Source organism: Pipistrellus kuhlii, unplaced genomic scaffold, assembly GCF_014108245.1.
Source record: "Pipistrellus kuhlii isolate mPipKuh1 unplaced genomic scaffold, mPipKuh1.p scaffold_m20_p_1, whole genome shotgun sequence".
Taxonomy (NCBI): domain Eukaryota; kingdom Metazoa; phylum Chordata; class Mammalia; order Chiroptera; family Vespertilionidae; genus Pipistrellus; species Pipistrellus kuhlii.
In genome coordinates this window covers 185,635,578-185,772,947 of record NW_023425404.1, presented here as the reverse complement: position 1 = coordinate 185,772,947, position 137,370 = coordinate 185,635,578, and the positions used below count along the sequence as shown (strand labels likewise).

Genomic DNA, 137,370 nt, shown 5'->3' with positions numbered 1-137,370 from the left:
TTGGCTATATCTCCCTGTAACCTCTACAATCCTTATTGACCCTGGAACAAGGCGGTGGTTAGGGCGATGGAAAATTTGTCTATAACTTAAATTGGCCCTTGGCATACAATTTCCAACCACCCATTCAAAATGGATGGGTGGAACCATGAACAGCACAGGGTTGAACTGCCCAGGTCCACTTGTAAGGGGATGTCAGCACCCCTAACCCCTGTGATGTTCAGAGTCAACTGTGGTTCATTAGCATTGCTACCCACTTTTGCTTCATCTTAAGCTGCAATGCCTGTGAAATTGTGGGTTTGATGTGTGAGTCCTGATATTTTTTTCCCCTTAATGAACATTAAAGCAAAGGCATAGCTATTAAAAATTTAAAAGTTCATTCAGATCTACTGAGGAACATTTCATGTGTGTCCAGGGATGTAATTACCACACCGAGGGAGATGCTGAGATTCATAATTAAAGCACCTAGCACCTTGCTTGGTTGTGGCAAGGCTTAAATACAAATTTTGTTGATTCTGAGAAGCACAGAGAAGGGGGAGGACCCAGTGCCTTGGAAAAGGGAGGGTGGAGGGAAGAGAGGCTCCCTGAACACAGCATTGCTGCCTGTGCTCTCATTAGACAGGCTTGCGGAAGGGAGGAGGGGAAGAGGGAGACAGGAAGAGGGCCTGGACCTAAGGACATTTGAAGAATTGCCTTCAGGGCAGCCGGGCTGGGCCTTTGGAGCATGAACCCGGAGCCCATAGATCAGCCGGTTCAGATAACGATAAAAAGGGCGCCATGCTCTCTGGGGAGTTTGAACTGGATCCTGATGGGCATGGTGAAATACTGAGAAGTCACATGTTCCTGTTGATAACCTAGGAAGGTCTCAGAATTATCTAGAAGTGGCTCTGTTCCACGGTTGCCTGATGACTCTGTAAAGACAGTTCTCACACTCTCCATCCCTTCCTTTCAGAGCCGGGGCTGCCACACACAGCAATCCCAATGGAACTGTTAGTTCATCTCCGCAGAAAGGAACACTTGGTTTCCCGTAACAGCTTCTGTTGTCCCAAAGAACAGAGGCTGCTGCAGCCATCATGAATTCCTTCCATCTGCCCCACCCTCTTCAATCAAGCTCAGCAGTCCATCAATTTCCTCTTCTGTTCTAATCAAGTCCTGCCCCCTTTGCTTTCCACTGCCCCTGTGGTTCGAACCCTTTCCATCTCTTGCCTCAGGGTTTTGTCTCTAAACTAGTCTGGCTGCTGCTGGTTACATCTGGACTCCTACACAAAGCAACAGGATCATGAGTGAATCCCTTAATCTCACTAAATCTCAGTTCCCTCATCTATCAAATGGGGATTACATGTTCACAGCACCGTGTCCGAGGGCTGTTAAGGGATTGCGTGAGATACTGTGGGTAAAGCACTTACTCTGCTGCATGGCACATAAAAGTTCAATAAGGATTTGCTGGTATTATTATAGCCCTCTCTTCATTCTGCAATTTACCGCTGCCTAAAATGTCCTGACTGTTTAAGTGAATGAGTTGGCCTTCTGGTGTTAGTCACAGAGCCTGTCCAGAGAGTCAAAGGTGCCCTCTGCATGCAGAGCACTGAGCAGTGTGGCTGAGGGTCAGCAGGGGCGAGGCCAGGGTGAGGCAAGGAGCCACCTGAGACACAACTTTTCAGGAGGCTCTTGCCCTCCGGATCATGCAAGTGCTTCCTGAAAGGCCTGTCCCCTTTCCAAAGGTGGGCTTGCAGTCGTCTTTGTTTTCCCTGGTTGAGTGGCCCTTTACCCTGGGAACCGGATTCTCTAGCTTTTGGTAAAAAGCAAGCAAGCTCCAACGCAGCCTGCCCATTCCCTAAGACCCGAGGAGGTAGGAGGAAGAGATCTGAGACCAGGGGAGGTTTAAGGTTACAGCGACATCACGGGAAGGGAGAATGGGGAAGAGATGAATATCAGTGTCCCGGGCACCCAGACTATCCAGGGGCAGAGATCTGCTATCATCCTTGAGTAGACACAGGTTGGCTAGTAGGCTGTACCTTTCACTGTTAATATACAAGTCCTTTTTAAAAAATATATATATATTTTTTACAGAGAGGAAGGGAGAGACAGATAGAGAGCTAGAAATGTCGATGAGAGAGAAACATTGACCAGCTGCCTCTTGCACACCCCCTACCGGGGATGTGCCCGCAACTAACGTACATGACCCTGACCGAAATTAAACCTGGGACCTTTCAGTCCACAGACCGATGCTCTACCACTGAGGCAAACTGGTTTCGGCAATATACAAGTCCTTGTTTAAGTGCCCAGCTTAGCCTTCTAGCAAGGGAGAGCCCCCCACCCCTTCCCTCACCTCCTGGTTAGCCCTGGCCCTGAGCTACTACAGCATATGCTGATTAGTTGGGCCATTTTCCTATGCTCTGACCACCTTCATCTGCTGATAACACAGGCAACTCTGGATCCAGTGCAAAGGGTATTGGAATTGAGGTGGTAGAGGGCAGAGGGAAGGCACCATCCTATCAGGGGTGATCTGGGCAGACATCTCTGTCTTGAACCCTTCCCACCAGCATGAGTAGACATCTCTGGAACAGTGGACAGAGATAGGTCTCAGAACTTTCAAATCAGCAGGTTGACTTAGCGAGGTGAGGCCACAGCAGGCAAGCCCCAGTCTGGTGCTCAGGATTAACGTATCAAGAAAGAGGCTGAAGCTAATCAGAAAGTCAAGGGTGTTGGGAATCCTTACAGAGCTTTCCCTTTCTCCTGTGGTTTCTCCACATTCTTGGCTACTCAGAGAGTAGCTTTTTATTTATATAATTTTTAATTTTATTTCAGAGAGGAAGGGAGAGATAGAAACACCAATGATGAGAGAGAATCATTGATTGGCTACCTTCTACATGCCCCCTACTGAGGATCGAGCCCACAACCCGGGCATGTGCCCTTGACTGGAATCGAATCCAGTACTCTTCAATTCCCAGGCTGATGCTCAGCCACTGAACCAAACCCCCTGGGGCCGAGAGTAACTTTCAGAGGAGAAGAAATGCAGTGAATTAGGAAGCTTATGAGATTTGGTAAATGCCAGGCTGGGTTTGAAATCTGGATCTAATTTCTATGAAGTATTGGTCAATGTGTTTGACCTCTTTGAGCTTCAGTTTCTCCAGCTACAAAATGAGGACCATACACCGACCCAGAAGATGGAAGCATGAAGATGGTTGTATATGCAAAGGAATGGAAAGTAGATTCTGGTTGTTTCTGTCCCACCTCTGTTTTTCAAATGATAGGCTGCTGACTTTAACAATATCCTATATAATAAAAGGCTAATATGCAAATAGATGAAACAGAAGGACTACGGATCAACCGAACAACCGGTTGTTATAATATGCGTTGACCACTAGGGGATGTATACAGAACAAGGTGGGTGTCGGCCATGGCGGGATGGTGGAGCAGGCGAGTGGAGGTGCCAGACCAAGGCAGGGTGCTGGTTGCTGTCATCGAGGCAAGCCTCTGGTGGTTACTGACAATTCTTTGCTCCTGTGCACTGCGGTCCCGCCCGGAACTCACATCTGCTGCCAGCGCCTGGTGCCTGTGCTGATCACTCAGCATTGTCAGTGGGTGCAAGTGGCGGTTGCCGGCCCTGATCGTCCCTGAGGGTTTCTCCACCTCCTCCTGCTCTTGAGGAGTAATTGGGGCAGCAGCCAATGCTTGCACCCACTGACAGCACCACCTGACCCCAATTGCTCCATGCTGTCAGCATGTGTGAGTGGGGGCAGTGCAGTCAGACCTGGGAGCAGTGGTGGTGCGAGTGGGGCTGCCAGCAGACAAGGGACCAGGGGCTGTGGTGGGAGGGACAGAGGGGGGGTGAGGAGGATGAGCTACGATCAGCCCCTGTACCCACTGCAGCCTCACAGCCCATAGTTCCTTTCAAGGTGCATGAATTCATGCACTGGGCCCTTAGTTAATAGAAATAAAAGAGAAACTGATTGGCATTAGAAATTTTTGAGGACGCTTTCTAGAGTGTTCCTTGGGCAAGAATTAATAATGTGGATAGATAACACGTAGAGAGCACTTACCATGTGCACATCCCTCTTCTAAGTACATTACATGGGCTGATGCATCTGTCCCCCCATGAGCTCTGTGAGGCGGAAACTACAATCATTCTTCATTTTCAGGTGAGGAGAGATACCCAGGTCTCCAGGAGTGTGCTCACCTCTTTATTTTTGCTAGACTGTTTGTTTGCTTATTAAAGGCTGGCTTTGGTGCTCTCACGATTTAAAAAATAATTTATTGAGGCAAAATTCCGGCAGCATAACAAAAATTATTTGACAGTGAACAATTCAGTGTCATTTAGTGCATTCACAATGTGCTCCCATCAGCTCTATCCAGTTTCAGAATATTTCCATTACTCCGAAGTCAAACCCTTTACCCATTCAGCAGTTTCTCCCTATTGTACAACCCTCTATTTGTAACCTCTCTTTATGGACTTATTTATTCTGGATATTTCCTTCAAATGAAACAATATGTGTCTTTTTGTTCCTGAACTTTTTCCACTTAGCATAATGTTTTCAAGGTTCAACTAGTACCTTTTTTTATGGCCGAACAGCACTCTATTGTATGTTTATTCCACAATTTGCTTATCCATTCATCTATTGAACATTTAGGCTCCTTCCACTGCTTGGTTGTTGTAAGTCCTGATGATGTGAACATACATGTACGTTTCCTTATCTGAATCCTTGTGTTCAAATATTTTGGGTATATAATATGGGATCATTTTGTAACTCTTTAACTTTTGGAGGAACTACCGTATTTTTCGGACCATAAGACGCACTTTTTTCCCCCCAGAAGTGGGGGGGAAAAAGTCCCTGCGTCTTATGGTCCAAATATAGCCTACACATATACTTAAAAAAAAAAGTTTTTTTACTTGCCCGGCTCTGTGGTCTCTGTGTGCTTGCCCGGCTCTAAAATGGTTCTAAATGCTGCTGTTTACTTTACAGGGTTGATTACATGTGTTTATGACTGTGATGTTGGGTTTTAATGCACATAAAATATTTTAGGACACTATTTGTTTCAGAATCTTTTTTTCTTCATTTCCCTTCTCTAAAAACTGGTGTGACTTATGGTCCGGTGCGTCTTATGGTCCGAAAAATACGGTACCAAACTGTTTCGACAGTGGCTGAACCAGTCTACATTCAATAAACTATGTAGGAGGATTCCAAGTTCCCCACAGTCTCATCAACATTTATTTTCCCTTTTTAAAAAAGTTGTAATCATTCTACTGGCTGTCTGTGAAGTGGTAACTCTCTTCTCTAACTGTAGAGAGCATTTGGGAAGGCACATGAGCACTTCTTTGATTATTGTCAGTGAGTCCAGTGGCATTGGCAGAGCCATGTCCTGAGAACATACAATGCCAGAGGCAGGTATGTTGTCAACCTCACTCTTAGCTCAGGTGACAAGGGGTGGTTTTTTTTGTTTTGTTGTTGTTGTTGTTCAGCCGGGCTCAAAGAAGGGACGCAATTATCTGGGCTCAGCCAGGAGTGACATTTACAAAGAAGCTACAAGAATGAAGAATTGTAGCTTAATCTTTAACCATGATTTCACATAATTTCCTTTGTCTTAAATTCTGATAAAACTTCCTGGAATGGTATATATAATAGGAGAGGAATATGCTAATTATACATTACACCCTGAGGCGTAAAGAGCAGATGTATAATGACCAGATCACAGATCTACAGGAAAGTGGGGCATCGAACTATAAGCAGGTGGTGGAGAGCTATAGGAAGGGGCAGGGCAGCAAGCTTGGGGGTGGGGGGGGAGCCACAGGAGGGTGGGCCAGCAGGTGGAGAGCTCAAGGAGGGTGGGCAGTGAGCTACTAGCAGCAGAGAGCTGGGCTGGGGTGGAGGGGGAGGTGCGGAGGTTGGTTCAAGGGCCAGCTGTTCCACCTGGTCACAGCTTTCCCTACTGTCTCTGTGTCTGTCTCTTTCATTTTCTCAATCCCCCGTCGTCACTACTCATGACTCATGTCCACTCTCTAGCTGTGCTGGTCATGGTAAAGAGAGAATACTTATATCTAATGACTAATGATTAAGGATGTTGACATCTTTTCATGTGCTTGTTGGCTATTTGCATATCTTCTTTAGAAAAAATGTTTACTTAAGTTCTTTGCCCATTTTTTAGTTAGGTCGTTTGTCTTTTATTGAGTTGTAAGAGTTCTTTATATATTTGGAATACTAGACTCTTATCAGATATATAATTCGCAAATATTTCATCCTACTCATAGGTAGTCTTTTCACTTTCCTGATAATGTCCTTGGACACACAAAAGGTTTTAATTTTGATGAAGTCCTATTCTATTATTCTCTTTTTTAAAAAAACAAATTTTTAAAATATATTTTATTGATTTTTCACAGAGAGGAAGAGAGAGAGAGTTAGAAACATCGATGAGAGAAACATTGATCAGCTGCCTCTTGCACACCCCCCACTGGGGATGTGCCTGCAACCAAGGTACATGCCCTTGATCGGAATTGAACCTGAGATCCTTCAGTCCACAGGCCGACACTCTATCCACTGAGCCAAACGGATTTCAGCTTAAAAAATATTTTTATTGATTTCAGAGAGAAAGGGAGAGGAAGAGAGAGATAGAAACATCAATGATGAGAAAGAGTCATTGTTTGGCTGCCTCCTGCATGCCCCTCACTGGGGATCGAATCAGCAACCTAGGCATATGCCCTTCATCAGTATCAAACCTGTGACCCTTCAGTCCACAGGCTTATGCTCTCTATCCATTGAACTAAGATAGCCAGGGCTTTTCTTCTCTTGTTGCTTGTGCTTTGGTGTCACATCTAAGAATGCCTTGGCAGATCCAAAGTCATGAAGATTTATCCCCAGTTCTCTGCTCAGAGCTTTATGGTTCTAACTATTATATTTAGCCTGTTGACCTCTTTTGAGTTAATTTTTGTATATGATATGAGGTAAGACATCTAACAATTCTTTTGCATGTGGAAATTCAGTTGTCCCACCTCCAGTGAAACTGTTCTTCCTAATTGACTGGTCTTTCCTTTGTGAATTTGATCTATGTGGAACAGGCATGAAGACAGTGAAAGAACAGCCAGTCATTCCTAGCCCTTCATGGGAACAAGGGGACCAATCAGGACAGATTATTCAGCATGTCAGAGAATGGGGAAGAAAATTTCTAGAGTTATAAACTTACATGTATGTAGTGTGTGTGTGTGTGTGTGTGTGTGTGTGTGCGCATGGGGGTGCTGCTCCCTCTCTATGATTTATTAAACATAAGCTCAGGAGTCCTTTCAAATTTATTTGATTTACAGAATGCAATGAGGAGAATGAATAATGTAAACCACTGTGGTAACATGCAATCCCAAATCAGAGCCCAGTGCACTAGTCACACAGACAAGTAAGATGAGCCTTTGCACAGGGAGGGGTTGTAATTTCCATCATTTGAGTTACTTACTTTCTTTGTTTGCTTTTCTAATATTCCTGACTGTGAAGAACTTTGTCCAAGCTGGTGATTATAGTATACTATCTTACAGTTTTAAAAACATACTCACATTCAATTGCAGCAAGTGCTTAACTGAAATAAGACCACATTCAATGAACTTGAGGTTGTAAATAAAATATATATATCACACCAGAATCGCTGTTGAACTAGGAGAAGAGAAAAAGAGGGTTAATGTTTTCTAAGTATTTCCTATATGTGGGGCACTCAGGTGCACAGCCTTTGTTTTCTCATTAATCCTTGAAGCATCCTGTGAAGTAGGTACTCTGATTCCCATTTTACAGAAGTCAAAACTGAGACACAAAAAGTTAACTCTCTTGCTCATGGCAGAGTAAAATCTAAAAAGTGTAAAATCTACACACTCTCTTTTAAATACACACACACACACACAAACATACACACACATATGTATGTTGATTTCAGAGAGGAAGGGAGAGGGAGAGATAGAAACATCAATGATGAGAGAGAATCATTGTTGGCTGCTTACTGCACACCCTCCACTGGGAATTGAGCCTGCAACTCAGACATGTGCCCTGACCAGAAATGGAACCATGACCTCCTCGTTCATAGGTCTACACTCAACCACTGAGCCACACCAGCCAGGCCACACACTCTTTTTTAAAGAGTGGAAACAAAATTTAGTTATGTTGTAATAAAAAATGGAAATAAGCCCCAAATTACCCAATTAATTCAAACTAAAGCTTCTCATGCATATATATATATATATATATATATATATATATATATATATATATACATACATATATGAATTTTGTGCACTTGGAATGACTGGCTGTTCTTTCACTGTCTTCATGCCTGTTCCACATATATATATATTTAGACCAAGTCAGTGGAATATCCCATGGGCTTTCCATAAACTAGATAGGACTGCTACTGTATAGAACAGCAGTGCCTGTTTTAGAATCAGCAGTACCTGACTCCCTTATTTGAAGTTGATTTCAAGACTCAATTTTATCTTTCTCCTTCCCCTAAACAGATTTCCAAGAGATTTTCAGAGGTGATTCTAACCTGGAGCTGTTGGGTTTCACTCCAGATTCTAAAAGTTCTAGAATGTATCAAGTTCTAGGTTCAGAACTTTTAGAGAACTCCAGAAAGATCTACCCCTTCCCTCGGGACTGCTTCTGCTTTTAATCCTCCAGGGTGAGAGCGACAGGTGGAGGAGTGTCTGGTCATCAGGCCAGGCATTGGGTTGTCAGCTTCACTCCTGAGGCCAGAGCTGCTGGGAGGCCTGCTGGAAGCTTCACATCTGAAGCCGAGTGGTCACCCAGCCCCAGCCTGAGGGAATGAACAGAGCCAGCCATTAGCAGCAAGTCTTAAATGGCACTTTCTCTGTGCCAGTAGCCCTACTTCTGTGAATTTATTCCAAGGGAATGAATGGAGAAACTACAGATCTCACTAGAATTTTTTCCCCTCAGAATCTATAATAATAAAAGCGTAATATGCAAATCGACTGGATGGCTGAACAGTGGAACGACCATCCGGACAACCATGTTATGACACACACTGGCACCAGGCCAGCCAAGGGGAGTGTGATGTGATTGATTGGGGACCTGGCCATTGTCCCATGATTGTCTCGCAGAGGGAGGCCCAGTCTACCGGCAGGTGAGCTGAGGTGGGTGGGAGGGGCCTTTCTCTGCGGGGGTGATTCATGGTGGAACCCCAGCTGGGTGGGTGGGGTCTACCTCTTTGGGGTAATCGACTGTGGGGCTCCTGGACTATGAGAGGGTACAGGCTGGGCTGAGGAATTTTCTGCACCAGGCCTCTAGTTTATTAAATAATCAAATATCAGAGATAATATAGAGCAGATAGGGAGATTGGATAAAACAAATACAATACATATATTAAAATACAATTTAGCCCTTAAATGTATGACAAAAAAATAGTATATTCTTTTCCAATACTTACTTGAAGATGTATTTGGAGAGCAGAAGGGAGGGAGGGAAAGAGGGAGGGAGGGGGGGAGAGAGAGAAAGAGAGAGAGAGAGAGAGAGAGAGAGAGAGAGAGAGAGAGAGAGAGAGAGGAAGAGAAGAGAGTGTGAGAGAGAGAGGGAGAGAGGAGAGAGGTGTAAAAGAGAAACATCAATCAGTTGCCTCCTGTACATGCCCTGACTGGGAATTGAACACACAACGTTTTGGTATATAGGATGAGGTTCCAACCACCTGAACCATCCAGTGAGGGCAAAGAAAAACAATTTTTTGATATAGAAAGTTGTTCTGTTAGGTAAATATGAGAGTTAAGTAAAAAAGATTACAAAGCAGTATTTTCTACCTGTCCATCAAATCTATCTCCAAAACCCAAAAGTATAAACCCAATTAGCAATGGGAATCCTCAGCTATGATAATTATGGAGATTTTTTAAATTCTTTTTTTAAAATAATTTTTTATTGTTCATATTATTACAAATGTTCCTTCCCCGCCCCCCCTCCATTGCTCTCCTCCACCAGGTTCCTACCCCACCCTCTGCCCTTTCCCCAACCCCCATTGTCCTCATCTATAGGTGCACAGTTTATGTTCAGTCTCTTCCCACACCCCCCTCTCCCCTTTTCCCCAAGAATCGTCAGTTCACTCCCCTTCCATACCTCTGATTCTATTATATTCAACAGTTAATATTGTTCATCAGATTTTTTAAAAATCTCCTTGGTTTTTAGATTCACTTGTTGATAGTTACGTATCTGTTATTCATAATTTTTATCTTTATTTACTTTCTCTTCCGAAAGAACCTCCTTCAGCAATTCATATAATTCTGATTTGGTGGTGATGAACTCCTTTAGCTTTTTTTTTTATTATTAGTGAAGCTCTTTATTTGGCCTTCGATTCTGAGTGATAGCTTTGCTGGGTAGATTATCTTTGGCTGTAGGTTCTTACTATTCATCACCTTGAATATTTCTTGCCATTCCCATCTGGCCTGCATGGTTTCTGTTGAGAAATCAGCTGACAATCGTATAGGTGCTCCTTTATAGGTAACTACCTGCTTTGCTCTTGCTGCTTTTAATATTCTCTCTTTGTCTTTTGCTCTTGGAATTTTAATTATGATTTGTCTTGGTGTGGGTCCTCTTTGGATTTCTTTTGTTTGGAGTTCTGTGCGCTTACTGGACTTGTAAGTCTAATTCTTTCACCAGATGGGGGAAGTTTTCTGTCGCTATTTCTTTCAGTATGTTTTCGATATCTTGCTCTCTCTCATCTTCTGGGACCCCCATAATTCTGATGTTGGATCGTTTGAAGTTGTCCCAGAGGTTTCTTACATTATCTTCAGTTTTCTGGATTCTCTTGCCTTCTTGCTTCTGCGGAGGAGTGTCTTCTGGCTCTTTATATTCTAAATCTTTGACTTGATTCTTGCGATCTTCCATTCTGTTTTTAGGACTGTATAATATTTTTTATTTTAGACAATATATTCTTTATTTCTTGTTGATCCCTTATCATTTCTTGTTGATTTCTTATTAATTCTAGTTGATCCCTTTTTATATCCTCATAGGTCTTATCAACCTTTTCTAGGAAATTCTTGAAAAACCTTATAAGAGTAGATTTGAACTCTATATCCAGTCGCTTTTTGTCCTCCATTTCTTTCCTTTGTAATCTATTTTGTTGTCTCGGCATTTTCTCAGCTTCCCTGATGGGGTGGGGTTTCGCTCCTGAGTCTCAGTATTCCCCAGGGTCCTTCAGGACTCGTTGCAAGCACCTCTGAGAGTGAGGTGCCCTCGAGTTTTGCCTGCTGCCAAACAGTCTAGGCTCTCCCCCAATGAGCCCGGAACTGGGGTTCAGTTCAGTTGGAAGTGAAGTTGGAGGTGGCGTTCAGAGCAGTCTGGAGCTTTAGTCTCCTTCCTGCCAGGGCAATCCTGCGGCACAGTCTGGGTCTCTGGGGTCTGGCCTAGAACTGGAGTTCAGAGCAGTCAGAACTGGGGCCCAGCACAGTCGGAGCTTTTATCTCCTTCCTGCTAGGGAACGCCAGCCAGGCACTCAGCCGCCCCTCCTCTCCGGCTCTGTCCTCCGCGCGCGCTGCGTGTAGTACCTTAGGCTCTTCCTCCTGGTTTTCTCCTTGCTTCTCGTTGTAGAATTTCCAGTCAGTCGACTTTCCTGTAGTTCTGGGTAATGTCCATTTTATATTTTAGTTGTATTTTATTGAAATTGTTTTGTGCGGCTGCAGCTAGATGTTTACCTGTGTAGCCATCTTGGATTCTCTTCAATTATGGAGATTTTTATAGTTTTTCATATTCTCTAGATTTTCTGTAATTTCCATATTACCTTTGGAATTAGTAAAAAGTATTATTTAAACAAAAATTAAAATAGAGCCAGAACCTCACAGCTTGGTTTGGAGAGGAACATAAAAGCTTAGCGCTTCAATAGTATTTGCCTTCCAGAGGATGAGACCTGATTCTATCAACCTGGATAGCCGAGAGCAGATTACATAGTGGCAGTGGTATCTCAGGGGCTGCTTTCTCTTTCACCTAGTGCCACTATCTCCTGCGGGATCAGGCCCAGGGGTCGGTATGTGTCCTGAGTAGTTACAGAGCAGGTACCCAGCTCAACAAGCATGGAGGGATGCCGTGCTTGCTCAGAATTCCTATTCATTGCATGTTGTTAATTGATTGACAAAGCCCCTCGACTCCCTTCAGAGGTTCCTGCAAAAGCTAGGAGGGAGATCTATCCACTCTCCATTAAGTTCTTCAGATAGTGTAGGCCAGACAATACTTTACAAACATTCATAAGAGGTGGCTTTTTTTTTAATGTTTCATTTGTGTTTATACTTGGCATTAGAGCTCTGGCACTGGTGAGGGGTTACCAGCCCTCCTAGTGCTGACATGCAGGAGAGTGACTGTTGGTTCTCCCACATGTGAGAACAGCAGCCACCAACACAGCTTGGCGGTGGGCAGGCGCACGGTCACCTCACCCTCTGCGTCCAGCCTGCAACATAACTGGGAGAATCACACACCCATCAAGTTCTCAGCCTCTGCATTTTACAATCGGGAATAATAATTGTCATGGCACAGGACTGCTGTGAGATGGAAAACGCGGTCGAATTTGCCTCTCAGAGTGTGTGTTCTTTAACTCTTTACTTCCCTCCTGACCTTGCTTAGTAGGATTTAAAAAAAAAAAAATCATTCTCCAAAGCATCTATTGTACATGGATGCAAAAGTCAGGGTTTCCTTCTTTCTTTTGGCTGAATTGTATTCCATTCTATTCCATCACTTCATTACCCATTCATCCATTGATGGACACTTCCTTTGGCTATATACCCAGAAATGAGATTGCTGGATCTCACGGTAGTTCTATTTTTAAATTTCTAACACTCCTGGATTGTATACTTGAAAGTTACTGAGAGACGAAGTCTTAAATGTTCTCACCACAAAAACAAAATGGTGATTGTGTGATGTGATGGAAGTGTTAGCTAACGCCAAGGAAGTGATCATACACTAGGAGTGTATCAAGTCACACCCTAAAACTGCACAATGTCACATGTCAATTATAGCTCAGTAAAAAGAAGAAAGTGAGATTTTGGTCTCACTTCTGTCTGGATCTTAGGGGGATCAGGCCAGGAGGGGAGAGCAGATATGCAGTTAGGGGGATCAGGCCGGCAGCAGATGGGGGTCAGATGGACAGGGAGGAGCAGTTAGGCAGTTAGGGTGATCAAGCCAAGAGGGGAGAGCAGTGAGGGCCATCAGGCTGGCAGGGGGCCAGTTAGGGGCATCAGATAGGCAGGCAGGTGAGCAGTTAGGAGCCTGTGATTCTGGACTGTGAGAAGGATCCCAGATTGGAGAGGGTGAAGGCCAAGCTGAGGAACCCCCTTGCCCCGTGCATAAATTTTATGTACCAGGTCTCCAGTAAGGATATAAGCTTGGAATGGTGATTTGTTTTTCAGCCTGGTTTTAACAGGAAGCGGAGTTTTGACAAGAGCTGCTAATTATGTCTGTGAGGAGGATGCCGGGCTGATTAATCCAACTGTACCTGCTGGTGGAAGATCCACCGAATTAATGAAGAACTATCATGTTCTTCCAGCACCGTGGGCTGCAGTTACCGGCTCAGCAATTTTGGGCTGGTTTCAGGGACTCTGCCGGAATATCCACAGTGGCACTTCTCGCGGGCCTCTTGGTAGGAAAAACATTCGTGACCAGTCCTTGTCAGATTACTTGTTGTGCTTCTCTGTGCCAGCATTGTGCAGGGGCCCTGGGTGACTAGAAGTGCCCCCCTCCCCCACTCGAAGAACTAAAAGATCCCACTGGGGACACAAAGTAAATACCAAAGAATAAAGTCCTGAACAGGACGAAAGTGATTAATTAGTGACTTCATTGAGTGGTAAAGACAGCCACCAGGGAATTCACAGGAGGCCGATCAACTAAGGCTGCAGGCAGCAGGGAGAGCTTTGATGTCTGACAAATGGGAGTTGAAAGCGGCCCCCTCCCTCCTCTGCAGGAGGCATAGCTTTCCTGCCCACGTGGCTTACCCATGTGACCTTTAACTCTTTGGCCGATGGGACGTTAACAGAGGGGATGTGAATGAAGGTTTCAAAAATGCTTGTGCAGTTGGGTGTTTGAGCCTTTTGCTAAGAGATTGCTGGGAAAGATAAATATCCTCTCCCCTCTTGTGTTCAGTAAATGAGGCCTGTGAATTAAACTAACAGGAGACAGAGGAACAGGAGAAGGGCATACCATTTTATTTATTTATTTATTTATTTATTTATTTATTTATTTATTATTTTTAAAAAATATATTTTATTGACTTTTTACAGAGAGGAAAGGAGAGGGATAGAAAGCTAGAAACGTCGATGAGAGAGAAACATTGACCAGCTGCCTCCTGCACACCCCCTGCTGGGATGTGCCTGAAAGCAATGTACAGTACATGCCTTTGACCGGAATCAAACCTGGGACCTTTCAGTCCACAGACCGACGCTCTACCCTCTGGGCCAAATCAGTTTCGGCAGGGCGTACCATTTTAGTTAATATTTTACATGTACAGGCATTTACAGGAAGAGAGAAAGTCAGAGTAGTAATTTAGACTCAGGGGCTTTCCTACCATTTTTTACAGAGGTCAGGTAGTTTGGGATTTGAGGAGTGATGAATTGTGGGACAGCAACCAGGAACTACATGGGGAAACTAATGGAAGACTGGGGTTAATTTGTGTAAAGTTGGTCTATTCACACCATCTCGGTGCCCACTCTCCATCTCTAGAGAGAAGAGTAGCTCTCCTCTTCCTGCACAGGAGAGGAGGGGACACCTTCACAAAGGGAAATTCATGCTCTGCTTTTAGGCAGAAAAGGCAGAGGGCAGAGAACTCTTCCTACATCTGCTGATTCTCAATAACCCTTACGCCCAAATGGCATATTTTGGGGTTGCAGATTCTGATCCAATTCAATATAAACATGCCCCAGTTGTCTGCTGACCTCAGAAGAATAAAAGACATGTTCATGTTCAGCTTGCCTGGACTCCCCACTCTCCCGGGTTCTCCCCCCACCCCCCACCCCCCTCCGCCCACACACACAGCCTGGACCTGAACCCCACTGGGCCCAGCCTAGATCAGCTGAAGCACAGCCAACCCATAGATGCCTGAGCAAGAAATAAATGCTTATGACTGTGTGCCAGTGAGACTTAATGATTGCTTGTTACTCTGTATTCTTGGAAGAACAGTTAGTTTATCTGAAAAATGAAAAAAAAGTGTATCTGATTTGCAGTGGTATTGTGAAAACTAAATGAAATATAAATGTATTGTCTCAGATTTCAACATCCTGAGAATGCAACAGAGGTCACATTCCTATTGGTCCCTGATTGAAATGGTTCATCTGCTCAGGAGGAAACTCCCTCTGGAAGACATTCTAGAAGTAGTCTTGATGTTTCTCAGTGTTGGGGTGTGCCCGTACTTCTGCCAGCCCCAGGTCCGCACACCTCTGCCCGGGTACCCGCTAAGCGAGGGTTCCCCACCAACCGATGGGCTCAGGCTGGTCATGGGTGGGACTGCAGGGGAAACTCAGCACAAACAGCTGGACTGGGGGAGGAGCTGCGGTGGGTTGGCCAGTTGGCTGGCCCTGCCCCCTGGTGGAAGGAACAATTTGCGTATCAGCCTCTTATTATATAGGATGATCTGAAACTCAGAGCTAGGAAGTTACCGAAACAGGGTCTGAATCCAGGGCTCCGAAGTCAGGTTCATTGGAAAGCAGGAAGGATGAGCTTTGCTATCAGACAAGAGCACACAGAGGAGAAAGAGGGTTAGACTGAAAACTTAACCCAGAATTGATATGAACCCAGCCTCAGAGCAACCAGAAACTTTGAAACAATGTCTGACCCCGTGTAAACATCATGGGGTCAGATCCTGAGCTCAGATTCCTGGAGAGCAGCCACCTGCCACCTCCCGCTAGCATTCAAGGGTTACCAGAAGGATCCCTTTTTAAGGAGGACTTTTTTGTGTGTGTGTGTCTCTTGAGGGGAATGTATAAACCTGAGGACTTTGTACAATGACAACAGTAACTATGAAAAAGGAGAGAAAAAACACTTCCTGGAAGTTAATGTATAAAAATAATTTTTATTTACTACTGTAAATAAAGTAGTGCAAAGAGTAGTTTGGACCCACAATATTGCATTACTGATTTATTGACCACCTTAGCAGCAAACAGTGCACAGTCTACCTTTCCTCTTCCTCTGTCTCTCTGACTCTCTGTCTCTCACACATACACACCCCTCCATGGACTCAGGCAGGCATAAGGGGTGGGGGTGACTGTGATCTAAAGGCATTTTTTTCCTGCACATCCCACTGCTGCCAGTCTATTCTAATGGGTAATTCATGGAGAAGGCTACACTTAAATACTAAGCATTTTCTAAATGTTATTTTATGGATTGCAATTGAAAGGTAACCGATGCCCAACAATGTCATTGAATGATCTGGAAGCACTACAACCCTAGAAAAATTCAAGGAGCAAAATGTAAACCAATTTACAAGCCATCACCTTCCCTGCACTTCCAGCCACAACCGATTTGTGTCAAGGCTGCCGGGTGTTAGAAGCCAAATTGCAATCTGTTGATTGGACTCTGAGGGGCAGGGCTGTGGCAAAAGCATATACCGGAATATCACCTAACATATGGAAAAGTCACAATCTTCTGTTATTAAAGGGGATGACCAAGGGGCTAAGATTCATAAACGATGTCCCAGGATAGGATTCCGCTATGTTGCCAGGCAAACGGTGACTCCCAATACACAGAGTCACTGGGAACAAATGTCTGTGATGACCCAGCTAACCTCCCAACACACATGTTTGAATACTCTGGGCACTCTTTCTCATTTGATTAAAAAAAAAAAAAAAAAAAAAAAAAAAAAAAAAAAAGACACCAAGTGCAAAATTCACAGCCAGGTGACAAGACTTTTAAGGTATTTATCAGTAGAATGCCCTGGCCCCAGCTTTCCAATACCACCTGTCCAAAGGATTCTCTCTCATCAAGAGAGACCTGGAACGCACAGTTCACCCACGTGGCTCTGGGTTATTAGGGACTGTGGGCTGGTCCTGAGCAGAGACATCTGCAGCTGGAGTCACAGCTGGACTTGCTGTGGGAGTGGTGGCATCTGGGGAGGCCTCGGCTAGTGTCAGGTTGAAACCATTGGCTGCAGAGACATACAAACAGAGGGTGAGTATTCACAACAGTACATGCAGGGCACACAACCACACCCAGCACCCAGCAAGCCAGGAGAGATGCTTCTAATTCGGTGGCCCTGAAACTGACTAGGTAAGTAATTTTGGACCCATTTTCTAAGTTCTTTAGACTTTGGTGTCACCTTCTCTAAAATGGCAGGTGGAAATAGATATATAAAGATTTCTAATGGTCCTGACATCCTGGGACACTGCACTTATGCTGTGACTTCCAGGTTAATATTTTAATCAAACAACAAAACAAAACAAAACAAAACAAAACAAAACAACTCTCTGGTTGATGTTTCTTGTGGTCACCTCTTCTCTTCCCCCCATGGCACTGATGCAATGCATGCTATAAATTATATCAATCAGTTAGAAAGAACTGTTGGTTTTATTTACTAGAGGCCCAGTGCACAAAATTCATGCAATTGGGGGGAGGGCCCCCTAGGCCGGCCTGTGCCCTCTCGCAGTCCAGGAGCCCTTGGGGGATGCTGCTCCTTCAGGGAGCGAGCCTAAGCCATCAGTCAGATATCCTTTGTGCTGCCGCAAAGGTGAAAGAGGCTCCCACCACTGCCACTGCACTTGCCAGCCATGAACCTGGCTTCTGGTTGAACAGTGCTCCCCCTCTGGGAGTGCACTGACCACTAGGAGGCAACTCTTACATTGAGTGTCTGCCCCCTGGTGGTCAGTGTTTATCATAGCGACTGGATGTTCCTCTGTTTGGTCAATTTGAATATTAGCCTTTTATTATATAAGATACCATTTGGATGATGAGTCCGAGAGGGCACTCTGTGAAGTTGCTGTGGTACAGGGTATGGAACAAGTGTGCAGTAAACCAGATTCGGGGCTGACAGTGCCCAGCAACAACATACAACCCACAGCCGAAGGTGGAATCGCATGGCTCTACAAGGAATCGGGCTCCCTCCTCTCTGGTTCCGGGGTGCGTCACCCGAGAACCTCCACTGCCAAGTCACTGCGGCTCAGTAGCTCCTGTGTTGAGCTTCTGGCCCCTGGTGGTCAGTGTGCATCACAGTTACCGGTCGGATGAACACTTAGCATATTATCCTTTTATATATATAGATGTCAATGGTTTTCAAATGGGAGGAACTTTGCCTTCTAAGGGACAGCTAGCCATGTTGGAGATATTTTCGGTTGTCAAACTGGAGGGCGGGGTACTATTGGCATGTAGTAGGTAGAGGCCAGTGGTGCTCCTTAGCATTCTACAATGCGTGGGACAGGCCCCTTACAACAAAGAGTGACCCGGCTCCAAACCCCATAGTGCTGAGGCTGGCATCCTTGCTTCCTATACCTCGGCCAAGAGGTGTCCTGGTTATGGACTGTGGGTTCTGGAACTGGGTTGCTCTGCCCTTTATCAGTTAGGTGACCTCGGACAAGTTTCTCACTCTCCTTCTAAAATATGGGGAATATAAAGTATCTAGACCCTATTGAACTGTTAGGATTCAATGAACTAATGTACATAAAGTACTTAGAACAGTGCCTGGCAGGCAGGCAAAGGGACTCAACACATGTCAGTTATTGCTACTAGAGACCTGGTTTACTGTAGACGTGTGTTAGGATGTATTAATTTCAGGCACATAGCTTGCAGGACTGATGGCAGAGCTGGTGCATTTGTTTCTGAGATGCCTACAGTTTCCCTTCAGGCCTCAGTAGCCTGGAAAAACTGCAGAAAACCGTGGAGCCAGAAAGACCAGAAGTCAAATGGCTCTGATGTTTATCAGCAGAGTGATCGTGAGCGTTACTTAACCACGCTGAGCTGGTTTCTTGTCTGTAAAATGAGGGTGGCAGTATGCAGGGACGCGTGACATAGGACTAATACAACGGCCACAGTTTGTGCAACAATTGTAACTGGCAGCTTGCTTTTAAGTAGTGATCTTAATTAAACTCGGGAATCCTAACGTCTCTTACGGTTTCCAGTCAGTGGGACAACTTTTAAAGGTTCCTTCCTGAAACGGATTGACTTTAAGAAGATGCACATATTGGCAATCTGACTTCTAGGAAAACCCTTCAAGAGTTGCACCTCCGAGTACCTAGAGGCATCTCCAGGAGGCCGGTCTAATTCAGCCATGGGCTCCAAAGCCTCCAGGAATCTCTTTCAGCACCTACAGGAGCTCTTGTGAACCCAGAGGCTGTTCTGCGAGAACAGGAGAGTGGTGGGGTGGGGGGAGCGAGGGGGTTGCATGATGATGGGACATTTCTCCGTTAAAGCCGTCACTCTGGCAGGTGATCTCACCGTGGCAGACAGCAGGAGGCACAGGGATGTGGCACAAAGACCACTGGCTGGTCTGCAGAGACCTGGTCTAGTCAAGTCTCATTTAACCACCGCTCATAGATGGCTTTGGGGTAGGTACGATGAATTTCCAAATGAATCTCCTAGGCCTTGGTTTCCTCATCTGTGAACTGAGAGGCTTGGATCAGATGGCCCAAGACCCCCTCAGGCCCTCACGTGGATCTTTTTGATGATCTCTGCAGAAGTTAATGAAGGCATGCATTTTTCCCCTTTCAAGCAGAGGGGAATGTTTAAATCACCATGGTAACAAGATAAGCCAGCAATCAGTTTTCTGATTAAAACCAAAAAGTGCCACTGCGGGAACGTGGAAGGAATGCATGATCAGCGTGGCCACCATTTAGACCTTCTCGTCAGAGCGTAATGAAAAAGCTTGATGCTTCTACAGGAAGATTGTTATTGCCCACGGGAGAAGGCCTCCTCCCTCCCACTGCGGGTCTGCAATCAGCGGACCAGCCCCCCACAGCCCGCCATCCTTTCCAAGCGGCCTCTTTCGCTGTGCTCACCTGGAATGTGTGCTAATTTGATTACTGGACTACAATCAAGGTAACCAGGAAAATACGTGTGTTGTTTAAAAAATTACACATCGTATTCCAGAGCCAAACAGAAGTGATTTTTGGATTACCTGCCACTTAGGAGACCATTTTCCGTACATTAGTGTGAAAAATCAAGAGTCCCGTGGGCAGACTTGCTGCCTATGCTTGTATGGTTCATCCCCTAAGAATGGCTCCTACATTTTTAAATGATTGGACAAAAATTAAAAAAGTAATATTTCATGACACATGAAAACCACATGAGACTCAAATTAAAATTTTTTTTTTTTTTTTTTTTTTTTTTTTTATTGATTTCAGAGAGGAAGGGAGAGAGAGAAATAAAAACATCAATGATCCCACTGATCGGCTACCTCCTGCATGCCCCCTACTAAGGATCCAGACTGCAGCTTGGGCATGTGACCTGGATCAAACCCAGGACTCTCTAGTCTGCAGGCCAATGCAGACTAGAGAGGCAAGATTAAAATTAACCAGCCAGGGCAAGATTAAAATTTTCATGCCCATAGTAAAGTATGCTAGGCAACCAGACACACTGTTCATTTTCATGATTGTCAATGGCTGCTTTCACACAATAAGGAAAGTTGAGTCATGCCCTGGCTAGTGTTGCCAGGTGGTTAGAGCGGCCTGTACACCAAAGAATTGTGGGCTCAATTCCAGGTTAAGGGCACATAACTGGGTTGCAGGTACAGGGGAGCAACCAATCAAGAGGCACATTGATGTTTTTATCTCTGTCCTCTCTCCCCCCCCCCATCCCTCCCTTCCTTTCTCCCTCCCTCTCTCTCTAAAAATCAATGAAGAAAATATCCTCGGCCCGGCTCATGGTTGAGCATTGACTTACGAACCAGGAGGTCATGATTCGATTCCTGATCAGAGCACATGCCCGGAGGCTGTGGGTTTGGTCCCCAGTAGGGGATGTGCAGGAGGCAGCCAATCAATGATTTTCTCTCACCACTGATGTCTCTCTCCCTCTCTCTTCCTCTCTGAAATCAATAAAAACATATATTAAAAAAATAAAAAATACCCTTGGGTGAGTTTTAACAAAATATAAAATAAGGAAAGTTGAGTCATGACAGAGATGGCCCTCAAAGCCTCAAATGCTTATTACCTGGCCCTTTACAGTAAAAGCTTGCCAAGCCCTGTTGTGGACCATTGTAGGGAAAACATCTGTTTGCCAGCTGACCAGATGGGAGCATATGGGAAAGGAGAACACGAGGGAATATACTGGGTGCATCCTGAGACCACAGAATGCTTGCAAAGACGGGGTTAGTGGGGGTGCCTGAGGAGGAAGCCCCGGAAATCTCAGCTATGAATAAGCCCACCAGCAGATGATTGGATCAAAAAACTATGGTACATCTACACAATGGAATACTATGCTGCCATAAAAAAGAAGTCATTCTTATCATTTGCAGCAACCTGGATGGAATTGGAGAACATTATGCTGAGTGAAATAAGCCAGTCAATGAAAGAGAAACACCACATGACCTCACTCATTTATGGATAATAAGGAACATTGTAAACTGATGAACAAAAAGAATATACAGAGACAGTAAAGCAACAAACAGACTGTCAAATTACAGTGGGAAGGGTAGGGAGATGTGGAGGAGATAAGAGATCAACCGAAGGACTTGTATGCATGCATATAAGCATAACTAGTGGATGCAAAACTCTGGGGAGGGAGGGCATGTATGGGAGTGGAGTGGGGATTGGTAAGATATGTACACATATAATACCTTAATAAAAAAAGAAAAGAAAAAAAAAAGATCTAGCCTACTTCCTTCGGGCCTCTAAATTGAGCAGGGCCAGCACAAACGTGACCCGTGTCACTGAAGCATCTCTTTCGAGTGGAGGTCCTGAGAGGGCGCCGAGGGTAATGAGGTAGGCGAAAGGTAAAACCTCACCAGGACATCGCTCTGCTTGCAGGTCACTGCTTCTTTCACGTGCACAATATTTTGTGTCATTTTACTGTAATTTTAGTAGAAACCTCATTAACTGGAAGTGTGGAGGACAGGAAAAGAGTGGGAAAAGGTTTAATTAATCTTGTTTGTGTCATCTTCCTCCTACACTGGCTAACCACCTAGGCAGAAAGAATGAGTCGGCTTAAATTATGAATGTTTTGAGTAGGCTGACATTGTTTTAAAAGGCTACCTTGTCATATCGAGGAGCTGGTAGTTCTGCACATCTCACTCAATACTGCGTATTCTATCCTATATAATAAAAGGCTAATATGTAAATCGACTGAATGGTGGAATGATTGGTCGCTATGACATGCACTGACCACTAGGGGCAGACGCTCAATGCAGAAGCTGCCCTCTGGTGGTCATTGTGCTCCCATAAGGGGAGCGCTGCTCAGCCAGAAGCCAGGCGCATGGCTGGTGAGCGCAGTGGCAGGGGCGGGAGCCTCTCCCCGAGTGCATGGATTTCGTGCACCGGGCCTCTAGTTTAAACATAAAGATAGAGCTGATGTAAGTAGGGCAGGCCTCTTTCTTTGGAATAGTCATTTACATTTTCTCCTCTCTTCTTCTCTTTCCCTTCCTTCCAGTAACCAGAATCCATGCCTTTTTTTTTTTTTTCCTTCTTTTTGTCTCAGGGGAGATTTGTGGTGGTACAGAAATGGAGTTGATTTTAGACATACTTTGCTTTGGGATTTTATTTTTGGGTGTGTGTGTGTGTGTGTGTGTGTGTGTGTGTGTGTGTATTTTTTTTCCCAAAGCCTGAGTCCATTAAGGCAATTATGCTTGGCGTCCCTGACAGGGAGGGGAGAGGAAGAGTGCCTCAGAGATGCGGCGAAGCGGGAAGAGGAGCTGTGAAGCCTGGGAAGTGGCTGAGCCCAGTTGTGGGCTGCACCATCAGGGAAGCCCCCACCTTCAGCCCTCGGAGGAGGACTTAGAAGGAAAAAGGCCAACGGAGCCCAGCTTTCGCAAAGATGATGGGACTCTCCTGTGACTCAGAAGCTGCCAAGCCAATGAACCCAGAGGGACTGGTAGGCCCTAGGGCGGCGCTGTGTGTGTCCTGTTTTCAGACTTGTGGCCATATGAGTGTTGCTAGTGTCACCTAAGACCCAGGGACCTCTGCACTACTGGGGGAGGTGTCAGCCCCAAGACAGACAGAGCTGCCTGGTGGAATAGAGGCTAAGAATCAAAAGTAAGTTCTCTTAGTCTAGCTGGCATGGCTCAGCAGCTGAGTGTGAACCTATGAACTAGGAGGTCACAGTTCGATTCCTAGTCAGGGCACATGTCCGACCACATGCCCGGGATGCAGGCTCAATCCAGTGTGGGGCATGCAGGAGGTAGCCAATCAATGATTCTCTGTCATCATGGGTATTCCCCTCTCTCTCTCCCTTCCTCTCTGAAATCTCTCTCTCTCTCTCTCTCTCTCTCTCTCTCGCTCTCTCTCTCTATATATATACATACACACACACACACACACACACACACACACACACACGAGACCCGATGCACAAAATTCATGCAAGAGTGGGCCTTCACAGCCCCTGGTGGCTGCCTGGATCCAGATTCCTTTCTTGCAGCCACAATCCTGTGGCTACAGCTCTGGTTTATTCTGGAAGGATGTCTAGTCTAATTAGCATATTATACTTTTATTATATATATATATATATATATGTTCCCTTAAATGAAATAAAATAGGTGTGTAGTATTTTTTGTGTACCTATTTTGGTGCTTTTGATAGACTATTCAACAACTCTGTTTGGATGCTTTTAAACATTCTATGTTTTAGAAAGAGTCTCACAACACAGAAGACCATGCTAGGCTCTGGCAACTGTGTCTGTTTTGGAGATAAACCAAGCTTTCCAGGTGCAGGTGCGAGAGAAAGAGAGAGAGAGAGAGAGAGAGAGAGAGAGAGAGAGAGAGAGAGAGAGAGAGAGAGAGAGAGAGAGAGAGAGAGAGAGAGAGAGAGAGAGAGAGGGAGACAGAGAGAGATATTTCAGAGAGGGAACATGCCCTAGGACATTGCTCCTTGACAGCTAACATTTGGGTAGTTCCAAGCATTAAACATCCTATGGTCTCAACTACAACAGGAGGGAGCTGTACTATTTCCTCGGGGGAAACTGAGGCACAGATAGGATCCCTGCCCAAGGTCACACGCGAGTGGCCGGGCCAGAGTCCCGGCAGCTTCCTGACTCCAAGCCTGTGCCGTTAGCTACTGGCGTGCACTGCCAGCCTTCCGAACGCGGGGCAATTTAATGTGGCAAGCGCAGCAAAGTGTTGAGTATAAATCACAGAGCATATAAGCTCAGGGGGGAAATGAAGGTAGCTGGAGCTGAACGCAAAATGGATGGACAGCTCAATTTAAAGGCTGGATCGTAAATCACTAATTTGTAAAAACAACTGACTGGAAATATGCAAGTCACGAAATGACACAGATCCCTGACTGACAGCACAAATCCCTGCACAAGGCTGCTGCAGGTAGGCCCCTCATTCTCAAACCAGCCCCTCTTCCTTACTGCGCTTGCTTCTCCACACCGCGGCTGCCACCAGCATCTGGGACATCTTTTCCCTTCCCATGGGGCAGGTTACCAGCCCATTGGGGTCACACCAGTGGCTTCTCCCCTCTCTGTGCCTCTATTGCCCTGACCTCATCACCCCATCACTGATGGAATAGCACCCTCTTATTTCACAGTTATTGACAGGTATGCACCTAATGCTGACAACCTGAAACACACGAAAATAATTTACTATAAATTTAACTTAACCCTAGTTCCACCAGAGCTGGTTGGCACCACTGTGGGGCACATTCTGGAAATACATGGAGATTTTTTTGTTTTTACTTCTAGGCCCTGATGACTCAAAGTGTTGTCCATGGAATAGCAGTGTGGACATCACCGGAAAGCTTGTTAGAGATGGTGAATCTCAGGCCCACCGGGACCTGCTGAGTTAGGATCTGCCTTTAACAAGCTCCCTGGGTGGTTCGTGTGCACATTATAATGAAGAAGCACTGGGCTAGAATTTAGATATTGAAAAAGATATTACTTTATGATAATTAGTTTCTCCTTACTTCTCCTTTATATTGGTGAGGACATTCTTTAAAAAAAAAAAAAAAAAAGTGTGTAGCAGGGTAATTATCGTTCATTTCAGGGTTCCAAAAATGTGCTGCAAAATACTTCTTATGTAAGGGGACAAGAGGTCGGAGGCAGATGATAATGGCTGTTTGAAAGTACGATGAGTCTGGAAATTCTGCTGCCCTACATGCTCTCTGGGACTTGATCTTGTGATTATGGGGCAGGCCACTTCATTCCTTTTGCCTCAGTTCTTCATCTGGAACATGCAGAATGGATAATTTTGTTTGTTTTTTTTGGGTTGATCCTCACCTGAGGATATTTTTGCCATTGAATTTTAGAGACAGTGGAAAAGAAGGAAGAAAGGGATGGGGGTATGGGGGGGTAAAGAAAGAGACAGAGACAGAGAGAGGTATATATTGGTTGCCTCCCACATACGCCCCGACTGGGGCCTGGGACCGAACCTGAAACCCAGGTACGTGCTCTTGACTGGGAATTGAACCCATGACCCTTTGGTGCGTGGGCCTACGCTCTAACCACAGAGTAATACTGGCCAGGGCTACAATTAAAAATTTTTAAAGATTTCATGCAGATTTCTCTAAGGCTGGCCAACAGGGAGAGAGGGAATGTTAGGGAAGAAGCAAATGAAAAGAGTTCGAAAAAAAAAAAAAAATGAAGAAAGTGTGTGAAGGAGTAAGGATACACAGGAAGAAAAATCTACAAAAGGGCAGGCCGGGCAGGGAGAGGAGAGGATGGAGGGACTGAGAATGAAGACTTCGGATCCAAGCAATTCCATCAGCCCATGAATTTTCATGGCGACCAGCTGGCATCAAATCATAAAGGCAATTTTTAGCTCCTCCATCGGAATTGCATTTGTAATAATCATAACAATATTTCTACAGAGTAAAAATGACAACGATAATTTGAAATGGAAAACAGTGACAAGATGCAAAATAAATGGCAACAAATTTGGGGACGGGACAGAATTTGCATGGGGAAAATTTATAAGCCGGAACACCACAAGGCCCCAGTGCTGGGAGGGCTCTTGCTGGATCTCTGTTAACCTCCTCAGGTAAGTCAGAGGGAAATGATTCTGTATTTTACAAGAAGCCCCCCATAACAGTGACTTTTGTGTCCCCATCGAAGTGGAGGTGAAAAGTGCTCTTTTTGCTTGTCATTATCTGTGACAGAAATAATGGCTATGCAAAGGCTCCATCCAATGCTATGTTCAGTCCTAATGTGTCTGTTTGTAAATGTCCCTGTTGGTCTTCATGAGTGATTATGTCCTTTGAAACCATCGGAGATGGCAGGAAACTATAATCCTCCACGAGAGATGTTAGCAAATTTGAGCACCTACTAAGTATGAGACCACAAATGACAGACCTTCCTGCAACCCAGCTTATGATCCAACAGGGCAGATAAACGTAACAGATAATATTTACTGAGAGGGCTTTATAAGCCAGTAAGTGTAACAGCTAAGATTTAACTACAGTTGTCTTTTGGTAAGTGTCATGTCTATATATTTTTTTCACTGAGCCCTTTTCCCATCCCTGGAACGTAGTTACTATTATAACCTCATTTTATTGACAAGCCATTGGAGGATGGGACTGAGAATGTGAAGGTGAAATGACTCGCCGTAAGTCACAGGGCCAAGTCTGGACTTTAAGCCCAAAGAGAAAGACAGAGGCGTCCATTTCCTTAACTACTGCCCTACACTAGCCTACAAAAAATAATAGCAATGTGTGGAAATCACACTAAAATAAATGTTCACTTTGCATTCCTCCTTAGACCCTCCCTCGAATCCATGTGGCTGGATATATATTTTCATTTTTGGATATATTTTTTAAATTAATATATTTTTATTGATTTCAGAGAGGAAGGGAGAGGGAGAGAATCATAATGATGAGAGAGAATCACTGATTGGCTGCTTTCTGCATGCCCCCACCTGGAGATCGAACTCGCAACCCAGGCATGTGCCCTGACTGAACCACTGAGCCACACCTGCCGGGGGGGGGGTGGGGTGGCTGGGTATTTTTATTCACCATGGGTGCTTGTTTATCATCTCATTTGACTTGCTGTCCTTGGACTGGGATACAAAGGATAAGCATTTATGCTGGAGGGGCCTCTGGACTGGGTTTTAAGTCACACAGAGGTAGAATTTTGCTAGCAGATATTTTCAATGGGGGAAGACATTCCAGTTCAATTTCTTAAGCTTCTTACTAAAAGAATTCTGCTTACTTTGAAAAAAATAATAGTAATTGGCGTCTTCCATCGCCAGACATTATGCTACACCCCTTGGAGGACCGTCGACCCCTGAATGACCAAAGGAAATAGCATGGCCCAGGGCAGGGGGAGGGAGAGGGTGACTTTTCTGGTAAGGAAAGGAATTGCTGTTTTTATATTGCCCTGGCCTGTGAGAAAGCCTTACCTGAGACAGACTGGAAGTACTGCAGGGTCCAGGCAATCAACACAGACAGCAGGAAGGTTCCCAGGAAGTAGATCTACAGACACCGGAAACAGGCGTCAGATGACTGACAGGGGCTGGGATCGTGTGGGCGGGGCCGGCGGAAGAGGGTACCTACCAGGGCAGAGTGCAGGACAGCACCCCAGATGAGCCGGAAGTGAAGGTAGAGCCAGGCCAGGGCACAGGGGCTCAGGGACTCCTCACTACTGTGGCTCCAGCACCTGCAGACACAAAGCAGAGGGCACCTTGAGGTGTCAGCCAGATTTTGGTGGCATTAGTCACGATGGTCATTCTCAGACCCTCAAACCAATCTCCTTCTGCTTGGGGATAAGCAGGCACACTTGAAATGGGAGGCAAAGGAAAATAGGCAGTTCCGAGGGGTTGAAGCCTGCCCTACAATGTGAGTATCCTGCCAGAAATCTCAGGAAAAGGTCACTCTGTCCTTAAGACTAGTAAAATGCCAACAGGTCAAGGAGGTCCCTGAAACATGGGGGCTGCTGGGACAACACTCCCGTCCAAGGGTCTCCCTGAATTCAGACACCAGAATGCTGCCCTGTCATGTAGAAAGGCATGGTCTAGCTGAAGCCGGTTTGGCTCAGTGGATAGAGCGTTAGTCTGCAGATTGAAAGGTCCGAGGTTCGATTCCAGTCAAGGGCATGTACCTGGGTTGCGAGCACATCCCCAGTGGGGAGTGTGCAGGAGGTAGCTGATCGATGTTTCTAGCTTTCTATCCCTCTCCCTTCCCCTCGGTAAAAAAAAAAGAAAACAATAGAACATTCTTTAAAAAAAAAAAAGAAAGAAAGACATGGTCTAATCGGACACGTTATTTTTCCACTCTCGTGGAAAACCTTGGTCAGCACCTTAACTTCAGATCACGCTCATTCTGTATCTCAAGCCTCAGAAATTAGAAGACGGAAGTAAGTTTGGGTCCAGCTGAAGGTTCGCAAATCAAAACAAACCCTGAGCCTTTTCAGAGCAGGAAACGCTACAACATAAGAGTCAGGCTAACTTGAACCAAGTAGCCAATGGCATCCACTGGGTCCCTCCGGATTCCACAGAATTCAAGAGGCTCTGAACTCACCTTTCGTATAGTTCCTGGAGGATGGAGATGTTATTTGCATGGAGAGTCGGGTCAATTTCCAAGAAGTCCAGAATGTGATGTGGGATGATAGCACCTTCCTCAATGAGCAGGGCCAGGTTAAAAAATCCCTGTAAGCAAGCCACACACCAACCTCAGCAGCTTCTTACAATAAAACCCAGACACACAGCCTTTCTCGGAATGTAAACTTTTACAACCTCTAGCTCCCCCCCCCACCCCCCCAGTCCCCAGAGCCAGATGGCTTTGTCATCGTCATTGATGAATGGTTCCCCTAAACACATGCGTCTGAGAAATTTATTTGCAGGAGAACCAGGAGACTTTCAGAGGATGCTGGGTCCCATCTGCTCAGAAGTCAGCCAACCGGGGACCTGTCCTTTGCTGCTCATTCTCTCAAAACGGGGCTCACGGGAAAATGCGCTCTTGTGTCACCGGCAGAACCAGACACTGAGGCGAAGGCCATGTCCATCACTTGCAGCCGAGTCTGGGGTCCCCATCCGCAAGTCCAAGACCTACCAAAATGCTATTGTGGCTGGGGGTGCCCCTGATGACTGACATTCTCATGTAGGGAGCCCCTCCTATGCACAGAATAACGGACGGGTGTTTGTCTCCGCTCCCCAGGTTTTCCCAGCGTGGAAAACCTCCTCTCATGATTTCTCTTGGCACAGACCTCCACTGTGGTACATTTCCCTATGTCTCCTTATCATACACCTTGTTCTTGACCCTCAGAGGTGGGATCTGCCTCGTGGGGCTGTGCAGGTCCAATGAGATAACAGAGTTAAGAGCCTAAGGGTAGAGGTCCTTCATCCAGGGTGGGAGCTGTGATGCTACCTGGAGGCGACACACTGTCCATCTCGAGCCGGGCAAGCGGCCAGACCAAGAAATAAACAAAAGACGGCCATACTTAGCATTAGGGCTTTACAGATTTCACTGCCTTGCTGTCCTTCAAAGAATTCATGGTCATGTTTCAATGACATCTTCTCCTTTTGGCCTTTCCTTTCAGTTGCCACTAACAATCTCAATAAAAATCATCATCCGGCTGAAACAGGTTTGGCTCAGCAGGTAGAGCGTCAGCCTGTGGACTGAAAGGTCCTAGGCTCGATTCCGGTCAGGGCACAGTACATTGGTTGCGAGCACATCCCCAGTGGGAGGTGTGCAGGAGGCAGCTGATCGATGTTTCTCTCTCATTGATGTTTCTAGCTTTCTATCTCTCTCCCTTCCTCTCTATAAAAAAACCAATAAAATATATTTTTAAAAAAGAAAGAAAATCATCATCTGCCTGGGTGTATCACCAGCACTCCCACACACATCCTATGCAATAACTATGATAAAAAATATCAGCAGCTAGCATTTTCTTCCGAGATCAGACGAGATCGGGCGTGTTCAGGGTGGTATGGCCATAGACGAGCTAGCTTTTCTGAGTGCTTGCTTTCTGTGAGGCATTGTTCTGTTTTATATATATTCACTAAATCTCATAGCAACAAATTGAGATAGGTACTATTATCTTCCTCATGTCATAGATGAAGAAACTGAGGCACAGAGAGGTTAAGGAATTTGCCCGAGGTCACACAGCTTGAAAGGGGCAGACCTGGGATTCAAACAGGAGCAGACAGGCTCCAGAGTCTCCCATCTTAAGCTCCACCATGTTGCCAAATAACCTCTAAATAGATGGAAGTGTTAAGTATCTTTAAGACGCACACACACACAGAAAATACAATATTTCTCTGCACTTTGAAAGGAAGGTGCTCTTAAAACAACGTATTAGAAGAAAAGAAAAAAAAATGACCTATAAAAATTTAAAGTCTCTGAAGAATGGAAACATAACAAGATTGAAATAAATGGGAAAATAGGTAAGAGGAATATTTATATGCAATGTAATAATGTAAGATTCATTATCTACGAGGCAAAAGTATAAAAAAAACTAACTTGAATTTAAATTTTCAAAGGTGTCAAAACTTCAATAGATTAACAGGCAACAAATGAGCATAGAGAATTCGCATAAAAATATGAAGAGTAAATTATCATACACAAGTATATATAAAAGTGTCCCTCCCCACTAGTAACCAAATAAATGCAATTTAAAACAATAAAGAAGTATCGACTTAAAACTATTCAGTTAGCAAAATTAAGTTATCAAAACACCCAGTGCGGACAAGATTTCAGTTACCCTCCTTCCCTTCACCACTGCTTGGTGATGTATTAATTAGAAAACCCTTTCAGAAAGTAAATGACAACAAACCATTATTAGGTAGCTACAAAATGGTTTAGATTGTTTGACTTAGCAATACTATCCCTCAAAGAAATTATTCAAATGAAAATAAATGATCAAATTCCACAGCACAACACCAGAAACCTGTTTCCTGAGAGGGCAACAACTATTCCAAATTCCATTGTGCAAATGATCCTGATTAGCAAATGCATAAGGAATGAGAGAATAGGCTCTTCATTAGCACACACAGTAATAATTGTTGCAAGCTGTATGGATACTAAAATTAGTAGGTTGCAATTTGAGGAGAAATAGGATATGTGTGTAGTTGCAAACTCTCTCCCAAGATAGCTATAAATGGAAAAGAAAAAAATATTAGCTTTACAGGAGAGAAATCCAGCAGAAAACACCTTAACCAAGTCACTCAGATCAACTTCACCAGCAATAAGACATCCTGTATGCCCCATAGGGTACGGTGAGAAGGGCACATCACTTCTGTGCTGTCCTTGTCCCAAGTGCATAATCTGAATCTATTCACGAGAAAACAGAAGCCAGACCCAAATCGAGGGACATTCTACAAAATACTTGGCTGATTAATATTCTTCAAAAGTTTCAAGGTCATGAAAAACAAAGAAAGGAGGAGGAACTGCTACAGATTGAAGAAGACGAAAGAAATATGACAACTAAATGCTAGGTGGCATCCTGGAATGGAAGAAGGACCTTAGTTCAAAAACCAGTGAGATGCAAATAGAGCCTAGAGTGTACTTTATGGAGCAAAACCAAGGTAGAGCTCTTGGTTTGATAACAGGGTTGTGGTCACGAAAGATATATCCCTGAAAGGGAGCTGGACAGAGGGCACACAGCAACTCCCTTGTCCTCTTTCTATAAATCTAGAGTCTCTACATCTAAAAAAATTCTGAAATAAGTCTAAAACAAGTCACTGAGAGCAAAATCCTATTGCCAAAGAGCTGGCCCCACTTCCACTTGGACCACGCTTCCAGTTTCTTGAGTTTCTATCTGGCAAGTTAGTTTGATGGAATCTGGTAGACAGACTCCTGGCCTTGGAGCTAGAAGACCTGGGTTGAAGCTCTGGCTGCTTCACCGACTACCTGACCGCTTGGCCTTTAGCAATGCACCCCCTTGTCAGAGCTTTGGTGTCCTCGACTATAGAATGGGTCTAATAATCCCCACCCCACAAGGTTGCTGTGAGGATGGTGTGGGAAAGACAGCAGGCGCTCAGTAAAGGTTCACCACATGGTTAGTGTCCTCCTCACAGGGCCTTTGGGAAGGACTAGTGAAAATGGGTGGGAAATGACTGTCACCTGCGAAGCATCCTCCTACATAATAAAGAGGGGATATGCAAATTGACCATCATGCCATCACAAAGATGGCAGCGCCCGTAGCCACAAGATGGCAGCACCCAGTCCCCTCAGCCCTGCCAGAGTCCCCTAGTCCTTTCAGCCCTGCTGGGGTTGGGGGGTAGGGGGTGGCAGGCGCATGGTGCGGCCAGACCCACCATAAGCCCCCCAGCCACCCAGGGCCAGCCTGAGGCACAGGCAAGCCTTAGATGCCAGCTGACCAGCCACCGAGGGCCAGCCTAAGGTGCAGGCAAGCCTTGGATAGCGATTGCCCAGGGAGGCCCAATGCACAAGCAAGCCTCAGATGGTGGCTTCCCAGCCGCCCAGGGCCACTGAGGCTCAGGTAACCAAGGCTGGCCGAGGCCTGTGCTGCCGGCAGTGGCAGCAGCAGAGGTGTGATGAGGCATCGCCTTCCCGCCCCTAAGGGCTCCCGGACTGTGAGAGGAGGCCGGCCAGGTTGCGGGAACCCCCACTCCAGGGCACGAATTTTCATGCACCTGGCCTCTACTCTATATACAGACAGAGAGCTGGTGAGAACTCTAGGCTTTGTGAATGGGCACAGCCAAGAACTAATTTTTGTTGCTGCTGCTGCTGCTTACCTGTGAGTCCCCATCCAGTGCTGCTTGGGCGTACATCTGCACAGACAGCTCCAGGTCCTGTGACTGGTTTTGGTGGCCATAGTAGTAAAGGTCTCCCATTTTCAAATAGGCTGTGGGGCGAAAAGCACCGATGCATTTGTCCGGGGGTTTTACTTCAGACTGACATCTTACATGATGGGCCCATTCTCACAATGGAGAGTTTTTCCTACCAGACTCCTACTGCAGAATATGTTTGGGGTGTGTATGTTTTTCATGTGTCAGTAGAAAACACACACACACACACACACATACACACACACTGCTTTTCTGCTGAGTATCCATATTTCCAGACACATTTTCCTGCTTTGCTTGGTAGCCCTCCCGAATAGATCTATTCGTGAGAATTGCAGCCCAATCAGCCAAGGACTGGGGTTTGGGGGAGCACTTTATTTCCCACCTGAAATTCTGCTGCCTGGGTTTGATGACTAAAGGGTATTTCTTTACTCAACCGTATGCATTATTTTTCCTCCAAAGAGTAAGTTTTGTTTAAGAGTGTATGTCTCACTCAGGAAAATAGAATCAGGTCATTCAAAAGAGGGATTTCAGTACTGGGAAGGAATGAAATTCATGCTCAACCAGGGTGTTGGGAGAGCTGAAAAGGCAAATGGCAAACCGATTACCAGCAATGCAGGACGCTACGACCATCCATCCCTGTGTTAAAGGGCCTGCTGGGACCATGGAAATGCAGTCACTAGCAGAGAACAGCCCAAAGCAGAGAGAGGAGCCAAATACCTAGGCTCCGCCACTCCTCCCATCCTGTAGTCTCCCGCCACAGCCTCCCATTGGCTGACACTACTCAGAAGCCCCAGAGTAAAGGAGTCTGGGAATTGCAGTTCCTGGGGCTAGCCCTCTACCCTACAGAGCAGAAGGTGGCGGGGAACCAACCCACCACTGGCTCAGACTCTGTCCATCACGGCTTTCTCTTTTGGACAGTGGGCCAGGAGACATGTGCGCTGCATGAGGCTGAGAGCAGATTTCAGTCATGACCTTAATAGCAGAGACTTTGCCCTCTCCCCTAGTTGTTGAGAAATATCACACTGCACACAAAGCCCTTAGGTGTTTCCTGTTACTAAGGATTAAAATTCAGCACCCGTTTTTCTATACATACCAAAGGAAGGAGCATCAATTTGAAAAACAGAGAAGTTATAGTATCTCCAAACACAGTTAACACCCAAGTATCTCTTGGCCAGGTCCTAAGGGAGTGAAGGGGGAGAAAAAGTAAACTCATTAATATTTCAGCCGAGTGACTAATTTTGCCCTCCTGAAACCCCATCCATCATCCTTCACCTTAGAGCTTCCGTTCAGAGCACGCATTTACTCACCGGCCGCTCCTCGCAGATGTGTGCTAAATTTGTCTGTGACACTTCAATACCCGTTTCTGCTGCTAACACATAATACAGCAAAGCTTCGTGCCTAAAAATAGACGATTAATAAGAAATTTCATATAGCGGCTCTTACTAATTTTCACAGGGAGCTCGCTATTCTAACATAAGGGCCCAAAATAAGCAGTTTCCTTTTGAAAGCACAAAACCATGAGTTTGTTGGTTTTTTTTTTTTTTTTTTTTTTAAATAAATACTGTTGTTAAAAATACCGTATGCACTGATTTATTTTCTGTCTTCAAGGCTGAACTGGCAGATAAGGTTGGGATCTAGTTAATGCAACAGCTACCTCTACTGGCAGAATGGCAAGCGGAACAGCCTCAGGTCCCTGGATCCTCCCTTGCTTGGAGGAGAGAGCGGTATTAACACAAAGTCCTGGGAGTCCTCTGTTTTGTGAAAGGCTTTATGGGGCTTAGGGTTCCGAACAAGCGTAATTAAAGCTGGGCTTTTGTGGTGCATGAGACGTCTGGCAAAGGAGACGCAGCTTACAGGAGCATGGATGGCAAGGGCCCAAAGCACATATAAACAAATAAAAGTTCGAAACCACTAGGAGCGGAACAATTTTACAACAGTGAGACCATTCCTCATTCCTCTGTTGAGAGGCTGTCACACGATTCATATTACCAGGAAGTGTCAGGGGGCTGGGGAAACGGGCATATTCCTACCACCACTGCTGGTGGGAGGGCCAGTGAACGTGTGATTGTAGGAAGCCCTGAGAATGCTCACACCACCTGCCCAACAGTTCTCCTGTTGGGGTTCATTCTAAAAAAACAATCAGAGACGTGCAAAGATTCTGGGGCAAGAGAGTTTATGGCAGAGCTTTTGCTATGTTTGAAAAATTTTAAAAAATGGTAAGAACTTAAATATCTGGAAATCAGTGACTATTTAAATTTACCCACAGCCTGGCCAGTATGGCTCAGTGGTTGAGCATCGACCTAGGAACCAGGAGGTCATGGTTTGATTCCAGGTCAGGGCACATGGTCCAGATTGTGAGCTCAGTCCCTGGTATGGGCTGTGCAGGAGGCAGGCCATCCATGATTCTCTCTCATCATTCATGTTTCTCTCTCTCTCCTTCTCCCTTTCTCTCTGAAATCAACAAAAATATATATTTTTAAAAATCAACCCCTGGTACAGCCACTTTCAGATGAGGCCATAAAAAATGATGTGAAATAATGCATATCCAGAAATGTGAAAAGATGTCTATGCAAAATTATCTGTTCAGTGAAAAAAAAAAGAGGCAGGATAAAAACCAATGCGATTCCATTTTTGGAATAAAACCGAATACACACATTCATACACACACACACACACACAGATATATATTGTATATGCTGAGAAAACTAAACCATAAAAGTTATCTATCCAAAACCTAACAGTGCTTTTCGTTAGGTGGTGAGAATGCAAGTAACTTTTATTCTTTACTTTTGACTTATCTGATTTCCTCCATTTTCTTAGTATCACCCAGTTTATGAATAAAAATGTATTTTAACCATAAAAATTATTTTGAAAGCATCTTTTTCATCTTAAGTAGCCAACATGAAGAACTCGCCCTTGACTCCCACTCCCACTAGGAAGTGGGTGAAGGAAGGACAGGAGGCGGCTGGGCGTGGGGGACAAAGGGAGGCAGACTCTGAGATCACCTTTCTACATCGTTACAGCGGCTCTGGCAGATCATCCCTCGGGGACAGAGAGAGGTGACTGGGAGTCAAGTTAGAACAGCGGATCTTCAATCAGACACGCTGCAGGTCATGGGCCACGCGGCTGCTGAGCGAGCTGATTCTCCATCTCCGAGACACCCGGCCAATTAGCCATGACTCATTCTAAGGAGACACGAGGCTGGCTAAGCGGTGTCCCCTGCACAGGCAGGTCAGCTAACAAGCCCACGACTGACTAGAGCCGAAACACCACCTCAAAAAACACACAGGCATTTCCTTTTTAAATTGATTTCAGAGAGGAAGGGAGAGGGAGAGAGAGAGACATCAACAATGAGAGAGAACCACGAATCAGCTGCCTCCTGCACGCCACCTACTGGGGATTGAGCTCAAAACTCGGGAACGTGTCCTGGACAGGAATCGAACCCAGGACCCTTCAGTCCCAGGCAGATACTTTATCCACTGAGCCCAACCAGCTAGGGCCGCACAGGCGTTTTCTCACACGGACTGCAAACATCATGTTTGGTGACCAGAATCCTCAAGTCCGACCCAGCACCAAGTCCCCGTCATTCTGTCATTCTGCAATAAAGTCCTGTTGCAAAGGTCTTATGATCTCAAGTGTCTCCTGAGACACTGGGGCTTGTACCCATGCCTCAGTTTCCCCAGGGATGAGTGAGGGAAGAAGATGGTGGACCCTTGCCAGCCCAAATGCGAATACTGAGCCGGCTCCCTCTGCTGCTGTGGCGGCATGGAATGTGACTCGTGTTATTAAACTGTAATAACGTGAGTTTTTCTTAGACAGCAGTCGGGCAGACTATTAGAATTGGCAGTGAGGGTGGGGGACAGGGGGCACCAGGCCAACCCTCCCACAAGACAGAATCACCATGATAAACTTGGCAAAGACAGTCTCTCGTGTGGTGGGAGAGGAGCGGGAGAAAGAAGTTTTATAGAGAGACTTTCCCTGTCCAATAATTGCATAGGCCGGGAGGAAATTTCATAGAGCCCTCGTGTATTTCCTTTGAAGAAGCGCTGCGATCCATCAAAAGGAGGCGCCAGGAAACAGCGAGGTCAATAGAAGTGCTGAGCAGAAACCCACCTCTGTCTTCCATCTTGCAGAAGCAATCGGCAGAGGCGGGCGCACCCTGACTCCACCGCCATCTATTCTCAAGTACGGAGGAGTGAGCTATAGGCCGGGGTTAGCACACAGGAGACCACATTTCCTCGGCTTCCTCAGACTTCCCAGACACACCACCTCTGCAGCAACCCTGTCCACATTCACGCTCCCTCCTCTTTGCTTGTGTTTTAACAGAAACTGCCTGAAAGCACTGATTACAGATATGTCTAGACTCGTATTGTTGGGATAGTCATGTCCTCAGCATTTGCTATGTTCAGGAAGCCCCCAAACAAGGCACAAGACCATACTGCCCTTCTAGAAATTTCTTCAAGGCTTAGGAAGCTAGCCAGAGCTTTGAGTTTTATTTACAATGCACTCAAGTGAAACTGTCTCCTAGACGGTCACTGGGATGGGGAGGTGGGGTGGGTGCAGAGAGGAGGGAATTTAAAGAACGAGGCTGGGGCACATTTGCTACCCTCTCGCTTCAAAGCCAGCACATACATTTATGGAACTTTCCTAATGATGCTGCGTAACAACTCTGAGGGCTGCTGGCTGTGAGCTGTGCATCAGACGACCTCTGAGCAGCTTCTCCAACAATTACATTGTTTTCTCTGTGCTCCTTGCTAATGATGCCTGAAGCAGCTCCAACTGGAAGGAGGGAAAACAATCCTGGGGTCTCAGTGGATTTCAGGGTCCCTGCTCCATTGCCAAAAGGTGAGTCTCTCTTTAAAAAAAAAAACACAAAAAAAACCACATGCATATTTTTATTGATTTCAGAGAGGAAGAGAGATGGGGAGACAGATAGAAACATCAATGATGAGAGAGAATCATTGATCAGCTGCCTCCTGCACGCCCCCCCTTTGGGGATTGAGACCACAACTAGGGCATGTGCCTTTGACCAGAATCGAACCAGGGACCTTTCCCTCTGGCTTACACTCTATCCATTGAGCCAAACCAGCCAGGGCAACAGGTGAGTTTCTGGGCTGGGACCTAGCACATCTACTTGTCTTGCCTCAACCCCACCATAATCGGGTTAAACATTGGGAGTATATTTAAGACAAAGAGCAGTAAGACACACAGTTCACAGATAAAACACATGCAGAAATGAGGCAGAGAGAAACGAAACATGACAGCTGGTCTCTCCTTTGCTGATTGCTCCTGGTGTCTAAGGACAGCCTCAGGCAAACATTATCTTCCCTATTAAGTGCCTACACAGCAAAAAAAACAACAACAAAGAAAACACACACACAACACCCTCCTCTTTTCAGCTATCCCCTAGAAATCTTGGAGCAACACAGAAAAACACAAGCTCATCAAACCTGCATGAAAATAACTCCAGAATAAATTCACTCACAGGAAACGTAAGAAGGGGATGGACTTGGGACATTGATGGATGGTGTAGTTCTGTGATGGCAAACTAGATGGCACCAGAAAAAGCCATGTTGTGGGGAGGCCATGCTCTTATATTTCCTATTTAACCCCCAGGGCAAGTGTGGGGGCTCGGAGAGAGGAAAGCACTTCTTGTCAAATAGACTTTGACAAAACTTTCCCACTGTCCTGGGCAGTAGATGTTTCTTCCTGTAGCTATGAAAAGGCCTCATATTTAGATGGAGACTTATCCTTAGTAATATTTTAGTACCAGCATCAAGATTGGCAAGGATATTGACGATCAGCAGGAGAGTCCATTGATAAAATCATTTTAGAAAACAAATAGCATTATCTTACGAAGTCCCTCCTCCTAAGTTTATATTCTAGAAAAACTCTTCCTCTATGGATCAGGAGATATATAAAACATGTTCATAGTCGCATTGTTCTTAAAACAAAATAGTGGAAGTCACCCATAGATGTGTTAATGGGAGAATTATTAAGTAAATTGTGGTATAGGATAGCAGCAAAAAGGAACGACCTACAGGGACATGCACCCAAATATATGAATCTTAGAAACATAACGTTAAGTGACAAGAAGCAGTTAAAGATTCTTGTATAATAATATTCTAATGACAGAAAGCTCAGAATCAAGTCAAACTAAATCTATTGCTTAGGAATATACCCATGTTTAGGGGAAAAAAAAAACTATAAAGAGAGCAAGACTCAGGATGATGGTTACTTCTGGATACTGGGGCTGGGGGGGGGGACATACAATGCAGGGAGTTTCAATAGTTCATTTTCTTCAGGAGGTGGGAGGTTTACAGGTGTTCTTTTTATTGTTGCAACTTACATATACATCACATATTATTTCGTATGCATCAACTCAGATCACAAAAGAAGAGAAAAACAACTCAACTGGCTCATGCCACTTCCCCAACAAAAATGATCAGCACCTTTTACCAGAACTCTTTCTGTATCTTCCTTCCCTTCACTGTTCTTTACTGCTGTTCGGGGAAGCATCTCACAGTCCAGCTCTGCCACATCACGACCTTCTCTCCAATCCATCAACACTCCCTGCTGCTGCTCCACAAAGTAAGCAGAAAGTACATACCCTTCCTTTCAAACTCCCATAAAGTAACACCTCTTTGGTCTTGTTGTATAGCACTCCCTGTGCAAATCTTACCCTTGGGGCAAACTGGTGGCTTAAAATTTTCTAGAGACTTCCAGAATTTTCCTATCTCTTTGCTTTTGTTCCTGCAATTCCCTTCTCAAGAAATGCTGTTCCCCGCATGGCTCCGTGGACATGCCATCATCCCCCGAGGGCCCCCATTATAAAGGTTGACCTAAGTCCCCCAAAACCAGGTAGCATCTCTTCCCCCTCAGAAACCCCAATGTTCTTCAAATACTACTCATGACGCTTACGTTATGTTTGTTCTACTTGCCTTAGCTCATTCACGCAATAGTTTCTGAGCACTTCACAGGTGCCATTAGGTGCTGGGCACTGGGATACAAGTCAGAGGGCAATCAAAGTAAAGGGCAAGCATGACCCATGGAAGGACCCAAGCAAGGAAGAAGTTGGTCAGACTCCGGGGCACGTGCAAAGGCCCAGAGGTCAGACAGCACAACGGCCCTGTGGGAAACTGGAGGTATCGGGTCTAGTAATAATTAATGTTTTTAAACATTCGTTTAAAATCTTGCTTGGCGTTGACTTGTATTGACATAACCTTCAAACACGTGGTATCTACAGAACGTGTGAAGTGCAATTAACAAGTTTTGCTTGAAAAAGTTTGTGTTTGGCTTGGTTTTTGTTGCAAAACTAGGGCTAAGAAGATGGCGGATGAAGAGCATATTTGGCACTGCATGCTTTACGAGTTCCAATTAGGAAGAAAAGCAAGTGAGGCTGCAAAAAACATCTGTAGTGCTCTTGGTCAAGATGCAGTTAGCGCCAGAAAATGCCAGCATTGGTTTGAGAAATTTCGCGAGGGAAATTTTTCGTTAGATGACAAGAGTGGTCGAGGCCGGGTGTCCAATTTTGATCAAGAAGCTCTTCAAGCTCTTTTGGTGCAAAATCCTCAAATTACCCAACAAGACCTTGTGTCAACTTTAAATTGTTCACAGAAAACAATTTCCAATCAATTGCGTGCACTTGGCAAAGTCCAAAAGTTTGGAAAATGGGTTCCTCATGAGTTGACCGACAACAACCGTAATCAAAGAGTCACAATTTGCAGTTCGCTCCTCTCCCGTCAAAACCGTTTGCCGTTTTTAGAGCAAATTGTTACCGGAGATGAAGAATGGGTGCTGTATGTTAATTTGAAAAGGCAGCCTCAATGGTTGGACAAAAATGAGGCTCCTCGGCCCACGCCAAAACCTGACTTGCATGCGAAAAAAGTGATGTTGTGTGTTTGGTGGAATTTTAAAGAAATTCTTCATTATGAACTTTTACCATCTAACCAAACCATCCCAAGTGCAGTGTATAGTGCCCAATTGGAAAGGTTAGCCCAAGCTTTAAGAGAAAAAGAACCCGCGCTGATTAATCGGAAGGGCGTAATTCTTCACCACGATAACACACGACCGCATACTGCAAGAATCACTGCTGAAAAACTGCGCCAGTTGGAATGGGAAGTTCTCCCTCAACCTGCATATTCTCCTGATATTGCCCCTTCCGATTACCATTTGTTTCGTTCTTTGCAAAACTTTCTTCTTGGAAAAAAATTTAATAATGAAGAATGCCTCAAAAATGCATTGACCGATTTTTTTGCATCAAAATCACAAGAATTTTACAACAGAGGGATTAAAATGCTTCCTGAGCGTTGGGCACAAGTAGTAGAAAACAACGGCAACTATATTGTTGATTAAATTTTGTTGTATTGTTTAAATAAATTCGATTTAAAAAAAGTATTAGAAAACGACATTAATTATTACTATACCTAATAGTTCAGCACAAGGAAGAGTTGAGGCAGCAAACTACCCTAAACCCTTCTTGTGACATCCCTGAAGCTCATGGCAAGGTGCCCTGCATGCAAGTTGACTCAGTCAAATCTGATGAACTGAACGCAAACACACAAATAGTGTAGAGCACACTTAATTCCCTGATCCTTCCCACCTGGAAAAGAAAAATCCATCTCTGTGGCTGCATAGTCTAAGAAAGATAGCAGACAGCAGGCCACACAAATCTTAATTCTTCTTGACGTTCACTGCAAAATTTTAAATGTTAAAGGGATGCTAAATTCAAAAATAGGCAAAAAATAAAATAACAATAAAAATAAGCCTAGCTACTGACTTATCTTCTTTATGGGAAAAGGTGTCAGACATCTTGGTGTGTGTGTCTGTGTGTGTGTGTGTGTGTGTGTGTGTGTTGTGGGGGACTGTTTACAGATGTGCTCTCTCTTTGGGAATGTCCCACATATAATAACACTTTGCTATCTGAGTGATTGGTTCCCCCTAAGAAGCTTGTGAGGAGCCGGGGTGGGAAGTTTGGAGGGCACCTGTAGAGAATGAGCAAGTCAAATATGGGAGTCTTGCAAGATGAAATAGCACAAGACCTGTAAGGTATATCAATTAGAAAATAATAATTTCATGAAAAAATGTCTTTCCTGCTGTGCAAAGTGAGGCCACTTATAATAAACTTCCACAGGAGTTCATAACAAACATTGCAGCTTGGTGCCTTTTTCCATCGGGTTCATTTCCCCTGCATTATCTAAGTTCAGGTTCTCCATTACGAAGATGCTATCTTTTGATTACGTGGGCACCCACGGACCACAGGAGAAAATAGTGTTCTTTTGGGCTCATATTTAAATTTTTAATTAAGGTTCGGATCAGAGAATGATCGATGGTGAGTCTGGTCTAATGTCTCCGAGGCAGTGTTCCGAAGGGATATGTGCTGATTTGCATAGCCTTTTCAGTTATTACTGAAATACCCAGATCATTTAGGCAATAAACCAGCCAAGAAAATGTAGCCCAAGGGAAAAGCAAGACGGAGCGCTAGCACTGACAGAAGGGAGAAAGATGAAGTCACGTAGCATTGGGAGAGATGTGCCCTTCTTTGTAAAATCAAGTAACAGCAAATGGGGGGGATTCACAGTCCTCATGTGGGGCGTCAGGAGGGTTCTGCATCTGCTACCTCCATCAGAAGGTCAGAAAGGGGAGCCCATTTGGCTGTGACAGTAGAGGTCTTGTGAGTGACTTCCTGCAATCCCAGGCTCCTGGCCACGGAGGATGCAGTACAAGCTATGGAAGGATCTAGCTTGAGCCCCGATCTGGATCTCGGCTTCCCACAAACAAGGTGGGAATCCCAGACCTCCGGTGACCCGCCAGCGAGAAGCAGAGGGTCAGCCAAGACGCCCTGCATTGTGTGTGGATTCTGAAACCACGAGAAACAAGCTTGAGGCAAAGAAGTCAGCACATTCATGTGTCTCTCAACTTGATGAATGTGCATGCTCCCTCTAGAGAACTAATTTTTGAGTATAATTAAACATGGAAATGCTATGTTTCCCAATCACCAGCCAATCAGTCTGTGATACTCCGAATAGGATTATGGAGAGGCCGTGATTTCCCTGCAAATTGCTTTTTTTTTTTTTTTTTTTGGTTGCATTTCTAAGCTCCGTCTCATAGATTGAAAAGCAAGGGCCGAGGAAGTTCAGGGTAGTATGAGTCCCAAGCTTACCAGGAGCCCTCCAGGTAGGCGTTGAGGCCTTTCCGAATGACGTGGCCCAGGTAGCCGTTCTTCTCAGCTATGTGCTTGGCCCACCTGCAAAGGAAAGGGAAGAGGAAAATATCCAAACTGGCAAATTAAATAATTGCTTCTTTCTCCATATGATGGCAATAAATCCCACTTGGGGAATATTTTGCTTGTTAGAATTTTTACAGAGCAACAAACCAGAACTGAATGTTAAGAAGGTAAGGAGAGAAACATTTTGAGAGCTTTGTAACCGGGGTCCTTTCTGAGCAAAGCTGAGGTGTTGTGGTTTATGGAAACAAAGACAGGACAGGAAAGGTTGCCAATGAACAATAGCCACCACTACAGGGAAAAGAGGATCTTGGTTTTGGCATCTGTATGGTAATTGATCAATAATACTTTTCTTCTCCTAGCTTTATTTTAGAATGAAGATTTATAACATTGCTTGGGTATTTAAAATTTTTTATTTATTTATTTTCATTTAAAAAATATTTTTATTGGTTTCAGAGAGGAAGGGAGAGGGAGAGAGAAACATCAATGATGAGAATCACTGATTGGCTGCCTCCTGCATGCCACCTACTGGGGATTGAGCCTGATATCTGGGCATGTGCCCTGGCAGGAATTGAACCATGACCTCCTGGTTCACTCAACCTCTGAGCCACACTAGCAGAGCTAACTTTATTTTTAAATTACAGTTGACATTCAATATTATTTTCTCACTAGTAGCCCATTGCATGATATTGCGCACAGTACGCCGCTTGCCGCTTCTGCGGGAGCCAGCAGGAACTGCAGCTCATCGCTGGGAGCCAGGCTGCTTCCATGGGAGGCAGGACCACCGTCTCCTCTCAGGGCCTGCGCTCGGCCAGGGAGGCAGCAGGCCGTCCCCCAATCCCCAGGGGCAAGCTTCCCGCCAGGCTGTTCATGTTGCCTGCTCTCAGTGGCAGCCCCAGTGGCCGCCAGGACTGGGGGACTCCGGCAAGGCTGAGGGGACTGGGCACTGCCATCTTGTGGCTATGGGCACTGCCAACTTTGTGATAGAGTGACAGTTAATATGCATATTATACTTTTATTAGCTAGGATACTTTCAAGTGTACAGCATAATGGTTATATAATCATAAACTTGACAAAATAGTCCCCTGATAGTTCAAGTACCTACCTAGCATTGCACATAATTATTACACCATTATTGATTATATTCCCTATGCTGTACTTTAACATCCCCATGGCTACCAATTCGTACTTCTTAATATCCCTTCACCTTCGAAAAGATCATCTTTACCAAGAGTTCTAGTACTTCACTAAAACATTTTTACGGATTTATTATAAGGTTTTCCTATTTTGTTTCTGCTCCCTAATTTGTCTTCAAGGGGGGGGGGGGAGTCTATCATTCATGAACTAGCTTATTGTAATATTTAGATTTATAATCACTAAAAGAATACATAACTAACAAGTTAATGAAATGGGGATATGGAATGTTTTTAAAAATATTTGATCTAGCCCTAGCCAGTTTGGCTCAGTAGGTAGAACCTTGGCCCTTGGACTGAAGGGCCCGGGTTCAGTTCCAATCAAGGGCACATACATTGGTTGCAGGTTCCCCGGCCCTGATCGGCTTGTGTTTGGAAGGCAACCAATAGATGTGTCTCTCTCATGTCAATGTTTCTTTCTGTCCCTCCCCGTCCCTTCCAACTCTCTCTAAAAAATCAATGGAAAAATATCTTCAGGTGAGGTTTAACCAAAATAAATAAATAAATAAATAAATAGATTAACACAAAGGAAGGGCAAGAAAAAAGAAAAAAGACACAAAAATAGATGTAACAATAAGGAATAGATGGCACATTTGAAATAAAATATATCCTAATTAAACGTAAGTGGTCTAAATATACTAACTGAATACTAAAATTGTCAAGCTGACTAAAAATACACAAAAAAATTATATGCTGCTTTTAAGAGATATAGTTTAAATAAGGACAAAGAAAGACTGAAAGTAAAGGGGTAGAAAAAAAATAGGACATGCAAATTCTAACAAACAAAAAAAAAAAGCTCACATAACTAACTATATTAACATAAAATATAGACTTTACAGACAAGGACCACCAAGGAGGACACTGCAAGATGATAAAGGAGCCAATGAGGAAGGAAAAACAATTCTCATTCTATTTGACCCAGTTATTATTCAAAATATCTAATGAAAAACTGACAAAACTAAAAGGAGAGATAGACAAGTATACTCTCATAGTGGGAGATTTTAACACACTTCTTTCAATAACTGTTGTCACAAGCAGAAAAACACACACATCAGGAATCATATAGAAGATCAGGCCAACCTGATGTAATTGATAATACATGTAGAACGTTGTTGTGCCCGATGAGTTCAGAAAACACACTCTTTTTAAGAGATGATAAAACATGCATCAACATTGACCATATGCTGGTCATAAAGCAAGCCCCAACTCTCTTCAAAGGATTGAAGTCATTCAGAATATACTCTCTAATCACAATGTGTTTAAACTGGAGATCAATAACAAAAGGATAACAAAAGTCGGTGGAAATATATGAATGATCACAATACTAGTAAGTATCCTCACCAACGAACAATGACAAAAGCCTCAAGTCTGTCTCAGGTGAGTTTCATCACTGAGTTCAGGTAGATGTGCTCTCAAATGCCTTAAGACACCCCCCTGGAGAGGCGGACTATAGTGTGAGGGTGATCTACAGCAGAGGTCTGCACACCTTTTCTACAAAGGGTAAGACAGTAAATATTTTAAGCTTTGTGGGCCACCTATGGTCTCTGCTGCATATTTTTCCATGTCTGTTTTACAACCCTTTAAAAATGTAGGAAACGCTCTTAGCTCTTTGGCAGGCCACATGCTATGTGTGGGCCATAGTTTGCCAGCCCCTATAAAACATGATCAGATGTGCATGACATTAAAAATGGGCTTCCTTGCCCTAACTGGTTTGGTTCAGTGGAGAGTGTCAGCCTGCAGACTCAAGGGTCCCAGGTTGGATTCCAGTCAAGGAATGTACCTTGATTATGAGCTCATCCCTAGTAGGGTGTGTAGGAGGCAGCTGATTGATGTTTCTCTCTCATTGATGTTTCTAACTCTCTATCCCTCTCCCTTCCTTTCTGTAAGGAATCAGTAAAATATTTTTTTTAACAATGGCCCTCTTGTTCCCTGTTCTTCAGGAAGCTTCTGTAGGATGTGTTCTACCAAAATGCAAGCGTTAACCAAGAAAGAGGAAGAAATGGGATCCAACAAAGAGGACCAGAAAGCCAGAGATGAAGAAAACAGATGACCAAGTCAATTTCGGGAGGGCAGCTGTGGCCTGAACAAAGACTCCAGGGGAGATGTCACCAAGATTAAATGGATACCTGGTGGGTGTGGACAGACTTAGAGATTTAGACAACTATGATGAAGTGAGAGATCAAGTACATGGGAAATGATAAGTACATAGAAAGTCAAGCAGCTAAAGAACAATAAAATATAATTACTACTCCATAGAAAACATCAAGTTGTACAAGAAAGAAAAGGTAGTCATAGAGTACTACATGGCTCAGCTGTGACTAGCATTTACATAGTCATAATAATGCAAACCCCGATACTAATCTAACCAAAATAATGACATGCTTATTGGCAATCTGGGAGAGAAATAAAAAGTGGGAAAGTGTGGTGTAGTGAGATGGCAGAGTGAGAGGGAACTTTATCTTCATCTTTCACAGTTAGATATCTTAAACATGTCTGTAATGAAGATGACAAGAAATAATGGGAGATGCATGTTATTTAGTAGTAGAGGCAAAAAAAAGTATGGCTAAAAATGTGAAAATGATAAGTGATTTATTTTTAGGAGCAGGAAAAGGTCTGGTGTGGTATAGGCACAGAGTTCCTTTTTGTTGTTTTTTTCTTATCGAATTATTTTCTATTTATTAGATTCCTTTTATTTTTGTCTTGTCAAATTATTTGGATCTTTAAACTATGTGAACTCTATCAGTTTTTAAACTGATAAAAATTAATTTTTTTCCTCTTTTATTATTAAGAAGTTTTATTTTTTACTTCTACTCTGCCATCTTGACTACAACCCAATAAAATTTTTTTTAAATGCAAAAAAATAAATAAATAAAAAATAAAAAAAGAAGAAGAACTCTTCTTCCAGGCACAGTGAAGATAGCACTATATTTGCAGTTTCGCTTTCCAAGGTTTCCGTTGCCCACGGTCAACTACAGTCCAAAAACATTAAATAAAAATTCCAGAAATAACAACTCCTAGTTTTGAATTGTGTGCCATTCTGAGTATCACCATGAAATCTCGAGCCACCCCACTCTTTCCTGCCGGGGACATGACTCATCCCTTTGTCCAGCGTCTCCACACTGTAGACACTTCCCCACCCATTAGTGACTATTGCAGGATCACAGTGCTTGAGTTCAGGTCACCCTTATTTCCCTTAAAGATGGCCCCAAAGCACAAGAGTAGTGATGCTGGCAATTCAGATATGCCAAAGAGAAACTGTAAAGTGCCTCCTTTAAGTGGAAAGGTCTGTATGGGAAGGGAAAAACACAGTATCTATAGGGCTTGGTACTCTCTGTAGTGTCAGGCATCCACTGGGGGTCGTGGACCTATCTCTGAAGGAGAAGGGGGGACAGATGTGGATGGCCTTCCCTTCACACCCCGCATCTGCTAGATTCTTACACAACAGCCTTCTCGGGGTCTCTTGGGAACGTCTCCAGGTTGCCTGTGATATAGTAGAGGGAACACCACAAGGTTCCTTCGATGTGTCCGCCTTGCGCAGCCTTATGAAAGTATTCCCCAGCTAACGTCTGTGAAGAGAGAGATGAGCAAATGTCAGTCTCCTTGGTGAGGAGTCTCCCTGGCAGGGCTGGTTCCCCCGGAGCCAAGGCATTATCACAGGCTTATCACTTCTGACATCGTTAAGGAAACCAAGTCAAGTAAGACAGCCAGTCACAGAAGCCAGCCTCTGGCCCTGGTGTTCTGTTGATTAGGCTGGCCAAGGAAGTAAGACGACATGTAACTAGGAATGTCATTGTCACCTCATCTGATCCTCATGTAACCCCTGACAGCAAGATAGAAGACTGTATCAGAAGTCACACCAGGCGAAAATTCAGGCATTTGCGTTCCTAACCTTGCTTAAGACCTTTCTTCAAACTCATGCACAAAAACTGCATTTCCAGGAAGAAAGTGAGAATTAGAAAATGACAATAAAAAACCCCATGCTCTCAGATGTGTGGGAGGATTCTTGCAATGCAAAAAAATATACAGTCTCACAGTAGTCAGAGAGAGGTGGGGGGAGGGACACTTAGGTATATGTTCCGCTGATTACTATTATTTTCCTGAGGCAGTGAGCTGACATTTTTAAGCATGGGCTTTGGAGTCAGAGAGGCTTGGGTTCAAATCCCAGTTCTGCACCTTACTAACTGTGAGACCTTGGGCATGTTAATCTCTCCACCTGAGAGATTTTATTCAACTAAAAAATGTGTTGCCCGGCCAGCCTGGCTCAGTGGTTGAACACTGACTTGGGAACCAGGAAGTCATGGTTTGATTTCTGGTTGGAGCATATGCCCATGTTGTGGGCTCCATCCCCAGTGTGGGGCATGCAGGAGGCAGCTGATCAATAATTCTCTGTCATCATTGATGTTTCTCTCTCTCTCTCTCTCTCTCTCTCTCTCTCTCTCTCTCTCTCTCTCTCTCTCTCTCTCTCCTCTCCCCCCCTTCCTCTCTGAAATCAATAAAATACATATATTTTTAAAAGTGTGGTATCTGATAGTACCTAGCATGAAAGGTTGTTGTGAGGATTAAATGAGAAAACAAATTCTCCAGGATTAGCATGGTGCTTCATGAAAAATAATGAGATTCCCCACCCCCAGGTCTGCTGCTGCCCATCCCATAAATGGCCCCTCCATGCTTTCCATCCCAACAAAGGCCGTGTGCTCCAGAGTTGTCCTGATGCCTCTCCCTCTCACACCTCACATGCAATTCTGTGAATCCTGTACCTTGACCTTCAAAATATACCCAGAATCCAGTCACGTTGCAGCCCTTCATGGGATAATGCCCATCATTTCTCACTTGGATCCAATGCTTAACCCCGTCCCCTCTCTTGTCTCCTGCAAGCCTAATCTCTGCTCAGATCCAGGAGCTCACATCCTGTCTCAGTCAAAGCTGTCCTGGGCTTTCCCATCTTGCTCAGAGCAGCGGAGTCATCACAGTGGCCTGGGCCCCGGCCTTTCTGACCTGTCTCCCACCTCCTCATCTCCTTGCTTCCTGCTCCTGCAACTCTGGCCTCCCTGCTGTTCCTGGAGCTTCTCAGAGCTTTTACCCTGGCTGTTCCCTCTTTCTGAAATCTTCTCCCAGATACCCACAAGATTCCTTTAGGAGCCTGTACAATGTCACATTGTTAGAGAAACCTTCTCTGATCTCCTCTATAAAATAATATTCCCCAACCTCTACCCTCCCTGTTCTCCTTCTGCTTTATGTCTCCCCATAACATCCTCATATATGATATTTAATAGTCTGTTGCCTTTTTCTCCCGTTGCAATGTAAGCTTCCTAGGAGCAGAGACTCTTTAGTTCATTGCTGTATCCCCATGCCTAGAAGAGCGCCCCACACGGTAGGTGTTCAATGAACCTTGTTAAATGTAATGGTACTCAGATTATTATCATCATCATCATCAATATTATTATTAAAAGAAGGGGCTTCCATGTTACCTAGGGATCCAGGTTCTGACTCCAAGAATGTATGATGCTGTCACATACATTTCAGAGCCTTAGTTGCTTATTCTGTAAAATGGGTTTAATAGTAACTATTCCAGAGGTAGTTAGGATGACACAGACTGAGCATATAAACTCTTGGTGAGTGTCTGGCACAGAGAAGTGCTCAACAAACACTAAAGCTGATCACTGTTGTTTTCATTATTTTTAAATCTGTTCTCATATCAGGCCACTGCTGGCAACCAATTGCAGAATGTAATAATTACAAGAGTTTTACCCAAAGGTTGGTGAAGCTTAGGGAGCTCAACAGGGTTCAATCACATGTAGTTTACATGTTGGAAACGGCTAAAGGGCACTTCCCCAAAACCTGAATAGGATGATTGTTAACTGCCAGACAGCTCAGGGCATTTTATTGCCTCCTGTTGGCCAAACACATGAACAGCTGTAGGCTATTCCCAAAACCCTTTGATACCATACCCTTTGAAGTGTATATTTCCACCTTGCCTTGGGACAAATTGTGTTTAATAAAAGCAGGGGTCCTTGGTGAAGAAGGAGAGTCTTCTAGCTCCTTCAGCTTGAAGCTCCTCTGACACACACACACACCCCTCCCCCGCCTCCCCCTCCCCCTCCCCCCCCCCCCCCCCCCCCCCCTCCCCGAGTACCTATCAAAACTATCTTTCGTCCATGGACTCCTTCTTAATCATCCAGCCCTTTCTCCAGAATGCTGAACCCTTTGTAAGGCTGGGAAAAGAACCCTGGCAAGCCACCATATCGGAAGCCAGCTCTCTTCCAACTCTACACTGACTGTTGGTTTCTTGCACATCCTCACCTTGTGTCATCTCTCCTCTCTCCTCAGTTCAAGCCTTCCTCCTCCAGGAAGCCCTCTTGACTGCTTTGGCCTTCAACATTTCCCCTTTCCAGAACTGTTCAGGTCAGATCAATTAGCACATTCTTGGCACGTGCCTAAATGCCATTCTTTGCTCTCCACTCTCTACCTTCCTAACTGGACCTTTTTGCCTCTCGAGTATGTGGTCTGCGTGTTGGGTGGTGTCTGTACCACCTCTGGGACCTTGTCTGGACTGGGCACACAGTGACCTTCATAAGGGTGTCATGAACGAGGGACTGCCCAGCTGCCCAGCTTGTCTCCAGCCTTACTCACCTGGTTCTTCTCAGGAACTCCTGGGAAAACGCCATCCAAGTACAGGACCCCAAGATTGTAGGACGCGTCTGGGTTCCCCATTTCTTCTGCTCTTAACCAGTACTTTGCCGCTTGAACATAATTTTTCTTGAATTTGTGGTAATACCATCCCAGACCATTGACTGCCTGATGCAATCCCTGGATTGTAGAACGAGAAAGAATTGTTATTATTTTTTGTAATGAAACCTAAAGACAATCAGTTGTTGTGAGAGTGTTCTGATTGAGTCTAAACAAAACCTCTCCAGGCTCTTTTCTGGGCAGATGGCATGAAAGAGAGGCTGAGAGCTGGAACACATGAGCCCAATTCAGAGTCTTCCCAGGTGGCCTCCACGCGGCTGCCGCTGGGATTCCTGCCTTCCAGCTCGGCAGCCACGCCAGCCCCGAATCATCACTCGGCTCCTCCGGGCTCTGACACGACGCCCTTGACTGCAAAAGCCTCTTATTGTCCTGCAGCATCCACGCTGCCCTTGACATCCATGCGTGCTCGGCTGCACCGGGCGGCTGCAACCTGCCCTGGCGGGACGGTTTCCAGGTGACCGCTCTGCCCATCTGCTGATGACTGTCCTGCACGCCAACGAACCCACTGAAGAAAGAGGCTGCGACAGCCTGCTTGCAGTCACAGGTGCTTTGTGACTGCTTAGCGTCCCCGTTCGGGGCTGAGGCAGAAGGGGAGGGTGGGGAAGAGGGAAGAGGGTTTCAGAATGGAGTCTGAACTGGGGCTGGTACCAGGTGAGGGCTGGTTAGTGACTCTAGCCTCAAGCCTCCCTGTTCTTGCTGAATCACACTCTCAGGTGGCCTCTGCTCTCCCCAGCTTTCAATGGCAGCCTCCAGCCTGCTGATTGAAGGCCTACAGCGGTGTGTGTGCAAACCTGGACAGACGGCGCTCCTTCCTCCCTTCCTGCCCAACCCATGAGACCACGAACAAGCAGGGGGAAAGAAGTGGGGCAAACAGTGCCCTCGCATCTGCGAGACTTGTTAAGTGAGAGCCAAATCTCTTTCACCTCCCTTTTCACAAGCAAAGACTGGGTGTCCCTTTACAGTAGATGCTAAGTTCCTAGCCTGCAGCCTTTCCCTTCTTCATAGCTCCCAAAAGGCTACACCTGCTGGTCCTCATGTGGAATCAGGGGGCCAAGAAGACCAAGAGAAAGAAGTGAACACAGCCCATCAGATGGAAGCTCCCTGAGGGCAAGGACCTTTGTGCTATATTCCAGGCACCTACATTGGTGTTTGGCCCAGAGTCAATGCTCAGGAAAGTATCCAACTGGTGAACCAAAGCCACCCTCGGGATGCAGATGCTCAACACAATGGAACCCAGACCCGACACCCTGAGGATCCAGAGTGGGTTCAAGTTTGCGGGTCCCCGGACAGCTGATGCTCGGGAAAGAGTCAATGCCATGGACCCACTCATTTCTTCCCGAGCCTCGCACAGTTCCCGGGGCGAGGCAGGCTCCCAATGGGTCTTGCAGAACTTGTGCTTTTCAATGACGGAATAGAACAGGCCGCAGTATGAAGAGGCAGGAGCCAGCTCTGGAGCAGACCTCCACACGGGCACACCCACATGGCTTGACAGTGCTTTCCTGCAGAGGCCACAGGCTCATTCACAGGTGCCTGCCATCACCCGATGTACGCAGAACTCCTCTAGGAATTGTATTTGGACCCCATGCAGGAATCTTGCAAGAAATCTTATTTTCTTTTATTTAAAAAAAATTTTTTTTTATTGATTTCAGAGAAGAAAGGAGAGGGAGAGAGAACTAGAAACATCAATGATGAGAGAGAATCATTGATTGGCTGCCTCCTACATGCCCCCTACTGGGGATCGAGACCACAGCCTGGGCATGTGCCTTTGACCAGAATCAAACCTGAGAACCGTCAGTTCGCCGCAGGCCGACACTCTATCCAGGTAAGGCTTGTTTTGTTTCTTACTCATCCCTTGTTCCAGACATTTACTGCTCGGTCAACAGGTTTGCCTCCAAGTGACTTTTGGCTAAATCCAAAATATCAAACTATGAGCAACCTGCACTACAGCACCTGGCGCAGAGCAGGGGCTGAGTAACTCCCCACAGAGGGAATGAGTGAGTCTCACTCACCATTTTTAAGGATCTGACTACTCCTGGCCATAAAAACGGCAATTCCCTCAATGCTCATCTAACCCGCCTAAAAACACACCCCAAATAGAGCACGTCAGATACCAGTGCTCCGCCAGAATGGCCACAGAGATGCAAATTTCACACCTGCCAGGAAAGACATGCCCCCCCCCCCCCCCTCCTTCCCAGTCCCACTTTAGGGCGCTCTGAAACTAGTGCCTCCTGTGACCAGCATTCAGCTGCTTTTCCTTTTCTGCACTGTGATTTGTGCTGGGGTCAGGAGCTGCTGTGCACTCGGGGGCGTTCCCTGCCCCTGGGTCCGATACCCTCTTGCCACCACACAGGTGGAGGAGAGCCTCACAGCTTGCTCACTCCAGGCCCTCACTTACAGAAACAGAGAAACTCGGGGCTCCCGACAGAAAGGCAGTGAGGAAGAGCAGCCTGGGCACTGCAGGATCTGTGAGAGGCAAACATGAGTGGCCTTGGGGATGGAGAAGCAGTCAAGAGCTGGAAGGGCTATCAAGGGGGCCTGGTAAGGCTGTAACAGTACAGTGGTTTCTACAAGTCTATTTATTTGCAAATCTACATGCATATGCATGAGTAAACATGTGTGGCTGGGCACGCATTGGGCGTATGATTCCATGCAGGGATATGTATGCACGTGTGTGTGTGTGTGTGTGTGTCCCCTCAACAAGGGACATCCTAACCCCCATTCTGTAGGGCTATATCACAAGCAGCAGGCTTGGTGACAACATTGAAGAGAAAATAGTGGCGAAAGCAAAATAATTCCTAAACCTAGCCCTAACCTTGATAAACTGGCCCATTATTCAAGCAAGTGGGCCTTGGCCATGACGGGGTTAACCTTCCAAGGAATTAGGCTTTCGGTTTTCCTAATTCAATGGCATTTATATCCATCCACTTTCAAGGAGCCCCTGCTGCTTGTTATGGGCAGCCTTGATTATAATTTTAGCCTTCAAACAAAATTGGCCTGGATTCTATTGACGGAAGGTGAATTCTGCTTTTGAGAGTTGCCGTCCCCATTGTAGTGGGTTTCTGTATGTGTGTAGCTCAAAAATGACTAATGTTGCAACAATAGTGAACCCTCCCTCCCCACCCCATGTCTACCTTGGGGCTTTGTGGGGAGACGCTGGCCATTTACTCTCTCTAATGGGTGTGTGTGGTGCGAATGTTTTTCTCTGACAATATGCAAAAGTGTTACCTTGGAAGCTGCTTTCTTCATCAGCTCCAAGGCGAGCCGTCTGTTCTTTTTGACTCCTTGACCCTAAACAATAATAAACAGCAAAGATTACTAAGAAAAGAAACTCACCATGCACGCAAAAATAGCACACAGATACATTGGTGTTTCATACAAAATACTTAAAAACAAAAGCAAACAAACAAACAAAAAAACCCAAGCCTTCTTCATTATAAATCTAATCTTAAAGATTTTTATAAGCAGTGCTGTACATCATTATCATCATCATCATCATCATTTTGCTTCTATCTATGGAGCAGAGGCATCCATACTAAAGCCCCCATTTATCAACGGGTGACAGGCCTGTCTGTCAACCCACAGGTGCTGTTGGGAGAAGCCGGGAATGAGGTTGAATGAGTTTGGTCATCCTGGATGTGTTTCTCTGGGGCTTATCTAATCTACAGCCAGACAAAGCACTTGATCTGTGTTCAACAGGAAAGAGTTATTAGGCTGTCATCTGCAGCCCCAGGGCTTCTCACCGGAGTCCCCAGGGTGGGACATGTGGCTTCAGAACCAGCTTGAGAATTTCTCTGAAGGAGTAAGGACCCTTGGAATTGGCTGTGTCAGACACCGACAGAAATGAACAAGGTTCTTCCAGTAAAATCAAGTTTTCCCAGCAGAGGTGTTTTGTATACCATAGAGAGAAATGGCTTTGAGGTTCTTGTTATAAGAGAGGACCTCTGCGGGACTGTGCTGAGCTGTCGGCAGGACCATGTGGGGAAATGATGGGTCTGAGAATGAGATGGGGTGGGGGCATAGGGGGTTTCCGTAGGTCTCTCTTGACATGGCTCTGACAAGGATGGCAAGCAAAAAGGGCAAACTCAGTCTGTTACAGACACCTCTCCCCCCACACATGCCCCTTGGAGTGGTTGATGGGGTCATACCCTAAAATAAAAGGGCAATATGCAAATCGACCAAACAGCAGAACAGCCGGTCGCTATAATGTGCACTGACCACCAGGGGGGAGATGCTCAATGCAGGAGCTGCCCCGTGGTGGTCAGTGCACTCCTACAGCGGGAGCACCGCTCAAGCAGAAGCCGGGCTCACAGCTGGTGAGCACAGCGGCGGTGGCAGGAGGACATCCACTGAAGGCTCTTGGACTGTGAGAGACCAGACCTCCCCGCTCCAGTGCACATATTTTGTGCACTGGGCCTCTAGTATAATATAAGGTGAGCAGGCTTTGCAATGAATCCCACTTTTACCTCTAATTAAACACTTAGCTCTATAGTAAAGGAGACAGCACTAGTAAGCATTCCTGTGTTAATTAACGAGGGTCCAGCACTGTCCCTTCATCTTTAATCCTCACAGCAACCCCGCCAAGGTGCGGCTGTCTTTCTCATCTGAGAGATCTGCCCAGAGTCACACAGTGAGTGAGACGTAGAGGCAGGATTCGAACCCAGGCTAGCGGGCTCCAGAGCCCACACTTAGCATCCCCACACCATATTTTCCCGTTTCAGTTCTGTGCTGAGAAAGTATCAAGATTCATAAGCTCCTTGCAGGACACAGAAAACATGCAGACTATGTTTATCTCTGTTATTTCTCAAGACCCAAAATAAAACTGTGAATCCAGCTGCAGGTTAAATTACACACACCACATTTCCATTAGACTTTAACTTACCTATTTAGTAAAACCGATGAGCTGAAGCAAAGTGGAAGATGAAAATATTTTTCAGACGTGCACCATTACTTCATTTAATTAAAGAGGGAGAGGAGGAGGAAGGGGATATGAGGCTATTTGGAATAACTGGAGATGCCCATGGCACAACCTTTTTTTAACTTCTGGGAAAGCAACAGAATCACAGAAGGTTGAAGCCAAAGTTGATCTTTTCCATCTTCTTTATTTTGAAGAAATAAAATGGGTGCTCAGAGAGGCTGAGGTATCTGAAAACTCACAGTTAGACCTGCAACTAGAACTCAGGTACTCTGATTTCTAGGTCTGGGATTTTCCAGGATACTTGTTACTTAATCAGAAATGGGATAATGTCGTGCACAACGACTATTCATTATACTGAGATCTGAGTAGTACTGGAAGGAGGTAGGTGAGAGAAGTGTAAAGTCCTGGTACATAGTAAGTGCCGAATAATATTCACCGAATCAATTCATTGAAGTCAGATATGCAGTGGAAGTCAAAGCACCATCTTCACATGGATGCAGAGTGGGATGGTCTTGGCTGTTGTGGGCAAACCACAGCCACCAGTGTGGTGCCATCCATGAACACAATTAGCCAGGTACCCACACAATACAGTAAGCCAAGTGTATGTTACTGCTCTTTCCCATTTGGAAAGCCCATTTTCTGCATGGGGCTGTTCACATGGAATAGACTTAAAGAGACCTCTGGCCAGAGTTAAAAATCTTCCTTTAGCCTGAACCGTTTGGCTCAGTGGATAGAGTGCTGGACTGCGGACTGAAAAGTCCCAGGTTCCATTCCAGTCAAGGGCATGTACCTTGGTTGCGGGCACATCCCAGTAGGGGGTGTGCAGGAGGCAGCTGATTGGTGCTTCTCTCTCATCAATGTTTCTAACTCTCTATCCCTCTCCCTTCCTCTCTGTAAAAAATCAATAAAATATATATTTTTAAAAAATATTTCCTTTAATTGCTGATTAAGGGCATCCCTCAGCCCATGACTGAATGACTTAGTTAAAATGCAAGAGAATAAAAAAAGCTTTAAGGATTGGAAACACTGTCACCTGCAGAGTATTTTATTTATGTGTCCGCCTCTCCCTGTAGATGGCGAGTTCCCGGTGGGCAGAATTAAGGTCTGAGTCGTGCACTCTGGGCAGTGGCCAGCCCCAGCTCTGTCGGACAAGTGCCCCTCCTCCGTACGGGTCTCTCCTGCCTTCCCCATCCGTGCATGAGCGCCCGGAGGTCAGGAACGTGGCTCTACATCCATATGTCCCTCCACCCAGCACTGAGCCTGGCATTTTGTCAGCCCTGAACGAGTGTTTATGGAACAAACACATGAATGTATTGGCATACGGCTAAGAGTCAAACCATTTCTATGTTGATCTGACAACTGGAAAGAGAAAGTCCAGGCTATAAATCTGGCAACCATAACAACCAGTAGGTTTTAAAGCTTTGGGAGGTTAGGCACGTAGGACAGTCCTGGTTGTTAATCAGCGAGTGGCCACAGCTGTGGATCTGGAGGTGGGGCTGGCCGCGTGAATCCACGCCTTTGTTTGAAAACCCTTGCTATCTGCGGGGCAGCTGCTTCCTGTGGACTAAGGGTCTAAGGTAGGGGTGTCGAACTCAATCAGAGAAGGGGCCAAAATCTAAAATCCAGCCTAAATCGCGGGCCGAATGGTTTACTGAACAGTCATAAACTGTCATTGTGATGGAAACGCAGCGGAGTGCAGTGATGACAGCGCGGTGCGGGCCACATTGCAAGGCCTGGCAGGACGGATTTGGCCCGAGGGCCTTGTGTTTGACACATGTGGTCTAAGGGTTTCCTGACCGGAGCCAACAACTTTCCAGATTGCTCAGATTGATGAACTGATATCTCTGTGTCTGGGGAGGATAGGGGGGTGAGGGAGGTTAGGGAGCACAGTTGCTGAAGGCAGACTGCCTGGGTCCCAGTCCCAGGTCTGAAATGTACCAGTTGTGCGACCTTGGGAGAGTTACAAAGCCTTTCTGTGCCCCTGTTACCATATACATAAGCCGCAATAATAATACACCACAGTGCCTACTTCGCCAGGTTGCTGTGAGGATTAAACGAGTTCATACATGTAAATCAGGTAATAAACGCTCCGTCATTGTGAACTGTTATTGTTTTGTATAAAACACAGTGTTTTATGGTTCTCAAGGCCCGTTCATCATATTATTTAATTCAGTGTTGTCCCATGAGACCGGGTAACTCTGAGGACACAGCAGAAGAGAGACCTGAACTCCATCCCGAGTCCTAGGCTAATGCTCTTCCCACTTTTCCCCCTCTTCTTCGAGGGCTTGAGACCAAGAGCTTCATTTGATCAACAGGACTGCTGGGATGCAGCCCAAACACACACTTTTTACGTGTGTTTGTAATTTAATGACAACACCGCCTGCTGGCAAAATTGCAGCACCTTGGGGGCTGGTGGCCACATTCCAATCCATAAAACATGGGGCGTCTCCTCCAGAATGCCACAGCTCTGGCAAAAGCAGAGAATCCAGGTGCCAAACCTAAGACTAATGACTAAAAACCGAGACCAGGGTACTGCCCTTTCGGCAAACACCCCTCTCCCATAGGAGCAGCAGAAGCGTACTCCAAGGGTCCCCGGTTCTAGACTCTGGCTGACGCATGCCTACAGGCAATGGCTCCGGAAGTCTGGTGAGAATGGCACAACTTCGGCACAAAATGAGTGACTCTTACCTTGAATAACACAATGGCGTAGTCGTATATTAGCGCGGGGTCCTCGGTCTCCAGGGCACCCCTGGCGTACCACTCGATCGCTGCCTCGGGATTCTTGGCCACGCCCTGCTGCCCCCAGAACAACATCTGGGCCAAGCGTTGCTGCGAGACAAGAGCCATTTAGAACAACGACTTCCCTGCATGATGCTCAGTGTAAGGTTTTGGAAGGTGGGAGGTCAAAGCTGGCTTGGAATGTTTTCCTACTGAGAACCAAGAATGAGGTGGACACCTGTTATCTTCCAATAGGGGTGTGTGGGAGGATGGGAGGAGAGAGCCCTAAAGGTGGACTTGTGTCAATGCAAGTCCTTGACACACGTTGAAAATGATGCGTCTGAGTGTGCGTGTGTGCTTGTGTGTACATCCATGTGCATGGATGAATCAATGGCACCCAGGACCAAACCACGTTGTCTCCTCTCTCCAGAGCCCCCGTCTAGAGGTACTGCCCACCCTCTTGGCCCAGTGAGCAGCGTCGGGGCCTTTGTACATCCCTACCAAGTAGGGTGTCTTTCTATGGCATCTATCTCTTCTTAGCCCACCATTTGTCCACAAGTCTGGCTTCACAATTATACTCAAGACTGGGAGCCCTCTGGGGGATAGAAACCCCAAAATGAGATTTGTCTGCCCTTGTCCCCTCAGCTTCCACCCAGCAGAACTCATAGAAACCACTCAACAAAGTGAATGAATGAATGAAGGACGAAGCATCCATTGCTGGGAAAGTTCATGCAGGCTCTTAAGCACCTGGAAGTGGCCCTAGCAGGGGCCCTTCCAGACTGTGCACTGGAACTCCTTCCTGCACCAGAAAGCGTGCAGGCTGGGGACAGATGCCCGAGAATGGAGCCAGTAGCAACATCTGTTAGCAGTTTGGCCCCATGTGGGCCCCTGATTGTCCTGCCTTCTTTCTGCTTCTTTTCTCATCTCCTTCTTTTCCCTTCCTCTTCCCCACCCACTCTCTGCCAAATACAACTTCCAGTGAAGTTTCTCCTGAAAGGCTAGGAGGACTTCTACAGAGGGTGGGAGACCTGTTACTACTAGTGTCTGAAATGTGTGCTTGTCAATGTATTTGTTCTCTGCTGTTTCCTTTCTCTTTCCATTTCTGGTCTTCTGGTCTAGCAGACCCAGAAGCATGGAGGCGGTTCTCGACACTGCTCATCAGGAGCATGAAGCTAAATCCTTTGGGAAGGAGGCCCCACCCTCCCGGTGCAATCAACTTTTGCCAGCTCCCATCCAGAGCTCAGCTTCATAGTGAAATCAAGGCTAAAAGGCAGGTAGGGGACATTCTCCAGCCCCCTGTCCTTTCCAGTAAATCTTAAAAGTCCATCCAGAGACAAAACATGTTCAAGAGACCGTGTCGATCTTTTTGGCACATAGTTTTCTGTTATTCTAGCTGAGTTCATGGCCTTCTTGATGCCCATCTACTCTCTCCTGCACTCCAAGATGCTTCTTTTTGTTTCTGTCTCATGCAAGGAGTGTCCATGGGTGGTCTTTAGGACTGGCTATACTGGTGCTCTCCCTGTCTGTGTTCAGAGCAGGACTACACGGCAGGCCTCCCTGAGTCAAGAGAGACCCAGTGACTTGCTTTGGCCAATGCAATGTGAGAAGTGACCTGTGCCACTTTCTGAGAAGAGGCGCCAAGAGCCAGCCTGTGCTGCCAGCTTGAGTTCCTGTGAGAGCTCAGCCCATACCAATGCCCACTGGGCAGGTAGTGTGAGCATGGCATAAACCAGCATTGTTTTAAGCCACTGTGGTTGGGGGATTTTGTTACCACGGCATAAGCTGGTCTGTCACCGCTGAGAATCTCAGGACAGTGGGCCACACCCTTACCTGAGCCGCCGCGTTGCCTCGGACAGCTTCGTGCTTCAGCCACATAAAGACGTCCCCATCTTCTTTGGTTTGTACCTTGAGTGTTTCATCATCTTTGAGTCTAATTGCTTCCACATATGCCTAAAAAGGGAGAAAGGAAGGAGGCAAGGAAGGATGGGAGGCCGGGAGGGAGGGAGAGAAGGAGGAAAAGAAGAGAAGGAGACAGGAAACATCTAAATGATAGGGGCATGCTCAAGATGGGACGTCACTCTTCAACCAGGCATTGCTCCAGGAAAACTCTATGGACAATTGATAAGTGAGGGTTGTCCACTATATATGTCATCAGATCAAGTTCTTTCTAAACAAATGCATCACAGCCAATGTATCTAAACGAGGATTTTTGTTCCTATGGAAGCTTTTGCCTTGGGAGGACACAATGTACTATTCCACTTCCACTTCTGATGCATAAGCCTGTTCAGCAGTCTGCTCCTGTGCCTCCGATCTCAGAGCCAGATTAACGTAGCATCCGAAAAGGTAAATCAATATTTTCTAAGAATAACCTTATTTTTTTTATCCCAAAGTGTTATTATCCTGCATGACTAATCTTTTTTATTTAGCAGGCTCAGCTTCAGATACCTCTGGGCTATTTCCAAAAATTCAATCCACCTCGCAAAGAAGAGGGTGGGTTCGCTCCGAGGATGCACACAGGGATGTGCTGGAGGCGCTTGAGACTGACCTGCAGGGAAAGTGCACAAGAGGTTTGTGAACAGCCTCCCAGGTCTTTGATTCCTCTGAAGAAAATATGATTCATTTTTGAAGTATAAAATTTGGCTGTTTTTTTTTTTTAAATTGACCCGTTGTTTCTCGACTTCCCCTTAGGCATAATGAATCTATCAGCAGTACCACGAGGAGTCCTGGTGAGGGCTTCCCAGGCCATGCAGCCACAGGCGGGGGAGGGGGGGATTGGATCTGAGAAGGAAGCCTCAGAGAACAAGGAAATGATTTCCCTTCTGGCCTCTCTGTTGGTTAGTTTTATTTATTTATTTATTTATTTATTTTTAAATATATTTTATTGATTTTTTACAGAGAGGAAGGGAGTCGGATAGAGAGCTAGAAACATCGATGAGAGAGAAACATCGATCAGCCGACTCCTGCACAACCCCCACTGGGGATGTGCCCGCAACCAAGGCACATGCCCTTGACTGGAATAGAACCTGGGACCCTTCAGTCCACAGGCTGACGCTCTAACCACTGTGCCAAACTGGTTTCGGCTCTGTTGGTTAGTTTTAGAAAGTACTTATGCCCTGGCTCAGTGAAGAGAGTGTGGGCCCAAGGACTAAGGAGTCCCAAGTTCAATTCCGGTCCAGGGCACGTACCTAGGTTGCAGGCTCCATTCCTGGCCCTGGCCAGAGTATGTGTGGGAGGCAGCCAATCAATGTGTCTGATTCACATTGATGTTTCTCTCTTCTGTCTCTCCCCATCCCTTCCACTCTTTCTACAGTAAAAATCAATGAAAAAATATCCTTGGGTGACGATTAACAAAAAGGCAATAACAAATAAAAAAGTACTTAGATTCACAAACTCGCCTACAACCCCATTCCTGAGAAGGCAGTCTTTTAGCTGCCTTCTCCACTGTCACCATGTGGAGTCAGAGGTCCCTCAGGCACTGGGGCACTGAGACTTGGGGATAGTGCATGGACTCAGAACCCAGCAGGTGTTAATTCCTGCCAAATGCCTGACTTGGGAGGCCACCAAGCAAAGGGCAACAGTGAGAATAAGAGCTCATGGGCTTTTATTGAAACCAACTGTGTGCTGGATGTTTAACAACTGTTTTTTGTTGTTGTTTTTTCCATTTAGTCCTCACAACAGGGCTGTGACCCAAATAACACTGTCCTCAATTTATACACAAAGCAAAAACCGAGGTGCAGAAGGTGAAGCCAAGGTCACATTGTAGAGCTGGCCCTGGGAGCAGGGTTGGCTCCAGTCTGACCACAGGGCTCTGATCAGCTCCCTCGCAAAGTCCTCCACCAGCAGTAAGAGTGCCTGGAATCCTGCCTGGGCACTAGCCACTTTCTTGTGTTATTAACTCTTTGCCAACTGTCTGGCTAACGAGCGGGTGCTTCAGCTTAAACTCCGGGGACACAGTCATCTGAGACAAGCCTATAACCTCCTGACCTTGCACAGCTCAAATAGTGGAATTCTCACCTAGAAGTTTTTTGGCTGATTAGAGAATTTGGATTTTGAGTTGTTTTTCTTTTTTTCCTTCTTAACTTGTTCAAAGGAAGAAAGAGAAGGGAAGAAGAGAGGGAAGGAGGAAGGGAGGGAGGGAATGAGAGAGGGAGGAAGGAAAAAAGAAAGAGGGAGAGAGAAAGGAAAAAATGGGACGGGATATAAAGAAGGGAGAGAAGGAAATGAAGGGAAGAAAAAGGAAGAGAAGAAAAGAGAGGGAGGGAAACAGTGGGGGACAGGGGAGAGAGAAAGAGACAGAGAAAAGAGGATGGAAGGAAAACCCGCCAACTTGGCAGCTGGGCACGAAGGCCTTCAGCAGCGCCCCTTCCCATCACCTGCGTTCTCTGGGGGTGTGAAATGTGAGGGTGCAGTCAGGACCCCGGGGAACTCAGTGCAGAGCCATTTCAGGACTCCACTTAAACCAGCGACCTCCACTAACCTCCTCCGGGGCCTATAGGAGCCCCCATTGTGCACCTGCCTCTCTCTCTCTCTCTCTCTCTCTCTCTCTCTCTCTCTCTCTGTGTGTGTGTGTGTGTGTGTGTGTGTTAAAATGAGCTATCATGGCCGAAACCGGTTTGGCTCAATAGATAGAGGGTCAGCCTGCAGACTTAAAGGTCCCAGGTTCGATGCTGGTAAAGCGCATGTACCTTGGTTGTGGGCACCTCCCCAGTAGGGTGTGTGCAAGAGGCAGCTGGTCGATATTTCTCTCTTATCGATGTTTCTAACTCTCTATCCCTCTCTCTTCCTCTCTGTAAAAAATCAATTATATATATATATATATATATATATATATATATATATATATATAATCCGCTATCATGGTTGGCTGGCTCCCAATAGGAGGTGTGTGTGTGTTCTTTGTTAAAATGTAACATTTTGGGATTTTAAAGTAAGAATGAGGGGATATTGTCAGTAACTATGGAGAGATCAGAAAGCAAGTACCCAAGATTTCCCCAAAAGGGGGTGCCACATACTAAGCGGTGTCGAATGTAAGAGAAAAAGAGTTGACAGCCACTGCTCTGGGTACTGGCCGTCCACAATGAACACTGGTCGCATCACAAAGCACCAGAGTCAACAATAAATTACAGTTCCTTTGTGTTCATCACTGGACTGGACACTGTGCACCCTCCAGCCTGCCCATCATCCGATCGGTAAACAATGAGCGCCAACTGTATGTCAAACACAGGGCTGGGCTCTGGGGCCAGTGATGTGAGTAGACAAGGTGCCTGTCTCGGAACGCACAGTCTACTGGGGAAGCCAGGCCTATGACCATGTACCCAACACTCACCATAAGGGCCATGGTAGGGAGGTGCCTGATTCCAAGGCTCATAGCAAAGGGAAGGTCAGGAGGAAGAGGTGAAGTTTGAGCCTTGTGTTCCAGAAGGAGAGGAGTCAGTAGGCGGGGAATGGCTGGTGAGCATGGAGAAAGGACCCCAAGCAGAGAAGACCCAGCAAGGCCAGGAAGTGTGGACAAAAACTTAATTTCTCCTGGGTGGGCACACCAGGTAGGGATGGCTGAGAGCTGAGGCTGGGGCAGCAGAGAGAAACCAGGCAAGGAGTGTCTCCTATGTGACGAGCTGGACCTAGTGCTCTGGCTCAGTACTTCTCAACACCGGCTGCACATTAGGGTCATCTGAGGAGCTTTTACACATCCACACATACACATATATATATACACTGAGTGGCCAGATTATTATGACCACCTGACGTTTATAGGCAAATTAGCCGTGCACTGCATCGTATGGGATATGGGAACTGAAGGCCTGTTCAAAAAAACACCTTTGCTCTCTGCAGTTACCAAGATAAAATGTCTCCAATTTGCATAGGAACACAAGGATTAGACAGTTGAGCATTGGATAAAAGTCATGTGGTCTGAAGAATCACGCTTCCAGTGGCGTCATGCAGATGGCAGAGTGAGAATTTCACAGAAACAGCATGAAAGCATGCACCCCACATGCATGAGTACAACCCTTCAATCTGGTGGGGGCAGTGTTATGACTTGGGTTATGTTTCCCTGCCATGATTTGGGCCCTTTAATTCATGTGGAACAACATCTGAATAACACAACATTCTTAAGTATCATTGCTGATCAAGTTCATCCTATCATGTTGATTGCATATCCCAATGGAGATGGCTTCTTCCAATGAGACAATATGCCATGCCCCAGTGCTCAGATTGTGCAGGAGAGGTTTCAAGAACATGAGGGAGACTTTACCTTGCTTAGGTGGCCCTCACAATTACCAGATCTAAATCCAACTGAGCATTCATGGGACAAAGTTAAAAGAGCCATCAGGCAGCTGATTCCACAACCATCAAACCTCACAGAACTATTCATGACAGTGCTATTCATCAGACATGGTGTCAGATTCCTCACATCACCTTTCAACATCTCATGGAGTCAATGCCAAGAAGACTCACTGCAGTATTAAAGGCAAAAGGTAGCCCAACAAAGTACTGATGGGGTGCTCATAATAATCTGGCCACTCAGTGTAAATGCATGTATACGTCTGGGCCCACCTCACTTCTGTAAGATTATGGGTTGTAGTCTGTGTAGATGTGTTCTTTAAGCCACCAGGTAATTGTGATGCGTAGCCAGGTTTTGAACCTCCATTATCGACAGCCCAAGTTGGCCTTTATGAGCATGGGAAGGGACAAGACTAGTGGCAGTTGGGAGGTATATTAGTTTGCTACGGCTGCCATGACAAAATACCCCAGCCTGTATGCTTCAAACCACACACATTTATTTCCTCAGTTCTGGAGACCAGGAGTCTGAGATGTTAGCAGATTCGGTTTATTTCCTGAGGCTTCTCTCCTTAGCGTGCAGAAGGCCACCTTCTCACCGGGTCCTCACAGGGTCATTCCTCTTTCTGTTTTGTCTGCATTCTCATCTCCTTTTCTTGTAAGGATATGGTCCTACTGGATTAGGGCCACCTAATGACTCCACTGTGACTCAACTGCCCCTATACAGGTCCTATGTCCAAGAACAGTCACAGTCTGAGGTACTGGGGCAAGGGCTTCAGCATATGAATGTGGGGAGAGGGCACATAATTCAGCCCATACAGGAGGCTGTCACAGGGGCTCAGAGGAGAGACGATGAAGGACAAATGTAGGAAATGTAGGCTGTAGACTGTGGCAGCAGGGATGGAAATGGGAAGAGACAAAACATTGGGAGAGAAACCAAGATGGCGGCATAGGTAACCACCTAACTGCAGCCTCACACAACAATTTCAAAAAATACAACTAAAATATAAAGTGGACATTATCCAGAACTACAGGAAAGTTGATTGACTGGAAATTCTACAACGAGAAGGAAAGAGAAAAGCAGAAGGAAAATCAGAGGAGCTGTAAAAGTCTAAGGTACAGAGACATGTTGCATGCGCGGAGAGGACGGAGCCGGAGAGGAGGGGCGGCAGAGTGCCTGGCTGGCATTCCCTAGCGGGAAGGAGATAAAAGCTCCAGACTGTGCTGAACCCCAGTTCTGACAGCACTGAACCCCAGTTCTGAGTGAGACCCTGGGGGATCTGGGCTGTAAGGCGGAAGCTCAGGGGAGCGGCGAAAGGCAGAGCCCCGGAGTCGTGCACATTGCGCATAGAGGACTGACTGTTGACTGTGCTGCTAGATTGCCCTAGCGAGAAGGAGAAAAAAGCTCCAGACTGTGCTGAGCCCCAGTTCCGACAGCACTGAAGCCCAGTTCTGGGCAAGACCCTCAGGCCCCAGGCTCATGCAGAGGGAATCTGGGCTGTAAGGCAGAAGCTCAGGGGAGCGGCGAAAGGCAGAGCCCCAGAGTCGCGCACATTGTGCGCAGAGGACTGACTATTGATTGAGCAGCTGGATTGCCCTAGCAGGAAGGAGACATAAGCTCTGGACTGCTCTTAACCCCACTTCCAACTGCACTGAACCCCAGTTGCGGGCTTGTTGGGGGAGAGACTAGACTGTCTGGTAGCGGGTGAAATTCTAGGGCACCTTTTTCTCAGAGGTGCTTGCAGCGAGTACCAAAGGACACTGAGGAACACTGAGTCTCAGGAACCTCATAGGGTGGGGCTAACCGGAAGCCAAGGCTGTAGGCTCCACCCTGAAACTCAGCCCCATCCAAGCTGAGCACAGAGGCTCTTGCAGTTTTCCAAGTCTAGTCGAATAAGGCTGTCTCCTGGCATAGATACAGCTGATCCTCCCACCCTACCAACTCAGGGAAGCAGAGAAAATGCCGAGACAAGGAAACAGATCACAAACAAAAGAAATGGAGGACAAAAAGCAACTGGATATAGAGTTCAAAACCACGCTTATAAGGTTTTTCAAGAATCTCCTAGAAAAGGCCGATAAAATAAACAAGATCTATGAAGATATGAAAAAGGATCAACTAGAAATAAAGAATACATTGTCTGAAATAAAAAAAAATATTATACAGAATCCTAAAAACAGATCGCAAGAATAAAGTCAAAGATTTGGAACACAAAGAATCAGAGGACACTCCTCTGCAGAAGCAAGAAGATAAGAGAATCCAGAAAGTTGAAGATAGTGTAAGAAACCTCTGGGACAACTTCAAGCGAACCAACATCAGAATTATGGGTGTCCCAGAAAATGATAGAGAGCAAGATACTGAAAACATATTGAAGGAAATAGTGACAGAAAACTTTCCCCACCTGGTGATAGAAAGAGACTCACAAGTCCAGGAAGCATACAGAACCCCAAACAAAAGGAATCCAAAGAGGACCACACCAAGACACATTATAATTAAAATTCCAAGAGCAAAAGACAAAGAGAGAATATTAAAAGCAGCAAAAGCAAAGCAGGTAGTTACCTATAAAGAAGCACCCGTACAATTGTCAGCTGATTTCTCAACAGAAACCATGCAGGCCAGATGGGAATGGCAAGAAATATTCAGGGTGATGAATAACAAGAACCTATAGCCAAAAATACTCTACCCAGCAAAGCTATCACTCAGAATTGAAGGCCAGATAAAGAGCTTCACTAATAAAAAAAAAAGCTAAAGGAGTTCATCACCGCCAAACCAGAATTATATGAATTGCTAAAAGGGGTTCTTTAGGAAGAGGAAGAAAATAAAGATAAAAATTATGAACAACAAATATGTAACTATCAACAAGTGAATCTAAAAGTCAAGGGAATTAAAAAACCTGATGAACAATATTAACTGTTGAATATAATAGAATCAGAGGTATGGAAGGGGAGTGGATTGACAATTCTCAGGGAAAAGGGGAGAGGGGGATGTGGGAAGAGACTGAACATAAACTGTGCACCTATGGATGAGGACAATGGGGGTGGGAAAAGGGCAGAGGGTGGGGTGGGAACCTGGTGGGGGGGAAAAATGAGGAACTCTTGTAATAATATGAACAATAAAGATTTATTTAAAAAAAAAAAAAGAAATGAGAAGAGACAGAATGGCATGAAAGCTGTTGTGGACTGTAATTGATCAGATGATGGGGGATCAAAGACGACACTCCAGTCGCTAGCATGGGAAATGGTGCCACCGGTTAAGGTGCTTGTGGGAAACCAGGGGAAAAGATTCTGGGCTGCCTTTGCGGTGAAGATCGAAATTATGGGGTGTAAGAAAGAGCTCAGATGGAGAGGAAGGTTTGAGCATCATCAGCATGTGGAGGACTTGAAAGCGGGGTATGGATGAGCTAAGACCCCCTTCCTGCTGGCAGGCATAGAGAGAGGAGGCTGTGGACCAAATCTGGCGGAAAAAATAGTGCTGAGAGACTGAGAGGAACACATCTGTGATTCAGCCACATAAACAAACAAAACCCGAGACCATCTTTCTCTGCAATCAGAAGCGGAGCCCCATGAAACCATAAAGAAGTGATGTGAAGTGAGGATCCTCATAAAGGAGATGAAGTGATAGGAACCGAGAGGTACATAAAAGAGATAATGACACAGGAATCAAGGGAAGAATTTCTGACGGGTCCTCGGCTGGTTAATTAGAGGTCTGGCCTCCTAGATCTCCTCCTCTGCTACGTGCTGCCACCGAGCTAATAGATTTCTCCACAAAAGGACATTTACATCAATGTATGACACCTGCTTAGATTCTCAAGCAGCCATTAATTACACATTCTTAAGAAAATGAGCTATGATGCAACTCTTCTAACTGTGTAATTCGTATTTAGCATTCTTAATCAGACGACTTTTCAGCTGCAAGATGGATCATTTCTATTCATCTTCGCTGGTTCTGACCAATTAAACATTTTCTTTCATAATCATAACGTTTCATGTGTCAAATCTTCAAAAGGAGAGGATCTTGTTAGGAACATACCATTTCCCGTTGCTAATTTATGCTGAATTAGGATTCTTAAAAGTTATATTATACATATAGGGCATCATTAAACATATCCAGGCTTAGTAGAACAATGGCCAGTATTATTCTGTGGCTTGATTTTGTATGAAATGTTTTTTCAGTAGAATTAAAGGCAAAACTTTATCAATTAAATTAATTCCTGTCAAATGGCGATCAAATTTTGCCGTTGGCCCATAAGCACTGAGAGAATACATATGATGATGATAAGAATGTGTAAGTTCATTGCAAAGCAGTCACTTTCTAAAGGAATTGGATGTCTACACCGACAGCCCTTTGGTGTTTTATAGCCTGACTCATGTTTAATGTGCACCGACGGCATGTATCTCCGAGTCATTTATTTCATAACTGCACAGCGGTCACTGTGGATTTCTTTTCCGGAAACCATCCATTCCCCATCATCAAAGCACACGGTTTCTGCACTGTGGGTTTCTGAGGGCACAGTGAGGGGTCTGGTTCCCAATTAGCTGCGCAGCCTGACTCCACGACCCTGCCCTAGCCAGGCCCCTCCCCTTGGCTCACAGAGTATAAGCAGGGAAAATCAGGAGCTTATGGCTTGGGGCAGTGGTCGGCAAACTCATTAGTCAACAGAGCCAAATATCAACAGTACAACGATTGAAATTTCTTTGGAGAGCCAGATTTTTTAAACTTAAACTTCTAACACCACTTCTTCAAAACAGACTCGCCCAAGCCGTGGTATTTTGTGGAAGAGCCACACTCAAGGGGCCAAAGAGCCGCAGTTTGCCGACCACAGGCCTAGATCAAGGCCAAACCCAGCAACGAAGCTTATGTACTATCTGCGGCTGCACAAACCCAGGCCCCTTGTCATTTATATATTGTCTTCGGCAGAGTTGAGTAGTTGCAACAAACACTATATAGGCAAAACCTAAAATATTTACTAACTGTCCCTTTACAGAGAAACATTGCTGACTCCTGGTACAGACTTCTTGTGCTTCCTCTTGACCATCTCCAGTGCTAGACAAATAAAACATCTTAAATCCTTTCTGGAGAAAGAATGTATATATATATATATATATATATATATATATATATATATATATACACACACACACACACACACACACACACACACACACACTGTAATCTCTGAACGCATAATAAACTGACCACTCAGTGTATATCTTATATAATAAAAGGCTAATATGCAAAATGTCCCCTTGACCAGGAGTTTGACTGGCAGACAGGCCAGCCAGCCAACAGCTCATATCCCCTCCCCCTGGCCAGGCTGGCTGGATCCCACCCTTGCATGAATTCATGAGGCACTGGGCCTCATACACACACACCACACACACACACACACACACACACACACACACACACTCTCTCTCTCGCTCTCTCTCTCTCTCTGAGTGGTCAGATTATTTTGCGTTCAGAGATCATAATAATCTGGCCACTCAGTGTATATAAAACACATTCCAAGAAGCTAACTGCATCAGGGTGTACCCCACTGGATACAAATCTCTGTCATCTGGAGACATCCTCCCTTTTTTTTCTCACACTGTCTCCTTTCCTCATACCTTTTTATTTGCTGCCACCCATTCAAGTCTGGAAACAGCCATCGGTTGGTCTAACATAACGCACTACACTCTGTGAGTTGATATGAGCCATTGATAGCTTTGCCCAAAGAGTCAAAGAGATTTGGGAGCCTGCAAAGTTAGGGGCTGGAGTTTGTGCGAGCGTCATAGGCTCAGTCACATGGGAGCACTGGGCCAGCAATGGGAATAGACGCTTCTTAAGGCAGCCAGACATGGGAGCAAAGCTAGGGACGGAGCTTGCTTCCTTATGTCAGAGACCCTTCTTGCTCATTACATACTGATAGGAGCCCTTGGTTTACTATCTCTCCCCCCTTCCATTTGACGCAATGTCCCTTAACATCTTTGGGCCTACCATGTCACATGGTCTTGGAACCAAGTCAAGACACCTATATTTGTGGTACACATTTTCTTGCAAAATCAAAATGCGTTCAGGGCCAGATCTACCCTTTGTGTATTAGTCTTCCCATTCACGAAAAGCTTTTCATGGACACATGGAGAATGGTTCCCACATTCAGCCTGAGAGCACAGACAGGAAACAGGAAGTGGAGAATGCAAGAAAGCTTTGCTCTCCATGCAGTGACGCTCACCATCAGGAGGCCAGCGGAGGTAGACAGCCACAGGGGCAGGCACCTTATGAAAAGTCAGGAAGCCCTGGAGGGCAGGGCCACGACCACTTCCTCCCACTTGTCTTTCGTACCTGATCTCCTTGCAGCGTGTGCTGGTCCAAGGGAGTCTTTGTGGCGATGTTGCTGTAGTAAGCGTAGGATAGCTCCCAGTCCAGGGGGTAGTCGTCAATCCCCTGGAAGTGTTTGTACCCAAGATTCATTGAAGACAGCCTCTCACTGCCCTGGCCTCCGACCAAGCTATACAACATGCCCTGTTAGGAAGAAATGGAGATAAGGGTCTTAAAATCCAACCACTGAAAGGTCGTGGGGCCCGTCCTTATAGGATCCTAGTCATTCCAAAGCATGTTAACAGGCCTTAACAGCCACAGATTCATGTTTACAGATTCCCGGATATCTCGCCTTCTACATGTCTAATAGCTTAAAATTCCTTGATTTTTGCCCTTCTTCAGTGAAAACCGGGGCCTTCCCTACCTTCTCCACAGTATCTCTGTGTATCTGCCCATTGTTTTAAGGGTCCCTGGTCTGCTTCAGCTATACCTTCTATGGCCAGGTGATCTGAAGCGTGGGCCATGTCCCAACCTCATGCTTTCAGAATGTCAGTGTTAGGAAGGGTCTTTTGAGGTCAACTGATGGAACAGCCTCATTTCATAGTTGAGGAAATAGAGGCCCAGAGAGGTGAAGTCATTTGTCTCTGGCCAACCAGCCAGCCACTTTGTGACAGAGACAGGGCTAGAATCTTCTAGACTATTCCACCTTTGTGGGAATTGCCTCAGGGACTCAGGAAAGCATGCCATCCCTCACGAGCTTCTACAAGCCAGAGACAGGCACAAAGGCATCACCGAAAAACAAAACAGAAAACGGAACCACCTGGGCCTGTCTAAGCAGTAGGACTCTCCAAACCCATGATGAACAAATCCAGAAAAAAGGTGACCGGGGACCGTTCAGTAGCACTTAACACAAACATGATTCCAAATGTTACGCAAGGGACATGACACATCTGGATCCAGAACCAAAAATGAAACCGGCTGGGATAGATTCTATTTTGAAGGCTGGATGTGTCAATACTTGGTTTCTAGGTCCACATGACTCCCCTTAGCTAAGAAGTCATGGGGTAATGGTCCCACAGCCAGAGCAGTTACAAGAATTGGGTAAGAAGTGCCTGTTCATGAAGGGCCGAGATTCTGGTAAGCCCTGCCCAAACTGTTCCTTAGCATGGACCAGTCACATCCCAGAGCCTAGGAAGGGACACTGAAAGCCAGAGCCTGTATTGAGCCTAGCCCTAGGATATTGATATTTTCTTTAAAAAAAAACCCACCTATATTTCTATGAATTTCAGAGAAAAAGGGAGAGAGAGAGAGAGAGAGAGAGAGAGAGAGAGAGAGAGAGAGACATAGAGGTAGAGATATCAATGATGAGAGAGAATCATTGATTGGCTGTCTCCTACCTGCACCCCACTGGGGATCAAGCCTGCAACCCAGGCACGTGCCCTGACAGGGAATCAAACTGTGACCTACTGGTTCATAGGCTGATACTCAATCACTGAGCCACACTGGCCAGGCTAGGATGTTGGTCTTGATGTAAAGATTTGAAAGGAGACCTGGAGCATGCACCTGTCCAGGTCCACCGGGGGCATGAGAGCATTACGCTGCAAATATAACGTGGGTGATGGATACCCCGGGAGCCCATGAAATACTCTACCTGCAGCCGATCCCGAGGTACGTTTAATCCAGTTTCATAAAAGACCGCGAGGTAGTAGGATGCTTTATGATACCCGCAGCAGCTGGCATCCATCAGGAGGGGGACCACGGAACTAATGTGGTGAAGACCATCAACACTGGAGAGTCTCTTTGCAGCCTTCTCAAACATCATCCCGCCGATCTCCAGCACGGACTCACGTTGGTGCGTCGGCACTGTAAGTCACACAATTCACAGCCCACGCAATTAGTAACCGGGGGATCAACGTGGCTTTTGAAAGAAGAGGGAAAAGCCAATTAACCCCCTCCCTAAGGTATTTATATGGTTGGTTCTGCAGAGCCTTAAAATATACCACCTTGTGGGGAGATAAATCAAACCCATTGGGGATGCCACAGTGTCATTCTGTAAATAGCTTTTCCTTTGGCACCAAATGACAGCCTAGATCCTGGGGAAAAGGATGTGCCTCATATCGCTGAGACAGCGCCTTGGGAGTAATTTACTCAACCAGTATAAGTCATCACCCAATCAGGATCACCGAAACTTCCAGGACTTTTTTTTTTTTTTTTTCCCCTTTAAGACTCTCTGAAGAAGAACGTATTTTATTTCAGGATTAGTTCCTGGGTGCTGCCCTAAAATGTTGAGCCACAGAAACTTGCTTTGAGATGCTCTCCTATGTTTTTGTCTCCAAATTTTCTCGTGGGTTTCTAAACACAATAACTAGCCAACGTTTCTTGAAGGCTTACAAAATGCCAAATTAGCAGTATGTCACGTCATCCCAACCATTTTATGAGGTGGTACTATAATTAGCATCCTCATTTTATTTATTTATTTTTTTTCAGAAGAAGGGGCTGGAGTCTGGAGAGGTCTAATGAACCTGTCTAAGGTTATGGTAGCTGGAGAGTGGCTGAGGCCAGCTTGGAGCCACCTGAGAGGTGGCATGTGTCTTTCCGGCTAAGCTGTGGGGAAGGCCACCCGCCACCTGCGCCCAGAGCAAAGAAGTCACATGTCCTGGCTCCTGGCACTTCTGCTCCAGCCCTCACAGGGTCTGAGCCATTACTCTTTCCATCCCGTGGTAGGTGCTGAGAAAGAAAATCACATCACTGAACAAATGGAATTTGCTCCTCTTTCTGTATTTTTTAATCCCTAAAGAAATAGCGGCTTTTTGTAAAGAAAAAAAAAAATCAAACAGTGATTTGTATAATATAAAAACAGAAGTTCTCTCTGTCTCTATCCTTCTTTCCCCGCCTCCCCAATTAAAACCTACTTATTCTCAGGAGATTTAAAAACAGGGCCCTTTTTATCATTAGAAGTAGTCAATGTTTCAGGGATTTTGCTTCAAAATTACAATAAACTCCATTAAAGTTTTCTTCACTAATTAAAAATGGGCTGTAAACAGGCAGCATATATGATTCTAATGAAGATTTTGAGAAAATGCTGCAGCTTTAGGATATTTTAATAAGAATAATCATTATAAAATAAGAATTAAAAAAAAACAATCAACTAATTCAATATGTTTTTGTGTCAAGGGTAGCAAAATGATTCTCATCATTTAAACAAATATTCTCCCAAGCCTTCTTTAATAGTGAGGGGAAACACTGTTAAAATCTTGGTATGCATGCTTCCAGACTTTTCCTTTGCACTGACAATAATTCATATACACATCTCTTTGCATATATGCATACACATATTTCTTCCAAAAAGTTCCTATAGATTCTGACCCTCAGCTTTTAGAAATTAACCATATTTCAATCCTGGTGGTCTGGCTCCGTTGGTTGACATCTCATGATCCAAAAGGTTGCTAGTTCAATTCCCAGGAAAGACATATACTCAGGTTTTAGGTTTGATCTCCAGTTGGGATGCATAGGAGAAGAAACCAATCTCTCTCTCCTCTTTCTCTCTCTGTCTCAAAAATCAATAAAACATTTTTTTTTTAAATTAACCCTATCTCTCTCTCAGAAATCAATAAAACATTTTTTTAAAAAAAATTAACCCTATCTCTTGAGTATCTGCCAATGGCTGGAGGTTCATTCATTCTAAAGCTTTAGGTTTGCATTCTAAAGAAGCGCTGTTGTCCTACCAGTTTTCTATTTTTAGACTCCTGGGTTGCTTCCCTTGGTTTTGCTATAACCAACAAGATGGCAGGGAACTATCCTTGAATAGTTCCCTCTGCTCATCTGTGGGGCTATATCTGAATAACAACACCCTTTTCCACCAGGAGTCTGGGATCACATTCTGGATGTTCCCTTTGCCAAGCTGAGAGAAGGATTCCATCCTGCTGCCCAGACAGGCAGGATGCGAACCTTCCCTGGATGCAGTGCCTGCAGCACTCCGATGGAGCCGCGAAATGAACCCCACTTCTGCTTGTACTTATGTTTACTTTTAAACTTCCTCCTATTCCTTTCTGAGGAATACTTAGAGAGGAAAAGGGAGGAAGGAAGAGAGAGAGGGAGAGAGAAAGAGAAAATAAGAGAGAGAAAGGGGTGGGGGAATGAGAAAGAGACAGAGAGAGAAAGAGAGAGAGAGAGAACACCAATCTGAGAGAAACATCAATCAGTTACCTTCTGGATGCTCCCTGACTGGGGATCAAACCTGCAACTCAGGTATGTACTCTGACCAAGAATTGAACCAGCGACCTTTCGGTGCATAGGACAATGATGCTCAACCAACTGAGCCAGCCACTCCGGCCCGGCATTTTGTTTACTTTGAAATATGTACTGTTTCTGATGCCCTTCTGTCCACATCCAGAGCAGGGCAACATTAGCATTTTGTTAACAACTCATCCCTGCCTCACCTGTTCTGCCAAACCCCCAACTTAGATAATGAGTTCTGCCCGAGTGCCCATGGGAGAGAAGAGACTCCGAGGAGAGAAGAGACTCCAAACCAAATGAAGCTCCAAATGAAACACTCGCCCCGCCGACCCCTGGCACGGAACCCCAGAAATCATTAGCAGAGTGTGCAGGGAGCTGAGGTTGCTGGAGAATGAGGAGCAAAAGGGAAATAATTCAGAAGCTCTAAGACATGGTTCAAAAACACTCTGCACACGGAAACCTGGGCAGGTGAAGACAGCTTTGTTAGCTCTTTCACATATTAAAATTACCCCCCGCCCCAATATACCAATCAGTATTTCCTCTGCAAAAGCATCTAAACAATTTTCTGCACTAGTGAACGTAATAACAAAAAAAAAAAAAAACAAGTCTAGAGTAAAACTCCTTTTTGCACGTTTTTTAAAGTTCAAATTCCCACTGTAGCACAAAACCCAAGCCGTGGTGGCACTGGTGGTAATGGTAGAACTGGCAATTGGAAAACCAGTTTAATGAAACTGTTAATTTCATCCATCTGGTTTCGCATATGCATTTTTCCTAGTTGATCTGTAACTGAAGAAACATGCCTTGTTTATGGAGATTAATGGCATAGTGGAAAACAAACAAAACAGGCAAAAAGAGACACTTCCCCATTTTCTTCCTCCTGCATCAGAAGCTGAGGACACAACCGACATCACCAGTTAATTAATCCTGACTGTTTTCCCAGAAAGCACAGCGCTGTTTCTTTCCCTCCTTTTTCTCTTTTATAGCAACGTCATAAGGTCACCACCCGGTGTGCCGTGATCGTTAAAAGAGGCAAAAAGCAGAAAATGAGAAGGTAGCCACTGGCAAGAGGGATTGCGAATTCAGAAGGCGAAAAGCAGACTCATTTTCTTGGGAGACGCATGGGGACATCAATAGGAAAGTCATTTTTCGTTCCAAGCTTCCAAAAGGTGTAATGCATCCAAAGTAGAAGTTAGAAAGCAGGGGGAGGGGGCGGGGGGGGGGGGGGGGGGCGGGGAGTGAAGGGAGAAAATGTCATTTAACCAGAAAAGGAAGATCTTTGCCAAGTTTACTGGTCTAAAAACCCAGGTGTTCCTCATTTGCATTCTGGCCAGGTGAGTCCCACTGGGTTCCTGAGACCTAAGGGGGCAGCTGATTCAATCTCAAAAGGAAACTATTTGTTCTTGACTGTATTGTGCTCATTTTCTGGTTTGGGACATGGAATGTCTCTCCCTCCCTCTGTCCCTTCCCTCCCAGCTTTCCATACTGCCATCAGGGATTATCTGGGCAGAAAAAATAGGGCCCTTTCTTTATACTTCTGTGAGTTAAAAAAAAAAAAATTATAATGTGTGCTTTCTTAAATAAAAAAAATAAAGATGATGGCTCCGCAATGAACAACAATGAAATAGCCCTTAAAGGACATAGTCTCCTGGAGTTATTATTATTTTTAAAAAATATATTTTATTGATTTTTTTTTTTTTTTTACAGAGAGGAATAGAGTTAGAAACATGGATAAGAGATAATCACCGATCAGCAGCCTCTTGCACACCCCCTCCTGGGGATGTGCCCGCAACCAAGGTACGTGCCCTCGACCGAAATTGAACATGGGACCCTTCAGTCCTCAGGCTGATGCTCTATCCACTGAACCAAACCGGTTTCGGCTCTCCTGGAGTTACTAAGTCACATGATTTCCATGCTCTGCGTTTCAGTCTCCAAATAAGCGCTGCGATTGTGGGCCACAGCGAGAAGAGTTAATGGCAAATTAGAGTGAAGCCAGGGCAGCCGGCAACCTCGGCATATTGTGTGGAGGCACCTCTTCCCCTGCACTCAGCTCAGCTTTGCAAAGCCTGGGGGGGCGGGGGGGGGGGGGGACAGGCCGGGCCCTGCAGGGAAGCACAGATGGTGTCCGCCCTGGGGGCAGAGCCCATCCTCAGACTTGGCCTTCTCCCGAGAACCATTTGCTGGCAGAGCTCAGATTTCCCGGAGCCACAGGCTCGGAGGTGCATAGGGCAGGATAAAAGGGAGCAAGGGACCAAGCAGTTCTGTCCTCGGGCAGATGTCTGGAGGGGCCAATCAGCTCACCTGCATCCCTCACTCATCCTTCCCTTTCTTCAGATCCCACCTACACTGGAGTCTCTGTGCCCTTTCTCACTTCTTCCACCACCAGCTCGCTCTGGCCTCCAGCTCCCCTGTCATTGTCATCCCAGCCCAGTCTGTCTCCTGGATGCCAGAGCCCCATGCAAAGGGGTTTGGGGTTCAAAGCATTCCATTTCAACAAGGAAAAGTGAAGGAGAGCAAAAGAAATAGCCAGCACACCTCCTAAATAGTGAAAAAGCGTGCACACTGAAATACTACCATCCTAGCATCAGAAAAAGCCCGAATGCTAATAGGGCAATTTCCATGCTCTGCCAGGAGCCATTTCCCTGGAGAACTGGAGGTTCCCCAGGAAACCACGCAGAAGCTGGCCAATCAGCATGTTCCCCTGAAGACCTGAGCATGGGAGGGGAGGGGGGTGCCTAGTGTTGGATGCCAGCCAGCAGCTGGACAGTGCTGAGCTTCGGGACAGAGCAGCCCAGGATAAGTCCCGAGCCAAGCAAGGACATCGGGATGCAGGACAGCGGCCGGGCATGCCTGCAGGCAGGATGAGTATTTCTGCCACATCTAAATGCACTGCATATAGCTGGGGCCCGGAGCAGCGCTGCCACCTTTAATTCAAAGGCATGCCAACTCTGGGAGGCGAGGCATTCATCCTCAGATACTTCAGAGTGGGAACCACCAGAGGGGACAGCTGCATTTTACACCAGGTTAGCAGCGCATCAGCTGTCAGCATGAAGCCTCCCGCCCCCACATTCCCTAGCACTTGGCAGAGATCCGTGTGGGGCTGGTCGATGCTGTTCATCACGGTTGCCCCAGGACCCAGCATAGTATTCAGAGGTACCCAACACGTGGATGCTCTGGACCTAGGTGTTGTTTTAGATCTGGGCACCCGTATACCTCAGCAACTGGACTGCAGAGATGTGAAAAGCAAGAAATGTGAGGGCCCATTCTCAGACTTGGCCTAGTTTATGCATGCCCATTACAAAAGGGCTCTTGCATTGCCTTTTGTAATGGACATGCATAGACTAGGAGGGATTCTGGTCTCTCGTTGCCGGGGAGAGTTGGGGAGCAGTGTCCTGGGAGACCTGGAAACAGAGCTACGTTTGTAGAGGTGATTTCGGAGCCAGGACAGCAGCTCCTGAGAGGTCACAGGCTAAAGAGTGCGCGAGAAATGGGAAAAACACAGAGAGAAAGCAAATAAAGCCACAGAACTCTCTGGCTGGAGTATTGTCACAGCTTGGAGAGGGCAGACCTTGAACCTGTGTCTCCCGGAAGTCTACCTCCTCGCTCCTTGAGTGACTCACGGACCCAACAAAGACTGTTTTAGCCCTGCCAATGGGATCACCTATTCACTTAGAGTGCATTCAGTTACTCATCAAATACTTCCCGAGGGTCTTCAGAGAAATCCTACTCCTGCTCCTGTCACATACACTCCACTGTGAAATCGGACGAGCAAATCCACTGTAATGCAGTAAGACAGAGACTGTGAAGGGGAAACCTACACATTGGCAGGGACAGCCTGCGAGATGGAGCCATCTACCAAAGGAAAGGAAAGACGACGTGAGGAGGCAGTACCTGAGGTGGGACTTGAAGGCTGTTTGAAGGCCAGGTGAGCTGAGATGTGTGGGTGGGTGAGGTATGTTTTTGGAGGGGAATGGTGCAGAAACACGCTGGGTGAGGTCATATGCAATAATGGCAACTACGCAGCTAACGTATGCCCAGCACTGTGCAGTACTGTGGAGAAGTAGAGTGTAAGTGGGGAGGAGAAACGAAGATGGAGGAATAGGTAAACACCTGAAATTGCTGCCTTGCACAACCACTTCAAAACTATGACTAAAAGACAAAACGGACATCATCCAGAACCACAGGAAGGCTGGCTGAATGGAAATTTTACAACTAGAAGGGAAGAGAAAAGTACACTGAGACTCACAGGAGCTTCAGAAGTGCAGAGGTAGGGAGGAGCACATGCAGAAAGGGCTGGCAACTGAGTGCACTGTTGTCTTTTTCAAGCTGGAGGAGACACAAGCTCCCAACTGCTCTGAACTCCAGTTCTGGGAGAGATTCTGGGGACTCAGACTCATATGGGGAGAAAATGGATTGTCTGGCATCGGGTGGAACTTGAGGGTGGCTTTCTCTCAGAGGTGCTTGCAGTGATTACCACGGGACAATGAGACCTGGGGGCCTTTTAGGGCAGGGCCGATGGTCAGCCATTGCTGTTTGCTTTGCCCTGAGACCCTGCTTTGCCCAAGCTGTGTGAAGAACTTTTTGCATATCAATGGCTTGGCCCTTTGAAATCTAAAATTACCTAACAAACTGCAGCTGAGTCAGAGAGACCCAGAACATCCAAAAGAAGGCCCAAGGCCCCACTGCAGCTTGAATTGCTTCATAGCTGGGCTTCATCTGGGCACTTCCAAACCCCAAACAAAGAAGATGAATCTGCAGATCTCTCCACAGCTCCTGCTGGGTGGCCTCAGGCAGAGGCTAAATTAGCAACTCCTTGGAGATCCAAGAGCCAATGTACCCAGTGGTCAGAGTAGGACCATCCAGATTACAACTCCTCAGATCCATAAGGAACACACTCAGTGCGCAGACTCAGTGAACACCAAAGCCCCACTGAAGCAAGTCATAAGGGTGTCTCCAGCACAGTTCTCCCATCATAGACACAGCTGATCCTCACAGCCAATTGGCCTGGAGGTCAATTCCTCCCAGTGATACCATCAACAATCAAGGCTTGACTACAACAAAACTGCACATAGTCCACAAAGGGGTACACCCAGAGTGTCAACCTCAGGTAATTGGGGAGGCTGAGCCTCTAGGCCCTATAGGACACCTAACACACAAAGCCACTTTATCAACACAGAGAAGCAGCCAAAATGCGGAGACAAAGAAACAGGTTACAAATGAAAGAAAAAGAGAAAAGCAAACGACTGGAGATAGAGTTCAAAACCACAGTTATAAGGTTTTTCAAGAATTTTCTAGAAAAGGCTGATAAATTTAGCAAGACCCTTGAGGATATAAAATAGGATCAAATAAATATTAAGCATACACTGACTGAAATAAAAAATATTATATAGAGATCCAACAGCAGACTAGAGGATCACAAGAATCAAGTCAAAGATTTGAAATACAAAGAAGCAAAAAACGCCCAACCAGAAAAGAAAAAAGAAAAAAGAATCCAAAAAAGTTGAAGATAGTGTAAGGAGCCTCTGGGACAGCTTCAAGCATACCAACATCTGAATTATGGAGGTGCCAGAAGAAGAGAGAGAGCAAGATACTGAAAACCTATTTGAAGAAATGATGACATAAAACCTCCCCTACCTGGTGAAAGAAATAGACTCCAGGAAGCACAGAGAACCCCAAACAAAAGCAATCCAAAGAGGACCACACCAAACATATCATAATTAAAATGCAAAGAGCAAAAGACAAAGAGAGAATATTAAAAGCAGCAAGAGAAAAACAGTTAGTTACCTAAAAGGGAGTACCCATATGATTGTCAGCTGATTTCTCAACAGAAATTGTGCAGGCCAGATGGGAGTGGCAAGAAATATTCAAAGTGATGAATAGCAAAAACCAACAACCAAGATTACTGTATCCAGCAAAATTATCATTCAGAATTGAAGGGCAGATAAAGAGCTTCACAGATAAGAACAAGCTAAAGGAGTTCATCACCGCCAAACCAGTATTATATGAAATGCTGAAAGGTATTCTTTAAGAAGAGGAAGAAGAAGAAAAAGGTAAAGATAAAAATTATGAACAACAAATACATATCTATCAACAAGTGAATCTAAAAATCAAGTCAATAAAAAATCTGATGAACAGAATAAACTGGTGAATATAATAGAATCAGGGACATAGAAAGGGAGTAGACTGACAAACCTCAGGGGAAAAGGGGTGTGGGAGGTGTGGGAAGAGACTGGACAAAAATTGTTCACCTATGGATGAGGACAGTGGGGGGCAAGGGCAGAGGGTGGAGTGGAAATTGGGTAAAGGAGAGCTATGGGGGGGGGGGGGAAGGAGGAGAGGAGAGGAACAACTGTAATAATCTGAACAATAAAGATTTATTTAAAAAAATAAATTACCAATCAGTCTTAAATGAAAAATAAAAGAGTGACTTGCCCTGGCCAGTTTGGCTCAGTGGACAGAGCGTCGACCTGTGGACTCAAGGGTCCCAGGTTTGATTCGGGTCAAGGGCATGTACCTTGGTTGCCAGCACAACCCTGGTAGGAGGTGTGTAGGAGGCAGCTGATTGGTATTTCTCTCTCTTTGATGTTTCTGGCTTTCTATCCTTCTCCTTTCCTTTCTGTTAAAAAAAAATTAAAAAAAATAAAATATATATATATATATATATACACACTTTAAAAAAACCGAGTGACTTTAAAAGTGGTTTGAAATATGAGTGGCGCTTTTATTTTATTTTTTTTAATTAAAAGACTAATGTATGTAAAAAGAATAAATAAGTGTAAGTGGGATACTAACACTGCTTGCACTGCTCTCAAAAAGTGCGCAACTGAGCGAGTGATAGAGGCATATATGGGATCAAATGGCTGTCACTTAGGGCAGAGTAGATGAGTTCTACTCAGACAACCCCATCCCTCATATCCATATGATACCTTTCATCCCTCATATCCATATGGTACCTTTCCATCCACAAAGCTCTTTCAAAGACATTATGTCATTTTATGACAGCATTATTCTTTTTTTATGACAGCATTATTCTTAATTGATGTTAAACCAGATTTTCCCAGTATATAAATTATAAACATGAGGATGGCTACTATAAAAACAAACAACAAAAAAAGAGCCCGGTAGCTCAGTGGTTGAATGTCAGTTCCTGAACCAGGAGGTCAGGGTTCAATTCCCAGTCAGGGCACATGCCCAGGTATGAGCTGGATCCCCAGTGGGACCTGTAGGAGACAGCAGATCAATGATTCTCTCTCATCATTGATGTTACTACCTCTCTCTCCCTCTCCCTTCCTCTCTCTGAAGTAAATAAAAATATATTTTTAAAAAACACAGAAAATAACAAGTGTTAGCAAGAATGTGGAGAAATCATAACCGTTATGCAATGTTGGTGGGAATCTAAAATGATGCAGCCACTAAGAAAAACAGTATGGCTATTCCTCAAAAAATTAAACAGGATTATCCTATGATCCCTCAATCCCACCTCTGAGTATATTCTCAGAAGAACTGAAAGCCAAGTCCTGAAGAGCTATTTGCACATCCATGCTCATAACAGCACCAGTCACAATAGCCAAGAGGGGGAAGCAACCCAATTGTCCATCAACGGATGAATGGACAGACAAAATGTTGTCTATGTAACAGTGGAATATTATTCAGCCTTAAAAAGGAATTAGATTCTGACATGCTACAATGCTGAAGAATCTTGAGGACTTTATGCTAAGTGAAATAAGCCAGGCACCAAAATATAAATACTGTGGGATTCCCTTAATATGAAGTATCCAGAATAGCCAAGTTCATACAGACTGAAAGCAGGACCGTAGTGACTAGGGCCTGAGCAGGGACGGAAAGCTGTTGTTCAGTAGGTACAGAGTTTCAGTTTTACAAGATGAGAAAGTTCTAGAAATCTGCTGAGCAACAATGTGAAGGTCCTTAACACTACTTTAGAGCAGACTTAAAAATGGGGGATGCTGTCATTTGTGTTTTACCACACAAATATATATATACTTATATATAATTAAAAAAATGTTTTTACTGATTTCAGAGAGAGAGGGAGAGGGAGAGAAAGATAGAAACATCAATGAAAGAGAATCACTGATCAGCTGCCCCTTGCACATCCCATACTGGGGATCAAGCCACAATCTGGGCATGTGCCCCCACCAGAAACTGAACTGTGACCTCCTGGTTCATAGGTCATCCACTGAGCCATGCTGGCCAGGCTATACTTTTAATTCCAGTCCTGAAAGAGTGCAGTGGGAATACTTGGTGATGCTCCTCTGCAGGACACACAGCCCACCTTTGGGCAGACTGGACAGTGGTGACCGCTCCTGACTGCACTTGGCCGGAAAGCAGGGGACACTCTCTCTGCTACTGACCCCTCAGCCCCTGCAAGGTTCTCACAGCTCCTCTGAAGCGTGTGGTTAGCTTACAGTGAGAACCAATGATCCGCCCGGAATCACACAGCGTGGGGAGAAAACACTCTCCAGTCTGAGACGCACACGCGTGGCCGTCTCGCTGAGGAGAGGCTGCCAAGAAGAGGGACACTGCTGCCAAGAAGCGGAAAATCGCGGGCCAGTGTCTCACGCTGTCTTGTTTCTTTTTCCTTTCAAAATGCCAGGAAAAGAAAATTCCATAAAATAATTCCCTTGGTAGAAATCAGGGGTGTTGCTATTTCTTTATATTTCCCTAAATATAAAGAAACGTGGCCCCATTGCTGTCCTGTCCTGGCTCACAGAGGGCACTCAGTCAACACTTGTTTAGGGAAGGAGGGAAGGAAGGAAGGAAGGAAGGAAGGAAGGAAGGAAGGAAGGAAGGAAGGGAGGGAGGAAGGAAGAAAGGAAGGAAGGAGGGAGGGAGGGAGGGAGGGAGGGAGGGAGGGAGGGAGGGAGGGAGGGAGGGAAAGTTGTGACACAAGTGACTTATTTCACTTAGCATCATAGTCTCCAGGTGACCTCACGCATATGTGGGACCTAATGAGCAAAAGAAACTGACAAACAAAACAGATCCAGAGACATGGAAGCATGCAACAGACTGAGGAATCTCAGAGTTAAGAGGGATTAGGGTGGGGGAGAGATTAACCAAAGAACTCATATGCATATATGGGTAACCCATGGACACAGACAATAGTGAAGTCCTTGGGGGAGGGGGAGCTGGTGAGAGTAAGGGAGGACATCTGCAATATGTACAACAATGAAGACACATTTTAAAAAAAAGAAAAGAAGTTCCTGGGACAGTTAAACTCCTGATCTTTGTGCCTGCACCCAGTCAGTTCCCACAGCAAGAATCCCAAGCATCCAGCATCTGATCCTCACATCCATCCTCCTGGCGTATGTTGAAATCGATCCCTGTCCTATGATGAGGGCGGGCTTTATTCAAGCCCACTAGCCAACAGACTGGGCAGTGCGGGCGGCGGCAGAAAACACTGCTAACATAGTTCCCATTAACTGGAGTGGCTCAGCGCCCTCCAGAGCCAGCTAGACACGCACAGCACAAAGATGAGCTTGGAAGGAAAGGTATGTGTGAAACCAGGGAGGGAAACAGTCACACCAGCCTTACTACTCTCCTATTTATAGAGCGGAGGAAAGCTATGTTAAGAACTGTACACTTATTATTTTTTTTTTACCCTCAACTTAGGAAACCAAGTGCTCTGCATGGCGCGCAGCCTTGTTAGGAAACGGGCACGGTGTCTGGTGCCAGCCTCCCCTGGGTGAGCAGGGGAACTGTGTGCCCCCAGCGAGGGCAGTGTGCCAGGCGGAGAGGAGTTTCAATGAGGGTGCTGTTCATTTCCTCTGCTGAAGCCCCCGCCGTCACCTGGAAGAACAGGGGCTGACGGCACATCGGGGTTGGGGGCCCTTGGGGTCAGCGGTGTTCCCAGCCGCCTGCGATGTGACAGTCGGCGGCGCCGCAGCCCGGAAAGTCCTCCTTGAGTTTGGGGAGCACATGATTTGGGTTTTTAATTAAATTCCACTTCCAGAACTCCAGGGAGAAGAAATCGTTCTACATTCTTATACACAAAACTTCCGAGCTGTAAAAACACGAAACCATCCTATTGAGAGCATTTACTTTAAAAAGAATGGTGGGATTGATTCGCTCGTGTTCCCAACCGGCAAAACGACATTTAAGTGGGGTTGGAAATCTCAAAAACCGATTTCGCCTACACCCGTGGTGGACAAACTGCGGCTCGCGAGCCACAGGCGGCTCTTCGGCCCTTTGAGTGTGGCTCCTGGTCGCCTGTCTTGCAGGGCAGCTCCACCGCCTCCCGATGACCAACAAAAACACGGGAATTGTCTCTGCCGGGTGAGAACCCTAACACTTGTATAGCGGCGGTTCTCCTCGGGGACATTTGGCAACACCTGAGGGCGCTGTTGGTTGTCAACCCAAAAAGGGAGTGGTGGGGAGGGAGTGCTACTGATATCCAGCAGATAGAGGCCAGACACACAGCTAAGCATCCCACAAAGCAGAGGACGGATCCCGCTCAGCAGAGAATCCAGTCCAAGGTTCAGAAACACTGCTTACAAAGAGCTTACTGTGTGCTATACTGTTCTGAGTATTATATTTCTACTAGAGGCCCGGTGCATGAAATTCATGCACTGGGGGAAAAGGGGGAGGGTTCCCTCAGCCCAGCCTGCATCCTCTCACAGACCCCTTGGGGGATGTCCGCCTGCTGGCTTAGGCCCACTCCCCAGCAGTGGGACATCCCTCTCACAGTCTGGGACCCTTTGCTCTTTACCACCCGCCTACTCGCTGCTCCTTAGCACTGCCTCGGAGGCAGGAGAGGCTCCCACCACCACCACTGTGCTCGCCAGTCACCAGTCATGAGCCCGGCTTCTGGCTGAGTGGCACTCCCCTGTGGGAGTGCACTGACCACCAGGCGTCAGCTCCTGAATTGAGTGTCTGCCCCCTGCTAGTCAGTGCGCATCATAGTGACCAGTCATTCTGGTCGTTCTGCCAAAATGGTCATTTAGGCTTTTATTATATAGATCGACTCATTTAACCCAACACTAGCAGAAAGGTACCATTATCACTCCCATCATGCAGATGAGGAAACTGAGGCTCAGAGAAATAAAGTAACTGGATCAAGATCACACAGCTAGTATGGGTGCCAAGTTGAAATGGGGCCCAGGCCACCTGGTCCAGAGGCTGTGCTGTCACACCACTCGGCACGGCCTCCCTTGCCTGAGCCAACCTCTTTCCAGCCCTCATTCACTCCATCACTCTGTCCTGTTCAGGCCTGCGTCTTCTCCCCCTGGACCAACGGACTCCCTGCTTCCAGCTCCACAGGCTTGCTTCCTCCCAGCCTTCCACGGCTGCCAGAGGGACCTCAAAAACCCAAAGCTGATCCCACCTCTACGCCCTGCCTGAAGCCCTTCCACAGGTCCTTGTCACCTACAAGGTAAAGCCCAAACTCCTCCAATGGTGTCTGAGCTCTGGTGGGAACCATTCCTCTCCAGGCCTTCTCCTGCCTCCACCCCCGATCATCAGGAACATTGCTGTGCTGCCTGCCCCCTCCCTTCCCCTCCTCCTCCCCCCCCCCCAGCTACTCTATCTACAGTGCCGCCTCCATTTACTTCCCTGGGAAACACCTACTGACCCTTCAAATAGCAGTTCCAGCATCCCCTCCCCTGGAAGCCTCTGAGCATCCCAGCCCCGCAGGTAAAACTGACTGCCCCCCCGCCCCTTTCCTTTACCATTTACTTCCACAGCCTTTATTCAATAGCATCGCCCTTTTCCTCCCTTTCAAGTCTGTGCCTCAAGGGAAGGGGCCTTGTGTTGCCTTCCTTACCTATGAAATCTGGTCAAGTCACTCAGCAGTCACTCAGCAAGTATCAATGAACGAAAGATGAAATATCCCTCACGGCTTGAATTCCTTCTTACATGAAGCAGAAGTCAGTTTCAGCAATGCCTTGACTCAAAGGCTAGCCCTGTGCCCAGAACGCCATGGGGTTGCCTCGAACTTCTAAGATAATTATCATCGCCATTCGCCTTGGGATCCTTTCCCCAAACTGAACATCTCAGCTTCTCTCCTCTTCCTAAGAGGCATGGTTTCAAGAGAACTCATGGCCTTACGGGGTGGACTGAATTCCGGAGCAAACCCAAATTGCGAGGAGAGAAGCTGGCCGCATTCAGGAAGATTCTTGAGATGCACTTTAAATAGCATCTCAGGGGGTCTCAAGTTCAAGTGTCTATGGCCAGGCAGGGGAGGCCCATGAAAGAGGCAGGCAGGCGCTGCTGAAATAGAGAGAAGAGGCCATGAATGGCCCGAGTAATACAGGCCAGGTTGCCAGGTCTTTGAACGTTTTGAGAAAAGCTAAAAATTTACATGTTTACAGTACACAAAGTTTTTTGATATGGGTAACTTTTTTTTTTTTTTTTTATCAACAACAATATTTGAGCCAAACCAACTGCATTTGGGGACCAGCTCTGGCTGCAGGCTGTCCACTTGAGGCTTTGACTTTAACTAAAGAATTGTTTGAGCACCCAGCCAGGGTGGTTCAATGGTTTAGCATCTACCTATGAACTAGGAGGTCACAGTTTCATTCCCAGTCAGGGCACATGCCTGGGCTTTGGGCTTGATCCTTAGTAGGAGATGTGGAGGAAGCTTCCAATCAATGATTCTTTCTCATCATTGATGTTTCTATCTCTCTCCCTCTCCCTTCCTCTCTGAAATCAATAGGGGGGGGGGGGGAGAGAAAGAAAGAGAGAGAGAGAAAGAGAGTTGCTCAAGCGATTCCTAAATATAAGTTTTTGTATTTAGTGTTGGAAGTGTGCATAGATATATTGAGGGCTGTGGAAAAGGCAGAATTTAAATTTAAAGTTAAGCTAGAAGACTAGGGTTAAAAATAACTTGGAGGCATAAATCACCAAGGAGGGTGGGAAAACAGGGAGCATTCTTCACCGGCATCCAAAAGCAAGGCAGAGACACACGTACCCGTCAGCAGACCCATTTCCATCAAGGACTGGAACAAGCCGGGGTGCTGGGCTCTCAGCTCCTGCTCCCAGGGGAAGGCTCTGCACACCGAGGGGCTCCCGTACCTGCGCCTCAGGTCCACATAGGAGTTCTGAAGGTCACCTGCAGGAGAGGGAAGCACAAGATACCACTCCCCTTAGAACAAGGTAAGTCTCACCTCTCTGCACCCTCTCCCCATAAGGGGAAACTACAAATAAGAGGTCAGATATACCGTTACCGGATGGATATGGGCTGGGTTGCATTAGGGATTTGGAATTGGTACGATGCCTTTGCCTTGAGGTCACAAATCCATAGCCAAGTCCGAGGGAAATGTGCCAACGTTGCTGATGGCTATTGAATAATTCCACAGAACGAGCAGCTGGCCTCGGACTGGTCCCCAGGAGGCCAATATCTAGGCCATTTTGTTGGCAGTGTGAGCTGAGGAGCTGAGTCCAACGGTCCCCGGGGACACAGGGCGATAGATGGTAGAAAATTCATCCCAAAGCCCCAAACAGATCAGCATGCAAGGCTGGCCTGCCCACACAGGCTACCTTTCCTACAGTGTCACCAGCTATCAATATCAGTTCTTTCCCGCTCAGGATATTCCTATTCTTACATATCTTCCCCCTCTTCTGATAGCATCCTATTTTCTGGATGATTCAGCAGTGAGAGCGGTAGCTGGGGACCAGGAGAGCCTATTCTTAAATCGAATTGCAGAAGAGCCATCCTTCTGAGTTCACCTATCACCACCTCCAATCACTCCCCGGGACTGGGCTACGGGAACCTGGTGGGACTGGGTTATGTTCACAACACATCTGTTCCTCTCTGGCCTGAAAGGGGTGGGTCAATCCTGGAGATGGAGAGGTGTGGGGGCAGCCCTGAAATACTCCATTTGCTTTTGCTGATGGCAAAGGCCCCAGAGGAACATCTCTTCCAGAAGGAACATATGTGACTAACTCTGTTGCCGCCACATCAAGCCAGGATTTCCCTAGCACAGAGGATTTGTAAGTGCCAGATCCGAGCTGCAACATCGGAAGACAAGACGAGACTCATTTTATGACAGAAACACGCCCCATATGAGTGAAAGGATGCCCGCGCCACCCTGAGCAGGCACGAAAGCCTTCTATCTGAAACTCATTCCTCCTGTTACAAATGACCAATGCCTTCCAGCATGAGTCGATTTCAAGGATTTAAAAAATAAAACCGAGCCCCGAACAACAAAGTCATTGTTCAACACTTCTGAAAGCTAATATTCAGATATTAATGGTCCAAGACAAAAGTGCACCGATGGGGAAACGTTTCTAATGATTAATTTATTTTCCAATCCATTTTTATTTTCTTAGACCGGCCTCAGATCCCATTCTGAATGGGAATAATGAAATGTGAGGCTCAAAACACTCTCATTTGTGTTTAAATGAAACTAAACCACGTACGGCGAAAACTATGAGGCAGGCTGGGCTGCTGTTGGCTGTTGGTCTGATTGGAATCCAAGTGAAAGGGACAGAGGTCTGCAGAGGTCATAGTTCTCCCCATCGGTCAAGTCATATATGTTCCATCCCAATCCTGTCAGAAAGAAGCCAAATGTATTGACACAGGTGCACAGAGCTAAAGACTGCTCTCCTGGCCTTACTGCGTGGCTCAGTGGTTGAGCGTCAACCTATGAACCAGGAGGCCATGGTTCGATTCCTGGCCAAGCGACCTGCCCAGGTTGTGGGCTCAATCCCTAGTCCAGGGAGTGCAAGGGGCAGCCAATCAATGATTCTCTCTCATCATTGATGTTTCTATCTCTCTCTCCCTCTCCCTGAAATCAATAAAAAATATATTTTAAAAAAATATTGCTCTTCTGAAGCTCAATACTTACATGCTTCTTGGGTTTCACGGCCTTGCTGTACCGTGGATGCATACACAGACACTATTTCTTGAACTTCTGCACACCTTTCGTAATATAACTTGATTTGTTCAGCAAGTTGCGTCTCAAGGAGGGGATTAAAAATCTATAAGTAGGCAAGAAAATCAAGTGATCAATTGTCATCAAACACCCATCAAATACCTATGAGGCTGTGTCCAGGTTGGTGTCCTTCTCCCTCTGACATTACCAGCTGGCTTATTTGTACTCAGATCATCCAATCTGGATTCGCAAAGGGAGGGTGTAATTCAAGGACACTCTGGCTCTGGCCACTTCCTTCTCGCTACTTCTTGTGGCATCTTCTCCTCCGCAGAGCTTCTTAAATGCCACTTTCCGAGAGGACAGGACTCCACCTTCTTCTAGCTGCTACCACATGCTGTCCCCAGATAATCTTACTCATCTCCCCTTCGGTCCTCAAGGGACAGGAAGTCTATCTGTGCTGTGCAGCTGACTGGGAGCACTTTTTCTGTTTTCCTCTGGTTGGCAGGCTCCTACTCAACTTCCAAGGGCCAAATTCAAGTTCATTACTTCCGGGAAGCTTCCCTAACAGCCTAACCACCTTCACCTGGTTGCCTACATCAATGTTCCCATCTCAGTGCTCCCAAACACTGTGCTCACATCTGAATGAATTCACATACCACATTCTTTCATGACATATTTGCTTAAGAGAGATAAGGAAGCTCCTTAAGAAAAAAGGCCTGTCCCACCGAAACTGGTTTGGTTCAGTGGATAGAGTGTCGGCCTGCAGACTGGAGGGTCCTGGGTTCGATTCCGGTCAAGGGCATGTACTTGGTTGTGGGCACATCCCCAGTGGGGGGTGTGCAAGAGGCAGCTGATCGATGATTCTCTCTCATTGATGTTTCTAACTTTCTATCCCTCTCTCTTCCTCTCTGTAAAAAATCAATAAAATATATATATGTTAAAAAAAAAAAAAAAAAAAAAGCCCTGTCTCACGGCCTGGCCAGTGTGGCTCAGTAGTTGAGCATCGACCTGTGAACCAGGAGGTCACGGTTCAATTCCGAGTCAGGGCACATGCCTGGATTACGGGCTCGATACCCTGGGAGAGGGGAGAGAAGAGGGTGGGCAGGAGGCAACTGATTCTCTCACACCATTGATGTTTCTATCTCTCTCTCCCTCTCCCTTCCCCTCTGAAATCAATATATATAAAGGCCTGACCCAATTCAGTGGTTTTCAAAATATAGGTCGTGCTGAAACAGGTTTGGCTCAATGGATAGAGTGTCGGCTTGGGGACTGAAGGGTCCCGGGTTCGATTCCGGTCAAGGGCATGTACCTTGGTTGCAGGCATATCCCCAGAGGGGGTGTGCAAGAGGCAGCTGATCGATGACTCTCTCTCATCGATGTTTCTAACTATCTCTCTCCCTTCCTCTCTGTACAAAATCAATAAAATATATTTTAAAAATATATATAGGTCGTGACCTATTAGAGGATTATGAAATCACTTTAGTGGCTGTCACAAGAAGTGATTTAAAAATAAAATAAAGCACAAAATATCAGAGTACACTGAATGCAGCAAGGGTGTGTATATGTATGTGTATATTTGTATTTGTGTGTGTATATATATGGGCATACATACGTACTGTTCATGATATTAAATAAATTTCTTATTGTGGACCACCTTCAAAAAACAAGTTATCTTATTTTTTTTTTTCCAATTAGCAATAATCACACCTTGGATAAACCTCATTGGCTACAATACAGTCACTGGGCAAAGCTGAAAACTATTATCTTAATTAACCTTGGACACCTCAACACCTGGCACAGAGCCTAGCACAGAGTAGGTGTTCAATAAGTATTGGCTGCACAGCCAAGACCGGTTTGGCTCAGTGGATAGAGCGTCGGACTGCAGACTGAAGAGTCCCAGGTTCAATTCCGGTCAAGGGCATGTACCTTGGTTGCGGGCACATCCCCAGTAGGGGGTGTGCAAGAGGTAGCTGATCAATGTCTCTCTCTCATCGATGTTTCTAGCTCTCTTTCTCTATGTGAAAAATCAATAAAAAAATATTTTAAAAAAAGATTTAAAAAATAAGTATTGGCTGCACAAATGAATGAATCTCATTTTTTCCTCTTCATAGAGGTCTCTCACTTGGGGGTACGAAGATACACCATGGGTGGCAGGGATCCTCATTTCTCCCTCAATGACTTTGTCTAGTGGTTCTGGCTTTTTCCAAAACAAACCCCATGGAATCACAGGAGTCAAAGTTCCTTTTTCAGGTATCCAGTAATCTTTTTACAAAGGCAGAGAAAACAATGGCTGTGAAGGCCGTGGTGGGGCAGCCTCCTGCCCTGGCAGCAGCCCTGTGGGCTGCCCGAGGCACCTGGACAGCTTTTGGGGGTGAGTTTGGAGGTGAAGCCACCCAACAGCAGCTACGCAGCCCTCTGCGGTGAGCCGGAGTCCCGAGTTCCTGAAGGGCGTGGTGCACAGAACCTCATCTGCTAGCGAGGCTGCTCTGTTGCTGCTTTAAAAAATAGCATCCAACGGTAGCTTTACCAAATAACTAAGACTCTCTCCTTTCATTAGTTTAATCACTGGATGGGCAGCAGCCTGATAAAAACCTACTCTATAATTAAGCCAGTGGTTATTAAAACAGAGGAAGTAAATGGTTTCCATTTTATGAGTACTAAATGAACCAAACGTTAACAGAAATCTATTATCGTGTTAGCTAGGGAAAACGACTCAATATTAATAATGTTTGGTGACACAGCCGGTGAGAGATCCCGCTTAAATAAATCTTTTGTTTCTCCGGGGTTCCGAGCCCGAGCCACACACCCATGAGCACCCACACACCTTGCCTCGGTCCTCGGGGCTCACCTGTGCGGGGTGCAGGGTGCGGAGGCGGTAGTATTTCAGGGGTCCGAAAAAGCCTGCGATGCCGGCCACATACCTGCTCCCTCCGATAATGAAGTACCCAGCAGTGTCATTATAATGCAAGTCCTCCAGGAATCTACAGACAAACACAAAGGCTCTGCATTTGAATCAGATGTTGGAAAAGAAACTCTTGCATTGACCCTCATTAACTTACCCCGAATTCCCACAGGCCCTTCACTCTGAGTTCTAGCAGATGATGGTGGAGTTAGGCAGGCTTGGGCTATGATTCCAGCTCTGCTTTCTACAAGCTGTGTGATCTCGGACCAGTGGCTTAACCCCGTGGTCGGCAAACTGCGGCTTGCGAGCCACATGCGATCTTTGGCCCCTTGAGTGTGGCTCTTCTACAAAATACCACAGCCTGGGCGAGTCTATGTTGAAGAAGTGGCGTTAGAAGTTAAAGTTGAAAAAAATTTGGCTCTCAAAAGAAATTTTAATCGTTGTACTGCTGATATTTGGCTCTGTTGACTAATGAGTTTGCCGACCACTGGCTTAACCTCTCTGAGTTTTCTCATTAGTAAATTAGTTCCTCACTTATAGGATCATTAAAAGAATTGAGAGAATAGAAAGACAGAAAACGTCTAGCTGAGGGCCTGGCTCACTGTCAAAAGGAATGGCTTTTGAGATTGATGAAACTGTCTGGAATCATTAAAATTATTCGGAATTGCTGGCCATAACAGGAACTATTTCACTCTAACAGGAAAAAAATAAAATAAAAAACTTGTTGAGTGGATAGAAGGCATCTGTGGAGAAAAACTAAAAACATATCCTATTAAATAAGAACTTATTTAATAAATTCAGTTAGGAGGAGGAGGCCACAGCAAGGTCAAAGGTCTCAGCCAAAGACAAAAGGTCAGCACCGGTGACACAACAAAAGTCCACCTTGTCCTCAAAGACTCAAAGGATCAGGAAGGAAAATGGAAGGAGAACTGGGTTAGCACAAAAAAAAAAAAAATGCCCAAAGCTGTTTCTTTGTGACTTTGATTATATTCGCCAGAGGCTGGAGGGCTTCAGAAGCCTGTCAGTGAGGACTGACCACATCCATCCTGGGGCCTGGCCCTGAGCTCTCTCACTACACAGCTGAAACAAGGGATGGGGGCTCAGTGCACTGACCTGGAGAGATCTTCAAAATCTACTGCCAAGTAACAAATATACAAACAAAAGTGCAGAACAAAGGGTATACTTTTAACCCAGAAAAGAGGAAAACGAATATGTATTTTTTTTGTATTTGCATAAAAGCTTTGTAAGTATACAGGAGACAAATACAGTATTTCCTTGTGGCACAGGGTGCCCTGGGGATGTTAGGGTTGGAATGGATGGGGGCAGAGAGAGAGGCAAGACACCTAACTGTAGACCTGTTCATTTAATTTTAATTTTTAAAAAGCCATGTGCATTAATGGCCTATTTATTTAAAAATTAAAATAGGAAAGGTGTGATGAGAGCATATGTGAGCAGCAAGTGGGTGGGGGTGGACATCAAGCCAGGCAGAGAGCAAAGAGCCAGGGAGCACATAAGGCAGATGGAAGCAGAAAGAAAGAGCGTAAAATGTCAGGTAGGCCTCCAGGAGCCCAGTGAGCCACTGGGGCAACCAGCCAGGGTGACGCTCCTGGGGACAGAGAAAGCTACCAGCGGCTGGATCAAAAAAAAGCCAAGCAGAGCAGGGGTAGGGGGATATGGACTGACTGTTAGCAAGGAGCCTGACCCTTAGCAGGCACACCTGGTTGGAAATACAGTATTTCTTCATGGCACAGGGTGCCCTGGGGATGTTAGGGGTGGAATGGATGGGGGCAGAGAGAGAGGCAAGACAACTAACTGTAGACCTGTTCATATAATTTTAATTTTTTTTTAATATATTTTTTATTGATTTTTTTATAGAGAGGAAGGGAGAGAGCTAGAGAGCTAGAAACGTCAATGAGAGAGAAACATCGACCAGTACCTCTTACACACCCCTTACCGGGGATGTGCTCGCAACCAATGTACATGCCCTTGACCGGAATCAAACCTGGGACCTTTCAGTCCGCAGTCTGATGCTCTACCACTGAGTCAAACCGGCTTCGGCTAATTTTAATTTTTTTTAAAACAAAATTAAGAGAGGGAGACAAAGGAGTGACTAGGTGGGCCCGAGATGGGGCCGTGCAGACAGCACCAACTGAGGAATGAGTGCTCCAGATTGTGCTTCAGACAAAGGCAACACTCATGGAAAAGAAGTGCTTCCTCTCCTCATAGTTCTCTTTGCAGAATCTCAGAATTGAAGGGCCAGGAGAAGAGGACGCCCCCCCCCCCCCCCCAATTTTGTTAACAGAGTAATTATCTCAGAGCTGTACACAGACTGTTTCCAAGGCCTTGGAAATATGTGAACTGCCCTCCTGAGACAATACTCAGCACCTTGTGGGCACCAAGCAATGCTTCTGGAGTAAAAGCTCTCAGCAACTCTGCTTAACCAGCCCACCCGCTCCCCTGACGGCCCATCCCTGCATGTTGGAGCCTTGTTTCTCCTTTTACCCATGGACATGATAATAATACCTGTCTACAGTGTTGTTGAGAGGATTCAATGAAGTAGTATTTAAACAAAGCATTTAGAACAGTGCCTGGCACATATTAGGCACCATAACTTTATGTAATAATAATAATAATTATTATTATTATTATTATTATTATTATTAACATAGTCCACTGTTGGACTTTTTTCTACCACCTCTTGAGTGACATGCTTAGTACAAGTCAGATGTGTTTGTTTCCAAACATGTTAAATGCCAATTGTATGGTCACTTAATTGTACAATATGATTAAACATTATGTTACCCAATAAAATATGGATGAAGCAGAAGTTGTTCATTCTGTAAAGAAGTTATTCATTCTGAGTTGAATACTTTGAGGAGACTCAGTTAAAAAATGGTTACTGCCCAATCAGTGTGGTTCAGTGATTGAGCATTGATCTATGAACCAGGCGGTCATAGTTCAATTCCCCATCAGGGCACATGCCAGGGTTGTGGGTTTGATCCCCAGTGGGGGGTGTGCAGGAGGCAGCCCATCAATGATTCTCTCTCATTACTGATGTTTTTATCACTCACTCCCTCTCCCTTCCTCTTTGACAAAAAAAAAAAAAAAAAAAAGTTACTAAAGAATTGTTGTGGAAGTAAGACAATTGTAAAAGAATGGAAAAAGAAATCAAAGCCATCTAGATGGCTTTTAGGCTCTGATCATTTTTACAAGTGTCTTTGTTTTCTGGAAGCAACAGACACTGCATGCCGTTTACTCAAAAGATCAGAGAGAACTCTGATCGGGAGGTTCCTATTCAAAAGAAAGGCCCTACCGGGAAAGACTGGCGATAATCGCACATTTCTACCTTTTAGTTAAAATGAAATGGCTAAGGTATCTTTTTTAAAATAGAATGTTGCTTTAGCTGAAGTTGAACAATAAGTTACTTGGTGCCTATCGTACGGGGTTATGTTTTTTAGTTTTTTTCATCATGATTATAATACAACCAAATAGGAGATCTTTCCAGCTTGGTGTTCAACATTTTTTTCTCCTCTAAAATCCTCAATGGTTGCCCAAACATTGCAAGTGATTCCTTGTGGGGTGCACTGATGATGGTCATTCATTTCTCTGACATAGAGCTGAGCTGGATCTTCCAGAGCCCAGGCTGGTTCCTTTTGAAAACCTCAGACACAATGGCAGACGTCTGCTCTCATCTGGACATAGGAGAGCCTCCTGGGCTATAACTGCAGAGCATGGGCAGCCAATGCTGTTAATCAGATCTCCCTCAGGATCAGGAAACAGCCCCAGCTGGAGGGGGCTTTCACAGGGGAACTTAGAGCCGCCAACTAGCTGCCCCCTCACTCCTTAGAGTAATTCTTATTTTTAATGCCATTCCCTCAGGACCTGTTCTAAATGCCCACCCCTGGTCATCTTCCCAGGCTGCCTTACTCTTCTCCCTCCCAGCATTCACCACAATTTATCATTTCAAATTTATTTCTGAATTTGCAGAAGATCTGTCTCCCCCATTAGACTTCTTAGCTCTAGGAAGGCAGGGACTGATTGTATTTGGTCCGAGTCCAGCACTGTGTCTGCCACGTGGCTGCTGTGCTGAATGAGCGAATATAAACTGGGTGGATAGATGGATGGATGAGTGGATGGATGGATGGATGAGTGGATGGATGGATGAGTGGATGGATGGATGAGTGGATGGATGGATGGATGGATGGATGGATGAGTGGATGGAAGGACAGATGGATGGGTGAGTGGATTTGACACTATACAGGTCTGCAGTTGTTACCTGCCACCAAGTGTTACCGGCAGCCTTTCATGCATAGGTAGCACTGCACTTTTGAGCAGTTAGTTTCTGACTTTCCTGTACCAATGCTGTGGGAGAGCAGCTGTCATTATGTTTGCACTTCAAGAACAAATAGAAAGGAAGGTGAAGAGGCTTCCTTGGAACCTCTAGAAACATCTGGACTATTTCATCCACTGGCTTGGCCCACTCTGAAAGTGCAACTTTGACCACACTGATTTTGTCTTTTCTTAACACTGTGGTATTCTGTTTATGATGGAGTCCTGAAATTAATTTTAATTGTAGAAAATATTGTAGTAAATGTTAGTTACCATGGTTATTGTTATGAGTGGAATTGTATCCCCTTACCTCCCAGCATTCATATGCTGAAGTCTGAATCCCAAGGGCCTCATAATGTGACTCTATTGGAAACAGGGTCATTGCAGATGTAGTGACTTGAGAGGAGGCCACACTAGGAGCCCTTAATCCAATGGGCCCTTAATCCAATGTGCCTGGGGTCCTCATAACCAGAGGAACTTTGGGCAAAGACAGACACGCACATGGAGTGAAGACGAGTTACGCTGCCACACAAAGAACTACCGGGGCTGGGAAAGAGGTCTGGATCAGACCCGTCACTGGAGCCTTCAGAGGGAGCATGGCTCTGCTGACACCGTGACCTTGGACTTAGATTGAGAGACAATACATTTCTGTGGTTGCAGCTACTAAGTTTGTGGGACTTTGTTCCAGCAGCCCCAGCAAACTAATACAATACTGAGGGTGGTTGGCTTTCCCCCCCTTTCTCTCCTCAACCTGTTCCCAGCTCTAGATCATACTGTGACCTCTGCGTCTACGATTCACTCATGTCAGCCTCTAGATTTCTGGAATTTAGAAGGAAAGGAAGCCTTTACAAAAAAAAAAAAAAAAAAAAAAAAAGTGAAAAAGAGCCTATGAAATTCAATTGGTTGTCAATAAATGTCCTGGGGTTGGAGGTGGATGTCAAGGGAGAAAGGGAAGGGATTATTTTAAATAAATATATTTTTCTATTGATTTCAGAGAGGAAGAGAGAGGGAGAGAGAGATAGAAACATGAATTATGAGAGATAATCATTGAGCCCTGTCTGGGTTGGCTCAGTGGATAGAGCGTCGGCCTGTGGACTAAAAAGTCCTGGGTTCGATTCCGATCAAGGACATGTACCTTGGTTTCGGGCACATCCCTAGTGGGAGGTGTGCAGGAGGCAGCTGATCAATGTTTCTCTCCCATCGATGTTTCTAACTCTTTATCCCTCTCCCTTTTCTCTGTGAAAAATCAATAAAATATATATTTTTTAAAAAGAGAGAATCATTGATCGGCTGCCTCTTGCACAACCTCCACTGGGGTTCAAGCCCACAACTAGCCATGTACCCAAACCAGAAATTAACCATGACCTCCGGGTTCACAGGTTGATACTCAACCACTGAGCCACACTGGCTGGGCTGGGCTGAGGGAGGGATTATTTTAGACTTCATATCCTGAAACACAAACCCTGAATTTCTGGAGCCCCCTTTACAGGGTACTCGAGGGATTTCCAAAGAGCCACTACCATCTGTTTCACCAAAGCAAACTTGTGGGCCTTCCTATTCTTGCACTCCAGAAACAAGCCCACAGACACCTGTTATACAGCAAAACTCACACCTGCCAACTGCCTTTGGGCGGGTCTAAATCCAGTCAGTGCACCTGCAGACTTCTGCTCCAGTTTTGGGCCTCAGTCTATGTACAATAGAGCTATCAAGTCATCACTGACCTATCTGTGCATGTTAAAGAATAACATTTCTTCAGCCTTTCATATAACTCCAACCCTCTAATCCGGCCATGACACTAAGAATTGTTCTATGTGTCCAGGGCCTAAAAGGAATCAGTTTGGCTTAAATACAAACAGAAATGGTGGGGGGAGGGGAGGAGAGGAGAGAGTATGTCCCTTTATTCCCCTGTCTCCTCCTGTTTGCTTTCCTTGAAGTAATAATTGGTTTTCAAGAAAATATGAGTTGTAGGAAACTGTGAGGAATCCTGAGTGAATGGAGGTGTTTGGAAAGGCAGCTTTGTGCTTGGTGTAGTCAATGACTATAGGAAGGAGGAATGACCCCCCCCACCCCAGCCCAGGCAAGGTGTCCAACTGTCCTGATACATTTTAAAAATACTGTATGTTCCAAGCTGGTAATTTTTGTTTCTGTTCTTTAGATTCGTTCTTAATCATTTGGTTATATATATACACGAGAGGCCCAGTGCATGAATTCATGCACCAATGAGGTCCCTCAGCCTGGCCTGTGGGAATGGGATGAGGGAGGTTGGCCAGTTGGGAGGGACTGCGGGAGGATGCCAGGGCATGTCTAACCCACCTTGCTCAGTCCTGATCTGCCAGACCCAAGCAACAAGCAAACCTACCAATTAAAGCATCTGCCCCCTGGTGGTCAGTGCACATCACAGCAAGTGGTTGAGCAGCCTTAGCATATCATTAGCATACTATTCTTTGATTGGTTGAATGCCAACTGGACAACAGGACACTTAGCATATTAGGCTTTTATTATATAGGATGATCAAACTATGATGAGATATACTGAGTTCCTAAAGAAGGTTGCCCCATGGTTCTGCCACTAACACCTGCTATTATACAGGGATAAAGAAGCAAATTCAAAAAAAATTATGAAATACAAGGCAAGGGACCCAATTCTCAGTTTCTATAACTCTTATGGCGAACAGTTCTATAAAGATGAAAAGTTACACCAATATCAATAGTTGCATACATTTCAAATTTAGATTATAAACATAAATATGAAGACTGTCTGCTTTTATGTCTTATACTAGGCCAACGTTACCAACCATTCTCAATAAGCAACATTAATATCTTGATTTATTTTTCAGAATCCTTCGTAGAAGATAATTTCAAAGAAAATGAATAATACAAAGTGCCATGAAAGAAAGAATTTACAATGCGACCTGGAGAAAGAGGTAGTTTCTCCTGCTTAGGAAAAAAGGTTGTGGGGAAAGAGGGAGAGTTTGTGGACAGTAAAAAGGAGAAAGAAAAAAAAAGAAGTACAAAGGCTAGCCACAGGGCAGACTAGTCCATGCTTGGAAAGCTGAATCAGGAGGTGTGGAGAATAAACGAATGATGTTAGGATTGAAATCTAAGGCATGAAGATTCCTTAACCCTCATTCAGCGACATTTGAATCACAAGGATCACACTTACCTAATGGTCTGATTGTGGTAACTTTTCAAATCCTGTCCAATGCTGGTGGTGACTACTATCTGTGGTGGGAGAGGTACACAAGAATCAGTTATGCTTCAACACCCCACATCATAAATATAGTCCTGGGTATAAATTACTCAAAATGGCCTGCATAGTCTTTTGCCTGATCAGTTTCTGCAAAAATAAAATTAACAGTTTACTAGCCCTGTGTGTATTTTAAGACTTAAGAAATTTATTTGTTTTTTATATATATACACACATGCATACATATATATGTATATATACATACATACATACACACACACACATATGTATATTGATTTAAGAAAGAAAGAGAGAAGGAGAGAGAAATAGAAACATCAATGATGAGAGAGAATCATTGTTTGGCTGCCTTCGAGGATCGAACCTGCAACCCAGGCATGTGCCCTTGACGGGAATCAAACCCGGAACCCCCTCAGTCCACAGGCTGACACTCTATCCACTGAGCTAAACCAGCGAGGGCAAGACTTAAGAAATTTAATTTCTCTAAATGATTTGATATAGTAAAAAGATCTGTAAAGCAGTTTTTCCTGGTGGGTTTCAGAGATTTTCAAACTACAAGCCAAAGAGATGGCCGATGTATGTTTTGCGTTCACATTGATGTTTCTCTCTCTTCTTCTCTCTAAAAATCAACTTTAAAAATCATAAAAAAGGAAGGAAGGAAGGAGGGAAAGAAGGAAGGAAGGAAGGGATGAAGACAAAAAAATGCATAAACTACTACAAGGAGTTTTTGACATTTTTATCGAATTCCATGAATGCTTTGGGGGGCGGAGTGGGGGGCAGGGGACAAAATTGGTGCCAACTGGCTTCACACACTGCTATTTCCCACCCTCCTATTTCCCACCCTCTTTTCTCAAGTTATTTCCATGGTGACAATATTTGTGTCCCGGATGTGACCAGCTGTCATTAACTGTCATGTATTCTTCTTGGTGTCTTGGATTCCAACACAAACCCCTGGAGTTAGGAAGCTCTTTTACTTTCCTAGCGCCAGCCCAGAGCCAGTGGTTACCACACATGTGCTGGCCTAACCAGGCTCTCAGAGATGTGCCTACAACACTGTGTCTCTGAAAGACAAACGAGCCCATAAAAACCAGCCCCGTTCAGCCATCTACAGAACGAAGGAAATGACTCAAACCAGTTGTTTCTCTCAGCCAACCGTTCACTTTCATTCAATTTGTCCATTTAGTCAAAGTGATGAATATGGTCATCCCACCACAGAGATGGATTTTGTGTAGGAAAACAATTAAGTATTGTTTCAGGACCTACATTTTTTTAGGCAGAACTGATGGAATGGAAAGGAAACAGATAAAAAGTCTACTAAAGAAAAAAATCTGTTCTCTTTCCACCCCCTCTGGCCTGCCTAATTCTTCTCTCCTGCTTGATCTGAGCATGTGCTCTGCCATTGAATCCTTCTCTTTAATTAAAGAACTACTTTGATTTACTCTTCTGCTCTCAAAGCTTCCACGACACCCTGCTGCTTTGCAAGCAGAAACCCAAATTCCATGATAATCAAGATTCTCCACATGCTAGCACTGAAGACATTTTCTTCCTACTATTAGTGTCCTGCAGTCTACAAATTTCTACCCCGGTCATACTGGCTTATCTGCTGACCCCCAGCAATGTGCTATGATGCTCCCACCCCTCTATACATCTCGTCCTGCCCATCCGTTGGAACCTTCTCTGTGAAAGCTTCCCTGAGCATCCCGGCATGAAGCGCTGTCTCTTGTCTCGGAATCACTGTGAGTCATTTGGCAATTAAACTCACCTTATGACATCCCTTCTCCCGCTTAATGTTAATCCCCAAAATAGTCTGTAAGCTGCTTGAGCACAGTGTCTTGCATACAGCAGGTGCAAAATAAGATCTGGGATTTGCTCTGACATGACTTGATCCCTAAGTGAAACATAGTCCTAAGCCGACCTTGTGAGGAGCAACCAAGCTACGCCATCAAAATCGTCATGGAAATGAGAAGCTAAAACATGGGCCACAGTGAGTCACCTAACATCGTTCAAGAAATAAACTAACCACCCCAGCCAACATCTCACAGACTCTTCCCAGTAACGCAACAAGGACTGGCCTGATATCTTTTCTCCTCAGAAAAAGGGAATGAGATAAATCTGGCCACCGAGGGAGGCCTGTGTACCATCTAATAATACAAGAGGCAAACAAGACATCTCTTCCAGTTTTGTTGTCGGAAAATCACAAATCAATAAGGAAAGCCGATGAGAAGATAAAGCCACCAGAAGCAAAAGTAGCATACCGACATTGTGTAGATTGAAAAAGGGAATTGCATTCAGTTATAACAACGGATTTGCCATAATCCATAATATCTGCCTTATGAGAGTTTGAAACACTTATGAATTTTTTTTTATAGTACGAAATAGATAAACACCCTTCATCCCACTAGGATTACCACTTAGGTTTGTTAATTATTATTTGTCTGTTTATGCCAAACATAAGCAATCATTTCAACTGCCAAAAACAGTCAATTTCTTGACTCCACTAACTAATAAATTTCCTGTTTAAAAAAAAAAAAAGCTGCCAATGACACTATATAAACATGGCTAGTGCTGTTTTAACATTTATCTCCACAAAGCCTTTCCCGCCAGGGGAAAAGCGCTGGATTCCTCTGGTAATTGTGGCTACACAGCCGGCTATTTTATTTACTCACTCACAGTATGGTTGAAGGAAGCACTTTACAGAGCCAATTAAACGGGATGGGATTCTTTTGATTTACACTTCCATCCATAAAAGTTTGAAAAACTGTATCTTTGTAAGGCGTTGATCATTTGCCACAAATGTGCTATTAGAGATCGTCTTGCTTCCTGACTTTAAAGCCAGGCTTCAGATAAGTGATGATGCCAATAGGTGTCTCAGAGCAGCGCACATAGGTACCTGGTCTCCATTGAACGAGATATCCAAGCGAAACCACTCCTTCAAGGGCAGGGTGAATTTCGTCTTGACAGCAAGGTCATCTCCTTGGACAAGGTGCATTTGAATATGCAAGAGGCCTAGAAGGAAAATGAAAACTCATGAAAATGACCAAAAAAACAACCACCAAAAATTCAGACGTGAATGAAGTGGCTACACCTTTTCAACAATTATCCTAAGAAGCTACCAGACTAGTCACATTCCTTCTCCCTTTAAACAAAAACAAAACCAGAAAGAAAAGAAAAAAATTACATTCGTGCATTCCTTTGTAAAGAGACAGCTATTTTAAGCTTCCAGAAGAAAAAAAAAGTTTAATTTGAAGCCTGCATTTGAAAACCATCACTCGCACTAAATTGTCACGTTGACAGCATCTTCCTTATTCTAGACAGACGTAGACACCAATAGACAGAGCATGAGAAAATGACAATATCGTTTTCAGGTTCCGTTTCATACTTACCCTCTTCGGTAAGAAACACAGAAGGCGTGCCGTACATCTCGTTGGAATCAACAAAGTACAGAATCCCGCAGAGACTGGCCTTGCAATAATGGAGTAAATAAAGCCACAAGGAAACAGTAAACCTGTGAGAGTGAGGGGGAGGAAATTATGCAGATTGGTATCATCCACACACAGGTAATTATAGTTAACAATGACCAAGTAAATTGCTTTCTTTTTAATGAAGGGATAGATCTGCCTTGTGTTCATCAGGGAGATCAGCTTGCGAAGCTTGGTTTTTGAGACAAAGGAGGCATAGGTATAACAACTGTAAAAGACAGGAGTTAAGCAGTATGGTACTCAACTGGCAGACATAATACCTGCACCTGAACCTCTGTTTCTGTGCCTCTAAGAGAATCTCACAGGCCTGCCATTTGAATTTTTTTTTAATATATATTTTTTTAATTGATTTTTTAGAGAGGAAGGGAGAAGGATAGAGAGCTAGAAACATTGATGAGAGTCATTGATCAGCTGCCTCTTGCACACCCTCTATTGGAGATGTGCCCGAAACCAATGTATATGCCCTTGACCGGAATCGAACCTGGGACCTTTCAGTCTGCAGAACGATGCTCTATCCACTGAACCAAACCGGTTTCAGCTGAATTCTTGATTAAGTCTTCTAAAGCCAGACACAGAATGAGAATCTGGATTTTCATAAGAGGTGATTTGATAAGAAACTATTCTAATTTTGATGATTAAAAGAAAAACATAATTAGGGCTTCCTGAGCAATTTTGTCTCTTTCCAAGATAAAAGCATCAGGTAGAAAAAAGCATCGTAATCTGCAAATGGCATCACTAATGCTAATTGGGACATACATACTATTTTAAGGCATACATTAGGTTGAGTGTCATAGTTCTGGTTGGCCAATATGGGACAATTAATCTAATTATTTCATGTCTGAATTGGGGCTGTTTTAGTTGAAAAAAAAATATTGTACATCTGTGATTTGTGGCGTGAGGATAAAAGGACAGTCATCAACTTAACTGTGGTAGATTTTAGCCAAGATACAGGACCCATCAATCACTCAGCAAATATTTGCTGGACACTGGCTTGGTGTCACACACCGAGTGAGCGGCCAGCAGCTCAGAGATGAGGCACGGGGAGTAACTGCATTTTGCACATGAAACAGGAATCAAGGTCAAAACAAAGGCACGGAGTTCTCTCCATCCTCCCAGGATTCACAGTTTGGGGGGAAGTGGCAGTGGCCCCGGGCTCTTTGGGGACCTAGCCAACAAGTCGTTTAGCTTATTCTGGGCTCTGTAATCTGGCCTCCAAATCAATGGTAAGATATGCAGACAGATGGTGCCACACAGCTCCCTCCTGACCCACCCAGCTGAGCAAGCTCATGAAGATAAGTTATTACAAGGAAGCTTAGCAAGAACATACGCTCGGTAAAGTGACTCAAGATCTTTCTACAGCCAGCAGCCGGGGAAGAATTAAATCACTCTGCTAAATCCATCCAGTCTGAGGTGAACCAGGAACCATTTTCAGCATCTTTAATTCAGCAGAAGGGAAAAATATATATCTGGGATTTTGCTGAAATCAACGGAGATCAGAAGTGATGTGATTTCCAGCAGCTCATCCAATCTTCTCCCGAGACAGGAAAGGCAGGACAAAGGCGGCAATCTGTGCTGGCTGTGGCTGGCTGCCCCCAAAACCCTGCAAACGCCTCAGGCTCTCGCACCTTGCCCCCCACTTGTGTCTTTCCTGGGACCGTGACATAGGAAGTCTAAGGCAAATTGAGGGTTGGTAAGTGCAAGCATAATTCAAGAATACGTTGAAGTTTTCCGGTTCACAAATTCTGCCTAAGCCATGTAGACCTCAATATTTTTGCAAAGCATGGGACAATAGGTTTTTCTTGTCTTCTTAAGGGATTCTACTAGCCTGCTCTGGTCCTAGGTAAAAAGAGCATGGCCAGCCCTAACTGGTGTGCTTAGTGGCTAGAGCACATGTGTCAAACACAAGGCCCGCGGGCCAAATCCGTCCCGCCAGGCCTTGCAATGTGGCCCGCACCGCGCTGTCATCACTGCACTCCGCTGCATTTCCATCACAATGACAGTTTATGACTGTTCAGTAAACCATTCGGCCCGAGATTTAGGCTGGATTTTAGATTTTGGCCCCTTCTCTGATTGTGTTTGACACATGTGGACCGTTAGAGCATTGGCCCACACACCAAAGGGTCACAGGTTTGATTCCAGGTGCTTGGGTTGCAATTTCAGGGCTCAGGTGAGAGGCAACCAATTGATGTCTCTCTCACATCGATGTTTCTCTCTCTCCCTCCCTCCCTTCCATTTTCTTAAAAAAAAAAAATCAATGGAACTCAACCACTGTAACTCAGAGATTGAGTGTGGACCTATGAACCAGGAGGTCAGTGTGGCTCAGAGATTGAGTGTGGACCTATGAACCAGGAGGTCAGTGTGGCTCAGAGATTGAGTGTGGACCTATGAACCAGGAGGTCAGTGTGGCTCAGAGATTGAGTGTGGACCTATGAACCAGGAGGTCACAGTTCAATTCCCAGTCAGGACCCATGCCTGGATTGCAGCTCCACCCCCAGTGGGGAGCGTGCAGGAGGCAGCTGATTAATGAGTCTCTCTCGTCATTGATGTTTCTTTCTCTCTCTTTCTCCCTCTTCCTTCTTCTCTGAAATCAATAAAAATCTACTTTAAAAAATCAATGGAAAAAACATCCTTCGGTGAGAATTAACAACAACAAAAAAAGCATGGTCTCCCCAGCCCCCACCCTCTGCCCGTTCTTACACTGGGTAATCTATCCGCTGGCGCCGGGTGGCCTCCAGCTCACGGTTCTGAAATCTTGGCAACTTCTTCACGATGCCTGTGTTCTCTCCACTGGAGGCATAGAGAAAGCCCAGGAGGGTGACCACATCTGCAAAAGACAAGATGCTGCCTTTCAATTATCTCCAGAAAAGCACTGCTTCCCAAATCACCTTCTTCCTGGGCCCCTCTGCCTAGCTCTCTCTAGTCGAGCACCGAAATGAAATAGTCTGGAAATCTTAGCAAACATTTCTCGAACATAGACTACACACCAGGCACACCTGCTCAGCATGTTACAGAGCTATCTATCCCAGTTAGTTTTCACAGCAACCCCATAAATTAGACTGTATTACTTTCCCATTCTACAGAGAAGTCTGAGGCAAAGAGGTAAAATTATTTGCCTAAGAAAGAGATACCTCTGGATAATTAATACTTGGACATCATAGGAGTAAAGTTTTCATAAGCTCAGACTTCTGTGTACATATCTAATAGAATTACTAGTGAGAAAACCAAATTTCCCCAGCTATTAAATGGTGGATCCAAATTTCGCGTTGCAAGCTCAGCTCCTACGTGCTTAACCATTTTACATGCTGTCCTTCTAATGCTAAGAAAAGCATTTTGAATTTGTCTCATAATAGTAAACTAAAACATCAGCAGCATACACTACGGTCCACAAGGCTATGAAATAATAATAACTTAATGTACAAAATATATACATTCATTTAATCCTCATTATTATCCCCAGTTTATAGGTGAAGAAATAGAAGATCAGCTGCCAAAATAATGACTTTTATTTAACACTTAGACTATGTCCAGGCAGTATGCAAAGCACATTTCAGGGAAATAAAAAATCTCATTTAATTTCACAACCGTCTATGAAATGAGGTCTATTATTATTCCCATTTAATAGATGCCGACTCTTAGAGAAGGTTATATAATAAGAGGTGGAGCTGGGATTCAAACTCAAGCAGTTTGGGTTCAGAATCCATGCTCTCAAAATTGCACAGTTATGGCTTTTGCCTTCTGTGCAGACTTTCCTAATATACTCAACACAATACCCTATGCAAATATTACTACCTATGCCCCTCAAAACCAAATAGAGAGCCCGCCACTTTATTTTGCTAATGTGGGAGAACTCTGTGGCTCTAGAAAAGAGGGTGTCCATAGCAAATCTTAAAGGAAGAACTGAACTACCTCATCTGTATTTAATACCTATTGCTTTAAACAAGGCTAATGCCAGTTCCTTATTTCCCATACCTCTCTCCCCGGAAAGAAGAATGAATTCACTAAACTCAACCTAGTAATAAAGATCACTTTTCTCTTGCTTTAAAGCACTCCTCGGTTTAAATGCCCATGATTAAATGGTGGAAATAGTCTATTTCCCTGGGGTTCTTGGGGAGGGAAAGTTTGATTTCTGTACAAGTTACCCAAAGCCAAAATAGCACAAATCATGGGTCTCTCAGTCTGGAATGATGAATGCCCCAGCTCTCATTTCTCTATGGGGAAAAAAAGTGTTGAGATATATATAAAGAGGTACCTCTGGATCATTAATACTTGGACATCATAGGAGTAAAGTTTTCATAATCTCAGGCTTCTGATAGAATTACTAGTAAGTAAGCCAAATTTCCCCGGTGCCCACAAGCCCACCTGTTTCATTTTGTACAGATGCATTTGGAAACCCCAAAGTGTGGCATTATCACTTTCAACAGAAACACTCCAAACTTTTTTTCTTTACAATTTGGGCTCATGTTGGGCACATTGGACTTGCCAGTAGGTAATGGGGATGAGGAGGGGGGCATTAGAAATAAAAATACTGCAAATATGTTGTCTTTGGAATCTGGGAGGGGAAAAAAATCACCAAGAGGCTGATATCAGCCCAACTCTGGTTTGGCTTCCACAGTGTTGATTGGAACAGAAGACACCAGATGGCCATATCAGACCCCCCCTCCCCCAGGCCCTCTGCTAGCGATCGCTGAGGATTTATCCAGTGGGTATTAGCAGCATTATCAGAATGAGCAGGATTTGATTCTGCCTGACCTGACTCCAGAAAAGGGCGGTGTTATAAAGGAGGTCTCCGAAGGGAAAGGAATGAAAAGTGAATGAATGTTGACGAGCCTGCCCTTAGCTCAGGATCAAAGTAAAGCAGGTTGAACAGGGGAGCTTGCAGCGAAGACACAGTGGAGGGAAAAACTAAGACCCAAAGATCTAAAATCATTTTACAAGAACATACACCTTCTGTAGCCAACAAGGCCAAAGTAACGGTGGTTTGCTTATAAAATCTGTAGCTCTAATAACAGTTCTATGATGTGGAGTTCTATTGCAACTTCCGTGCAGTAGTATATTGTTTTTACATTTAATTAGAAATAATGAATGAGAATGAAGTGTTGTGGCAGGAAAGGACTTCCAAATTCACCAAGCCTAGGAGGACACACAGGCTTCTTTTCTAGTTGTTGCCTGTGGCTGCTAGGAGTGCTGCAACTGGTTAGTGGTGGCTCTCCTAGGCACCAGAATGGGGACTAACAACCAGTGTCATCACCAGGAAAGAATTCGCAGCTGGGAAAACTGAGCTCCAAAGAGGTGAAGTGGCTTGTCCAACTTCCTCTAGAGTGTAAGCTCCAAGAGGGCAGGGATGTTACGTCACTCATTGTTCCGTACCCAAAGCCCAGAACTGCGCCTGACACTTGAAGAAGCTCCAGAAGTATTCGGTGAGTGAGCGAATGAATAAACAATGAAAAATAGAAATAACAGAAGACTGTTGCTGTGGTCAAGTCACGATTTGAATCTCTCTTTGGCCAACACTTTCCTCAATTCTAGAATGTGGCCCATGCTACCTAAGCCAAATAATAGTCTCTCTTCTTTCAAGTCTCTCCCCCAGATCCATTCCTTTGGTTTTTCTAAAATGAGAAAGCTGATAGGAAAAGGCCATCATTACAACGTAAACATAAAATGCCAGGAAAAAAGTTCAGGTTTGGATCTGCCTCCTTGACTGTTTTTTTTTTTTTTTTCTCTTAAATATTTTTATTAATTTCAGAGAGGAAAGGAGAGGGAGAGAGAGAGAGAAACATCGATGATGAGAGAGAATCATGGATCAGCTATGTCCCCTATTGGAGATTGAGCCCGCAAGCTAGGCAATGGTTGTTATCCCTCATTCTGGGCAAGAATCAAACTGTGACCTCCTTCTTTATAGGTTGATGTTCACACCTGCCTGGCTGTTTCGTTTTATTTCCTCTAATTTTAGAGCAAGAAGAGGCATTAGATATCCTGTGGTGCAAACTCCTTCATTTGAAGACAAGGAAAGTGTGAGGTCTTGCTGAAGATTGTATAGCAAATAAGGGACCCAGGTATGACACAAACCTGGTCTCCAACTACAGACCAATGGGCTCCTGCTTAAAGCACATCACATGTCAAAAGGCCTCCCCGAGAACGAGGACTGATGTCCAGCTGGCACGCCCCTGTGAGGCCACACTGGTTGTTAAATACAGATGTATGTCCAAGGCCACACCACCACCCACCCACCCACCCGGGCCTCTCCTTCAGGGTAGAGCGCGGCTCAGCAGGGCTCCAGCACCATGCTATTTCAGCACTAGGGCTAGCGCCTGGGGACTGACTGAGCCCCACCCCCCACCTCTTCCCAGTTATTAAGCATTTTGCATATCACCCTTGGGTGGGGTGGCTGGGACGACTAGTAGCCCATTGCCTGGTTCAGCTGAGTGATCAGAGCCCTGTCAAAGACACCTGCTCCGGGGAAGATCCATTTCCACGAAACAAAGCCCCACTCTGGGTGTGCATCAAACATGTCACAATAATGCGGCTGAGGTCCTTTGTGGAGAAGTTAAGAAATAGTCTTGTTGCAGGGAATAACTATGACTATAAATCTGTAAACAGAACCTAGAGGACAACAAGCTAAGATTTTTCAACCTGGAGAAGGAAAGCTAGAGCGCAGGTAACTCAATAATGCTTTCCAAGCACAGGGCATTCAAAAGACAGTGGTGAAGGGGGAGAGGGTTATTTTCCTTAAAGCTGAAGATGGAGAACAAACACCCTGCTCTCCACCAAGTACAATTTAGCTCAGAACTTTCCCCAGAAGATGCTAGGCAGGGAAGTGAGTGACTAAGGATGTCTGTGAAATGTCCAATACAAGGAGCCTTAATAAATTCCACTCCCAGTCACTTTTCCTCCAAACATCCTTGTATGTGTAGAAAAACATACACGTACAAGGATGTTTGGCAAAACCTTGCTGGTAATGGTAAAAAGAGTATAAATGACCTGCATGACCATCAGCAGGAGATAAGTGAAATTAAGGACCTTCAGGACAATGCAATGCTAAGCAGTTATTGAAAAGAACGAGTGTGTGCAGCACGTGCTGGCACAGAGAGATCTCGGCTGCACTGTGAGGGAGTGCGGGGCAGCGTGTATGGCGTCCTCCCTCCTGTGGATGAAGAGAAGGAGCCATCCACGTAATGTTCCCAGGCGCAGAGAATGTTTCTGGAAGGAGACACGAGAAATGAGTGCTGCTGAGCTGGCCTCTAGGAACGGGACAAGAAGAGTGTGGTGTGGGGGCTCTTCCCCCAAACACTTTTACACCATCTGAACTGTTTTATTATTTTTAAATTGATTTCAGAGATGAAATGAACAAGAGAGAGATAGAAACATCAATGAAGAGAGAGAATCATTGATGGGCTGCCTCCTGCACACCCCCTACTTGGGATCGGATCACAATCCAGGCACGTGCCCTGACCGGGAACCAAACCGTGACCCTTTGGTTCATAGTTCGACTCTCAACCACCGAGCCAAGCCGGATGGGCCATCTGAACTTTGTAAACCGGGTGCCTGTGTCCCTGTTTTGGCTAAGAGAAAAGAGGACAACGTCCTCTGAGCATTTCTGTTCGGCAGGGAAGAAGGGACTGGCCACATTCAGAGGCCTCCCCGCCCTTGGGCCTCCATGGATTTCAGTCCACTTCAGAAGGACTAAGTCCAGTGGGGAAGGAAAGCAGGATGATAGACATCGGTGAAAATTCAGCATAAGACAAAGGGCATTCCTTCTGATTTGGGACCTGGGCCGGGACTGCATGAGCATACTTTAGGGAAAGACGGAAACAGCAAAGCAGGAGCATCAGGAAGTTGGCTCCAGTTAAACACGCTCTTGAGCCTGGGCTTCCCCTCAGTAAAGAGAAGACGAGAATCATACTCTTCCCCACGGGAATATTATGAGGATTAAATGAGGCAATGTGCATGGAGAAGGTGTTTTGAGAATCATAAAGGGCAATGCAGATACAAGGCATTAATTAGTGTTCTTACGGGGACATTCAGACTACTGTGATTAACTGGGGGGGAAAAAAACAAAGGAACCAAGTCTCTTTTCTTCTTCTTCTAAAAGTGCCAAATACACAGTTCTTGTAATTACAGACAGTATCATCATGTCATTGACTTGAGTAATCCTGCTGCATAAACTGATATTTCATAGAGACAGGCGAAGTCTGGCTCCAATATTTGACTTAATCTTCTATTGGCTTGTTATAATGGAATTCTGCTCTAAGAAACCATTCTTCCAATCCAGCAGATCTGAAGATGAGAATGCATTTTAAGTGAAAGGGAAGAAACGTGGGAAAGAAGAAAAGTGCCATGCTCCCCGGTTTTTTGAATTAAGAGGGAAAAAATCAGAAAAATGTTCCTACAGGGAAACATGAGGGTAGAATTTTCTTTCTTTCTTTTTTTAATCTTCACCAGAGGATATTTCCCCCCTGGTTTTTAGAGAGAGTGGAAGGGAGAAGGAGAGACAGAGAGAAACATCAATGTGTCATAGATTGATTGCCTCCCTCATGCCCCCAACCAGGGCCGGGAGGGTGCAACCGAGGTACATTGCCTTGACCAGAATCAAACCTGAGACCCTTCATTCCATGGGCTGAAGCCAAACCAGCCAGGGCAGTGCAGAATGTTTAGCACATCTTGGCATGGCTCCAACCTGCCTTTCCAGTCTTATTTCCTGAACTGCTCATCTCCACAAACAAGTGTTGCTCCTCCACATTTCCACCCTGTGGTAGACTTTGGTGCTCCGTCCACATGGCACTCTCTCTCACTGGGCAGAGACTCCTCTCAGAATCACGGCAATGGAGGTAGCCACACCCAACCACTCTGGGTCAGCATGCAAGACGAAACCTATTTGCTATCCCTCAGATCAAGGGAGGCAGACGCACGGACACCCCCCACCTCCTCCATCAGCCTGCACTCCCTCCTCTGCCTGTCCCTTCTGCCTGGATGCCCTTCCCTCCATTCCTTCTCTGACTATGAAAACTCAACTCATCCTTCCAGTCTCTGTTCAAATGTCACCTCTTCTGTGAAGAAGGCTAGCAAAGCACCTAACACTAAGACTGCTTGGTAAGGTTTTTTCCCCCCAATGAATTAATGACTTAAATAAAGAGCTCCATGGTATCACCCAGCAGTGATTAGTGGGTAAGTGTAGCAATTGGGAACCAAACTACTTGGGTTCAAGTCCCAGCTCCATCATGACCTTAGACAATTTACGCTATCTCTCTCAGTCAGTTTCTTCCTCTGTAAATATGAGCCAGAGCACTGAGCAGATCTAAATTAGATACCCACCGAAAGCACCTCACACAGTACCTGGCAATAGAATAGCTTCTTTCTATTCTATTGGTAGCTGAATAATCTCCTACAAAGAGGGGAAGATGGTGTCTGCATTTCTGAGTGCCCAGATTGAGTAAAGAAATTGGCACAGCTCTAACCTGTTTGACTCAGTGGATAGAGCGTCAGCCTGCATACTGGAGGGTCCCGGGTTCGATTCTGGCCTTGGTTGTGGGTACAGCCCCAGTGTTGGGTATGCAGGAGGCAGCTAATCGGTATTTCTCTCTCATTGTTGTTTCTGACTCTCTATCCCTCTCTCTTCATCTCTGTAAAAAAATCAATAAAATATAATTTTAAAAAAAGAAAGAAATTGGCACATAGTAGGTACCCAATCAACCTTTGTTTAATTAAATTGAACATGACACACATCATATAGGGTGGTGGAACAACAGAGGGCTAGGGAAGGCCAAAGAGTGGAGAGTTAATTTCTGATTGTGGGGATCCAAAAGAAAAAAAGATAAAGGAAAGAAAAATGCTTTGAGTTGGGATGAGGGAAGGGTTGAATTCTGAGCTGCCTACTGAAATGTGAGCATCATTTTGCCAGGAAGACAGGGCAGGTGGCAACGGTGGGAGGATGTTGGTGGGGAGTGGGAGTCAGGGATGGCAGCCATCCAGGTAAAAGAACCTGCTTTAGCCAAGATATACGGGTGCAGAATCAATCTAATCAGACTCAAACTACACGGGCAGGCGCACAGGGTGAAGGCGAGCTCACGTGTGGTTGCAAAGGAGGATCGCTGACCTGAAGGCTGCAGCCTTAACCAGCACAGCCCACAGGAACCACGGGCCCCACCTGGGAAACTGCAGTGTGAGTGTGTGCAAGGAGCCCCAGGGAAGGCACACAGCCCCCGCCTACCCCCACCCGCTCCTTAATGCAACAGCCCGCAGAGTGAGGATGCTGTCACAGCGTGACGGTCACACACAAGCATCAGAGAGAACAAGGTTCTTGCCCCTTGGTGAAGAGCATTCATTACTCAGTCTCATCACTCAAGCGACAAATATCAGTCACCGCACACCACCTGACACACACAGGCACTGTGTTCCTGGAACAAAACAGTCCAGGACCCTGGCCTGGTGGAGCTTGTGTTTCTGGGATGAAGACACTCCACCAGCAAAAAGCAATAAAAGATAGTTAGTGACGACGTCCCGTGGCAATAAGGCTATGGAGGAAAAAGAAAGGCGGTAACAATGGGGTGGGGTAGCAGGGGCGAGGCTGCTGTCTGAGATAAGGTGGGCAGGGAAGTCATGTCTGATGAGATGCCATCTGTGCAGGGGTAGGATGCAGTAAGAGAAGTGGGGGAGGAGTACCTTAGGAGGGAGCAGTAGCACAAATGCCCCTACGAGGGAAAGAACTCAGTAGGTTTGTGGAGAAGCAAACAGGCTCCCGTGGCTAGAACAGGTGGGCACGGGAAGCACGGCGGGAGAGGGGGTGGGAAGGGGACAGGAACAGATTTCACGGGCCACGGTAGGCAACACAGGCTGACCTTTAGCGACTGGCATAGGAGCAACTGCCCGCAGGAGGTGATGGGACCTGCTGGCACTGCTGCTAGGTGGGGGAGGAGGCAGAGCTGGAAGGCCACCTGCAGGCTGTGGCCACCATCCAGACAGAGCTGGTATGCTTTAGACCACACGACAGCGATGCAGGTGGTGCGAGGGAACTGAATAGGCAATGAGATATGGAGACAGAGGGAACAGGACTAGCTGGCCTCCCACAACAGGGCATGATAGGAAGAGAAGTCTGATGGGCCAGCAACCCCCCAGGGGCGTGGATTTCTCTCTCTGGGGGAGTTCACGCATGAATCAGGCACACGTGTGATGGGAAAGGGACCACGGCTAAGGCCTGGTCCCCTCACCACCACCCAAGGAATGGACAGTAGTATGTAGAGCCACAGGTGTGCTGTACCTGGCTACCTCTGGCCCATGCGCCTGGAACGGAGCATGAACAGGTGCACCAGCATGCAGGTGGCCGAGCCTGGCCACACAGGTGTCCCGAGCGGCTGCCCACTCTGACCCAGGGTACGTTTTCGCAGCAGGGCCGGACAAAAGTCCGCTGCATCTCTACCAAAAATCAGACCCCCGGCCTGGCCTGGGACGGTCCTGGCACCGGAGATCAGCTGTAACGGTGAGTGTGTGGGCACGGCCTCGCCTCGGCCATGTGCATTGTCACTCCAGTCTTACGCACGGCACCACTGTGCACGGGGACCGGGGTCACTCCCCTTATAGAGGAAAAGAAAGCAGAAAGGAGGTACTTCAGTCCAGAGGCAGCGCCCTTGTAGGGTACCAGTCATTTGACTCAGAAATGTTCCCCACACCCGCCACCAGTGCGGGCTACAGACAGAGACACAACATGAAAGGTACTGAGCAGCTCCCTAATGCCATCTTGTTCTGATGTGACTTGCGTTCGCCAAGTGTCCCTGCAAAGAACAAGCCAGAGGCCTGGCCCCTGCCCACCCCAACTTCCCCCCCCCCTCCCACCCCTGCCCCGTACAGCCGAGGCCGAGAACAGAGGTACCTTCCACAGGGCTGCTCTTTTGATTGTATTTTAAAGGTAGGGAGAACAAATCACAGCCATGCAAGCAGAGCTAGTTTTGAGGGTACACGAGCTCCCCCATTTTCAGTGACTCTGTGTTATGCTTGCATTAGATCGGTTCTCGCCCCACGAGTCATGGTGCAGAGAAGGTGGGGGAGAAAAACCTGAGAATGTGGGAAGGGACCAAAAAAGACTTTTTTTTTAAGGCTGTGAGCAGGTGCCCCAAGAACTCAGCCAGGCCGTAAATGACTTCAGGTGAAAACTTCCAGCTTGCAATCCAGTCATTCTTTAATGAGAAATATGTGAGTGGGCCAAACACGAAATGGGATCATTAAATCTTGACAACATCGAAAGCACAGCAAAACTGTGGCTGTGCATGCCCCCTGCCTCCTTCTCCTTAACAAACCGGGTCCCTCTGCAGAAGGCCATTCCGACGGACGCTGGCACGGGCTTCTGACTGGGAGAGGGATGCGCACTGATCATTAACATGCATTCCATTCACTGATTTCAGTGTTTAATTACCCACCCTCCCACCCGATGCTCACACAAGCGGGATAGGGATTCGCCTTCTGCTTCCAGGTATCTCATACTTAGAGCACCATACAGACACGGGCTAAGCCAGACACAGAACACGGAGATTAAAAACAAAACATAAGATAAAATTACACTGAACTCTGCACACACACAAACATGCACAAAGGAAGAGGTGGAGTCTGGCCCAGCCGACATGACTCAGTGGTTGAGCATTGACCTATGAACCAGGAAGGAGGTCACAGTTTGATTCCTGGTCAGGACACAATCCCAGGTTTTGGGTTTGATCCCCAGTGGGGGGCATGCAGGAGGCAGCCAATCAATGATTCTCTCTCACCATTGATGTTTCTATCTCTCTCTCCTTCTCCCATCCTCTCTGAAACCAATCAATCAAAGTGGTGGAGTCCGAATAAAGGCCAGTAGTCGAGTTAAGAGTTTTAGCTCCATGTCTGTTTCCCCTTTCCTGGTTTCCATACAGTGCTCTCACTATGGATGACGTCACCATGAGGGGCAGCTGGAGGGGACAGGGAAGGGATACATAGAACTTGTTACCATTTTAGCAACTTCCTATGAACCTGTAATTATCTCAAAATAGTTTTTTTTTAATGCCAAATGTGTTGGTTCTATGGAAAGTGGCCTCTGACAGGCTATAATATATAGTTGCAAAGGCCCTGAAGTTTCCATTACATTCAGGGCTGTGTGAGGGTGGCCCCAGGAAATGCTGTTATCCCCATGTCCTCAAGTCATCTTTCCCTGCACCAGGCCTCTAGACCTGTGGTCGGCAAACTGCGGCTCTCAAACCACATGCGGCTCTTTGGCCCCTTGAGTATGGCTCTTCCACAAAATACCATGGCCTGGGCGAGTCTATTTTGAAGAAGTGGCGTTAGGAGAAGTTTAAGTTTAAAAAATGTGGCTCTCAAAAGAAATTTCAATTGCTGTACTGTTGATATTTGGCTCTGTGGACTCAAGAGTTTGCCAACCACTGGGCTCAATGATCAGGAGGTATCTGCTGTCACAGGCCCATGGATTTCCTCCACCCATCAACCCTGCCTCTATCCGGCCATAGTAACCCCTGGTCCAGAGGTTCTCACGCCTCAGGGTCCCATCAGAACAGTCATGAGAATGTGTAAATGCTGATTCCAAGGCCCTGCTCCCACAGATCCTGACCAAGCTGGTATGGATGGGTGCTGGGAATTTGCATTTGCAGTTAGAGTCCTGGCTGGTTTATTCTGTTGCAGTGTGTCCTAGGGTCACACTTTGGGAAACGCTACGAGACCCAGGTGGTTCCTGGGAGCATGCCCAGGGTGGCTCCCCATTGCAGGGCACGGAGAAGAGCTGGCAGGTGCTCAGCATAGCAAGGTGCCCCTGTCACCAACGGAGAGATAGTCAGACCCTTTATTCTAACTGTGTGTAGTCAGAGCGGTCCAACCGCAGTGCTTAAGGGAGACTGCAGAAGGGCACAGGAGCCTCCCGTACGGGTCCTTCAGAGGCTGTGCCCATATAGCATTTAGGATAAAACGCTGAGTTTGGACTCTGTCAGCCGTCATCACGGCTACTCTTCACTGAATGCTCATTATGTGCTAAGCAAATTACAACTCATTTACTTCTCATCACATTGCTCTGAGAAAATTATTATTTCATATTCCCACTTTACAGAGAGGAAAACCGAAGCTCTAAGAGTTCTGAAATTCTATAGGCAGAAGGAAAGTGGAAGAGCCAGGAGCAGAAGCCAGGTCTGCTTGGCTGGGAAGCAATACACTGCAGCTCCCTGATGCTGGAGGGGAGACAGGAGGAAGATCTTTCCAATGCTTGTTTTAGTGGCATTAATGCTCCTTTCCAACTTAGAGCAGATCCAAACCTCTCAAGGTCCCCCTTCCATGGCCCCTCTGTCTCTCTCTCTCTTCCACCTTCAGTCCTATTCTGTCCAACTGCTTCTCCTCTCCTCACCTTTTCACTTTCCCCCTTCCATCCCCAAAGTCTAAGATTACAGGCTCCGTTTCCCTCAGGCTCCCCCAACTGCTAGTAATATACGAGTTCTCCCCTGCCCCTCTTGGGGTACAGGCTGTCTGAAGGAATGAATCAGGTTCCTGGCAAGACAAGTGACCTACCATTTTCAAGAGGACACTGGGGAATCCTGTTTGCCCGAAGGTTCCAAATATAATCCATGTTCCACTCAAGGCACACCTGATGGTCTTTGAAAGGGCGTTCGAAAGGCGGGACCGTCTTCAGCAGGGTGTAATTCTTCGCGACGGCGTGCAGCAAGTTTCCGTCCCATTTCACACCCACGTCTCCACCGCTGTACTGGTGAGTAATCCAGGCGCGGAGAATCACCACCGACACGGAGATGGAGTGTCGGATGAAATAATCGTCTCTGTAAACCATGATGCTCGGGAATTTCACCTGCACGAGGTGTGTCCTGCTGGTGTGAAGGTGCTTCTCGTTCTTCCACCGCTTCTTGTACACGGGAATGCTGCTCCTGAACTCGGAGGAGACCACCGCCTCCAAGCTGACAACGCAAGGCTGAGAGCACAGGTACTCCACCGAGACTTCTGAAACGTTGCGGACATTTCCTTCCGCGACAGAGAAATAAATGAAGTCTTTGTGAGTCATGCTCTGCTCGGCGCTGGACGCCACGGACGTTGTCAGGGAGGTCTGCCGGCCCCAAGATGGCACAAAATTCTGAAAAGAAAAATAATGCAGAGGAAGTTTAAAAATGATCGCATGAACAGGTAAGTGAATCATGATTTTCCTGGGGTTAAAAAAAAATCCATGTCCATAAAGCAGTGAATGAGGAAGATAAAAGATGTGGAAATCACTACTGAGCAACTAGAGGAAAACCAACACATGCACGCACACTCACATACACACACACTCACATACACACGAAGATTAGGCCACATGGACTCTCTCCCCAGACTCAGTAGCATCTGCTGATCAGAACGTGCCTTTCAAACCGCGAGGCAGTCATTCCAGAGCTGGTTTCCAAAAGGAGGAGCCAGTGCATAACACACCCAGGAACAATGCATCTGCCTCCGAGTGGAAAAGAGAACAATCGCGCTTCAGACATTTCCAAACCATTGTCCTGACTGCAAATGCGGGAGAGCCGCGGCCAAACCCCGAGGTCTGGAGAAGCGCTCAGAGTGCACCCGGGAGGGAACATGGCAGGGACTCCAACCCGGCCTCATCTTCTCCGTGAGCTCTGAGCCAGGACAAGCACGCATGATGGATGGACCAGCAGGAGGTTTCTGCTGCTCGAAAGCACACCCGAGCAGGCAGGGACCACAGATCGTGTTGTCTGATTCTTTCACCGCAGCTGGTGCAACATGTGCCAAGGAAGGTTTGGTGTGCCTGGTTATTTATCTAGTTCTCTGAATGACCAAGCCCTCTCCACGAGGACATTCGTTCCAGCAGAAACCTGGAAAAAGTTTGGTCATGAAGTCAAGGCAATGTTTTGGGCGTGATGGATAGGTGCTAAGAGAGATCTCCTACATCTGACTTTGTGATTCAGGCACCCCAAACACAGTCACAAAAAGGTTACTTGGGACCACGGTACACCCATTAGTATGGCTACGATAACACACACACACACACACACACACACACACACACACACACACAAACACAATAGCCCTAGCTGATTAGCTGATTTGGCTCAGTAGGGTCCCGGGTTCCATTCCCATCAAGGGCACATGCCTGGGTTGTGGGCTGAAGCCCCAGTGTGAGGCATGCAGGAGGCAGCTTATCAATGATTCTCTCTCATCACTGATGCCTCTATTTCTCCCTTCGTCTCTGAAATCAATAAAAAATATATTTACAAATGAACAAACAGACAAACAAGTGTTGGGAAGGATAACAGGAGCCTGTGCATTGCTGGTGGGAATGTAAAATGGGGCAACTGTTGTGAAAAACAGTACAATGATTCCTTAAAAAATTACATAAGAATTACCATATGATCCAGCAATTCTACTTCTGGGTGTATTATACCCCAAAGAGTTGAAAGCAGGGCTGGAAGAGACATATTCACAGACTTATACCCACATTCACAGCAGCATCATTCATAACAGCCTAAAGGTGGAAACAACCCAAAGCCTATCAACAGATGAACGGATAAACCAACGTGGTATTTACACACAATGGGACATAATTCAGCCTCAAAAAGGAAGGAAATTCTGACACATCCTACAATTGGATGAACTTTAAGGGCATTTTACTAAGTGTATTAAGTTAGTCACAAAAGAATAAATACTGCATGATTCCACTTCCATGAGATCCCTAGAGTAGTCTAAATTCACAGACACAGAAGGTAGAATGACAGTTGCCAGGGGCTGAGGGGAAGAGGAGAAAGAGGAAAGACGGTTTAACAGGCACATTTCAGTTTTGCAAGATGAAGACTCTGGAGGTGGGTGGTGGTGATGGTTGCACAACACCATGACTGTACTCCAATGTCCCTGAGTTCTACACTTAAAATGGCAAAGTTTTATACTACGAATATTTTTACACAATTTATTTTTTAAAGGTCAGTGTAGTCTTCTCCAGAGAAGGACGAACGAGGGAGCCCTTTCTTCACTTCTGGTTTAGAGCTAAGTGGCTAAGACAGGAAGATGGTGTCCAGGAATTGTGTTTACAAATACTGTCACACAAAGCAGAACGTGGCCAGTCCTCCATCTAAACTATATCCCAGCCCTGAAGAAGCACAGCCCCAGGTGAGAGTAATTCCGACCAGGATGTCCAGGACACGTGTTATGGAAGGAACGGTATTTCATGTGGGCTTTGAGGGATGGAGAGAAGTTCTTTAAGTAGAGGAGCCAAGGGAAGACACTGCAAGTACTATGACCAAGAAGGCAGGGAAATGCAGATGCCTTGGGCTGGGGGGGGGGGGGGGGGGGTAAGCAAGCATCAGGGTTTGGCCAGAGAATAGAAAGGATGAGAGGATATGAAGAAGAAAAAAAGACAGGATCCTGGTTCTGGAGGACGCTGAATCCCCACCCAGAGAAGGTTGACTTCTATTCCACTGATGGCAAAGAATCAATGCAAGTTTCTGAAAAAGGGGGTGGCATTTCTATTTTAAAGCACTGACAGTCAACAATTAGAAGCAAAGCTGCTGAGCAAGAAAAAGGCACAAACGACTGAGTTCATTGATAAGTAAATTCTCATTCACAGGAAGAGGAATAAATGTGCGCTGAAAGTGAACCGAGATGCCAATTTGAACCTGGTAGAGTTACAGATATCAGAAAGCCCAATAACGCATGGCAGTGGCTGGAATAGGGGGCAGCATGGCACCTTACATCCCGCTGGTGGGGTGATTCCTGTGGACTGCCATCAGGCCATGCCTACTGAAGGTCTAACTGCACTGCCCCCTGTCCCAGTAAGACTTTATCCTACAAATATAACCAAATCTGTGCAAATCATGGTTACATAGCTTTTCACTGCAGCACTGGTTATAACAGCAAAAGATGGAAAAGCTAAATGCCCATCAAGACAGGGCTGGTTAGGGAATTATAGTGCCTCTGCTTCTAGAGTACAATATAGTGAGTGACATGAGAAAGATCTTCTTGCACAGATAAGGGGATGATCTTCAAAGTTTTGGGGTTTTTTTGAACTTCAAAGTTATTAAGTACCATTTGGGTTCAAAAGAAGAAGAAGAAGAAATACAGACATATTTGCTTGGGTACACAGCACTGGATGCCCCTATGAAGAAGGACGAGGCAACCAAGAGACAGGGTTAAGAGAGAGCCCAGCATGGCCATCCCTACATATCTATTTCATTTTGTACTACGTGAACATTCCCCAAAATGAGGGCAGAGAGAGAAGTATCATCAGTCCTAAAAAAGTAAAAATGGAAAATCTGGCTTCTGCAAATTGCAGAGGGAGACTAGGTAGGCTGGCCCTTCTCTTTGATTCATGATGGGAAAACTGTGGGAAGAAAAATCTATAAAGTCCAACTATCCACCCCTCAGGAAGAAGTTGGATTGTTTCAGGTTCTCATTTACACTTCCAAATTACAGGGGTGGAGGGAGAACAGATATAAAAAATCCTATATAATAAAAGGCTAATATGCAAATCAACCAAACAACGGAACAACGGGTCATTATTACACACACTGACCACCAGGGGGCAGACGCTCAATGCAGGAGGTCCCTCAGCCTCTCCTGCCTCCAAGGCAGCACTATGGACCCTTCAACGGATGTAGGACTTTGAAAGGGCACAGACCAGGCTGAGGGACTACCCCTGCTCCCGAGTGCACAAATGTCGTGCACCAGGCTTCTAGTACTCTTATAATTACAAGTAGAGAATGTTAGTGTGGGTGAGCCCTTGGTGACGAGCAGGCCCACCCCAAGTTTTGGACAACGAAATGGCAACCAAGAGGTACGGTCTCCAACATCACCGAGCTGGAGCCTTAGCAGAGGCAAGCCCAGAAGCCCAGTGGCTCTTTTTCTTTTTTTAAATATATTTTCCATTGATTTCAGAGAGGAAGGAAGAGGGAGAGAAACATCAATGGTGAGAATCATTGATCAGCTACCTCCTGCATGCCCCCTACTGAGGCTCAAGCTCACAACCCAGGTATGTACCCTTGACTGGAATTGAACCCAGGACCCTTCAGTCCACAGGCTGATGCTCTATCCACTGAGCCAGACCAGCTAGGGCCATTATTGTACATCTTATTCCTAAAAACGCACCAGCCCACTTCTCCGTGTTAGTAAGTGCAGTGTGCCGAGCATGGTTTCAGTTCTGCCTGAAGGCCCATGATTTTCCAGACCTCGGCTCATCATTGCAGATCAGTGGTGACAGATGAGAATGAAAAAGGTACGGGACATCTGACCGCAGACCCTCCCCGGGGCCTGCACTCGAAATTCTGTTTTAAAGGGAACCTCCCCATACACTTCTAGGAAGGTTATTTTATTTCCACCTGCTTACAAGTGCAGTAAAAGTAAATCCAAGGCTTATGGGTTCTGGCTGTATGCTATCCGATACCAAGGCCACAAGTCACGTTAAGCACTCGGAATGTGGCCGGTCCACACTGAGGGGTGTCGCCAGAGTAAAATACACCCTGGACTTCAAAACCGGTGTAAAGAAGGATGCAGGGTAGCCTGTTCATAATGTTTATACCGACTACGTGTTGGAATGATATTAGGATGCTGAGCGTTAAATGAAATGTATTACCAGCCTTCATTCCACCTTTTTCAGTTTACTTGTTTTATGTTGCTACTAGAAATTTTGAGATTACACAGGTGGCTTGCGTTGGTGGCTCACAACATACTTCTCCTGGATGGCTCTATTCTAGATTTGAGATCAGAAGGCTTTTCCTGTAACAAAGGACCATTAACAATGGTAAATATTTTAGGTTTTGAGGCCACTCGGTGTCCATCGCAGCTATTCCCCTCTGGCAATATGGAAAGAGCAGCCACGCCAACTCAGGAGCCAGTAAGCTTGGCCGTCGTCCAGTGCAACTCTGTTTATTTATGAAAACAGGCGGCTGGTTGGCCAGGCCCATGGGCCATAGTTTGACCACCACTCTTCTAGATTATCAACTTTTATTCAGATGGAGTACAGAAGAGCACAATGACAGACGACATACTTTTTTTTTTTTAAAGGGATTATGATTGTATAGGAGCGTGGTCGGTAAACTCATTAGTCAACAGAGCCAAATATCAATAGTACAGCGTTTGAAATTTCTTTTGAGAACCAAATTTTTTTAAACTTCCACTTTTTCTAATGCCACTTCTTCAAAATAGATTTGGCCAGGCCATGGTATTTTGTGGAAGAGCTACACTCAAGGGACCAAAGAGCCGCATGTGGCTCGCAAGCCTCAGTTTGCCAACCACAGGTATAGGAGAAATGAGATGAATAACCCAATTAGGCATAATTTCCTGCATGTGTAGCTGCTGGGGCTTGATTTGTTGTTTCACTAAGGTTCCCTGGTGGTGGTGTTGACATCTTGCTATTGTTTCTCTCAAGGAAGGTCTAAGTGGGATGAGATGTTGGAGCTAGACTCGGCAAAGAGATAAAATTGGGTGAGCTGAGAAAGATTATTCGAGAAGTGGGAAAAGCCTGATTGGCAGCTGGGCTACAAGAGAAAAAAAAAAAAAACAAGTTCAGGGACTGGGCAATATTTTCTGACTCTGACACAGGTGCGCTGGCCCCAGGCAGGACCATAAAGTCACCTATCGTAGCTTTAGGAATGTGGTCTAAACCCCTCAAGAGGGAGTGACAATCTCCAGTCCTTTGGGCACCTGTGCAATGCAGGAAGTTGGCATCTTGCGGGCTGGAGCTGACCCAGTGGGCAGCTGCTACACCATGAGCTGTGGCTACTTCTGTTATGTACTAAACCAACACTGATTATCAACACGTCACACTCTAAATATTGATTAAGCTGAAGCTGATTTCCTGGCTCAAGTCATGTGTGTGGTTATGAGCTGTTTCCTGCCAGGAAAACAAGGCAATTAACTTGAGGAGTTTCAGCTACAGGCATGACACGTGTACAACCTTCCTAGGTATTTTCACATGCCAGGTTGCATTTAACACAAGCTAAAAATTACCCAAACGTTCCTTTGTTTTAGAAAGGATGAGGTCAGAGTCCAGGTCGGACTCATTGTTACGTCTCCGGCTTGGCACACAGGAGGATTTTGGTGAGTGTTTCTTGTTGAAATAAAGTCCTGGGCATGGGCATTTCTACCAGGTGCCCTGAGGGTCCTTCCCAGGTCACTGCCCCACAGCTCTGGGGGCCACCTGCATCTAAACCAAAGGACTTGATCCAATCTGGAGTCCCCCGCCACCCTTTCCTGACATTCACAAGTTCTCGACAATTCTCTCTTCTCTCTCCAGCCTCATCAACCTCCTTCCCAAAAGCTCTTTCCCTCTGGCATCTCAGTGGGCCCTGGGAGTCAGAGCTGAGGTAGGGACTATGAGTGAGGTCAGAGAAGGTGGCACTTTGGCACCCACCATCCCCACATGGAACAGACTTACTCCCAGCTGCCCAGTCCCTCCAGACCTTCAGACAACCATTCCACATTCTAGAACATTCTCATTTCTCCATGCCAGAGACACAAAGAAAAATTTTGAAATGCATGTCCCTCCAGACCCCCATCGAGCTCCTGTTCATCTGGCAAGTGTATCCATGTTAATGTGATCATGACAAAATACTGCAGCCATGTCACATGTCTGCATTTCTGTGCCAGCCTGGTGGAAACAATGCCCGAACAGCAAAGGCCAAAGGCATGGCAGCTGTAAGCAAGGTATGTGGGGGCCGGGAGGGGGGACATTTCTGTGCTTCTCTCATGATGCCACCCAGGCAGCCACATGGATGTTCCACCTCAGAAGCTACTGATCTGCTTCGCACACAATGGAGCTGAGCTCTGGGAGGTGCCTGAGCCCTCAAACATCTGTTTCGACCAGAAGTAAGCCCTAATCAAAGTCAAGCTTGACAGTATCACACACACAGGCACAAAACACAGACCCCTCTGTTTTTGTGTAATTGTGTAGGTATTGAAATTTTTTTTGTAAAAGAAAGAAAGGGATCGGTTAATGCGTGTTCTTGATAAAAGACCCCACGTTGGAGATCTAAATGCATTCAGTTCAGCCTGGGAATTGAGAAACAGATGAATTTATGCATCTTCTAGATGGAGGAGGGGGAAATCCATCAATACCGCCTAAACTTCTTTCAGGATGACTGCATCTGATTCCTTTAAAAAAAATCAATAAGAAACTCTATTCAAATAACCCTCCCTTATTCTAAAGCACTGAGAAAAAGAGTGGCTCTTTTCTCTACTTGACTCACTTGTTACTTAAGGAAGGGACAGAGATTGGAAAATCTTAAATCATTCCCATCTCACGAGGGGAAGTCCATTGACAAACACAGGTGTGTATAGGGATGCCTAATATGCAGACAGCAATGGACTGTCTGACTTTTCTCATTCCTGTCCATTCTGCCCCATCCGTCACCTAGGAAAGTCTTGGCTCCTGAGGGCTTCCTCTGCAAACTGGCTGGATCAAACTCTCCACAGGTCAAAGGGTAATTGTATTGGCTTAAAAGGCCCACTTTTCCAATTTCTGCTGACTAGAAATAAGCAAAAATTCTGTTTATGTCAACGAAGCATGCAACTAAGCAGAATGGGCGATGATGTCAATATGGCCTTCGAAATCAAGATATGCCTTGGGAAACATTTCCCAGTCGCTCAGTGTGCCTTCCCAAGCCCGAGAGCTGGCTAGGGACACGCATCGCAATGACGATCAATACTCCCACGGTGCTGGGCCAGGAGTGCTCTCCTCTTCGACGGGACTTGATTGGCTATTTCTTTCTAATTCAACTCCTACGAGGGGAACCGTGGTTTGGGTTGATTTCATGAGCAGCTCCTGTGTGCCAGGCAGGTTTGGTAAGACTTTCCCACTGGGGTTTCACCTCGTCCTTTCACACAGAATGTCATAGAACTTCTCTCTTCAAACCTGATTCTCGCAACAGCCTGGAGAGGGGCAGAGAATTCCAGCTGAGGGAATGAAATGGACTCAGAGAGGGTAAGTAACTTGCCCAAGGTCAACCAGCAGAATAAAAAATTCGAATCCATAGCTGCTGACTCCAACATCAGGGATGGTGTGCCTCCTGCCGTTCAGAAACATCCCAAATGATGCCCTCCACTCACCCGCTTACCTCTACACCTTCCCTGCTTTCTGGCTATAGGTGAGGGAGTCTCAGGACTCTCCTCACTCCCATCTAGGGGGTCGTTACCCCTCGTATCTGGGGAGGGGAGGTGTTCTCTATCCACTGACACACACACTGCGCTGAGCCACCTCACCAGCTCTTTCAGGGGAAGGATGGGAGGCCAGAGCTGCCAAGTTAGCATCTCCTCCGCCATTGCCTGCACGCTGCACGGCCCCCCTGCCCCTTTAGTTCCTTTCTCAGGGGACTGGGATGAGCCAAAACACAAGGTAACTGAACCCACCGTAGGCTATTTATCATCTACAGGAGTCTGTCCATCTGTGAAATACCGGGGTTCTTTACGTCTTCTCTTCTAACCTTTCTCCCAGCTGCATCAAGTCAGTCAGTTCATGGCTCCTACACTTTTACCAACAAGAACAGAAGGGCTAGAAAGCAAGAGGCAAATGCCATCACTTGGGAGCTTTTAGCAGCTCTGGTCAGGAAGAACGGGGAAGCTACTGGCTGATGTGAAGTCTGAGGGAGATCTCCGGACTTGAAATCTTCAAAATCACTCTCGCACAAGCTGGACAACAGAGGCTTCTTCACTGTTTTGCTCACACATTCCTCTAGGGTAGGGGTGTCGAACTCAATCAGAGAAGGGGCCAAAATCTAAAATCCAGCCTAAATCGCGGGCCGAATGGTTTACTGAACAGTCATAAACTGTCATTGTGATGGAAACGCAGCAGAGTGCAGTGATGACATTGCGGTGCGGGCCACAATGCAAGGCCTGGCGGGACGGATTTGGCCCGCGGGCCTTGTGTTTGACACATGTGCTCTAGGGGTAACCAGTGATCACTCACAGAGGATCCTGAACAAAAATGCCACGGCCACCCTCAGCTAACGGTCCTCGCATACATCTGCACGGCTGACGTCCTCTTTATTTCTTTGTCCTCTGGCTGGCTAACAAGCGCAAATGACTACAGCTGACCATCAATAACACTAGCCATTGTGAGATTTGTTTTCTCATTTACGAAAGAAATGATAACTTTGAGACCAAAGTTCAGAATGAACTAGATTGCTTTCTAGCCCTCGTTCGGCTTGGCTCAGTGGATAGTGCGTCAGCCTGCGGACTGAAAGGTCCCAGGTTTGATTCTGGCCAAGGGCACATGCCTGGGTTGTGGGCTCGATCCCCAGTAGGGGGTGTGCAGGAGGCGGCCAATCAATGATTCTCTCCCTCATTGATGTTTCTATCTTTCTTTCCTCCTCCCTTCCTCTCTGAAATTAATAAAGAAATATATATTTGGAGGAAGGTAAGAGTTAACGATGAGAGAAAATGGCAAGGGTCTGCTGGGCAGAGCAAGTCCTATGTGGACTACACCACTCAGCACCGGTGGCCTCAGGGGACTCGATCTCATTACCTTTTGCTTCTGAGGCTCTCACCCTCTCTGCATCTTGACCTTTAGTGACCTCCGCCTTTTCTGGCAGCTGCTGGGACCAGGGATCATCTCTTCAGAAATCTGTTTGGCATCATTCCGTGACTTATCTTTCAGGCCTCGTCACAATTATTCATGCTCCGGCAGTATCCTAGCTACAGTCACAGTTCCATTCTTAGGCTGCCACTGAAGGTTACTCTGTCCCAGCCGATGGAGAAGGGGGGCCATTGCCGCTGGACCCTGGCTGCAGGAAGCATGCTTCCAAGGAGGGTAGGGCCTTGACAGCACCTGTTCAGGAAGCCACGCTCTACCTCCAGCTCTTGTGGACAAGAAAATCGGTGGGGGTCACACAAATTGGGAATTGGTTCCCCAATCACAGAAAATTGGCTTTGGGATGGATTCCTAGGCACACTCGCCTCTACATTTGGACACATATTTATACAAACTCAAATGCTAAACTCCGACAACCGGCTGCCTCTGGACTGTAGAAAGATCAACACTCTTACCTCTCCCTCACGGATAGCAAATGTCTTCTGGCTTTACCTCTTTTTTTCTTTTATTTTTTCCTATTTAACATCCTGCTTCTATTCTGTGGCCTGTGCTTCCTGCCTTGTATATTTTAGGCTACTTTAGACATGACCTCACATCCTGGCCAATTGCACGGTGGCTGCTAATTGCAAATGCTCTGCTAATGGCCCATACATCTCAATACATGAGGGGAATGGGTTATAAGCAGCAAAATCGAGAAGGCAATCAGTTCACATGGCTGAGACCCGGGGCTGTGGAAGTAGATAGATTTGGGTTTCCATCATGGACTGCCTGTGTGGCCCAGGGCACCTTACCCTTTCTTGGCCTCAGTTACCTCATCTGAATGGGGATCATAACAGCCTTTCCTTTTCAGAGTGTCATTGCTAAGGTTAATATTAGATAAGGCATGTCAACAACTCAGCATTATTATTGCTATTTTTATTATTTAGGCTTCATAATTATGAGATAGCTTTCGCCCTCTGGTATCTACACATTCCTGAGATCCTACCTAGCTCTTCTGCTCACTCTCTACCCTCCACCTGTCTACCCTCCCTCCCCAGACAGATCACTTCTTCTAGGAAGTCTTCCTTGGTGAGCAGAAAGCATGTGTATGTCCAGATTTTTTTTCTCGGTTGTTTCATGTGTTTCATGCAGATATTTACAATCTGCAGGTTCACCCTCTCCAAGGTCAAGAAGCCTCGCCCGTGGTCAACATCTCAGCACATACCTCTAGAGCAAAACCCCTCGCCAGTGGCCAGACCTTCAGAACCGAAGGGAAAGCCCACCTTCCAGCTCACACGCTTGCTTCCTTGGGTTTTGCACGAAGCCTTGCTTTTCCAGTAGCATCCCCGAGGCCCATCGGAAGGGAGCGGGCAGAGTCCGGAGGCGCTGACATTTCCCGCCCCATCCTTCCCAAACCCATTCGGTCCCTGCCTGCCCAGACATTCAGCCATGCTCTAGTTACTCCCCACGTGACAGGATTGTCTATACCCTCCCTTTTCGGAGCCCCACCTCACCACTTCACTACCTTACTCTAGTCTGCCCACAGCGTCATCCTCCCTCGTCTGTGATGTTCCCTTAAACCACCATGGTCCATACAGAACTTCTTCCTCTGGTCCTCCATCTGTCTCTGTTCCCGCAGACCAAGGGGCCTCTAGGCCACATGTGTCAAACACAAGGCCCTCGGGCCAAATCCGTCCCGCCAGGCCTTGAAATGTGGCCCGCACCGCGCTGTCATCACTGCACTCCGCTGCGTTTCCATCACAATGACAGTTTATGACTGTTCAGTAAACCATTCGGCCCGCAATTTAGGCTGGATTTTAGATTTTGGCCCCTTCTCTGATTGAGTTTGACACCCCTACTCTAGGCTTTCCCATAGTGACTCTGACTTCTTGGAATTGTCCAGAAGTGGTCTCTCTCTGCAGGGCGTTCACATTGCCAGGCAATCTGTACATTCATGTTTCACCCAGCGCTCTACTACATCATGTCTGCCTCTGTGGGTAACCAGTGACTTGTGGACGGGGACCATCTGTTTAAACCCGAAACCCCGTCATTGGTTACTGCAGTTTTATTTACGGGCCCGTGTGCTGTAACCCGGTGGCATAAATATTAAATAATAATATCTCCTGGGTGAAAGAAAAATCATGTTAACTGACAACTTCTTATGAAAATACGAAGGAAACCCAACCACAAAACTTGGTATCACCGGCTAATTTTAAAATGTGAAGAAAAGCATGGATTGCTCAACAGGTAGATGCAAATGCAGAAGTGCAATTTGCATTTTTACACACCCTTGCTTCAAGAAAGGAAACATCCAAGATGTAAAGGACGTCGAGAGAAACTTGGGCTGGGTGGCAAATTATCTTGGAATCAAATTCTAATTCCTACAAGCCTCTCCTTAGCTTCTGAGAAGAAAGACTCCGAATAATGATAAGCACATAAATGTAGGGGGGAAATTCTGGACAATGACACTGCTCAAAAAAAATTTTTTTCACATTCTGTGAATTTCCTATTACATCAGTTTCATGATTCAGCATTTTCCATTTCATTTATTTACAGTAATATATGGGGAGATAACCCAAGGTCTCTGCAGGAGCCTGGAAAATAAGGCAGGTTGGGCTGAAAGGGTGTCACCTTCGGTAAATGTACTATTGTTCTGAAGTAAAGCAGGAGAAAGAGGAGCCAGCAAAGGAACTGAGGGTGCTTCTCCCACCTTTTAACGAGGGTCTAAGTTGCTCTGATATTTTAAAGGAGTCGGGTGTGAAAAACAGGCTCCTGCCTTTCAGTGGACGGCTGAGACAGGAGCCAAGGAGCATGTCCATCCTAACTGCCATGCCTCCGCCAGACGGGCTCTCAGCAATGAAAAGGTTCAAGACGCAGCTAAAGTCACCGCTCTGGCAGTGAGCGTGCTACAAAGAACTAGGTTTTTTTCTGGCATCCACAACTTGGCTAGAAGGACCAGGCGGAGTTGAAGATAGCTGGAAGCCCGAGGTGCTTGCTTGGCCCGCTCGGCGCTTTGGCAGAAAGCGGTCCGGGCCCTGAGGACCCGGCGGTGGGAACTAAAAGGAGGGTGAGGCGGTGGCATTCCGGGAGAGAAAGAGGCGAAGTTGGGCGCGAGAAGAACAGGAGCTGCGAGCAGACTGTGAGGGAAGCTCAGGACGGAGAGGGCAGGGCTGGAGAGCCGGGCGCAGCGGAGTGGGGAAGGAACGGAGATCCCAGGTGGAGTGGGGGACAGTCCGGGTCTGGGGGGTTGAGGGGGGGGGACCCCTGACCCGGGTCTGGCGCGAGTCTGGGAGGGAAGAAAGACAGGAACGAGAGCACCCACCGAGCAAGTCCAGTCCCGCACCGCTCGCTCCCCGCCACCCGGGTGCCCATCCCAGGTGCCGGGAGTGCCCGGGGCGCAGCGGCCGGGAGAAGAGAAAACTAGCAACGCCGCACCCCCTCCGCGTGGCCAGGTCCCCGGACCCCGACCCGCGCCCTCCGGGCCCCGCGCGGAGGGGAGGACCCGGGCAGGGTCCGGCGCTCACCAGGTAGCAGAGCAGGAGCAGCGCGCAGGCAGGACGGCCGCCGAGGTCCGGGGAGCCGCCGCCGCCGCTCGGGGGGACCATGGCTGCGGCCCGGGGACCGACCGCGGGCGGCGGGGGGTGCTGCTGCCGCTGCTGCCGCTGCCGTGGCCGCCCGAGCCCCGCGCGGCGCCGCTGCATGGCGAGGCCGCCCGGATCCCGGCCGGAACAGGTCACCTGGTGCAGGGACCGGCCCCCGCCCGAGGCGCCACCTTCGCGCCCGCCCCCGGCCAGGCCGGCCGCCCGCCGCGCGGGGCCACCTGCCGCCGCCAAGCCGGACCCGCCGCCGCCAATGCGCTCCCGCCGCCGCCTCCCCCGCAGCCCCAGCCCCGCGCCGGCTCCTCCCCGCCCGCCGCCCAGTCCCGTCCCCTCCCTCCTCCCCCTGCTCCCCGGCCGCCCGCCTCCCGCCGCTCCCTCCGGCCGCCGGCGCCCCCCTCCCCGCCGCCGGCCGGCGCCCCCGCAGGTGGGGACAGACCCGGGCCCGCCCCTCGGCCGCCGCCCCCGCCCCGATGGCTCCGCTCCCGGCCCGCCCCCCTCCTCCTCCCCCTTTCTCCCCGTCCTCCCCCGCCCCCCTTTCCCGCTCCTCCTTTTCCAGATCCTCTCCCCTCCCTCCGTTTCCCTTTTCCCTCTCCCCTCTTCTCCCTCTCCCCTCTTCTCTCTCTTCCCTCTGTCTCCGTCACCCTATCTTTTTTTGTTCACTTTCTCCTTTTCTCTCTCTCCTTCTCATCCTCTTCCTCCCTCCCGCATTCCCCCTGCCCGCGCTCCCGCCCCCACTCCTCCGGCGGGGCGCGCCGCCCCGTTCCCGCCGGTGCAATGGGCTTGGTGCGGTTGCTTTTTGGGGCGAGGGCGCCATTCCCCCTGGAGTTGCGCCACCCATCGGCCCGGGCCCCGGTCCTCCGGGTGGATTTTGACCCCGGCCGGCCTGCACCTGTGCACCTGCAGGGGTGGGGCAGCCCCTGCGGGTGCGCTCCGAGCCTGGGCTGCGCCCCACCCTGCCGGCCAGCGCGCGGCGGGCTCTGCGCGGCTCAGGCTCCGGAGAGGTCTGTGCGGGGCCGCCGCTCCCGCCGCCGGCTCTTTGTTTTAATTGCCCAGAGCATCCGCGCCCAGAGCGGGCTTGCATTGCATTTGTACCCACGTGCCCCGGCTTCCACTTTGGAGGGAAAAGGAAATGAATTAATGAGGCCGGTGCAATTGTACTCAAGCCCCAGATGGGAGGCGTGAGGTTCTTGCAGGGAACAAACAGCTAAAAAAAAAAAAAAAAAAAGGGGGGGGGGGGGGGGGAAGGGAGGGAGGGAGGGAGGGAGGGAGGGAGGGAGGGAAGGAGGGAAGAACGAAAGAAAGAAAGAAAAAAGAAATCCAAGCATAGCTTGGCCTTGGGGACGCAAGTTGGGTCACTAGGCCGTGGAGCCCAAAGCCGGACCCCCGTCTGGAGGCCGGCCCTGGCGCTCTGGGAAGGGCATGGCTGAGGCTGTGCCTAGTGGTGCAGGCAGCTGCTTGGGCCCCTGGTCTGCAGCTCAGAAACAGCCCAACCTTGGAAAGTTAGCAAAAGCTTCCCTTCTCCCTGGTGAATTTGTGCGGGTTGAAACTAATAATAGATGGGGAGTGTGAGAGGTCACAGCCCCTTCCTGGTGGTGAGGTCTCAGCTGCTCCCATGGTAGGTCAAGGCACAGAAGGTAGGTCGAGGCACAGAAGGCTTCTGAAGAGTATGGTGGTACGTAGGGTATGCCCTGCCTGATTTTGGCATCCCTCGGGCCTGGATATGCCCTCAGCCATCTCACTCCACTCTCGGCACCTCACGGAGTCATCCCTTACCTTGTGTAGGTCACCCGGGGGCTGTGGCCCTGGGGCAGGCTCTTGGCCCAGAGTCACTCACTGGCTGGCAGAGGATGCCTCACATCAGTGGTTCTCAGGCTTAAGCTGCATCCGAATCACCCCCAGGGCTTGTGAGCCCAACATGTGGCTGGACAAACCCCCTGGACTTTCCGAGCCAGTGGTCCTGGGCGGGGCTTGAGGAGCTGCCTTCCTAACAAGCGCCCAGGTCCTGCTGGCTGGTCCGGAGACCCATTTCCGGAACCGCTGGCTTGCAGGAAAGGTTCGCACGGGTCCTCTCACATCCAGCAGTCACCACATGAAAGCGCTGGAGGATTTCTTTGTTTGACAGATGTCACCACCACCCTGCCCCACTTCCACAGACCCGGAGAGATCCAGATTCTCCCGTGTGATGTGGAGAACCATTCGTGCTAGCAGGTGCCCAAGAGGATAAAGGTTTTGGTGACTTCGACCCACATCATCCCCAGATCATGTCAGGCTGAAATACACAGTCTACTTTTTAAAAAAATTTCTTTATTGATTAAAGTGTCACATATTTGTCCTCAACCCCCCATTCCAATCCCTCACCCCCCTATTGTCCTTGACCCCTGGTTAGACTCATATGTATGCACATAAGTCCTTTGGTTGATCTCTCTCTTTTATCCCCACCCTCCCTTTGAGGCCTACTTTTTTAATGTCTGTGGAAGGAAATTGGCCATTTCGGGAGAACGGGGCAGTGGGGGAGGGAAGGCGGGCTTCACAATTTGGCAGGGTTTCTACCTGTCTTCCTGGGCCTCTGCAGAGTTTCCTTTCTTCATTGCACACGGACTTGGTTGGTCTTGGGGGAACCAAATGGTTCCCTCAGGTTGTTTGTTATCAGGATTCATGGAGTTAGAGCCTCTTGTGAGCCTTAATGATTTGAATTTACCTAACTGTAGTCAATGTGGAAGTCCCTCCCCCCATACCCAGTAGGGAACTGCGCTATTTCTTTTAAATCCTCACCTGGGGATATTTTTTTCCATTGCTTTTTAGAGACTGGGAGGGAGGCAGGGAAGGGGGGAGGTGGAGAGAGAACCATCAAGGTGAGACACATGGATAAGTTGCCTCCCACACGACCCTGACTTTTCAGTGTATGGTTGGATGCTCTAACCACTAGACAACACCAGTTCGGGAAGGAGGGGGGGGGGGGGGATTGCGTCTGGGCTATTTCAAATCAGACATGTCCAGTCCCTCACTTTCTCATCTTCCATTGCCTCCTATTGTGCTTCAGGCACCACCCAAGGTCCCAGAAATCCAGAGCTGGCAGTGCCATTTCTTTCCAAGGGATGGAGGAGCAGCAGGAATGAAGAAAACTGACCAGGACACAATGGGGTTCCCTAAAAGGGCCGTGCAGGTTGCTGTGTGGCCCGCGGTGGGGGTGGCAGTGGTGACTGATTAATTCTGTCCTGGAGGGGGCAGAGAAGAGAAGGTCAGGATTTCTATTCACAGTGCAGCGTGACATTTTGATCCAGAAGACAAATCGTGACTGCCCTTGCCTCTCTAGCCCTTTCTGTCAGCAATCTGAAGGGTGTGGTCTGGTTTCAGGAGAAGGTCCTTTGTTTTTAAAATATCATGCTTTCCCATTGGGCTTAAAACCCTGCCGTTATAATTCATCGGTTGGAATTAAGTTTTAATACTCCACTAAAATGTGCAGGCCCCTGAAGACCGTGTTAATCTGGCATCTCATTGCTGCTTGTGTGAGCCCGTTGGTCTCATCCCCTCGAACGCCACACCTCAGCATGGACAAGGATGGAGGCAACAGGGTCCCTGATGGAAGCTCAGGGGAGAAGCATCCGGGGCCTGGAGGGGAGGGGGCGTTAAGACAAGGCAGAGCCTTCACTGAATCTGCTTGCCTCCCTGGGCACGGGATGACATCCTAGGCCAGAAGGTCTCAGGTGCTGAAATGGTTGGAGATCAGTCAAATCTCAAGGACCAATGCCCTTGGCCAGCTGTCAACTCGCCAAGTAAAAACACTTCAGACGAGCAAAAACAGCCCCCAGATACACTTATAATATCTTCTATCGACATTATTTCATTGGAAAGCCAGGGCATTTTTACCATCTTAAATGAGGGAGGCCCTAGAATATAATAAAAAGACAGTCCTTGAAACGGAATCTAATTTGCTTGTGAAAAACTCCTAACGGGTCTTTGTCTCATTTTGCTGTGCACCAGTGGGAATGTCCCTCTGGGCTGTCACTGTCCATGCTGATAGCTGGAACCACATTTCCAGGGAACGAGGGCACCTAGGGCACAGAGATGGGCCCCTACAGAGACACCTGGCCTCTGGGCTATGGGAGGGGAGCAGAGGGCACTGCTTGTAAGGAACGCTCATTTCCCCCACTTCCCTCCTGAATCTCTGGGCCCAAATGCCACCGGCTCTAGGGAGCCTTCCCTCATGACCTCAGGTTTCAGGTTCAAACTCAGTCTCTCTGCCCCACGGAGCATTGCCTGTAGCCCCATGTGGAAAACGCCCAATCCTATTTCATATCTCTATCACTTTGCGGGCCTTGTCTCTTCCTCCAAGTAGACTGTGAGCTCCTTCAATGCAGAGGTTGTTTCTTAACCAGCTCCAGGTATTCCTTTCATGCCTAGAAAGTTCTTATCCTATATAATAAAAGTGCAATATGCAAATCACCCAAAGGGCAGGGGGTGGGGCCAGCGAGTAGGTGGCACCAGGCCAGCCAAGGTGCATGCCAGCAAGCAGAGGGAGGGAACAGCAATGGTGGGATGGCAGTCAGTGGCAGCAGAGGGACGACTGGCAGGGGGTGGGGGGACTGCACAGTCCCCTGATCAGCCCATCCATTCGCCCCCCACAGAGGGAGGCCGGGAAGGGGGGGCAATGGCTGGGTGATGGGGGTGGTGCCATCTCCTGATCAGCCAGCCTGGTTGCCTCCTGCAGAGGGAGGCCACGGGGAGTGGGCCTAAGCCATCAGTAGGACATCCCCTGAGGACTCCCTGACTGTGAGAGGGCACAGGCTGGGCTGAGGGAACCCCTCCAGTGCATGAATTTTCATGCGTGGGGCCTCTAGTTCACTAAATAAAATTGAACCCATCCTCTTCCTTTCTCATTTTTTTCTTCCATCCTCCCTTCCTGTCTGCCTCCCTCCTTACCACCCTCCTCCTTTTCCTTTTTCACTATGGTTGTCTCCTCTGTGCTCTTCCTACAGTCAGGTTCTCAGGAATCCTGGCACCTTCTCCTCGCTCCTACCCCCTCCTCCCTTTCTGCAATTGCAGATATTCAGAATAAAGATGAATGAACTGTGACATTTGCCTTTACATCAAAATAGAAGAGAATAAAACAAAAATAGAAGACTGCTGTCAGACAGCACGCTTCCCATCTCGATGGGAAAGCCGGGCCCTTT

At 46.4% G+C, this 137,370-nt stretch overlaps 1 protein-coding gene across 1 annotated transcript; it reads right to left on the bottom strand.

The window, feature by feature from the left end:
- Window positions 1-15,985: 15,985 nt before the first annotated feature.
- On the bottom strand, window positions 15,986-132,469 carry SEL1L3 (SEL1L family member 3). The gene is made up of 24 exons (XM_036419145.2): window positions 132,125-132,469; window positions 118,616-119,186; window positions 106,796-106,922; window positions 104,003-104,124; window positions 103,510-103,625; window positions 100,578-100,636; window positions 93,033-93,165; window positions 90,158-90,290; window positions 88,279-88,419; window positions 72,775-72,986; window positions 71,148-71,327; window positions 60,380-60,499; window positions 58,520-58,660; window positions 54,142-54,204; window positions 50,800-50,976; window positions 47,608-47,735; window positions 42,914-42,997; window positions 34,059-34,149; window positions 33,845-33,929; window positions 32,698-32,807; window positions 28,520-28,647; window positions 27,557-27,659; window positions 27,403-27,475; window positions 15,986-17,076 (listed from the first exon to the last, which is right to left on the bottom strand). Exons 1-24 carry the CDS (start codon window positions 132,299-132,301, stop codon window positions 16,937-16,939), a joined length of 3,414 nt encoding a protein of 1,137 aa, XP_036275038.1. The 5' UTR covers window positions 132,302-132,469; the 3' UTR covers window positions 15,986-16,936.
- Between the last annotated feature and the right edge of the window lie 4,901 nt (window positions 132,470-137,370).

Bases quoted from the DNA above. Each gene is read 5' to 3' on its own strand.
- SEL1L3 (XM_036419145.2), bottom strand. From the start codon at position 132,301: ATGCAGCGGCGCCGCGCGGGGCTCGGGCGGCCACGGCAGCGGCAGCAG. The intron at 106,923-118,615 runs GTAGGTCACTTG...TGTCTTTTGCAG, and splicing joins CCAGTGTCCTCTTGAAAATG to ATGTGGTCACCCTCCTGGGC. The intron at 100,637-103,509 runs GTACCTATGTGC...CTCCCACCACAG, and splicing joins TCTCGTTCAATGGAGACCAG to ATAGTAGTCACCACCAGCAT.